Source organism: Odocoileus virginianus, chromosome 22 (genome assembly GCF_023699985.2).
Source record: "Odocoileus virginianus isolate 20LAN1187 ecotype Illinois chromosome 22, Ovbor_1.2, whole genome shotgun sequence".
Taxonomy (NCBI): domain Eukaryota; kingdom Metazoa; phylum Chordata; class Mammalia; order Artiodactyla; family Cervidae; genus Odocoileus; species Odocoileus virginianus.
Window position 1 is genome coordinate 31,447,219 of NC_069695.1, and position 144,179 is coordinate 31,591,397.

Genomic DNA, 144,179 nt, shown 5'->3' on the forward strand with positions numbered 1-144,179 from the left:
CTGACCTTTTCCAGCCTGTGGCCACAGGCTGAGTTTTTCAAATTTCCTGACATATTGAATACAGCCCTTTAACAGCATCCTGTTTTAGGATTTTCAATAGCTCAGCTGGAATTCCATTACCTCCACAAGCTTTGCTCACTGTAATGTTTCCTAAGGCCCACTTGACTTCACACTCCAAGACGGCTGGCTCTAGGTGAATGGTCACACCATCATAGTTATCTGGGTCATTAAGACCTTTTCTGCATAGTTCTGTGTATTCTTGCCACCTCTTCTTAATCTCTTCTGCCTCTGTTAGGTCCTTACTATTTCTGTCCTTTATCGTGCCCATCCTTGCATGAAATGTTCCCTTGATATCTCCAATTTTCTTGAAGAGATCTCTAGTCTTTCCCATTCTATTGTTTTACTCTATTTCTTTGCATTGTTTACTGAAAAAGGTCTTCTTGTCTGTCCTTGCTATTCTCTGAAACTCTGAATTCAGTTGGGTATATCTTTCCCTTTCTCCCTTGCTTTTTGCTTCTCTTTTTTCCTCAGCTATTTGTAAAACCTCCTCAGACAAGAACTTTGCCTTCTTGCATTTCTTTTTCTTCAGGCCAGTTTTGGTCACTACGTCCTATACAATATTACAAACCTCTGTCCATAGTTCTGCAGGCACTCTGTCTACCAGATTTAATCCCTTGAATCTCTTCATCACCTCTACCATATAATCATAAGGGATTTGATTTAGGTCATACCTGAATGGCCTAGGATTTTCTCCACTTTCTTCAATTTAAGCCTGAATTTTGCAGTAAGGAGCTAAGGATCTGAGTTGCAGTCAGCTCCAGGTCTTGTTTTTGTGACTGTATAGAGCTTTTCTATTTTCAGCTGCAAAGAATATAATCAATCTGATTTTGATATTGACCATTTGGTGATGTCCACGTGTAGAGTCATCTCTTGTGTTGGAAAAGGGTGTTTGCTATGACCAGTGCATTTCCTTGGCAAAATTCTGTGAGCTAGCCTATCCTCAAGGAAATCAACCCTGAATGTTCATTGGAAGGACTGATGCTAAAACTGAAGCTCTAATACTTTAGCCACCTGATGCGAAGAGCCAACTCATTGGGAAAGCCCCTAATGCTGGGAAAGACTGAAGGCAAAAGGAGAAAAGGGCAGCAGAGAATGAGATGGTTAGACAGCATCACTGACTCAATGGACATGACCTTGAGCAAACATCAGGAGATAGAGGAGGACAGGGAAGCCTGGCATGCTGCAGTTTGTGGGGTCACAAAGAGTCAGACATGACTTAGAGACTAACCAACAACAACAACAATCAAGGGATAATGGCCAAACGGCATCTGATTGATGCTCTCCACCAGTGGCGTTAATAATCTTCCATCTTGCAGTCAAGCAAGAAAGCTAATTATTGTAAGATTAAAAATTCACTCAGTCTTTTGATGCTGAAAATTTAGATACTTGGACACATCTGGTTAATTCACAGAACTTTTACTTTTCATCCAGATGGCTTGTCATTATGAACGTTACAACATAAACACAACAAAACTTGAACTACTCGAGCTTGTCTAAATGGACCTCGAAGCACTCATCACTCTTTCAGAAGTGTAACGGTGACTTTGATACACTACCATCTTTTGTGTGATATCCTATAATTAAATGAAAATGGTCTCATTACAAAGATATGAAACTAGGAAATAGAAAGTTGAGATGAGATGTCTAAAGTTTATTGCTTTCTGAAGAATCTAGAAAATGGAGAAATACTACTGGTGTTGCAGTTCCCTCTGGGGACTGAGGAACTGATGGACAATACAAGCACCTGAATGTTTTAATGTTTTAGTGTCTTAGTGTTTCTATTCAGATATTCTCCCAATTATACAAGGGTTTAGGGTCCAGCTTTCTCCAAGCAGTGAGACCATAGGTTACGATGTCATTATATCAGATAGTAGCCAATAATTTTTTTTTTGTTTTCATATGCTGCTGCTGCTGCTAACTCACTTCAGTCGCGTCCAACTCTGTGCGACCCCATAGACAACAGCCCACCAGGCTCCGCCGTCCCTGGGATTCTCCAGGCAAGAATACTGGAGTGGGCTTGTTTTCATATAGACAGCATGAAATGTAAACGAGATGAACTTTATTGCTCTTCAGACACATTTAGTATTTATGGGCCACATCTCACATGAAAATGGAATAATGATACCTGCCCATGTCGATACCCTTAAAGAGCTACCATCAGCAGAAAAAAAATCTATTCTTTGGCTTCTTTGGGGTAGGAACTTTCATTCTAGCTAATAAACATTCATTTTATACTGATTAAGCTTTTAGTCACATGCATCATCATTGTGCTGTGCTTAGTCACTCAGTCGTGTCTGACTCTTTGGGACCCCATGGACTGCAGCCCGCCAGGCCCCTCTGTCCATGGGACTCTCCAGGCAAGAATACTGGCGTGGGTTGCCATGCCCTCCTCCAGGGGATCTTCCCAACCCAGGATCAAACCGGCATCTCTTACATCTCCTGCATAGGCAGCAGGTTCTTTATCACTAGTGCACCTGGGAAGCCCTCATCAATAGGATGAGATAATAGAGTTCTTTGTGAAGCACCAATAGGTCCTTTAGAAAATCAAACAGATTGTAATTAGGAATTGTTGAGATATTTGGCAGAACCAGGGAACCTTCTGGGTCACCTTCTGCTTGTTCTTTGGGACGAGCCATTCACATGAAGCTGCTGGAACTTCAAAAGGACATTTGACTGGTAAATTGACTTGATTGATTCAAATTTGATTACATACGGGAAACACATTTAGTTCAAGTTAAGCACATTAATATATATCAGTTAGAATAAAGGCCCAATTGCTCCTTTGTTATTCATTAATGAAACTTAATGACTTCAACAAAACATTAATGAAGAAAATATATTGGCTTGCATAATGCACTTGGAAAAATTAATTAATTGTTGTACTAAGGGCAGCCTGCTCCAAAAAGTAATTACTGAGGCTTTGATGGAGAATTGTTTTATGTTATTTATTTAGCAAGCTGTTGTTTACCTTTTTCATTTTACATTGATTTGTTATGCATATAGTTTTTTTCTCCTACAGAAGGAAATTAATTTGAATGGATGACTGTAAGTATGTACTTATAATTGATAAGGTAGCTACATTTTAATATGATGTTTACTAAATTCAACATGAAATACAAAGATAAAAGGATTATTTGGTGGTAATATCCTACACAATTAGATTTTCAGCACAATATGTGACAGATAATATTCTTATTTAGTAGGTAACTAGAAGGCAGAAATGGGATAAAATAAACTTCAGCAAGTTAGCATCTTGGCTTTCTTTTTCACTAGGCAAAGTCATGATTTGTAACTGTTTTAACACAGAGGTGCCATATATAAATATTTAATAAGAAAATTTAATATTTTCTAAAATGCAGTATCAATGGCTATAAGAATGAATAATTCAACATAAACCTGAATCAATAGTTTAAAATTCTCATTTTCTTTCAACTTCTGTTTTCTCCTGTGACTTTGATCTACATACTAAACCTCATCATATCTATTTATGTAAAACAGAAACATTAACAGAAAAATTCTTGATTAGGGTTTACTGGCTAATGACTTTAATTGGTTTGACAATTAATACAGTGGTAAGATGATTATTAAGATGATCCTTAATAGGATGTTCATTAAATTATCTTTTCATTAGCTGCAACTCTGAAAGAGCAAGTAATTTGTTTTAAATTTATAAACAAGTGATCAAAAGCTACCCTTCTTTTAGAAGATAACTCATTATCCGCTGTGAATAAATGAAAGTGTTTCTACATTGAATTGCTTCAGACCGACTTTCATTCCATTACAGGGTAGATTATTTTGCAGGTAATGGCCAGGCCACTTGCATAATAGCACCATGTTTCATTAAGATAAAAAAAGATAAAACCTGCAGGATTCACGTTCCAAAATAAATCAGCCCAGCTCTCAGCTGATGGGCTTCAGCTTTTTCATTACCATATGGATATGATGGATATTTTTCAAAACCTAGTTTAGACAAACTGCTCAAAAAGAAATGAGTTCTCCTGATCAAACCAAAATTAAGGTGAAAATTGATGTCCCTTTTCCCTCCCCCTCCCCTTGGAAATATTTAAGAAGAAGAGACAATTATTTTTCAGAACTGTTAAGTCCTCTCAGGATTTGTCTCCTTCATACATTATGCAGTGACTATTTTAAACTCAGCCTATCTCTGAGGGGTGAAAGATAGAGAAAATAAATGAAGGAATGCCACCAATATCATTCTTCCTGGAGACAGAAAGCACATGCGTGCTTGCGACTCTTATTTCTCTTATTTCACAGAAGCAGATAGCTCAAATCATTTATTTAAACATTAGATTTCTCCACTTTATTCATTTCTCAAGTAACCACCGGATGGCAGCATAGGACGATAAATCAAAATTGATTCCTAATTCAGAAGCACCCACCAGAGGTTATTAATCAGGCGTGACTTCTTTCGTGCCTAACACATGGAACTGGTAACAAATTTATTCGAGGCGAAAATATGTGTGATATTTAGTCCCACCGTGTGTGGTTGCAGTCACACTTTACCAAGTAATTTCTCAATTTAGTCCAGCAGAAACCATAGCTGAATCTGTCTTTCATACTGTAGGCTCGTAGGGTGTTAACCAACGGGAACATGAATTTGTAGTGAGAAATAGGAGAGTTTCGCAAAAAAATGTGAGAAGTCCATAACGGCCTGAGAATTTGCTTTTTAAAAACCCATTCCAGGTTTCCTGTTTCCAGATCCATGTCTCTCGCTCATGAAGAGGGAAGTAAAAAGTTCAAAAATCCTTTTGAAGTATATCAAATGATTTGGGCTCGTTCACACAGGCTTTTTAATAGTCCCATTATCTTCTGCAGAACTGGATATCATTTATCTTCAGACTGGATGAACCAGCCAGTGAGTTTTAGGGACTGGTTTTTTTTTTCCCCCCTAAGTCTCAGGATGCCTCAGAGGGTGAGTTCCTCATTCCTCCACTAATTATTTCTCTTCTGTTTGGGAGCCATTTTCCTCAGGATCTAGGCTCTTCTCCCTCCATTTGGATGCCTTTATCAAAGATGCTTTGGGTCAGCTCTCCCTAGGGTCTTACCTCTGGGTGCAGCGCCGCTCCACCCCCACCCCCAGGAGTTGGACCACTTGAGACGGTCTTGACTGGCCATGTTTTTTCTCGCTGCCAAGCTGTTCTTTGAGAGTTTACGCCTTATTTTTTTTTTTTTTTTTAATGAATGGAGATAGTTTAACTGACATATAGCATTATAAGAGCTTCAGATATACAATAAAATGATTCAAAATTTTTGTATATAGCAAAATGCTCTCCACAGAAAGTCAACATTCATCAACACACAGTTACTTTTTTTTTTTTTTCTGGTGATGAGAACTTTTAAGGTACTCTTAGGTAATTCTTTAAAGCTTAAAAATTGCAATATTTTTAAAAATTAAATTTAGAATCCCCACAGTCTATATTTCCTTGCTTTACATGTATTTCCTATTTTCTCACATGCCTACATAAGAGCATTTTCGTTGGAATATTGTGGAGTACTACTTCCTATGGAAGTGTTTCTCAAAAGGAAGTCTATATAAGACATAATATATCAGATTTCTTTTGAAAAGAAAGAATACATATTAACACATGAAGTCTCTGAAAAGCCACACAAAAAATAATTGTTTCACCATTTATAAATCCAGCTTTTTAAACCCTGCTATTAACCTGCATTAAGAAAAGCTGACTTAGAGCATATGAACAAAAACATTAAGATTACATTTCAAGATCCATAATATCTTTTACATGCAAAACTGGCATTTGACCCCACAAATACTGAGATTCCAATTCATTTAGTTATCAATACAGAATATTTGTTAACATTGAAAATACCATCAAATTCCTGAAACAACAGTTTTGGCTTATTTTAAAAGTTTCTTGTGTATCTTAAATGATGTAAATCACTCAGTTAGCTTAAAATAAACCTTCTGTATGAAAACTGTGCCCTGTGGAACTCTGACGTGACCTGTGAAAATCATCTAATTTAGCGATATATATTGCCATCTAGTGTCCATGTGTTAAATCACAGTTTGAACTCAAAAAGAATTGGCCATTTGGCTGGAAGCTGTCATACACAGTAATTATATTCAAAAATAGATTATCACTAAACTTCTCTGATGACTCAGACTGTGAAGAATCCGCCTGCAGTGAGGGAGACTTGGGTTCGATCCCTGGGTTGGGAAGATCCCCTGGAGGAGGGCATGGCAACCCACTCCAGTATTCTTGCCTGGAGAATCCCCTTGGACAGAGGAGCCTGGAAGGCTACATTCCATGGGGTTGCAGAGTCCAACACGACTCCAGATAGAAGAAAAAAAGTATATTTAAAAGCCTCAGTGTAGAAAGGAACTTAACCTCTTAAGAATCACTAATATCTGTATGTCATCATCCCTTCACAGTCTTTTATAACTTCTTGGACCCAAATGTTTTTAGGATATGTATTTCTTCCAGTGAATGCTGTTAACATGTTATATCTCTTTATGTTAATGAAACTCAGGCTTGGTTATATTCCAGTGATATCTGCTCCTCATTTTCGCCAGACTGAGCGCACTAAACTAGCCAGTTCTACTCCAAACGTACAGAAATGTAAGTCCACTCCCAGCCACATGCCCACTACAATAGGCGTGCAGGAGTCGGCTTGGAGACTCAGGTATTGGGGAATTATGGAACAGAGATTTTCATGAGACAATGATTGTGGTATGGCCTTAAGACATGGATTGGTTGTTGATCCCATTCTCATTTGAATGTGGAATGCAAGTTGTTTGGGGCATTTTCATGGGGACGAAATAGTTTTCAGTTTGAGTAAGCGAGTGTTAGTCACTCAGTCATGTCTGACTCTTCGCGACCCCACAGACTGTAGCCCACCAGGCTCCTCTGTCCATGGGATTTTCCCAGGCAAGAATATTGGAGTGGGTTGTCATTTCCTTCTCCAGGGTGTCTTCCCAACCCAGAGATCGAACCCCGGATCTCCCTCATTGCAGGCAGATTCTTTACCTTCTCAGCTACCAGGGAAGACCTGTATTTTTTTTTTTTTTTTTTTTTTTCAGTTGAGGGCTCTGGATACAATTGTGTGATCTTCTGCTCAAACTACTCACAACTAGCCCCTGGGAGTCTCCCCACACAAATACTGAAGGGCAGAGGTCAGCTCTTGGGTGACAGTGCTAACACTCAAAATGATGCTGACCAAGTACGGATAACTTTATTTACTGTATCCAAGAGTGTTACCCTTCCTTCAAAGACAGACTGAATATCTTCCTTCATTGTAGCCAGAGTAGTAGGGAGTGGAGAAAGAGATTTCTGTAGAGTTTTTACAGCTGGTTCACTTGGAAACAAGTTCAGAAGTACCTGGGGAAATAGACGCATCGAACATCAAATGAGAGGGGGGAGAATTGCGTGTGTGCTAAGTCCCTTCAGTCGGGTCCAACTATTTGTGACCCTGTGGACTGTAGCCTGCCAGGCTCCTCTGTCCATGGGATTCTCCATGCAGAATTACTGGAGTGGGTTGCCATCTCCTTCTCCAGGGGATCTTCCTGACCCAGGGATTGAATCCACATCTCTTGGGTCTCCTGCACTGCAGGCACATTCTTTACCTTCTGAGCTGTTGGGGAAGCCCGAATATTCCTACTAAAAGCCTTCAACTCTGATATATGGGGGCTGATAATTTAAGTGAGCAGACCTGGAAATTAGAAATGAAAAGCCACTGTGAGTAGAAGTTCTTGGGCTTCACCTTGAGACCTCAGCTTTGATAGAAAGATCAAACGCAGCTTTTATCTTTGGGACACAAAGCTGAGTGGATGATGAAATTTTGCCATCATAAGAACAGAAGCAACATCTAACTGTGATAGTTCAGACTGATATAATTTGGGGATGATATGTATTTTGTTATTTGTACTTTCATGTCAATGTTTATATTCTTGAATAATGAGTTTGCATCATTTTTATTATTCAATACTTATTTTTTTAAGAAGCCATAAATATAAAAAGTATAATGGAATAATTAAAAATATTCACAAAACACAAGCACTAGAAGGTTTATCATGATATTAGCAGTTATCATCTCATGTGGTTGTTATTATTTTGGCATGATTTTTTCATTGTTATTTTATATTGGAGTATAGTTGATTAACAATGGTGTGTTAGTCACAGGTATATAGCAGAGGGCTACTGTTATCACCATACCAGTATCCATTCTTTTTCAAATTATTTTCTTATTTAGGTTATTACAGAATATTAAGCCAAGTTCCCTGTGCTGTACTGTAGGTCCTTGTTGATTATCTATTTTAAATATAGCTCTTGGCATGTTCTTACAGGCTGTCAGAAACTTAAAACACCTTATCTCTTGAATGTTTACTCTTTCTTCCTTAAAAGTGCTTGGCTGGTCATTCTCTCAAAATGACCCCTTTATTCTCAAAGGTCTTATTTGAACAAAGTTTCAGCCGTGAAGCACTTCTTAGTTAATTGAAAAGGTAATTGAAGGTAAAAACCAACTTTGAAAACTACTCGGGAGGATATCTCATAATTACAATGTTAATCGGGTTGATTAAATCAACACGATTTTGAAAATTACCTTCACAAAGACAATTCCTGTGCCCACATATTACATTTTATCAGAAGAGAAAGATCATTCTTTGACAATGAAAACCAGAAGAAATTTCCAAAAAAGGATTTTAAACATGAAAGCAATGGTACTAGATCTTTTAAACTGTACTTTAAAAAGCAGAAACCACTATTCCTTGTTTCAAATTGATAGCAAACAATTTTATGACTTGAAATCAAATGTGATACTTAAAGTATATAAAAATATAAAGATATTTACCCACTGTACAGGAAAATCAAACATAGCACCATAAGATATTCTATATAAGCATTACCCAAGTCAGAAAAATTTTATAAATATTTTTATGTGCAAGCTCTCTCACTGAGCCTGAACTATTAGGATTTAGTATGTTACTTATAACACAATGGGGAATAAAGCTCAACTTTCAGACAATAAACAATGCATCGTTTAATTTTTTCTCATTCCTTCGCCTGTCTGGCAAATGAAATGCCAGAAAGTGGGGAGAAACATGGGGAAAATTGGCATCATTTGGATAGTTACAAACTCTATAGAATCTAACATCAGAGACAAACTAAGAAGATCCCAACTCTCCTTCCTACCTAAAAACATCAAGAAAACAACTAGAAGCTATCTGTACCAGCTTTGTAAGAGTTCTCAAAACAAAGGTTTGTGATATGGCAAACACCCAACCATGAAAACACCATCTCCAAAGTGGCAGGAAAGTTTTTTGGGTTTCTTTTTGTTGGGGGGGGGGGGGGGGGGGTGGAGTGGGCAGGGGTTGGTCATTTCAAATTTTCCATTTTATTTCAAGTGTATTTATAATTATTCAAATAATATACACAGATGGTGTTCTAGTAAAAAAAAAAAAGTCAAACCTTCTAAATAAAGTGAAAGTTCTGTTGAATCCTCATATAGTCATATTCTTCTTCTCAGAAATAACCACTAATACAGCCTACTTTCTGCATGTCTTGACTTTACCATATTAATTTATAAACATACACATATCCTCCTTTTTTTTTAGAGTAGCTTTATAGTAACTATGGAAATCAAGCTGTGTACATCCTCCAAACTTGCTTTCCTTTTTCAAAGTTGCTTGAACTATTCAATTTTCTTTTCACTTCCACATGAATTTTAAAATCAGATATAATTTTTCAAATGTCCATTGGTATGTGGATTATAATTACATTTAGTTTATAGATCCATTTGGGGATAATTGACATCTAAACAATATTTAGCCTTCTGACCCATTAACACAATAGATCTGTCCTTTTACTTTTCTTTAAGATTTTTGTGCAGTGTTTTTCAGTTATCCGTGTACAGGACATTCATGTACTTTGTCAACTTTATCCTTAATTTTTTTTTTTTTTAAGTGGTATTGTCAATTACTTTGTCTGGGTTTCTACCTTTAACAATTCTGGTAGCAAAGATCTATTGGTAGCGAATTCTTTCAGCTTTTGTATATCTGGGAAAGTTTTTATTTTGCCTTAAACTTCAAAATGTATTTTTGCTGAGCACAGAATGAGAATTGACCTATTTTTTTTTTCTTCATCACGGTAATCTTCTCTGTATCATTCCAGTTTTTTAGTATACGTGCTGCTGAAGCAAGTAGTGTGGTATTTTCCATCTACCCTCACCTCCTGCCTGGCGCAGTGGCAGACTTGGTCTTGAGCAGCAGCAGTCCGATTCCCACATCTTTGGACTGGAGGGAGCAAAACAGACTTTATTTGTAAGTTACTATGTAAATGCTGCTCAGTCGCTCAAGTCATGTCTGACTCTTTGCAACCCCATGGACTGCAGCCAGCCAGGCTTCTCTGTCCATGGGATTTTCCTGGCAAGAATACTGGAGTGAACTGTCATTTCCTCCTCCATGGCATCTTCCTGACCCAGGGGTCAAACCATGTCTCCTGCAGCTCCTGCATTGGTAGATGGATTCTTTACTGCTGAGCCACCTGGAAAGTCCCAAGTTATTGTATATGTCTGTTCTAATCTGGTCAGAGGATATTTGAATGGCAGAATCACCAGCCTCTGTCTCACATAACTTGGAATTCAGGCAGGGTCAAGTGCCAGACTCCTCAAAAGAGCTACAAGGGGGCTTTAGCAGCTGAGATACCAGGGAAGCCCCACAAGGCGCTACAAGCTTACAGACACCTGGAGTTCAAAGGTTACAGACAGAGACATGCAACAGACCATCGAAGGCCTAGAGGAGAATCTGGAGTGAGGCTCTGGGAAGTCAGGACGCTCAGAAGCAGCTGCTTATAGGGGAGATTCCAGCACATCATGTACATGCCAGATGGCAAGGTGCAGGCTCAGAAGAGTCATGAGGAGAGCTTATGCTTTCACTTTGTGCTGATCCATGAAGGACTATTTCAACAAAAAGCTGGTCTGAAAAAAAGGAGAGACAGTTGTTGGGTTTTCTTCATTTTTTCTTTTTGGTGTATTTTTGTTTGTCATGGAGATATGACTACATCTGCTGAAATGGCTACAGTCAAAAAGCATAAGATAATAAGCATTGGCAAAGATGTGATGAAAGCAGAACCTTCATACACCATTTATGGTCTTGTAAAATGGTACAGCTGCTTTGAAAAACACTTTAACCATTCCTCAAACACTTAGACATAGAATTACCACATGATCTGGCCATTTCACTCCTAGCTATATAACCAAACAAAATGAAAGCATATGTCCACTCAAAAATGCGTACATGAATGTTCATAGAAGCATTATTCATAATAGCTAAAAAGTGAAAGCAACCCAAATGTTCATCAGTGATAAACAAAATGTGTATAGCCATACAATGGAGTATTTTTCAGCCATAAAAATGAATGAAATAATACACATGCTACAATATTGCTAAACCTTGAAAATATGATCTTAGGTGAAAGAAACTAGTTTCACAAAAGACCACATATTATATGGTTCTGTTGAAATAAAACATCCAGAACAGACAAATCTGTAGAAACATAAAGTAGTGGTTACGTATGGTTGAGGGTACAAAGGGATTGTAACTAATGAGTATAGGATTTCCTTTGGGGAGTGATGAAAATGTACTTAAATTGACTGTGGTGGTGGTTGCACAACTTTGACTATAATGAAAACCATTCAATTAATTATACATTTAAAGTAGATGAATTGTATGGTATATTAATTACATCTCAATAAAACTGTTAAAATAAGTAAGCTAATTGATGAGCAGATCAATAAATAAGTAAATGCAGAAAACTGGTTCAGTTCAATTCAGTCACTCAGTCATGTCCAACTCTTTGCGACCCCATGGACTGCAGCATGCTAGGCTTCCCTGTCCATCGCCAACTCCCAGAGCTTGCCTGAACTCATGTCCATTGGGTCAATGATGCCATCCAACCATCTCATCCTCTGTCGTCCCCTTCTCCTCCCGCCTTCAATCTTTCCCAGCATCAGGGTCTTTTCCAATGAGTCAGTTCTTCGCATCAGCTGGCCAAAGTATTGGAATTTCAGCTTCATCATTAGTCCTTCCAATGAATATTCAGGACTGATTTCCTTTAGAATGGGCTGGTTTGTTCTCCTTGCAGTCCAAAGGACTCTCAAGAGTCTTCTCCAAAATCACAGTTCAAAAGCATCAATTCTTCCGTGCTCAGCTTTCTTTACAGTCGAACTCTCATATTCATAGTAGAGATATAATGAATTTTTTTTGAACTGAATTGATGCAAATATAGCAAGAAAGAGGAATAAAGTAACAAAAAACAGATGATACCAAAAGAAAACCAGGCTCCTCTGTCTATGGGATTCTCCAGGTAAGAATAGTAGAGTGGGTTGCCATTTCCTTTTCCAGGGAATTTCCCCACCCAGGGACTGAACCAAGGTCTTCTTCATCGCAGGCAGATCCTTCACCATCTGAACCACCAGGGAAGTCCATGATATACTCTTGGCAAACTATCTAGCAAAAGAAAGCTTGTATAGCTGTATCACTATTAAACAAATCAGAATTTAAGGCTAAAAATATTGTAAGTGATACAAAGAAACACTTCATAATGATAAATCAATTAAGCAGAATGATATGAAAATTCCAAATATACATAAAATTGTCAAAAAATTTAAAAGGCAAATAATCATAGTTGAAAGTTTTAACCTACCTCTCTCAGTACAGATGTGTGATAGTATGAGCAAACCAAATTTGTGGTAAAAAAAAAAAATAATAATAATAATATTTGAAGAGCCTAATCAACCAAATTGACCTAGTTCAATTCAGTCACTGAGTCATGTCTGACTCTTTGCTACCCCATGGACCACAGCATGCCAGGCTTTCCTGTGCATCACAAACTCCCAGAGCCTGCTCAAACTCATGTCCATCAAATCAGTGATGCCATCCAACTGTCTCATTCTCTGTCAACCCCTTCTCTTCCTGCCTTCAATCTTTCCCAGAATCAGGATCTTTTCCAATTTTTTTTCCCCCATTGGAAAAATGGAAAATGATTGACCTAACCAACATATATAAAACATTACCTGCAGCAACTTCAAAAAACATACTCTTTTACATTTTGAAAAGCAGTGAAGTAGAATACCCCATTTTTTAGACCAATTTCAAATAACAAAATATATTGTGCATTGACTTAAGAAGTTTTCTATGTGATTTTCAGCATTATAACTACTTAGGAACAAAAAAACATAGTAGAAATTGAATAAGCGTTCTAAAGGAAACAAATTGATATATGAATTTAAGCTTCTCCATCTCTTTGCTCCCTCATATCTCTATGGCTCTGTGCCAGTTCCTGAATTTCTGACCTTGGGCTACTTAATCTACAAAATAAAAATAATAACATGTCAGAAGAGAATTCTAAACCATCCAACATGTATTCAATCATGTTGGTTTTCTTTCTTCCTTTCTTCTTCCCAATCATCTAAAACAATACAGATTCCAGTTATAATCTTTAATTTCATCTAGGTAGTTATAGCAGGAAATGTGATGTGTTTCCCATACAGATGTAAGATGTACATATGAAAAAGTACGTATCAGTGAAAAAAGAAAGAGATGTTGTTGTTTAGTCACTGAGTCATGCCTGGCTCTTTTACAACCCCATGGACTATAGCCCACAAGGCTCCTCTGTCCGTGGGATTCTCCAGGCAAAACCTGGAGTGAGTTGCCATTTTCCTCTTCAGGGGATCTTCCTGACCCAGGGATCAAACCTGCGTCTCCTGCACTGCCAGGTGGATTCTTTACCATTGACCACTAGGGAAGCCCTGAAAAAAATGTATCCCTCAGTAAATCATTATGTAATGAAGTCTGCCAACAACACAAAAGAGTGTGGAGGTGATGCTTCCCGACCAAGCTTCCAGAAGAGAGCACAGCCCAGCTGACATCCTGAGCGCAACCTTGTGAGACGCCAAGCAGATAACCTCTCTAAGCTGTGCGCGCATTCCTGCCCCATGCAACTAAGATGACAGAGGTGGGTTGTTTTAAGCCTCTAAGTTTGTAGTAACTTGTTACACAAAGATAGAAAGTGAATCCACTGATCTAATTCTCAGGCAACAAAATATATGCCACCATTACTAAAGAGCAGCAGAAGTCAAGCAGAAACATCCCAAGGAAGAAAGAAGCAGCGAATTGAAAGTGTCAGTAAGGGAAAATCTAAGAATATACCAGCAACAGCACATTCCTTGAAAGTTCATCCTAAAGTACAGAAGCTTTAGAACTTGTTTAAAAGGTTGTATAGGCTCTGGCGTCAACTGTTACCTTCAAGGAACCAGGTTAGTTCACAGATGCAAGGAAGACAGGATTATGGAAAGCACAGCATGGCTGCACTGTAGGAAGAAGCAGAAGGGCATCTTCAGTTGCGAAGGTGATTGTTTTCTCCCTCCTGTCCTCAGGGACCTCCTCATCTAGCTGACTTAATACATTCCCTTTCATTTAATGCTAATGGAATGCATTCTTCTCAAAGAACAGAAACATCATTAGCTGCATGGAAAGAGTCAGGGATATTTTAGCCTAATAAATGAAAACTCATCATCTGTCACTTTAGGGCATAAACTATACATGACATTCCTTAAAACAGAGCATCTTCACCCAGGTGCTGTGTCACTCAAGTGATTAATCATTAAATAGTTTTTTTGTTTGTTTAGATCCTGGGACAACTAGGGATAAGATGCCAAATTGTCAGGTGGTGCAGTGGTAAAGACTCTTCCTGACAATGCAGGAGATAAAAGAGACATGGGTTCAACTCCTGGATCAGGAAGATCCCCTGGAGTAGGAAAAGGCAACCCTCTCCACTATTCTTGCCTGAAAAATTCCATGGTCTGAAGAACCTGGCAGGCTACAACCTATGGGATTGCAAAAGAGTCAGATACAACTGAGGCACTGGGCACACACACAGTGATAAAAGTTAGGGATCCAAATGGGACGTGCTGATCGATGCCCCCTGATGTCTTGGCCAGAGTCCGGATACTAAGGTCACTCAATTCACTGTCAGGGCCTCTCCAGTATCATAAGTTGAGGGATTCTAGAAAGTGATGAAACTGGGAACTCAAACCAAAATCTCACTCTAGATGTGGTCATATTAAATAATCAGACAAATGCTGACATTCACTGAACACTCTCTCAGTTCAAGCTCAGAGCAGTCCAGTGAGGTAGGCATGTCTCATATGTCTCCCCTGATTAAAAGCCACCAATGGTTCTTACTTCCTTCAGAGTAAAATCTCCCACAAGAAATTAATAAGAACTTTATATCACTTCCAAAAGAACACTTTGCAAAATTCATCTGAAAAATTTCCAGATCAAGAAATTACACCAGCTTGCCATGTAATGTTATTGTTAAGGAATAGAAAAGAAAGCTTCCCATTAAAATTGCCTCAAATAACGTAACATACTTGGTATCACTAATAACTGTTCATTATTTCTGCCTCAAATGTCATAGTGAAATATACCACTTTACTTGGAAAAAAATCCCCACTGTCCAAAATGCAAGGATTCTGAAACTGCCTAAATTTGAAGGGGAAGGGAAAAAGTCACCTCATCAACAGAGGTATGAAATAAATGTGGTCAATATCTACATGTTTAGCTAATCTTATTTTAGGAAGAAGGGCTTCCCCCATGACTCAGCAGTAAAGAGTCCACCTGCAAAGCAGGAGCCGCAGAAAGATGTGGATTTGATCCCTGGGTCGTGAAGATCCCCTGGAGGAGGGCATGGCAACCCACTTCCAACATTCTTGCCTGGAGAATCCCACAGAGGAGCCTGGCAGGTTACAGTCCAGAGGGTCACAAAGAGTCGGACACAACTGAAGCAACTTAGCACTCATGCATGCAAATTTTAAGTAGAAAATAAAGGAACAGGGCAAAGCATCGCTTATGTTGGTCTCTATTCTGAAATCTTGATCTTGTTAATTTTAAAATAGAATTTTAGAAACATAGACCAGAGCCCAGAACTGGTATTTTCACCTAATGTTGACAAGGTATGAAAAATAAATTAATTTTCTCATAGAAATCATCTCCAGTACATTTATTTGATTCATGTTTGGTATAAGCAGCAGCAGCACTAGGAAGAAAGCACTTATAAATAGCTATCTACCACACATGAACTGCTCTGAGTTTTTATGGTGTGTAAAATAAAGTATTTGGTTTCAAACAGAGAAGAGAAAAGGGGGGAAAAAAAGAAAACAGTAAGTTAACTGCGAGTTCAGGTAGAGCTGACATAATTAAGAATAAAGTGGATTAATAATCACTCTATTATACACTAGTCATGTTGGATGCCTTTCTAAAATTATCTAAACATTATTTGGGCACATAATAAACTCTAAGATAAAATTAGCTCTGTAGCAAAGCAACTGGATGAATGCCTGATCTCTTTTTATAGTGAATATCAGTAAACACAATTAAGGTGATTTTTAATTTATAATAAAAGTTAGATAAATTGCCAAATCTAATCTCCTTGAGATCCTGGCTTTAACCTGCTGAATCATCAAGAAGATGGTTCTGTATGTTTGTTTATCTGATAGGCTCCTTGGATCATACATATATACATCCTTTACCTTTCTTACTAGCATGGAAACTTGTAGGACTGTTGATGTATAGATAAATAGAAAACCTACTGTGGAATATGGAGAGCCCAAATCATGACATCGGATTAGGAAGGACACATGGGCTCTGTTTAAGAGGAATACTTTTCAAGCATTGTAGCAAAAATGGATCCACTTGGGGAGGAGACAAAACATTCAAAGGTGAGGTAAACAGGCTGGAGGGCAAACATCAAATTTGAAATCAAACCAGGCTCATGGCTGTAAAGACATGTTAGAAGACAAGATTTAGATTTCCATTGTTAGAAGAGAAGCAAGATGCCAAATGCTGACACTGGCAACTTCGGCTCCCCAAACCACTTGCCGGGTCATGCCTTTTTGTATATTCCTTGTGATATTCCCAAGTCACTCACGTGGGTGCCTCCATGGTGACATGTGAAGGAGGGTGTCTGGCAAAGCTAGGAGGCCACTCAAGTCTAACTCGGGAAGACTTTAAGGGGAGCTGGCAGGAGAGGAGGAGGGCAGGGAGGAGAGGAAGAAATGAGAACGAGGGAAAAGCTGAGAAGAGAACTTTAAAAAAGAGAAGAAAATGAGGAAGGAAGAGGAAGAGGAGAAGGAAGAGAAGAGGAAGAAGAAAACCCTTTCTATGAGTTCATCTCACCGGCGGAGTAGGAACTGTTGTTCTAATTCACATCTCCCCTCTTCTGGGAACCCACCAATGGGCTCTTCCCTTCTTCAAAGGAAGACCCCAACCATCCTCATAGGTACAGAGCCCAGAGTGACACCCCCTCTTCAACCTTCCCACCCTTCCTCTCTTGCACTCAATCTCGGCAGCACCAGCTGTATGGAGCACATCATCAAGCAAAATCCTTCGTCAGAGCATCTGTGTTAGCTATGTCCTTTCTCCAAAACATTCTCTGCCCTCCCCTGCCCTCTCAACAGGGCTTTCCTCATTCACTTCCTCCAGGTTGTTGCTCTAATATCACCTAACCATAAAGACCATCTCTAACCACTGTTTAATACAATAAAAATCTCTCTCCCATATTTCTGTATGCCCTTTTCCTGCTTTTCTTTTTTCTTTACATCATTTATTGCTGTGTGGCATGTATTTCTACACATATTCTTTATCTACCTCCACTCTCTTCTTGGGATTTGTCATAAGAGCACAGACTGGCCATTTTATTCACTGCTGTATCTTTTAGAGCCTAGAATTGTGCTTGGCATGCAGTAGTTGATCAGGAAATCATTGTGAGTGATTTAGTGATTGACAAGGAAGGAAGGGAGGGAGGGAAGTGGGGAAGGAAGGAAGGGACTTACTTTAGACAATAAACTGAAGCACAGTGAAATTAAATAGTTTATTCGGGTTACATGGCAAGTTAAATAATTTTCCTATAATGAGCCAATAAATCTTTGTAGAAATTTAGAACATACATTGCATCAAATTTTAAAGCTGATATTTTCCTTGTGTATACATGTGTGTTTCTGTTTTATTTTCTTGTGCTTCCCTTTGGCTCATCTATCAAGACAGTAATCTTATTCCATCACTACATCTTTGGTGTAAGTGTTGGTATATAGATGGGAGATAGAAAATTAGTCTCATCAAAGGCCTGAAATAATTTGCTTAATTAAATTACCTACAAATCTGGGCTTCCCAGGTGCCTCAGACAATAAAGTGTAGGCCTGCAGTGTGGGAGACCCTGGTTCGATCCATGGATCGGAAAGATCCCCTGGAGAAAGGAAAGGCAACACACTCCAGTATTCTTGCCTGCAGAATCCCATGGACAGAGGAGCCTGCCGTCCATGGGGTTGCAAAGAATTGGGCACGACTGGACAAGTAACACTTTCATTTTTTCACTTTCACGAATCTGGTCAGAAAACAGGCTAGAGGCACTTACAACTTTTTCAAGGATGAGCGAAATAGCTCGAAAAAACTAGGGTGTATCCTGGATCTGAAGATCTCAGGAAGAGAAACCCTTCCTTCTGATCCTCAACTGCTTGAAACAGCGTAAACTCTCTGAAACTCGGACACAACGCATGAACAGGTGAGTGAAAGAGAACCCTCACTTTAGTCTGCAAAAGTAGTACGTTTTAATTTTATTATAGTCAACCAGCTAACTAAACTGTGTGGAAAGTGTCAAGATAAAGACAAATTATTAATTAGTTATGAAAGAAGTTGACATTTTCTACATCTGGATTTGTGATCACGCAAATTAGTTGTATCCTAGGTTTATACATATACAACATAGAATTCCTTTGAAATCATGTAGGATTTTTTCTGAATCAAGGGGGTAAGGGAAATAAGGCTTTCTTTTGAAGAGTACAGTGTTTTGAGAATTGGACTGAGGAAAGTATTCATGTTTAATTCTGAGGACTATTACCATAGTGGATAAAGATACTTCCAGTATCATCAAGTTAAAAGTACAGAACAAAAAATGTGACTAAACCAATGTGCTTCTAATAAAATTCAGATCACCTTTTTTTTTTTCCTCTCTGCTTTGTTTTTTCCTTTCTATGCCTAATATATTTAAGCAGTTTTCTTGCATATCCCCAAATAAACTGCTATTATTCTCTATCCACTTTAATTTACTATGATGATTAAGAAAAAAAAAAACACAAAAAAATTTCAATGTATCGGGAATCTTTGTGAAGTTGCACTTTTGCTTGAAACCTGTCACATCACATCAGAGAAACTGGCATAGTCTATAAGCCAGAATGCTGGGGCTGCAACCTGTAATACAATTCACTACCACAGGCAATTTATCTCTATACAGAAAGTGAATCTAGTAAGGTAACACGAAAATCTGTTTTTTATTAATAATTTTTAAAATGTGTAGACACTACTTGTGGTAGACATATTCTAGATAGCTTTTTCAGATGAGGTTTTTTAAAAGCAATCTTGAAAAGGAATGCATTAACTAAATGGGCCAAAAGGTTCTTTTTCTTTGATGAGAGCTAAGCCCTTCCTAAAAAACTTTCTTATGCTCTAATAAATTAAATGTAGAATATTCTCATCACTCTTGCTGCTAATCGAGACATTAGCCATATAATACAGAGTTATGTAGTTCCTTCATAACTAAAACTTTTATACTACACTTTTTAGCAGCATTTATTTTGAGGAAAGGAAAGGGACATTTGTCTGAATATGGATTTAAAGTTGTGTATATTTCCTGTCATTCTACAAAGTGACATTGTGAAGCAAAATTTTGCTAAATGTTAAACTTGAAAGTTTAGTATACCAGATTAAAATACTGCCCACTAACTAGTTCATAGATTTTAAAAATAAAATATGTACAACTATTAAAAAAACATGAAGAAAATTTCATTTTTGTTTAATTGCAGTTAAAAGAAAATGTTAAAATATTAAAATGAAAATAAAACTAATAGTTTCTAAGCCCCCCCCAAAAATTGTGTAGACACATATCACACAGCTTGTATTTACTTTATGTGTTTTAAAAAGATAACAATAAAATCAATTTAAAAATATGTGGAAACTTAGTAACAAATATTCAGGTTTCTTCTAGAACATTACATCTATTATCTTTCCCTTACATAAAATACTAGCTTATAATATTGCACATGTATATGTTTCCCACCTATTATGGTTCTGCTATGCACAGGAGAGAGACGATTATATAAGACATAGGTTGCAGGTATTTCTGCCAATGTTTATCTTGTTTCTAATGGGCTCCAAAGAGCCTTCTGCTTTTGAAGTTACATGTTAGAACAACAGTGTGCTTCTCTGGCACAGCACATGTGTTTGTGCAGCCCCAGGTGTCTTCAGGTTTCGCTCAAACACGGCAGATGTCTGAGTAACTGAAGGGTGTGCCCTCCATTTTATAGACACTTGAAAGAGGCCCCGGATTCTGGGAAGCAAAGGCAAGGGCAGAACATCAAACCTCTCCTACCTTGAAGACTCATGGAAATTACACCTGAAACCAGTTTTTCTTGAAGAGAAGTATGCTGGGTGTTTTTTCCAATGTGGTGGGAAACAGATGACTTGAGATGTACCGTCAACCTGTATTTGGGTGTGCAGTGTGGTATGGTTAAGTGTGAGCACAGTGTTGTTCAGCAGACCTCTAGAACATTCTTCCTCCATAAAGGAAACTCTACATCCATCCAACAGCAATTGCCCCTTTCCCCCTCTGCCCCAGCCCCCAGCAAACACCATTCTACTTCCTGCTTTCATAATTGTGGCTACTTTTCATACATTGACTTATGGTGGCTCAGACAGTGAAAGCATCTGCCTACAATGCGGGAGACCCGGGTTCAATCCCTGGGTGGGGAAGATCCCCTGGAGAAGTAAATGGCAACCCACTCCAGTATTCTTGCCTGGAAAATCCCATGGACAGAGGAGCCTGGTAGGCTACAGTCGGTGGGGTCACAAAGAGTCGGATGTGACCGAGTGACTTCGGTTTCACCTTCATACATTACATTACATACGTATGATTGCGCAGTACTTGTCCTGCTGTGTCTGGCTTATTTAACTTAGCGTGATGTTTTCAAGGTTCATCCATGTTGTAGCACAAGGCATGGTTTCCTTCTTTTTTAAGGCTGAATGGTGTAGCTGCTGTGAGAAACATATGGTGGTTCCTCATTGAAGACAGAACTACTATATGAGCCCAAAAAATACCTTAAATCGTGATCTTGAAGAGATACCTCAACTCTCATGTTCACTGCAGCACTATTCACAAGAGCCAAGAGGTGGAAACACCTGAAGTCCACGGATGGAATGGATAAAGAGAATACGGTGTATACTTAACTTCCCTGTCTTTCAGCAATTACCAGCTCCTTGTTCAAATAGTACCAAAACACCTCACAACATCTCCAGAAGTTCCAGAAAAACATCTGCTACTTTTCTATTTTCAATTTCTTTTTTGAGTCATTATTGAGTCAAGGTGGCAGAAAATAAGCTTCAGTCATTTGGGATTTTACCTTCCGCTCTCTTTTCTGGGATTAAGTCTCATCTCTCCTGTAGAATATTAAGTGGCCCTGAGTCGGAAGAGAGTCTGGTGGTTGGTCATCAACTCACTCCAGCGGCCACTAAGGTAAGGCCTACTCTGACCATGGTCACCTGGGTGCCGTAGACTGGCGTCTTTAGGTCTTATGTTCTGATAATGTTCTGTTAATGTTAGATAATGAGTATCTAATAAACACAGAAGGACTTAGTTTCTTTTCTTTTTTTAAGATTTTTTTTTCCATTTATTTTTATTAGTTGGAGGCTAATTACCTTACATCATTGCAGTGGTTTTTGTCATACATTGAAATGAATTAGCCATGGATTTACATGTATTCCCCATCCCAGTCCCCCCTCCCACCTCCCTCTCCACTCGATCCCTCTGGGTCTTCCCAGTGTTGGGATGGTGGTTGGGGAATAAAAAATACTATCAGAAAGAAAAGCATTCTACAGAATTGTTTGTGTATTATGAGCACAAACTACAGAGGGGAAATAAGTGTCTTTTCCCCCATTCTCCTTTTCTCCTATATAACCATGAACTTTTGTATTGTATTAAATTCAACTGCATGGTTTTACTTCCTGTATACCTAACATTCATAAATTTTTTACCAGGTACAGTGTTCTGGAGAAGGGCATGGAAACCCATCACGTAGTATTCTTGCCCGGAGAATCCCATGAACAGAAGAGCCTGGTGGGCTATATAGTCCATGCGGTCACAAAGAGTCAGACACGACTGAACTGATGTAGCACACACCATGTTCTACATGCTTTAAATATATTAACTCATTTAATCATCCCCATGACTCCATAAAGTTGGTATTGCTTTTTCTTTATTTTAGAGATAAGAAAAGTAAGGCTTCGAGAGGAGATAAGTAGCTTTCCTAAAGTCACACAGCTAGCAAGTGGCAGAGCCAGGATTCAGATTCAAACAATCTACCTTCTGACTCTAGATTCCATGCTTCTCAGCCACTGTGACCCAAAATCTAACCAAACCAAGTCTGCCAAACACTTGGAATTTATCCAATATTTTGCTATCACAAACAAAATTCAAGGAGACTTGTCAAAGTTAAATATTTACACACAAAAATAATGATCACAATAAAAGTTCTTAAAATTGAAATCATTCAAATTAGATTAAAATTGAAAGATTTTGCTACAACCCACACATTTTTTAAATGGGCAGTCTATATATTTGCGGGGAAGCATAAGTGTGTGCGCATGCACACACACACACACACACACACACTCACCAGGGGAAAGATTTGCCATGAGGTGCACATAACCACATAATCCAGTTGTGGTTAAAGCTGGGAGGGTATGCACCCTATAAGTGACATATCACTTTTTTTAAACTCATTTTTCCTTGACTACACTGCTCCTCCAAGTAAGAATACTGTATCACTGTATTAACTCTGGAACATTCTGCAATCACAACCTTATAATACTTCACTCAGTCAAAATCAGCTGATAGATAGACACATAGACAGTGAGCAGACAGCTAGATATTTGGAAAGATGTTCCCTAAATAGCAATCTCCTCCCAAATAGTATAACAATGCTGACAAGTTGGTAATAATCCCTTCTCTAAAGTATTTCCCTGTAACTAAAATGAAGCTATTACTGAGGATCTGTTTCCATGCTAGTCTAAAATACAATTTTGCAATATGACCACCTTGGAATAATTTAATCTCTAAAAACAGCAAAGACAAGAAATCAAATTAACATTACTTTATTACACACCTCATTTCTGTAAATATTGCTTTATACATTAAATGTTTGCTTATTTTAACCTGCTATGCTTCTCTAAAAGCAAAGTAACTTCTTTTAAGAACAAAATTAAAGCTCTGTTAAAAACGGTTGCAAAACCTCACTGCATTTTCAGACAGATAGTTAGCTGCTTCCTTACAAAAATAAGAAAAAATGATCTGTACATTGCCATAAAAACTCAAGAACTTTCACTGGAAGAAAAGTGAAAGCTTCAAAAAGCTATTTCCTTTCACACTAAAGTAGCCTAATTTTCACCTTACATATAAAAGGAAGAATACTCTTCGTTAAAAATGTTTACATTAAAAATAAGGCTTTAAAAGGAAAATTTCTTTTTAGCAAGTCTAAGTCTAAGAAGCTAGATTTCAGGAGCAAATTAGAAAACAGAAAATAGAGCATCAAATTCACAGACACCCATTTAATGGAAGACCTGCTACCTTAGAGAGATCTGCCCAGGGAGCTGTAAGAAATCCCATGACCCCCATGAATGCTGTTTGCCCTGCACAACCAGTTCGGCCGTCCTGAAAATGCCTTCAGACTCAGCAGGCAGTCAGCTCTCTTTTCACTGCCACACTCTCTACAAGGTGAGGCTCAGAGAAAGGGTTGATGACACTTCAGTGACACTTCACCAAAACCAAATGGCAGCTACCACTGGCCTGAGGAAAAAAGGGGGAAAAGGGGCCTGGCCTAGGACCATTTAAGAAGCAAACAATGTTACTTTTACTCCCACTCACGTCCTTTTCATGGCCTCTCTCCTTGCCTTTGAAGGCCTGGGTTTTCACATTCCTCTATGTGCAAATACCCACTCAGGCATGCTCTCTCTTGGAGTTCCCTGCTTCCTAAATGACCACGTGATCTTTTTCTTTCACGCATTCAAAATTCTTTTTTTTTTTTTAATTTTTTTTTATTAGTTGGAGGCTAATTACTTTACATCATTGCAGTGGTTTTTGTCATACATTGAAATGAATTAGCCATGGATTTACATGTATTCCCCATCCCGGTCCCCCCTCCCACCTCCCTCTCCACCCGATCCCTCTGGGTCTTCCCAGTGCACCAGGCCCGAGCACTTGTCTCATGCACCCAACCTGGGCTGGTGATCTGTTTCACCCTAGATAATATAGGTATTCAAAATTCTTAATTCTATTATTTTAAAAATTTTAATAAGAAAGCAAACTTATAAAAAAATGTAATTCATACTAAAGGGTGATTGACAGCCTGAAGTATTTGCTAGATAAGTGTTACTGACAAGGTTGGGAGAGAGATGAAAGAAAGTGGGCCTGGTGGCTGATTTCCCTGAAGCACATCTGTGTCTCTTTAAAACATGGCAGTGAGGGACTTCCCTGGCGATTCAGTGGTTAAGACTTTACCTTTCAACGCAGGGGGCTGCAGGTTCAAAGCTTGGTAGGGGAATTAGGATCTCATTGCCTTGTGGCCAAACAAATCAAAACATAAAACTGAAGTGATATTGTAACAAATTCAATAAAGACTTTAAAAGTGATCCACATCAAAAAAAAAAATCTTTAAAAAAATTTAAAAATAAGTAAAACAAGGTAGTGATTAGGAAAATGACATTTTATAGTTTCCAGATTAGAACCCACTGCAAAAGTGACAGATTTGGTATCTTAGGACAGTCACGACTTACTTATGCAAAATTTTCATGCCCTACTCCCAACGCTTTATCTGTTAAAATATGACTGAGAGAACATGGTTATTCGGCTCTAAATTTTTCAAAGCATTGATCAGTGGGAGAGAGAAAGAAAATGGTGGTAGAAGATTTATTTTTACCAGAATTAGGTTAAAAGAAGTTTTTAATATTAGCACCACAAAAAAACATTTCATCTCTGGAAACCTGCCACCGCAAGTCAGAGAACCTTAGCTGGATAGCCAGTCACATGTTTGCTCCCAGTTCGTGGATAAGGAAAGAGACCAAAAAGCAAATCTATAGTTCTACCTAATCCCCTCTTTCCACTGAAGCCAAAAAGGTTTAATTAGCTGTATACGATTTTAAACATTACATAAATGTACATGAACTATCTCCTGATATGCTTAGTTATCATGCAGCACCTACGAACCTAACATAAGTTCTATTTTCTAAACCCTGTATTCCTATCAGAGGACACACCACACCCCAGCCACACTTAAAAGTAATATCTCCTCCTTTGCTTTTTCACTTTGTTTTAAATGTTGCATTGATTAATGGTTATACAACTATTAATCAATAAATGATATATACCTGCAAAACAGTGCCACTATAGAACATTGCTACCTCTTGGGAAAACTCAACAAATTCTGCCTCCAAAGTCAAATAAAGAACTTTTTCTTTTTTTTTGGCATGAGTCAAGGGTGGGGAGTAGGTCCTAGTTCTTCATAGTTGCAAAATTTTTAAATTAATTTAACCTTAAGTATTTTCTTTCAAAATTTTTTCAACTAGTGATACCTATTATTTGTTGCCTATTTTTTTTATCATTTGAAGTAAGTATACAATAATGTGATATTAAGTTTATCATAAGAGTAGATGCTAATTATTTAAAGTTTAAACATCCTTGCCTTGGGAAACTTTAAAAGGCTTTCCAGAGGTTCTAGCACATGAACCAACTTGAGAAACACTAAATTTAACCAACATCTTGAAAGATGTTAAATTGCACCTAAGGTTTAAGTTTCCTTCCCTATATTTGTTTGATTCTTTCTAGCACGGTGTAGTATTTACCTGCTTTAATAAGGAACAATGTATTTTATTTGAAAATGGTAGTGAATAGAAATGCATGTTAATACTCATTGCTACCATAACTATGAAGGGAGTCTGTTTCTTCAGATTGACTCTATGGCATAATCACAGTCTGTCTAAAAATAAGATATTCTAATTGCAAATGACTACAGTCAGTAGAAAAATAAAGAGCCACATGTGCTAAACATGCAAATGAAAATATGAAAGTACAATTGTCAAGAGGAGAAAAGCAACTTTTCCTCAGTATAATTTTCATTACTGACAAGTTACCAAGAGTAGTCCTGAATCTCAGGGAAAGGTCTTATGATTACAATCTCAATAGAAGATCTTTAATTTTTTTTTTCATTAAAATACTGGCAATAACTCTCAGTGTGGTGAGTATAGTTTTGCTAAAAAGGAAACAGATATATTCCTCATAACAATCCTTTCGTCAACCATAAAACACATAGGGCTTCCCTGGTGGTTCAGCGGTAAAGAATCCACCTGTCAAGCAGGAAACAAGTTCAATCCCTGGATTGGGAAGATGCCCTGGAGAAAGGCATGGCAACCCACTCCAGTATTCTTGCCTGCAGAATCCCATGGACAGAGGATCCTGGCGGCCTATAGTCCATGGGGTTGCAAAGAGTTGGACACGACTTAACCACTAAACATAAAGGTATAAAAACAACACTTTTTTTCTTTCTTTTTTTTTTTTTTAACAATTTCCTAGTGTAGTTTTCACATTGTGACTCTATTTTTGAGACCTCGTTAGGGCAACTGGGTAGCTAGAACCGCTCTTCATGACCTAAGTGCTACCTAAAAGGAAAACAAAATTCTAGTTGCCTTCAGGGCAAATGATCAGGTGCTACAGATTTTTTAGAGCTAAAAAAAAATCCAACACAAGTTACTATACTGCTTAATATTCCACTTTTAACTAACTGTGGAGTAAGAATGGAATTTCTAGTCCAGAAAGCTGTTCTACTATATTCAATCAAGTACAAGTTTCTATTGTTGGACTAATATTTAGCCAATGCATTTATACTGAAAACATATTTGTAAATGAGAGATGGTCATAAGGCCCTTTATAGACCTTAAATCCAACGCTATAGCATGAGATTTCCTGGTTGACTATTTACTCAGTAATAAAAGAGAAAATCTGTTCTAACATTTTTAACTTCCTAAAAAAATAAGTAGCAAATTGCTTGAAAGCACAAATTGGTAGATAGCATAATTTTAAAAATTTAGAAAAATTCATACATATTCATAATATCTATATATTGCTAGATATATAGAAATGAATTGTACAATATCTCTTTTAGAAAGATGAGTCTGACAAAGACATGTCTAATTGTAACACTGTAACATTATCTCTTTGTGCATGTTTCTGCTAAGGCAGTAAATTTGGCTTCCAAATTATTTAAAAAGTCAAGGCCATCTTCTTCCTGCTTTTCACTGCAGCAACCCACAGAACCGGCTGGAGACCCTCTTCCTTCATAGTTGTACGTAAGGACGTAATCTTGTGATGGCATATGCTCTTCATCCTGATTACACAGATGCACTTTCTGTAAAGAAAACAAAAATAGGGGTAGTATTATTGTTTTAAACACACTGAAACCGATAAACATAAAATTTATTTTTATTTACCTTTTATGTTTAATTTTTAACCAGTGTGTCCTCTAATGGATTCCTACATACAAAAAATGCACATGGTTGGTCTATATCACAGCCATACCACAAAGTCAGTACATTTTAAATTTCTAGTAACCCATACAAATAAAAAAAAAATGTATACACATTATATTTAAGTACATTTAAATTACTAAATGTAATATTTAAATATAATTAATATTTCATTTAATTAGTAAGTACAATTAAATTAGTATTAAATTAAGGTTTAATTTAACAAATTTTAAATCTTAAAAGTATAAGATTAAATTCTTATCCCTAAATTTTCTATCACCACAAAATGGTGATAATGTGCATAGTTATTTGGAATTTGAGCTTGGATAGTTAAACAGTCCTGATCTAGAGTCATAGCTTAGTTTGTCAACTAGCTATATGAATTTGAGCAAGTTACTGAACATCTTTAAGCCTCAGTTTCCTGATTTCTAAAATAAAAATCAGACAATGACTATCTCACTGGATCATAATTAAATGACAAAATAATAATGCATGAAAAGCACCCTTATTAAACAGCCAGCACACAGGAAATGTTCAATCAACATCAACTAAAATTGCTATTATATGCAGAAATAATGTGGGTAAGGATTACCACATTGTCTTCAGAATCAAGTTTCCAAGAGAGCCAAAACACAGCAAGATAGAAAGATGCACAAACTTTCAGTGAAATTTAAAGATAATCAAGATAACCTACAGTGTAAAAACTAGGCCAGAATAGAGGCCGAGTGATCAGCCACATTCACCCTGGCTGGCTGTCACTGGTCTGTCTGTGAATTTGTCAGACTCCTGAGCTCCCTCCCTTTCTAACCTATCCCTTCTCAAACCCAGAGCATACTTCCTTGGCTTATGTTAGCAAGTGTCTCTCTTCATGACCATTTTAGCATCACACCCCATTACTAGACATATACATTGGAGAACACCCCTAAGAGTGATTCTTAAGCTTTGCTCCACCTCAATCCACCTCATCTCATAGACAGCTACTGGCTGTCTAGAAACAGAAATGAGATTAACTCAGTACCAGAAAGAATACTTAATCCAGTGGCTCTCTACTCAGGTTGCACATTTCAATCATAGAGGAGATTAAAAAGAAAGAAAGAAAGAAAGAAAAGCCAAACCAATTAAATCAGAATCATTCAAGCATTAGCACTGTCTAAAAGCTCCCAGTGAATTCTGAGGTGCTGGCATGACTGAAAATCTCTTACTGAACACCTCACATCTTTTACATCCTTGCTTTCCTCTGATTAGCAACCACTATACTTTTGCATGGTGCATAGCTCATTATGGCTTCTTTGGTAGTTCAGATGATAAAGAATCTGCCTGCAATGTAGGAGACCAGGATTCAATCCCTGGGTCAGGAAGATACTCTGGAGAAGGGAATGGCAACCCACTCCTATATTCTTGCCTGAGGAATCCCATGGACAGAGGATCCTGGCTAATTTGCATGGCGCTTTTACATGAAAAAAACAGTTCATACAGATCATATTATCTCATGTTCATTCTAGAATTCTGTACAGATGCTTTGCTTTCACAGAGAGATGCATATTTGACTTGGGGATTTTTGTAATTGTGAAGAATGAGATTTTTCCCTCTATTTTTCTATAATAAAAGAGTTTGTGAGATAAACACACACCTAAAAGTGAAATGTAACTTAAGTGAGGGAGAGTAGACTCCTCCAATTTTCATGAGATTTTAGAAATTAAGAGAAATGTGACAGATGAAATAAAATCTTTTAACTTAAGTAATAAAATCAAAGAGCAGGGGCAAAAATAGCCAGAGAGTGAGAGAAAGGATACATTGGAGAATATGAAAAAGAAGTTTCTGGAAATAGATGTTAATCTCAATTTCCTAAAGTCCTCCACTGGGACATTTAAATTGTAGAGACAGAATGCTCAGGGAAACTCACTTCACCAAGACGGGGTTGAGTGAAATTTTGCCACTCGGAGTAAGTGTATCTGGAGTTCTCCATCTCAACAGCGCCTCCTCTGCAGGAGTCCAGGGTGTGATGATGCCCGGCCCCGCGGCACGACTCCAAGGTCTGGTGTCCTCCTCTTACCATTTCAATGGTTTCCTGCCCTCCATTTTTGACTCCAGATCCCATAGTACCACAAAAGCTCTGGTTAGCGTTGTTGACTGTCTGGGTCATAAACCCATTGGCAGAACACTGAAATGAAATAAAAGAAGACAATTCATATCAGTTGGAAACGGAATCAAAGTAAAGTCACAAGAAGGCAAAGGAGAGAACTCGTTTACTCCTAAATTTTTTTATTCATTCATTCATTCAACAGACATTCATCATTTTCAATTGTGTGCCCAGTCTAGGGCACACAATGTAAAAATTGGGACATGGTCCCTCAGTGGCCCCAGTGAGCTCTTAGTCCAATGAGGCAGAAAAACAGACAATTACTCTAGGAATATGATTCCCATGATGTATAGGTGAACACATCAGAGGGCTTCCATAGCGGCTCGGTTGGTAAAGAATCTGCGTGCAATCAAGAGACCACCTACAATGCAGGGGACCCAGGATCCATCCCCGGTTGAGGATATTCCTTGGAGAAGGAAATGGCAACCCACAAAGTATTCCTGCCTGGGAAATCTCATGGACAGAGGAGCCTGGTGGGCTACAGTCTATGGGGTCACAAAAGTTGGACACGATTTAGTGACACCACCACATAGGTGAACACAGAATGCTAGAGGGACACAGAGGAAGAGTATGAAAATTCACACTCAGAGAAACTAAGTGGGGCATGCTGGGGAAACTCCAGGCTGACGGACTCCTACTTGAAATGGGAGAAAAATACATTATCTACAAAGAGATCTAGATGCAAAGGCAAATAGAGTTCCTTCAGGGTTCTCAATTATAGCCTGTTGAGAATGGCTACCACTGATGGTTCAGAGAGAGAGAAGCTGGAGAGGTCATAAAAGGCTATGCTAAAATTTTTCAGAAAATCTTGAAGACTATCAGTTCAGTTCAGTTCAGTTCAATCACTCAGTCATGTCCGACTCTCTGTGACCCAATGGACTGCAGCACACCAGGCCTCCCTGTCCATCACCAACTCCCAGAGTTTACTCAAACTCATATCCATTGAGTCCATGATGCCATCCAACCTCTGTCATCCCCTTCTCCTCCTGCCCTCAATCTTTCCCAGCATCAGGGTCTTTTCAAATGAATGAGTTCTTCTCATCAGGTGGCCAAAGTACTGGAGTTTCAGCTTCAACATCAGTTCTTACAATGAATATTCAGGAGTGATTTCTTTTAGGATGGACTGGTTGGATCTCCTTGCAGTCCAAGGGACTCTCAAGAGTCTTCTCCAACACCAGAGTTCAAAAGCATCAATTCTTCAGTACTCAACTATCCTTACAGTTCAACTCTCACATCCATACATGACTACTGGAAAAACCATAGCTTTGATTAGACAGATCTTTGTTGGCAAAGTAATGTCTCTGCTTTTTTATAAGCTTTCTAGGTTGGACATAACTTTTCTGCAAAGGAGCAAGTGTCTTTTAATTTCATGACTGCAGTCACTATCTGCAGTGATTTTGGAGCCCCAAAAAATAGTCTGTCACTGTCTCCAATGTTTCCGCATCTATTTGCAATGAAGTGATGGACCCAGATGCCGTGATCTTAGTTTTCTGAATGTTGAGTTTTAAGCGAACTTTTTCACTCTCCTCTTTCACTTTCATCAACAAGCTTTTTAGTTCTTCACTTTCTGCCATAAGGGTGGTGTCATCTGCATATCTAAGGTTTTTGATATTTCTCCCAGCAATCTTGATTCCAGCTTGTGCTTCTTCCAGTCCAGCATTTCTCATGATGTACTCTTCATGTAAGTTAAATAAACAGGGTGACAATATACAGCCTTGAAGTACTCCTTTTCCTATTTGGAACCAGTCTGTTTTTCCATGTCCAGTTCTAACAATTGCTTCCTGGCCTGCATACAGATTTCTCAGGAGGCAGGTCAGATGGTATGGTATTCCCATCTCTTTAAGAATTTTCCACAGTTTGTTGTGATCCACACAGTCAAAGGCTTTGGCATAGTCAATAAAGGAGAAGTAGATGTTTTTCTGGAACTCTCTTGCTTTTGCAATGATCCAATGGATGTTGGCAATTTGATCTCTGTTCCTCTGCCTTTTCCAAATCCAGCTTGAACATCTGGAAGTTCATGGTTCACGTATTATTGAAGCCTGGCTTGGAGAATTTTGAGCATTACTTTGCTAGAGATGAGGGCAATTTGAGCATTCTTTGGGATTGCCTTTCTTTGGGATTGGAATGAAAATGGACCTTTTCCAGTCCTGTGGCCACTGCTGAGTTTTCCAAATTTGCTGACAAATTGAGTGCAGCACTTTCACAGCATCACCTTTTAGGATTTGAAATAGCTCAATTGGAATTCCATCACCTCCACTAGTTTTCTTTGCAGTGATGCTTCCTAAGGCCCACTTGACTTTGCATTCCAGAATGTCTGGCTCTAGATGAGTGATCACACCATCATGACTATCTGGGTCATGAAGATCTTTTCTGTACAGTCCTTCTGTGTATTCTTGCCACCTCTTCTTAATATCTTCTGCTTCTGTTAGGTCCATACCATTTGTGTTCTTTATTGTGCCCATCTTTGCATAAAATGTTCCCTTGGTATCACTAATTTTCTTGAAGAGATCTCTAATCTTTTCTATTCTATTGTTTTCCTCTATTTCTTTGCATTGATCACTGAGGAAGGCTTTCTTATCTCTCCTGGCTATTGTTTAGAACTCTGCATTCAAATGGGTATATCTTTCCTTTTCTCCTTAGCCTTTTGAGTCTCTTCTTTTCATAACTGTTTGTAAAGCCTCCTCAGACAACCATTTTGCCTTTTTGCAGTTCTTTTTTTGGGGGACGGTCTTGATCACTGCCTCTTGTACAATGTCATGAACCTCCATTCATAGTTCTTCAGGCAGTCTGTCTATCAGATCTAATCCCTTGAATTTATTTGTCACTTCCACTGTATAGTTGTAAGGGATTTGATTTAGGTCATACCTGAATGGTCTAGTGTTTTTCCCTACTTTCTTCAATTTAAGTCTGAATTTGGCAATAAGGAGTTCATGATCTGAACCACAGTCAGCTCCCGAACTTGTTTTTGCTGACTGTATAGAGCTTCTCCATCTTTGACTGCAAAGAATATAATCAGTCTGATTTTGGTATTGACCATCTGGTGATGTCCATGTGTAGAGTTTTCTCTTGTGTTGTTGGAAGAGGGTGTTTGCTATGAACAGTGCATTCTCTTGGCAAGACTCTGTTAGCCTTTGCCCTGCTTCATTCTGGACTTCAAAGCCAAATTTGCCCATTACTCCAAGTGTTTCAGAGAAGGGAATGGCAACCCACTCCAGTACTCTTGCCTGGAGAATCCCATGAATGGAGGAGCCTGGTGGGCTGCAATTCATGGGGTCACTAAGAGTCAGACAGGACTGAGCGACTTCACTTTCACACTTCACTTTCATGCATTGGAGAGGAAATGGCAACCCACTCCAGTGTTCTTGCCTGGAGAACCCCAGGGACGGGGGAGCCTGGTGGGCTGCTGTCTATGGGGTCGCACAGAGCCGGACACGACTGAAGCGACCTAGCAGCAGCAGCAGCCAGGTGTTTCTTGACTTCCTGCTTTTGCATTCCAGTCCCCTATGATGAAAAGGACATCTTTTGGGGGTGTTAGTTCTGGAAAGTCTTGTAGATCTTCATAGAACCATTCAACTTCAGCTTCTTCAGCATTATTAGTCAGGGCATAGACTTGGATTACTGTGATATTGAATGGTTTGCCTTGGAAACGAACAAAGACAGTTCTGTCACTTTTGAGATTGCATCCAAGTACTGCGTTTCAGACTCTTTTGTTGACTATGATGGCTACTCCATTTCTTCTAAGGGATTCCTGCCCACAGTAGCAGATATAATGGTCATCTGAGTTAAACTCACCCATTCCAGTCCATTTTAGTTCACTGATTCCTAAAATGTCGATGTTCACTCTTGTCATCTCCTGTTTGACCACTTCCAATTTGCCTTGATTCACGGACCTAACATTCCAGGTTCCCATGCAACACTGCTCTTTACAGCATTGAACTTTACTTCCATCACCAGTCACATCCACAACTGGATGTTGTTTTTGCTTTGGCCCTGTTTCTTCATTCTTTCTGGAGTTAGTTCTCCACTGGTCTCCAGTAGCATATTGGGTACCTACTGACATGGGGAGTTCATCTTTCAGTGTCCTATCTTTTTGCCTTTTCATACTGTTCATAGGGTTCTCAAGGTAAGAATACTCAAGTGGTTTACCATTCCCTTCCCCAGTGGAGCACATTTTGTCAGAACTTGAAGACTACGGGGACTCAAAATAGGGTTTTAATAAGAGGCAGGGGCCCTTTTTGGTTTTTTTTCCGCAGCACTAGGTCTTAGTTGCGGCAAGAGGAACCTTTGTTTTGGCATGCAGGAACTTTAGTTGTAGCATGTGAACTCTTTGCAGCATGCAGGATCTAGCTACCTAACCAGGGATCTAACCTGGACTCCCTACATTGAGAGTGTGTGGTCTTAGCCACTAGACCACTTGGAAGTCCGAAGTGACATATTTTTTCTAGCTAATATTAGACAGCAATGTGAAAGGCAATACAAAGGAGACAAGTTGAGTGTCACGGATATCAGAGAAGTCACGAATAATTCTAGGTGAAAGATAACAAGGATATAAACCAAAGTAGAAACAGTGATGATTAAAAGAAGAGGATGGACATCACAGAGAGCTTACTGGTGGTTAGATGGATGAGGCAGCACAGGGAAGGGTCAGGAGTTATTCTTATGTGTCCTGCTTGTACAACTAGATAGATGGCATAATTCACAGACATGAAGGATGCACTTGTGGGTGAGAGGAGGGTGAGCAAGTCAATTTTGGACATGGTAAACTTGAGAAACCTGTGGCTATCCAAGATGAGTATATGAGAATGTGGTCTGGAGCTCAGGTGAGAGACCTGAGCTGAAGTGTAATTCTGGGAGCTGAAACCATGGGAGTAAATGATCTCATCCAGAGAAAACTGCAGACTGAAAGAAAACAAGCTAAGAATAGAACAACAAGAAAAATCATGTTTTAGGTGGTAGATAAAGGAATTAGAGCTGTAACAGAATTGATCTGGAATAGCCACTGAGATAATATAGAACCAATTAGGCATGACTCTGAAGCTAAGAGAGGATTAGGGTAAGGTCAGTGGTGCAGAAAAAATCCATGTAGGGTAAGAACTGGCTCAAATAAAGTGAGCACCCATGAGTCAAGTAAAAAGGTGGTCAGTGGCGATCCCCGGCAGGAAAACTTCCTGAGTGCTGGGTGAACAGAACTACAGTCAGAGAAACTGAGTAAAAATCTTTCTCTCAAAAAATCAGTTTCAAAGAAAAAGAAATACGGAGAGATCTAGGGGAGGACAGAGTCAAGAGAATGTTTAAAAATGGAAAAGATCTGATTGAACATTAACTTAATGGTGGAACTGCACATCAACCCTCCAGGCCATAGAGGAGAACCTGAGTTATAGCAAATTACAACCTTGGTGTATCCGTTCAAACTGTAAACCTTCACTTTCATGACAACACTCCCAGGATAAATAGGCACCGTTATGCCATCTTCTTACCAATTTATTTTTTATATTGAATAGGCAGGGTCTCTAGCAAAACAAAAATTTTCAAGTTCAGATGATTTACTGAATCTGAAACATATCCATAAAAATCATAAATACTATATCACTGCCTTGGGAAAAAAATACAAGTAAAGAGAACTGAAAAGTAGCCATTTGGTGGCGCTGCTACCCTACATTTTTCGTTTAGGTTGTTGCTACAGTAAAATTCTATTACCAAAAAAAAAAAAAAATTCTTATTATCAAATCCTCTTGATGGCATGAGTTAGTCATTATAAGTACATGCTCAGAGATCCTATTTTGAAGCTAATGAAAGGGGAATTGAAAATAAACTAAAATCAAACCTGAACCCACACTGCCATTTCACATGCTCTCTAATCTTGGCTCCTTCCTACCCACCTCCAAGGACCTCCCTCAAGTTTATTCTCACGGGGTATCAACAACTCCTTCTCCACATCAAGGATTCTCAGATTTACCTTTCCAGTTTTGATATTTTACCCAACTCGCAACCCCATGTGAATGCCTTTGACTTAAACTCAAATCTAAAGTTACCACCTTTACTCATTGCATTAAAATAAGTTTACAGATAAACTGTGAAATATTGTTGCATTTTGTAAAAATATGCCTAAAATTATATACTGGTATAAAATTAATAATTTCAAGTCCTTTTGAGAAGTGCTGGTAACAGAGAACAGGTAAATAGGTGTATGTTATAGCAAAGCGGCTGATCAAAGTCACTGACTCCAGCATCAAATGGCAAAGAAAAACCAGTGAGTACAACTCAGTCATTCCATTCCTAGACATAAAATAAGAAGTTACTATGAGTAAAATAGGGATAGGAAATATTTTAAATATATAAATAAGATTGTTTACCACCAACCAAGGTGCAGTGGTAAAAGAATCCATAGGCCAAAGCAGGAGATGCAGGAGATGTGGGTTTGATCCCTGGGTCGGGAAGATCCCTAGAGAAGGAAATGGCAACCCACTCCAGTATTCTTGCCTGGAAAATCCCATGGACAGAATAGCATGGCAGGCTAGAGTTGATAGGGTCACAAGGAGTCAGACATGACTGAGCACTCAAGATGGTTTAAATAACCAAATAAAAAGTAGAGTCAGTGTGACAGAAGCTATAAGCCAGGGACAATGACTTTATATCAGGCCTTTTCTACATTTCAGGGTGAATATAGATATTTCTTATCAACTGTTTTTCTTTCACTTCCTTCCCACTATCAGACAAAATCATAACTCATCTATGTTTGACTTGCCTGCATGAGGAACCCTGTAATTATTTCTCCATTCATAAAATAGATTTAGTCCCTAGTCCTTGACTCATACTCTCTGGGCTTCCCTGGTAGCTTAGCTGGTAAAGAATCTGCGTGCAATGCAGGAGACCCCAGTTCAGTTCCTGGGTTGGGAAGATCCCCTGGAGAAGAGATAGGCTACCCACTCCAGTATTCTTGGGCTTCCTTGGTGGCTCAGTTGGTAAAGAATCTGCCTGCAATGTAGGATCCCTGGGTTGGAAAGATCCCCTGGAGAAGGGAAAGGCTACCCATTCCAATATCCTGACCTGGAGAATTTCAAGGACTATAAAGTCCATGGGGTCACAAGGGTCAGACACAACTAAGCAATTGCAACCCCATCAACTCTAGCCTGCCAGGCTCCTCTGTCCATGGGATTTTCCAGGCAAGAATACTGGAGTGGGTTGCCGTTTCCTCCTCTAGGGATCGTCCTGACCCAGGGATCAAACCCACGTCTCCTGCATCTCCTGCTTTGGCAGGTGGATTTTTTTACCACTGCCCCATGGTTGGTGGTCAACAATCTTACTCATACATTTAAAATATTTCTTATTCATCCATATTTTAATTTTCCCATAATCATTATTCTAGAAGAGCTATCGAGCTCATGTTGAAACTACCAAAAGATCCCAACTATTTATCCTCCCCAGTCCTAGGTCTTCCCAATCTTGTTGGTCAGCATATCAGTTCAGCATCACACTGCTTACATTATGCCACTTTCATGCAGAAAAGCCGTGACTAGCTCTCCCTTATCAAGAGAATAAATCCAAAACCCTTAGTGTGGCATATAAAAGTCTCATATCCCACTGCTTTCTTGTTACATCTTCTTCCTCCAGAACCTAATTCAAGTGTCAAATCTCTATTCCAGAACATCATTTCTTCCATTTTAAATCAATTTATGTCCTATTTGTTGAATAATCCCTACTTTGCCATTTCCTTTTTTCATTCATCAGGCTGTTGTTAATATCTTCACTTTCAAGCCCTTCCTATTCTTTAAGTTACAGACTAATCTGTGAATCTTCCACCAGGCCTTTCTGTTTCATCCAGACATCATGAATATACTTACGCAGCATCCGTATCTTTGAAATCCACCTGTACCCTAAGAAATTGGTGCTGTTTATCGTACTGTTCCTATTTAGTTTTCCCATATGAGTAGATTCAATTTTTCATAAAGTGCAATCTTTTTGAGGGGAGAATATGCCTTATAAGAACTCTTTCATATATTTCCCCCAAAAGAGAAGTGTAGCGCCAAGCACCGCAGAGATATGTAAGAAAAAGTAGTGACAGTTCTCTTCTGATCTAAACCCGTCCCCACACACATACATTTATTAAAACACATGTATCTTTTTTGTATTTTCTTAGGTTATCTTGAGTTCTCAGCAAGCTTTTCCTATTATAAATGGTCAAGGAGTGAGATAAACAGATAATATCTGAAAATACACATTGTAGAGAGCAGTCCAAAAGATTGCTCTTATAGTAAATTCACAACATCAAAGAAGTCATAGTAAATCATAACATGAGAGGGTGGAAAAAAGATAACTAAAACAATGTATCTGGTGTAAGATGTTTAATAAATGCCACTACATAAGTATTAGAATATTGGCAGATAAAATATTTATGCCTACAAAATCTGACCAAATTAAGAATATAAATTAACTCCTAAATTTTGTAGTAACTTCATAAGGATGAGTTAAAGAAATTATGCAAAATACTCAGATATAAATATCCATTTTTTAAAACAATTACTTACCACCTTATCATCTCCAGGTGCTTCTGTGTTTGATATAATTAGATTTTGCTGGGCCAAATCTTCAGGAAAACCTTTTTTATTTCTGGCACTAACAACTCCACATACTAAAGTTAGCAATATAGCTGAGTTAAAAACAAAAACAAAAAAAAGTTTAACAAAATGCTCATCTTTTATTTCTTATTAGCTAAGATGCGCAAGAAAATAAGACACTGAACATGGTGTCCCACAGATGACCTTGGCCTTTCTAAAGAAATAGGCCATGATTTAGCTTACTTTTAAAATTTAAAGTAATTATATTTATATTTTGATTACAGCCCTCTTTAAGAGTTTGAATTCCACCCACCATTTAAGTATTTCAAATCATGAATTTTTTAAAAATTAATGACTTTTATTTAGACAAAGACTTTAAAGAGATTTACTGACTCACAAAAGAATGGTTTGCCAATGTGAAAATATAACAAAACAGACTTCTCCTCCCACCACCACCCGCCCCAAAATAGAGTTATCTCCCCAGGTGTCTTAATTAAACTTACTTTGTAATTTGCCTATTCAGAATTCTCATTCTACCTCATAATTGTACGAAGCTGGAATATGTGATAATAAACTAATAGCAACAGCAACAACAATTCTTTACAAGATTCAATAAGCCCTCATACCAAGGACTGCCAACCTACAGCCCTGAATCCAGCTCACCATGCTGTGTATCACTCATGAGCTGTGGTTTTTATATTTTTAAATGACTGAAAAAATTCAAAAGAATAATAGTTTATTACATGTGAACACTACATGAAATTCAAATTTTAATGTCCATAAATCAAGTTCTAATGGAACACAGTTATGCCAGTGGTTTAAATATTTTCTATGGCTGCTCTCTTGCTACAAGAGCAGATGTGATTGGTTACAACTGAAACCATACGATCTGGCCCTTTACAGGGGCTTCCCCTGGTGGCTTAGATGGTAAAGAATCCACCTGAAATGCAGGAGACCCAGGTTTAATCCCTGGGTCTGGAAGATCTCCTGGAGGAGGAAATAGAAAGTGGACCAAATCCAGTTACCTTTGTGGCCCCTTGTTACTTTTCTGGCTCCATTTCTTACTCCTCTTCCCTCATCCCCTACTCTCAAGCCACTTCAAGCTCCTTGCTTTCCTTGATTTCTCCAAGCATTCCCTCACCTTAGGGCCTCTGAACTGACTTTACCCTCTGACCCAAAGCTCTTGGCTGATTCTTTCACCTCTTTCAAAAATCATCAAGAATAACCTTCTCACTTAGGCTGGCCCAACCATCTATTGAAAATGACCATCACTAACATCCAACCCCACCCTCACCTATACACACTCTACCTCACTACACACCCTAATTATTTGGCTCTATTTTTCCCTCCAGGGTATTTAATTTATTTATCACTTTACTGTCACAAGAAAGACTTTGTTTTGGTTTGTTAATTTTCATCTGCTTTGTTCACTGATGAAACCCAAGCACCTAGACACTTCCAGTATATAGTAGGTGCTCAACATATATTGGGCTTCCCTGATAGCTCAGTTGGTAAAGAATCCACCTGCAATGCCGGAGACCCTGGTTCGATTCCTGGGTCAGGAAGATCCTCTGGAGAAGGGATAAGGCTACACACTCCTGTATTCTTGGGCTTCCCTTGTGGCTCAGTTGGTAAGAAAGGAAAGGCTACCCACTCCAGTATTCTGGCCTGGAGAATTCCATGGACTGTATAATCCATGGAATCGCAAAGAGTTGGACACAACTGAGTGACTTTCACTTTCTCTTTTTCAACATATTAATATATGTTGAACATATTAATATTTGTTCATATTAATATATGTTCAACATATTAATATTTATTTTGTTGAGTTGATAAAAACAATGAACACGTTAAAAATGTACCATGCATTGCTTTAAGCTCTTCATATGCATTAACTCAGTGAATCTTCAGTGTTACCCCATAAAATAGCTATTATAGGGCTTTCCTGGTAGCTCAGTGGTAAAGAATCCACCTGCCAATGCAGGAGACATGGGCTCAAACCCTGGTTCAGGAATATCCCACATGCTGTGGGACAACTAAGCCCATGAGCCACAATTACTGAACCCATGTTCTACAGCCCGTGAGTGGCAACTACTGAGCCCACATGTCACAACTACTGAAGCCCATGCCCTAGAACCCATGCTCCACAACAAGAGAACATGCTCCACAACATGCTCACACACAATGAGAAACCTGGGCACTGAATAGAGAGTAGCCCCCACTCACTGCAACTGGAGAAAAACCCCCAGGCATGCAGCAACAAACACCTAGCACGGCCATAAATAAAGAGATAAATAAAACTTCTTAAAAAATGAATAAGAAAATAAGCTTCTACAATCATCCCCTTTACAGAGGATGAATCTGAAGCACAGTAAAAAGGAACTTGCCCCACATAACACGGCTTAAAAATAATACAGCCAAGGTCCAAAACTAGACAGTCTGGTTCCAGAGTCTTACTCTTAACCACTAGTCCTAATACAGAATAAAGGAATGACAGCTAAAATAGACTAAAGGACTGAATGGAAATGAAAAGACAAGAAAAAACATGGCACCACTGGCAACTACACAATTGGTGAGAAGGAGGTTAACAGAATTTAATAAACCTGGCAGAGGACACCTAAGAAGAAATACTGCTGTGATTTGAACATCTCCCACAAATCTGTAACTGAAACGAAATGATGCAAAATGCATGTGGCTTTTGGTGGACTTGCATGTGGCAGAAATTTTCAGATTGTTTGATTTGATTTAAAAGAGGTAGTACGAGGACCAAGAAATATAAGCTACACAATGACGGGTTTGGCACGATCTAAGGAATTTTCAACTGTTGTGTCCCAGTATGAAGTCTCTGATCTCAAACAGGATCTTGCTACCTCTCACAGAAAAGAGGCAATCAGAACTCAGAAAATAACACAAAAAGAATTTGTAAAGGGGACTCATGTCTGATGGATGGTGGGACAAGATTTCTTTTTAAAGACCTTTTCTTGCACTCATATTTATCTTTTATGTTAACACTGGGTAAATAAAGAGACTTACAGAAAAGTAGTGCTATGCCCAGAAGTATGGCCAGGATCGCCCATTTGCCAAGTATCACGTCCGCACTCCGCGCAGCAGCCCGGCATTGAACGGGGTTAGTACAATCACAGAGGTTCACTCTCAAGGTTTTTGTTGCAGATAGCCCTGCTCTGTCTTTTACGGCAACAGGAATGAAATATTCTTGAAATTGAGCATTTTTCTGATATGCAAGACGGGCAGCTGTATCTGAAAGAAAATAAAGGAATTAGGAATTATATTTTTAATGAACATAGATTCCTCTTTTAAAATTTGTTCTACCACCTCTATTTTTTAAAGATATCATTCTTGGGGAACCACCTGCCATGTGAAAATGAATAAAAAAAGATGAAGATCTTCAACCTTTTCAAGCACTAATATCACCCTATATATGTCACCCACTGTAATTTTTTAGAAGAGAGGCTTAAAGAAATAACTTGGCATTGCAGTGACCCAGTAGCATTTCAGCAATATTTAATATCCCCTTATCTCTTCCCTAATCAACAAGCTAATGACACTAGATTGGCTCTTGACATACACTCTAAGCATTTCTCAAAAGTAGCAGGTTACAGTACTCATAAAAAATTAACACCAATAGATAAACATAACAGATGCCCTATGTTCATATTCTCTTATTCATTTACCTCCTGGTACCTGTCCACTGTCTTTAGGTATAAGACAATTTTTCAAAACACAACAGACCCTTCGTTAATAGCACTTTCCCTCTGGAAGTAATCTCAATACCAGAAAGCTAATGAACATCCCCCAGGCTAGCTATAAGGCTCACATCAGCATGGATATAGTTATATCCTGACAACACAAATTTCTACCAACTGTGATATTACCCCCATGATATTGTTACCTTATTTCAATGATCCATATCATCAACTGACCAAAAGCTCCACACACTTTCAATGGCAACAACAATCTTTTGGGTTTTGTAATAAATGAAATGACAAATTACCGCAATGTACCTCCTGGAAGTGATCTGTAATGTTTAAGTGTTTCTTAAATGCACTGTTAGAGCTATTAAGAACTTCGAAGATTTCTGGCTGTACCTCAGACCCAAAGCTCCCCAGAGGAATGTGAATTACCACTGAGGGTTATTTGGAACTTTTGCAGGATTATATTGTGCTGTAAGTAAAACCTTTCAAATCCCTCTCGACCCTCAAGACCCCAAGCTGAGCCATATCCATGTCTCATTCATTCATATTAGTGCAGCAGCCTCTGACTTTCCTTGTCATTCAACTCTGTCCTCTTCAGATTACCCTCCTAATTGTTATCCCTGTCACTTCTTTAAAGACAAAAATTCAATACAGCATTGCCTTGCATGCATACTCTCAATGCGTACCTGCTGTCACCAGCCATACAATGGTCAGTCTGGCTGGTATAGAAGGCCTTTCACCACTAGATTTCATCCTACCTCCTGCCAAGCTCTCGGCATTCCTACTAAAACCTTCTAAACTCTCACAACGCCAATGCTTACTTATTGTCCTGGTATTTTCCTTCTTTTATGCATATTTGTTTATTGATTATTGATTAAACAAACATCTATTAAGCAGTTAGTATCTACTAAGCACTGGACTAGGTGCTGAAAATACACAGATGGGTTACGAATGTTCTCAGGAAGTCATGTATTACAGCAGAAAGGTAAACAGATAATAACACAACATGAAGATTATATGTAGACAGAATAGGTGGATAGTAGGTTCTCCATAAACATTATGAATTAATACCAAGCTAAGAAGTGGGAGGGCTTCCCTGATGGCTCAGTGGCAAAGAATCCACCTGCCAAAGCAGCAGATGCAGATTCAATCCTTCCTTCTCAGGGATCCTTCTTAGATCCACTGGAGAAGGAAATGGCAACCCACACCAGTATTCTTGCTTGGGAAATCTCATGGACAGAGGATCTTGGCGAGCTGCAGTCCATGGGGTCACAAAAGAATCAGACATGACTCAGCGACTAATCAACAACAGCAAAGAAGTGGGGAGGAGGTATTCTAGGCAGAAGGAACAGCATGTGCAACAGTCAAATTGCACAAAAGAGCATAGTATAGTAACAAAACAGTAGTGACCTATGGCTGTAACATAGAAAACTGCACCCTCTAGAAACTACCATTGTACAAGGTTGCACTGCAGGCTTCAATGGCTGGCCTCTGTCCATAGCCTACTGTGTTTCCTTCCAGAACATCACAGAGTGCTTATCCCATATGCCCAGATAGCTCATTTCCAGAGTTTGCTTACACTAAGGTGCCCATCTTCTGTTTTTTTTCATCTTACTGCAGTTACTTCAAAAACACAGCAAAAGCAATTTGTTTTAATAATAAGTTGCCCCAAATTTTAACAAGGATTGTTATCTTTGTTGTAAATGCAAACTTTGCCTTCATAAAAATTATGAGTTTTTTCATTTTATGTATTAATACAATATATAACACAGGCCCCATACAATATTTGCAAAAGCTAAAGTTAGCCTTCTAAAATCTGCTCATGAGAACCCATTTTACATTATGCTTCATGTGAATAAAACAATAAATCCATCCTCAGTTATTTCAGAGCACACAAATTATTATTTTTCATAAAATACCATTAACTCTGGTGATTGTCCATAGTCTGTTGATTTCTGGAGAAGTGTTTGCCAAGCTGAAGTAAAATGGAGCACCGTTGCTGGAATCGTCATGATCAATAGCCGAAATGTCAACATGCTCCATGTTTGTTTTGCAAATGACTAGATAATCTTGAAGTATTTCTGGTGGATTATCATTCACATCTTCAATGCTCACTGCGAGGGTTCCAGTACATGATCTACCATCTAGGAAGAAAGAAAGAAAGTTGAGTGTAGTTCGCAGTTTTTTAAGAAAAAAAAATAATAAGCTAGATTCTAAATATGTGTGGGTTTTTTAATTTTTTTAATTTTATTTATTTATTTACGGCCGTGCTGGGTCTTCATTGCTTGCACATGGGCTATCTCTAGTTGTGACAAGCCAAGGCCACTCTCTAATTGCAGTGCACGGGCTTCTCATTGCAGCGGATTCTCTGGCTGCACAGCATGGGCTCTGGGGTACGTGGGCTCAGTAGTTGTGGCACACAGACTTAGTTGTCCCACAACATGTGGGATCTTCCCAGACCAGTCCCCTGCATTGACAGGCAGATTGATTTTTTACCACTGAGCCACCAGGGAAGCCTCTGGGGTTTTTTTTGATAAATAAACTGATAATTAGAGAAAATGGCAAGTAGGAAGGTAAATGGATAAATGAAACCTGTAGAGCATCTGAAAGGACAACTGTGCTGTTGATAGTATCAGGTGTAACTGCCCATAAACTTTTTACCGAAAAGTAAAAATAAACGTCTGGATTTCAAACTCTCTATTTCCTTGGGTTCCTTTTGGTACAGATGTTAGAGTAAAGTGACCACAGAAAAGCTTTTCTAATACTGGTACACATTTAAACCACCTAGGCAGAAAAAATATATGATGTCCAGGCTCCCAGACCAGGGATTCTAATTCAGTTGGTCTAAGATAGTGTCTAGACCTTGAAATTACTTTTAAACATTACCAATTATTTTCATAGTTAGCCAGGGTTGAGAAACTCTGGGTTTCCTTAAAGAACAGAATGCAAAGAAAAAATCATTTCGACTCTATAGTCAGCTGAGCTATTTAATGACTTAATTTTAAAAAAAACATAAAGAGATCCAGAACAGTCTGGTGACCCCATTTCATCTAGTCCTAGACTTGAGTTTCATCTCTGCCCTCTGACACAGAGATCTATAAGTTTGTAAGATGTTGCCATGCCAGGAATACAAAGATAAAGAAGGCATGGTTTCATGTCACCAAGCAGTTTCACCTTGTTTTATGGTTAAGATAAATAGAAACAATCTTTAAAGTAATTTCTAAGAACTCTATATACTTGGTGGCTCTGATGGTAAAGAATCTGCTTGCAATGCGAGAGACCTGGATTTGATACCTGGGTTGAGAGATCCCCTGGAGAAGGAAATGGCTACCCCCTCCAGTATTCTTGCCTGGAGAATACCATGGATAGAGGAGTCTAGCAGGCTACAGTCCATGGGGTCACAAAGAGTAGGACATGACTGAGCGACTAAGACTTCACTTTCAGCACAAGAATATGGGCTTCTCAGGTGGTGCAGAGGTAAAGAATCCACTTGCCAGTGCAGGACACACAAGAGACTCGGGTTTGATCCCTGGGTCAGGAAGATCCACTGGAGAAGGAAATGGCAACCCACTCCAGTATTCTTGCCTGGAAAATCCCATGGACAGAGGAGCCTGGTGAGCTACAGTCCATGGGGTCCCAAGAGTAGGATAAAACTGACCACACACACACACGTATGTGATTGTGTGTGAATCACAAAAGTGATTCTGCTCAAAAATAACTGCAGTTTATTCTCTAACTCTTCCATAATATCCCAAATGTTATAAACTCGTGTTTTACCTTGATCTATTGCCATGACTGTAATATTATACAACTCATTTCTGGGAGTTATAACCTCCCTGTCCAAGGTTTTGTAAGTCTCTACTGAGCCTGAACGTTCATTAATGGTGATCCACTCTTTAGGATCATGCAATATTTTGTACCTGTTAATAAAGAATAAAAATGATTTTAGCACTACAAAATGTATTGATATATTAGTGTCCAATTATTACACATACATTGTAAGTATGTGGTTATAGATTTCTTTGTACCTTAAACCACTGGCACTTTTAGTTTCAGGGTCATATGCCTTATAGCCATTGATCTTTGAACCCACTGCGGAGTTTTCTTTAATCCGTATATACTGGACTTCAGGGCTGCATTCAGGCCCTTCATCCTGATCCTTCACATGAACTGTGACCATAGCTCTGTTCATGGTTGTCATCCTGAGTGCAACATCTCTAGTAAATGGAGCTTCATTGGTCACTCCAATTTCCAGGACCATTTGATGGTTTTCTTCATAATTCAGTGGCTTTCAAAAAAAAAGGACAAGTATATCAACATCAGTGTAAAATACATTTGGTATTTCAAATACCAAGTGAACTTTTGTCACTATAAACAGTACTGCATAAATTCTGTGCTCCCATTTAGCCAATATTGACTTTCATCCTTCACTAAAGAGAGGTGATTTTTCACTACACTTTTAGCAAAAGAGGCCTGAAAGTTGTGGAATCCAATTCCTAAAATATTTCTATAGCTCATTCTTACTAAGGGAAAATATTCTGAACCTGAAGATAATACAAAACCAGGACAGAATTCTGGCCTTGTTTAGAAGATGAACTTAAGGGTCATCTGACTCATGGACAATGTTCAACTTACTATTAATATTTTCCATTGACAAGGGCTCTTATAAAATTAGATGTTGACTTGCAACTGAGATGGTAGAGTGATTTTATCTCTGATATAAACCATATTTCAAATGCATGTTTGAATTGTCCTATAAGGTATGCAACTGAGCAATATTTATTTCAGCTTTTTCTTGTAATAAAATCCACACAGGTTCTCATTTCTTCTTAGAAATCTGCTTTGGCTTTTTGTCAATTCCCCTTTGTTGAGTAAGATTTTTACCCCTGTTCATCATCTATTTGCATGAAAATTTTATTTTTGACAATTTGAGAATTATACTTTGGTATCACCTGTAGTTTATCCAAAGAAATTATCACAGTGAAAATGCGCAGGAGGTGGTGCTAGCAGTAAGGAACTCACCTGCCAATGCAGGAGATGTAAGAGACACAGGTTTGATCCCTGTGTTGGAAAGATACCCTGGAAGAAGGCATGCAACCCACTTTAGTATTCTTGCGTGGAGAATCACATGGACAGAGGAGCCTGGTGGGCTATGTTCCAAAGGGTGGCAAACAGTCAGATACAACTGAAGTGACTTAGTATGCACACACCCAAGAAAAATATATGTGCTAATTGGTACTATTATTATCATCAGCCCCATTTTTCAAAGCAGGAAAATGGAGAAGAGTAGATAAATTAGTTTTCCCATGGCCAAAAGAAACTCATTTGCACTAGAGTTTGAAGCCATGTAGTCTGGTTTGAGTCCATATTCCTAACCACCCCACTATAATTCTGTGTTTTTTTTTAATATCTATGTCTTTTTTTTTGCATTTTTTTCATTTATTTTTATTAGTTCGAGGCTAATTACTTTACAATATTGTAGTGGTTTTTGTCATACATTGACATGAATCAGCCATGGATTTACGTGTACTCCCCATCCCGATCCCCCGTCCCACCTCCCTCTCCACCTGATTCCTCTGGGTCTTCCCAGTGCACCAGGCCCGAGCACTTGTCTCATGCATGCAGCCTGGGCTGGTGATCTGTTTCACCCTAGATAATATACATGTTTCGATGTTGTTCTCTCGAAACATCCCACCCTCGCCTTCTCCCACAGAGTCCAAAATTCTGTCCTGTATAATTCTGTTTAATTGATTGGCCAGCCTGTGAAATCTTTTGAGCCAATTCTTTCATTACAGCTGATTTATATACAGCAAATCAAGCTAAATCTAGAAAACACTATTTTACTGTATTGTAAAAATAAAGCATTTATCTTTTTTAAAATTGAAGTATAGCTGATTTATAGTGTTGTATTAATTTCTGCTATACAGCAAAGTGATTCAGTAATATATACACATGGTTTTTTATATTCTTTTCCATAATAGTTTATCTCAGAATGTTGAATATTATTCCCTGTTTTATACAGTAAGACCTTGTTGTTTATCCATTCTATACATAATAGTTTGCATCTACTAACCTCAAACTCCTAGTCCATCCTTCCTCCTCTCCTCCTCCCCCTTGCAATTGCATTTGTTTGTTCTCTATGTTAGAACAATTTTTCTTTGATTCTTTTTCTGCTTATTAAATAATCACTGGCTAAACATTAAACAAAATCAAAACTGAAGAGCAAAATTTTTGGTTTAAACCTTTCTCCACATCTCCACACCTGAGTATTATCAAGTTGAGATACTAATGTGCTGTGCTTCAGTCATGTCCGACTCTGCGACTCTATGGACCATAGTCCACCAGGCTTCTCTGTCTTTTACATCCCCTGGATTGAAATGCGGGTTCTTTACCCCTAGCACCACCTGGGAAGCATACTAATACTATTCCAATAAGAAGTCAAAAAAATTTCTGAATCTTAGAATCTGCAAAATGCATGTGAAACTCTTGACTCTCTTATTAAAAGCCCAGAAAATGTATCACCAAGAGAGAAAAAGGATTGATATCTGTTTATTTGTTGCTAGTGAACACTATCTCACAAATTGCATGCATTGCTATGGTCATGCTGAGAGTTAGAGCATCTGCTGGCAATGAGAAATGGATAGAAATTTAGAAAACAGCTGCTGCCCTGGAGGAGGTGCAGTTGTTTGATCTAGAGTTACTTGCTATAAGCACTAGAGTTTCTTTACGTAATTTTTTTTTCTTTACGTAGTTTTTAAGGCCCAAGCTAGATATTGCCTAAGTAGCTTAAACTCTCCAAAATTAGAAATCTGGTGAGATGAAACAATGATTAATGAAGAATTATGAATTATCCTCAACCACAGGGTATCTTCTTGTTTCTTCAATTGAAAAAATTTGTCCAAAAATATTCCATAATATCTCTTACCTGCACTAAGATGCTAACAACTCCCTAGAAAATATAATGTTGTGAAGATGGAACTAAAGATGCTCTGTGCTAAAATGACCAAGGGAAAAAAAGTCACAAAGTTGAAAGAATAACAGTGAATATTAGTATTAAATATATTATTAAAACAACTATAATTCAGCTGGGAAAAATATGACCAAGCAGTAGAAGAGGGTGACAGAGGATGAGATGGTTGGATGGCATCACTGACTCAATGGGCATGAGTTTGAGTCAACTCCAAGAGACAGTGAAATACAGAGAAGCCTGGCATGCAGTTCATGGTGTCACAAAGAGTCAGACACGACTTCGCCAATGAACAACAACAAGTTGGAGTAAAAGAAACATAGACTCAGATTCTGTCTCTATGACATCCAAGCAGTGTCACTTTATGTAGGTGTCTTAATGTATCTGAGACTAAGTTTTCTCTTCTGTACAGTTCTCAGAATGACATTTAACGTTAGTGCACACAGTAAGTGCTTTGCACTACAAGACAATTTTCTTTCTTGTTCTAGGTTAGGAACACAAAACAAAGGGTCTTTCCCAAAAGACCCTTTTCTGCCCTCATAACATGGATCCTAGAATGTAGTAGTGCAACCAACAGTACAATATATAGAACAAAGATATGTTTATTCAGTGCTGTTTGAGGTAATACTCTATCTCATCCTCAATATCACCTTTTAAAAAGGCCAACTACACCCAGGCTTATATTCAAAAGAGAAAGAGTGAGAACAATATGAGCTGCCAGATTATATCATTTAACTGTTGTTGAAGGAATTGGAAATATTTATCCTAGACAAGTTAAGTGTCGAAGGACATAAAAGCCTTTTCAAAATATTATACCTGTTCTGTAAAGCATTAGATATAAAACCTGGTCCAAGACATGTGTTACAGAGAGAATAATTTAGACACAGTATAAATAAGACCTTATGAGGATCAGAGCTCTCCAGACATGGAGTAAGCTGCCAATGGATATGTGGAGATCCTTAATAATCGAGAATGTTCAAGCATAAGTAGGTGCCTAATAACTGGTAACAAAATTATAGAAGAAAGACAGCATTAAAGCAGAACTGCTGGACTAAATAGATTAAATTATCTTACAACTTGTAAAGTGTATAATCTGAAACCATTTAATTGATTAAACCATTAATTGATTAAAACTTAACTTGCCTCTTAGGATATACAATGGAAAAAAGACAACCTCTTTAACAAGTGGTGCTGGGAAAACTGGTCAACCACCTGTAAAAGAATGAAACTAGAACACTTTCTAACACCATACACAAAAATAAACTCAAAATGGATTAAAGATCTAAATGTAAGACCAGAAACTATCAAACTCCTAGAGGAGAACATAGGCAAAACACTCTCTGACATAAATCACAGCAGGATCCTCTATGACCCACATCCCAGAATTTTAGAAACAAAAGCAAAAATAAACAAATGGGACCTAATGAAACTTAAAAGCTTTTGCACAACAAAGGAAACTATAAGCAAGGTGAAAAGACAGCCCTCAGATTGGGAGAAAATAATAGCAAATGAAGCAACAGACAAAGGATTAATCTCAAATATATACAAGCAACTCCTGCAGCTCAATTCCAGAAAAATAAATGACCCAATCAAAAAATGGGCCAAAGAACTAAACAGACATTTCTCCAAGGAAGACGTACAGATGCCTAACAAACACATGAAAAGATGCTCAACATCACTCATTATCAGAGAAATGCAAATCAAAACCACAATGAGGTACCATTACACGCCAGTCAGGATGGCTGCTATCCAAAAGTCTACAAGCAATAAATGCTGGAGAGGGTGTGGAGAAAAGGGAACCCTCTTACACTGTTGGTGGGAATGCAAATTAGTACAGCCGCTCTGGAAAACAGTGTGGAGATTCCTTAAAAAGCTGGAAATAGAACTGCCATATGACCCAGCAATACCATTTCTAGGCATACACACTGAGGAAACCAGATCTGAAAGAGACACGTGCACCCCAATGTTCATCGCAGCACTGTTTATAATAGCCAGGACATGGAAGCAACCTAGATGCCCATCAGCAGACGAATGGATGAGGAAGCTGTGGTACATATACACCATGGAATATTACTCAGCCATTAAAAAGAATTCATTTGAATCAGTTCTAATGAGATGGATGAAACTGGAGCCCATTATACAGAGCGAAGTAAGCCAGAAAGATAAAGACCATTACAGTATACTAACACATATATATGGAATTTAGAAAGATGGTAATGATAACCCTATATGCAAAAAAAGAAAAAGAGACTCAGATGTATAGAACAGACTTGTGGACTCTGTGAGAGAAGGCGAGGGTGGGATGTTTCAAGAGAACAGCATCGAAACATGTATATTATCTAGGGTGAAACAGATCACCAGCCTAGGTTGGATGCATGAGACAAGTGCTCAGGCCTGGTGCACTGGGAAGACCCAGAGGGATGGGGTGGAGAGGGAGGTGCGAGGGGGGACTGGGATGGGGAATACATGTAAATCCATGGCTAATTCATTGCAATGTATGACAAAAACCACTGCAATGTTGTAAAGTAATTAGCCTCCAACTAATAAAAATAAATGGAAAAAAAAAAAACTTAACTTGCCTCTTCAATATTCACAAATCAATCAATGTGATACACCACATTAACAAATTGAAAGATAAAAACCATATGATTACCTCAATAGATGCAGAGAAAGCCTTTGACAAAATTCAACATCCATTTATGATTTTAAAAAAAAAAAACCCTCAGAAAGCAAGCATAGAAGGAACATACCTCAACACAATAAAAGCCATATATGATAAACCCATAGCAAACATTATCCTCAATGGTAAAAAATTGAAAGCATTTCCCCTAAAGTCAGGAACAAGATAAGGATGCCCACTCTCACCACTACTATTCAACAGTTTTAGAAGTTTTAGACACAGCAATCAAGAAGAAAAAGAAATAAAAGGAATCCAGATTGGAAAAGGAGAAGTAAAACTCTTACTGTTTGCAGATGACATGATCCTCTACATAGAAAACCCTAAAGACTCCACCAGAAAATTACTAGAGCTAATCAATGAATATAGTAAAGTTGCAGGATATAAAATTAACACACAGAAATCCCTTGCATTCCTATACACTAGCAATGAGAAAATAGAAAGAGAAATTAAGGAAACAATTCCATTCACCATTGCAATGAAAAGAATAAAATGCTTAGGAATAAAGCTACCTAAAGAAACAAAAGACCTATATATAGAAAACTATAAAACACTGATGAAAAAATCAAAGATAACACAAATAGATGGAGAAATATACCATGTTCATGGATCAGAAGAATAATATAATGAAAATGAGCATACTACTCAAAGTAATCTATAGATTCAATGCAATCCCTATCAAGCTACCAATGGTATTTTTCACAGAACTAGAACAAATAATTTCACAATTTGTATGGAAATACAAAAAACCTTGAATAGCCAAAGCAATCTTGAGAAAGAAGAATGGAACTGGAGGAATCAACCTGCCTGACTTCAGGCTATACTACAAAGCTACAGTCATCAAGACAGTATGGTACTGGCACAAAGACAGAAATATAGATCAATGGAACAAAATAGAAAGCCCAGAGATAAATCCACACACCTATGGACACCTTATCTTTGACAAAAGAGGCAAAAATATACAATGGAGAAAAGACAATCTCTTTAAACAAGTGGTGCTGGGAAAACTGGTCAACCACTTGTAAAAGAATGAAACTAGAACACTTTCTAACACCATACACAAAAATGAACTCAAAAATGGATCAAAGATCTAAATGTAAGACCAGAAACTATAAAACTGCTAGAGGAAAACATAGGCAATACACTCTCTGATGTAAATCATAGCAGGATCCTCTATGACCCACCTCCCAGAGTAATGGAATTAAAAGCAAAAATAAACAAATGGGCCCTAACTAAACTTAAAAGATTTTGCACAACAAAGGAAACTATAAACAAGGTGAAAAGACAGCCTTCAGAATGGGAGACAATAATAGCAAATGAAGCAACTGAAAAAGAATTAATCTCAAAAATACACAAGCAACTCCTGCAGCTCAATTCCAGAGCTGCATAAGCAACCCAATCCAAAAAATGGGCCAAAGAACTAAACAGACAGTTCTCCAAAGAAGACATAAAGATGGATAACAAACACATGAAAAGATGCTCAACATCACTCATTATCAGAGAAATGCAAATCAAAACCACAAAGAGGTACAATCTCATGCCAGTCAGAATGGCTGCTATCAAAAAATCTACAAACAATAAATGCTGGAGAGGGTGTGAAGAAAAAGGAACCCTCTTACACTGTTGGTGGGAATACAAACTAGTACAGCCACTATGGAGAAGAGTGTAGAGATTCCTTAAAAAACTGGAAATAGAACTGCCATATGACCCAGCAATCCCACTGCTGGGCATACACACCACGGAAACCAGAATTGAAAGAGACATGTGTACCCCAATGTTCATCACAGCACTGTTTACAATAGCCAGGACATGGAAGCAACCTAGATGTCCTATCAGCAGACGAATGGATAAGAAAGCTGTGGTACATATACGCAGTGGAACATTACTCAGCCATTAAAAAGAATGCATTTGAATCAGCTATAATGTGGTGGATGAAACTGGAGCTTATTATACAGAGCTAAGTAAGTCAGAAAGAAAAATACCAATACAGTATATTAATGCATATATATGGAATTTAGAAAGATGGTAACAATGACCCTATATGCGAGACAGCAAAAGAGACACAGATGTAAAGAACAGATTTTTGGACTCTGTGAGAGAAGGTGAGGGTGGGATGATTTGAGAGAATAGCATTGAAACATGTATATTACCATATGTGAAATAGATCGCCGGTCCAGGTTTGATGCATGAGACAGGGTGCCCAGGGCTGGTGCACTGGGATGACCCTGAGGGATGGGATGGGGAGGGAGGTGGGAGGGAGGGTCAGGATGGGGGACACATGTACAGCTACGGCTGATTCATGTCAATGTATGGCAAAAACCACCACAATATTGTAAGGTAATTAGCCTCCAATTAAAATAAATTTTAAAAAATAAAATAAAAGCAAAAAAAAAACTTAACTTGCCAAATTATCAATCACTCATTATTTACTGTACCTTTACGACAGACAAAACACCTTCATTAGTTGCTTTGTCTGTACTGATTTTGAAATGTCCATTTTCATTGCCCTTTAAAATAGTAAAATTGGCTCTCCAATTGGCACTGTTAATCAAATCCTTATCTTCTATAGGTATTCTTAGGATTTCCACATTGACTGTGTTTTCCTCGACTGATGCTTCATACTGAAACAGAGAGAACTCATTAAAACCTTATTTTATAAGGGAAACTTCTACAAAGAAAGTAAAATATGTCTCTCACTCCAAAAGTACTTGTTCTTAAAGCTTTTGCCTAGATTATTTCAAAACATGAATCACAAAAGCATTGTTTTATTAAGGGTTATCTTTTAAATGAACAAAGAACTTTGATAGAAATGAAGACTAATACTATAGCCTTTAACAAAAGAAAGATAATCTAAATACCAACATGAATAAATAAAAGAGATTTATATGCCATATGTTTCATTTTATTGATGAAATAAGCACAGATACTTTGAAGTATGATAAATACTTTGTTAATTCAGATTAAATTAAAAACAGCAATAGAGATCAACTTTTATATTATCTACTTACGGCATTTTGTTTGAAAGTGGGCAAATTGTCATTTGAATCTTTTACTGTTATGATGCAAGTTGCAGTACTCATCAATCCAAAAAATTGGCCATCCATATCTTGTACTTTCATTATCAATGAGTATTTGTCTACAACCTGAAAACAAAGGAAATATGTAATTAGTTTTGAAAACCTTTGTATAAAGGAAACCTCAGTGGCACACACTTCTATTAATGTATATCCATGCTTTATTTGATTTCTCTATTTGTATATACCCGAAAGTATGGTAGACAGAAGAAAGCTGAAAGTAGGCAAAGCTTCAATGACAAAGATCCATAGTAAGAAAGTAGACTTACATTTTAAGTTGCAGGTAACAGAAGAAGGTTTTATGGGAGTCATATGGGGAGTACAAAATAGGAACATTTGAGTTTTACAAAGTGTTTTTAAAGAAGGTTGAGCATAATTGGGAGTGAACTGAGCTGGGATTCAAAGGAACCTGTTGAAGCCTCCTGCAAAGCTGGGGCATTAGCAATGAGGACAAAAAGCAAGAGTGATAGGAAAGTTATTTATAAGTCAAAATGCAGTTTGACTTGAGAATAGATTGTATGCATAGTTACAAAAGAAAGAGGGGTTGAGGATGCTGCTCAGGGGTCCTATTTAGATAGATGGGCAGACAGAGATATCACCAATCAATACAGGAAGACAGTGGTTCCTTAAGGAGGAAAGTACTGGCAAGGTTGGCAAGGAGGAGTGAAAAAAAATGTTTTTCCTGGTGTATATTGAATTCCATATTCCTGTGGGAAATCTAGTGGAAGCAGAGTGGCTTCCCTGATGGCTCAGTGGTAAAGAATATGCCTGTAATGCAAGAGACTCGGGAGATGCAGGTTCGATCCCTGGGTCAGGAAGATCCCCTAGAGGAAATGGCAACCCACTCCAGTATTCTTGCCTGGAGAATCCCATAGACAGAGGAGCCTGGTGGGCTATAGTCCAAAGGATCATAAAGAGTCTGACATGACTGAGCACACACACACACACACACACACACACACACACACACACACGGGAAATCTAAGGAGAAAGTTTCAGAAGACAGCTGATATAGATAGGTCTATAGATAGACCTATACTTAAGGGCAGCTCAAGGACCGAAATACCAATCTAGGGGTCAGCAGTAGCTGGACAGTGATTGAAATTATGGCAAGAATCAAATTTCCAGGGAGAGAGTGAGTGAAAATCACTCAGTTGTGTCAGACTCATTGCAACCCCATGGGCTGTACAGTCTGGAATTCTCCAGGCCAGAATACTGGAGTGGGTAGCCCTTCCCTTCTCCAGGGGATCTTCCCAACCCAGGGGTCAAACCCAGGTCTCCCACATTGCAGGTGGATTCTTTACCAGCTGAGCCACAAGGGAAGCCCAAGAATACTGAAGTGGGTAACCTATTTCTTCTCCAGAGGATCTTCCCGCCCCAGTAATCGAACCAGGGTCTCCTGCACTGCAGGCAGATTCTTTACCAACTGAGTTATCAGGGGAGAGAATAAAGGATGAGAAAAGCAGAGGATGTAAGGAACACTAGAATTTCATGCTTAGAAGTAAGAAGACTAAGCAAAGGACAGATGCTCAAAACAAAAGATCAGGGAAGCAGGAGGAGAACCAGAAATCCAAGAGAAGACAGAGTTTTCATAATTGCCAGCAATAGAGCTTTAATAATTAACCACTGGATTAGGCAGTTAGGTGATCGCAGTTGACCTTTGAGAGTGGAGTTTTCAGATAGTATGCTGATGCTGAAATGGACTCACTGGTTTGTGGCATAATCACCTCTGTTGCCTTCTCTTCATTTTACTCTTTTTTAGCCACTCCTTTTCTTTTATTTTTCATCACTTTCTATTTCCCTCTATGCCTTCCTTGGTCTTTATTTTACTCATCCTTCTTTTACAGTGGAAACTAACATTCCCATCCCAAAATATTCCTCCCAAAGCCTCTGCCACTCTCTAGATCCTCCTCTAAATGAAGTCTCTTCATCTCCCTTTTTCATTTCTTTACTTCCTGCATTGTCCCCTACAACACATTTCATGGTTATTACCCACAAAATTCCATTCGATTTTTTTTTATCAACTGAGCAAATCTGAGGTTTGATCCCAAATCTGTATCTTACAAGCTGTGTAACCCTAATTTATTTAATGTCTCTAAGTCTCATTTGTCAATATTGAAAAATTAGGAAAAATCCTTGTTTTCACTTGATTACCACATCCCACAGATACAGAAATATATTTATATAATTCCCTTCACACTTTCCCATTTATTATGACCACTGTGTGTTTTATCACACAGAATGCCACGATCCCACAAAAATGAAGTAATAATAAATAAAACCTTTGTATTTTGTTTATTCTTTTTGATAGGTTCTCACCATCCTTCCCTTTTGCTCTGGGGTCAAATACCATTGACTTCTTCTTTAATATCTCTCCCAGTCATATCGATCCTTCCATTTATGTTATTCTAGTTTTAGTAGGCACCACTGAAGTGTTCTAATAAAGCTACTTTGTACATGTGAAACTGATTGATCTGCTTCAGTCAGTAATGCAAGACTCTGGATTAAATATGGGCTGATGAAATGTATAAGAGCTACAATGAAAGATCAGAAAATACAGTGCAGTAATTTGACCAGGGCAAGTCAATCCATCCTTCTTACTGTCACCTTTCTCCTCCATAGAATGGATGTAATCCCTATCTAATCCAACAAGGAAATTATCAAGATGAATTAAAATTATGCATAAAGGATTTGAGCATCAAGTGCTATACACATAACAGTATGCTAATATCATCCAAATAGTGTTGCAAATTTTTAACAATCCACCTACTTTATCTTAACTAATCCTTTCCTGATTAAAAGTTGTTTTTTTTCTGTTGTTGTTTAGTCATTAAGTGGTGTCTGACTCTTTGCAACCCCATGGACTATAGCCTGCCAGGCTACTCTGTCCAGGAAGAACAATGGAGTGGGTTGCCACTTCCTTCTCCAAGTGTATATCGATAATAACAGGATAGGGATCAGGGTATAATCTATACTCATGGAACAAGCAAAACCAATTGTCCTACATGAGAACTGAGCTGGAACACTGAGCTAGAACCAACTAGTCATACACAAGAACTAAAATAATATTCAATAATATCAACTTTCACAAGTAATATCTTTTTTCTCACCCCTTCTGAATACCAATTGATTTTTACTTCTGTCTCTCATGGCTTCTCTTATATAAGGAAATAGAAATCATATTATAACAAGTCTTAATAATATAGCCAGGAATTCTTATTGTCATATGCCTAAGTAAAATAAAACGAGAAACTCTTAATCCACCAGCTTCTCAGGTGGCTCAGTGGTAAAGAATCCACCTGCCAATGCAGGAGACACAGGGGATGTAGGTTTGATCCCTGGGTTGGGAAGATCCCCTGGAGAAGGAAATGGCAACGCACTCCAGTATTCTTGCCTAGAAAATCCCATGGACTGAGGAGCCTGGTGGGCTTCAGTCCATGGGGTCACAAAGAGTCAGACATGACTGAGCATGTACACAATCCCAATCCATAGGATAGTAAATTATAGTAAACTGGAAGTGGTGGGTTCAACCCCCAGTAAAATAATAAATCTGTAGATTGTGGAAGTTACCTCTCTGTCCAAATAATGAGAGACTGTGGTGATCACACCTGTGCTGGGATGCACAGAAAACAGCCCAGGTGATCTTGGTGTCTGCTCCAAAATGCTGTACTTCAGGCGCGTGTGCATTGTGTCTGGTTCATCTCTGTCCGTGGCACAAACCACTCCCACTGTAGTACCTACATGTTTGGGGTTTTTAAAAAAAAAAAAAGGAGTCTTTACTTTCCAGAACTGCAAAATATGTTTAGGCATATCTACACTTCTCAAAGTTTAACATTAATAGTGGAAACCTCATTTAATTAGTATTTCTTATCAGCAATATTCCATCTTTACATAGTACTGGTGAAGATGACTTCAAATTTATAACGTGAAATATTTTAATGCTGAGAATCAAGATTTACTTTGTCTATAAACTATTCGAAAGTAAATTTACTAAAAATACATATAAATAGCATCCAAGAATAATTTCAACACATATTCCCACATATTGAAATATGGAGAGATAAACCATATCTCTAAAGTATATCAGGTTTTTCAAAATCAAAGTTTTGATTAATAATTATTCAAGGCTGACTTGGAATATAATTGGATAGATGATCATGCTGACCTTTAACATCTCAGTCTCTCCTTTCTATGATTTTCTTTTTGCTAATTCTTTACTTTGACTCATTCTTTCACCCGATTAGTATCCAAACCCCATTGCTGCCAGTCCTACTTAATCTTATTTCATGCTATTTACTATTCAGGGAGAATTTAAGTCAACTGTTGCTTCAGTTGGAGCTACCGGTATTTTTCATCAGTATGGAAAGTAAGAATATTGCTCTGGTAAAGGATTTCAGGTATCAAAGAGGACATACATGTGGCATTTTAAAGTGTAAGAAGAGTGTTTCCATGAAATTATAATGCATAGATCCACTTTGCCTATAGCCCTGTATGTGAAGCTGGCCTGAGGAACAATATATAGACACATACAATCATATACATATATACATATATTCATTGAAACTTTATATTTGAGGAAATAAAAGTCAAGTAAAAGTATTAGTGCAAGGAAGTATTAATTTTAAATAATTTTTTCATTATATTTTTAAACCTTATATACGTGTATGTATGTGTGCTTAAATATACATATATGTATACATATATATGTAGCCTGCCAGGCTCCTCTGTCCATGGAATTCTCCAGGCAAGAATACTGGAGTGGGTTGACATTTCCTTCTCCAGTATGTATACACATATATAAATTTGTAAAGAATATCCAAATACATACTTATAACTAACAAAAAGATTTTTGCAGTGGATCAATATGAAGACATGAAGTAATAATCTTATTATAAGGAAATAAATTATCTTCTCATAGAAAACTATGTATAAGCTTTATAAGACATACATTTTCTTTCTGCAATTTCACTGACAGGAAGACATAAACACTATTTTAATTCTCTGGATATAGAACACCTTTACTTATTATATAAAATCATCCTAAAATCTTGACTTGGAAATTCTTTTCCACAAGTGCTATCCTTCACTATTAGCAGAGCATCCTTTGCCCAACGCATCTGTGTGTGAGCTAAATTCAAGGAACACCTTCAGACTATCACACTTTTAACGGGTCTGAACTTACTGGTATGAGATACTTAAAGCATCCTGGGTTAATCTGGGCATCAAAGTGTTTGTCCTTGATTTTTCTCTGTTACTACCAAAGAGAGAGAATGTCCAAGGAAGAATCTAAAACCAATCATCCCTCTTTGAAAATAGAAAAATGTAAGACCCAGAGGAATCGGGTGGAGAGGGAGGTGGGAGGGGGGATCGGGATGGGGAATACATGTAACTCCATGGCTGATTCATGTCAATGTATGACAAAACCCACTGCAATATTGTAAAGTGATTAGCCTCCAACTAATAAAAATAGATGAATAAAAAAGAAAGAAAATGTAACAAAATCATACTTATGAGGTTAAAAACATTTTAAGTCATCTAATATAATTAAACTCATTTTATAGATCAGAGAACTCAAAGGAACTTCAATGAGTTCTCACAGTGAAACAATAACTGACCCTGATTCAAAAACTAGGCTTCCTAAACTCCAAACCAACTATTTTTATTTTTTTAATTGTACCATGTGAGTACTAAGGAGGTTAACATCTATAACACCAAATTATCAAAGCAAAATATAAAAAGAAAGAGCAGCTATAAGAAGCCAGTGAAGATGTAAATAACTATACTAGAAACTTTAATAAGCAAGTTAGCAAAGTCATCCTTTATGGTTCAGTTCACTTCCTTTCAACTTTATTGCAAGAGGTAATTCTCTGCTGGCTCAGCAATAAGGAATCTGCCTGCAATGCAGGAGACACAGGAGATGTGGGTTTGATCCCTGAGTTGGGAAGATCCCCAGGAGGAGGAAATGGCAATCCATTCCAGTATTTTTGCCTGGGGAATCCCATGAACAGAGGAGCCTTGCAGGCTACAGTCCAAAGAATCGCAGAATCAAACACAACCAAGCAACAACAAATACACAAACAACAATTTTCCATATTTCAAGTCTAGAAGACATCAAGAATGCCACATTTAAGGGCCAACTAAAGTGAAACACTATGGTTTTTCCTCAAGTGAGAGCAAGTGTTTAGGATGGAGAACATGTAATGCAAGTTTCTTTAAAGTTATTTCAGTATTCACTCTAAATTGGGAGTAGTAAAACAGTACTTTAAAGAGAAGAGATAAATAAGAGCTTAAAAAATTGTATACTCAGTGGATGTCATTCAACACCTTCCTACATAAAACCTAATAAAAATATCTATACTGATTTTAGTTTTATTATAGTCTACACTGCACTGCATATCCTCCCTTGGAGCTGGGGATAATGATAAACCCACATAATAATAAAATGAAATAAAGTATAAAAGCAAAATATGGTACAAAGCTTGAATAACTGTTATCTGCCTTTATAATTCATTGGTATAACAGCAACCCCACAAACTCCTATGTTGTTGTTGTTTAGTCGCTAAGTCATTCCGACTCTTTTGCAACCCCATGGCTCTCTGTCAATGAGAATTTCCTGGCAAGAATCTTGGGATGGGGTGCCATTTCCTTCTCCAGGGCATCTTCCTGACCCAGGGACTGAACTCATATCTTCTGCTTGGCAGGTGGATTCGTTACCACTGAGCCACCTAGGAAGCCTATAATATCAAACTCCTATAATACCTTGTAAATTACACATTGATTGAATCTGATGGGATTATATGTATCCAACTAAGTAGATATGAGCCCAATGATCTGGCACTGAGTAAAAACTCAATCTCTCAAACGATGTATATAAACATTTAGTAGAGCATATTGTGCTCTTCAATGTCATCTTACCAATTCTACTGCTTTCTGGAACTTCAAAATTATAAATTGCTTCTGTGAAAATAGGATGGTTGTCATTTTCATCCTCCACTCTGATGGGCAGTGGAAGAGGGAAGTCTGCTGAATATCCGTCTGCAGTTGACGCATAGGCAATCAGCTGTAAAACAGTGAAAAGCAAACTGAACAGTCCATTTTGAAAGATTCCAGCAAGAATACTACACTTTATCCACTACCTTCTCTGAAAATCTTTTCAGTAATAAATCATTCCAAAAATTTCTATTTAATACTTCTTTAGTTATCAAAGCTTTGAAGGTAGAAAGACTTTAACTATTAATAATATAGTTCAAAGTATTCCGTGTTTGGTAGAAGTGGCTACACTTCAAATAAAACCTAGGTCAGAATACAGCGTGTCAGAGAATACTCAGACCATTAGACTAAGGAATTAAATGTGAATGTAGCAGGGTGGATTATAGTCCTTATTCTCTCCATAATCATAAAATCATATAGGGAGAAACAAGCCACTTCACTGCAGTGGGAAAAATCCCAACTTCCTCATCTAAATAAAGCAAAGATTACCAAATTCTGTCACTACTAAGCCCCTTAATTATTTTACCTCATAGATCACATATTTGTAAGAGGTTTTCTCACAAAACCTCTACATTTACTTCTGCGTTCCTGGTTAACCAAAAGCAGTGTAAAGTCAAATAGAATATATTTCTCTTCAGCGTGTGATTACAACACTGAGGTGAAAAATTTCCAGCCAAAAGTAAAGTGTCCCGTGGGGACCATCAGTCATGTTTTACTTACCCAGCATCTCCTCCTTTTTCTTTTAGGAAGAGAAGCCCTCTTTTCTATGGAGAATCAGCTCCCCTGAACCACAGGAATAATTACATAACCCCAGAGCATTTATCATATCATGCTGAAAATTGTCTGAATTATTACACTGAAAATTAAGTGACTTATTCCCCATTGATATAAGCGCATCCTTATCATTATACTGACTTACTGTGCCTTGTTTGGGCTTGGTCTTGCACTTTTGCTACATTATATAGTTCTCAGATATAATCAGATAATCATACATGCTGAAGAAAGACCAAGAAAGAAAAAAAAAAAGGAGCAAAAGAGGGACATTGGAAGAAGACTCTTCCAATCAACTGTGGCCATGTCCTAGAGACAGGAGAAAGGACCATGACCAGAGAGAGAAGGAAAACCTCAGAAGCAAAACTAACTTCTGGAAATTACATCCAAATGCAATTAAATTTCTTGGCTTCATTTTAGGCTTACCTAACAGAAGCTGAGATAAAGAGCAGACCAAGCATTCCAAAATATTATACAATCTATTTTCTTTGTCTTTAAGATGCCCTCTAAAAAGAGAGTGCGGAAGACAGGAAAGAGTAGATGGAGTAACAGAAGAAACATAGTTTAATCACTTAAAAGTCATGTGTATCTGTAAAGCTCCTACATCAAAAACATCATATTCTTCACGATCCACAGGCCGGGTACAATACAGATTTCCAGTGTCTCTTTCTATGAAAAACAAATTTAAAGGCTCTTTGTCAACTCCACGCCCACTTATGGAGTAGAAGATGGTATAGTTCTGTGCAGCATCAGATTGAACCTAAAAGGAAAAAGCATATGTAAAAAAATGTTCATTAAAATGCTGTTTTTTTAAATACAACTTATATGTTTACATTTTTTATTTTTAAAAGATTATTTTAAGAATAATCACCTTTGTTACTTCATCAACATGCAAAATGGTGACAAACTATGATAATTTGGCAAAGATTTTTTAAAAGCTCCCAAATTTAATGATGACAACGTTCAACATAAATAGTAACCAAAGAAAACCTAATTGAAAACAAAAAGGCATAGTTTCCCATCTAGTGATTTGGCAAAGGTAGAAAAAAAAACAATACTACCCATTGTAGACAGGGATGAGGCAAACAGGGATTCTCATATCCTGATGAAAGGAATGTCAATTGGAATGTTTCTTAGGGAGATGAATTAACAAAACTGAAAAGAATGACAATAAACAGAGAAGACTCTTCCTGGCATAGGAAACAGGAAGTGCAAAGTGATCAGACCAGGGTTATGTCTGGAGTGTTCAAGGAGGGCATTGTGATTGAAGTAAAGAGGATTAAGGGAAAAGAAAGTCGTAGAAGACGATGAATGCAGTAACAGGGCCATGGCATAGAAGAGAGTCCAAGGATGTTGGCTTTTTCTTGGAGTCAGACTGAGAGCCACTGGAAAATTTAAATAAGAGTAATATCCAATTTATGGAGTTCTGGTGGCTCAGTGGTAAAGAAACCCCCTGCCAACGCAGGAGATGCAAGTTCCACCCCTGGATCAGGAAGATTGCCTGGAAAAGAAAACAGCAACCCACTCCAGTATTCTTGCCTGGGAAATCTCATGGACAGAGGAGCCTGGAGGATGATAGTCCACAGCATCTCACAGAGTCAGTCGGATACGACTGAGTGATTGAACAATATCCAATTTATATTTTAGAAAGCTAATTCTTGCTGTTCTGTTAAGATTAGACTTGGGTGAGAAGAAAGGGAAGAAACAGGAAGGCCATTTAAAAGTTACTTCTAAAACAAAAAGTTACTCTAAGAATTCAGGAGAGAGAATTGCTAGCGTGGCAGCAGCAGCAGTTGTGAAAAGCAGTTAGATTCTGGATAGAATTTGAAGATACAGCAGGCAGGTTTTGGCAATGGACTGGCTGTGTGATGTGAAGACTATAATCCTATAATAATAAAGGAATTAAATAATAAAAGAATAATAATTAAATAATAAATTTGTTAGGTTTTTAATTGTGAAGAATGGTTGGATATGGTACATTGGGGCTCAACATCTATTTCATTTGGAGAAGGAAATGGCAACCCACTCCAGTATTCTTGCCTGGAGAATCCCATGGACAGAGGAGCCTGGCAGGCTATAGTCCATTAGGTCACACAGAGTCGGACACAACTGAAGCAACTTGGCATGAACGCAGTAAATTCCTATGTATTAGTTCCTTAAAGAGAAGTATGCTCTCCACAATAAAACCTTACCAAACAGACTCTACTACGGTAACAACTGAAAGGATGGAGCTGCCATTCACTGAGATGGGAGGACATTTTTTATAAGAAAATCCAAATGTTTGATTTTTATATGTGAAGTTTGACATATCTACTTAACATCCAGGTGGAAATCTTAATTAGGCATTTTGGGCTGGAGATAACGACGTTTTAAGTTTCCAGTGTGTAAAAAGTACTTAAAGCAATGAAGCTGGAGCAATGAGAAGCTTAAAGCAATGAGATCACTGAGAACATGAATATAAATAAACATGAGACAAGGTTCATAGGTGAGCTCTCCAAAGTTTAAGACTGAGGGATTGGGCTGGTGGGGAATAGGGGGAAGTGGGAGTGAGGATGAACCAGCAACATATACTAAGAGGGAGTGGCCAGCGAAGTAAGTGGAAAACTGGGTGAATGTTGTCCTGAATGAGGAAAGGGAGAGGTCGGCTAAGTCAAATGGACACACACATCAAGGAAAATGAGTACTGATTTAACAGTACTAAGGCCATGATTACCTCTGATCAGTATAACTTTGGTAGTCAGAAATCAATTTCTTAATAGGCCTCATCAGTGCTTAAAGTACAATTACCTAAAAGAAGAAACAAAGGGATAGCAGTGGATAGTTTTCTACAAGCAGGAAAGACACTGGAAGCATAGTTAAAAAGATAAATAAGCAGGACACAGGTGGCACCATTAGCATTCAACATTGACCAGAGTAATAGAAATTCAAAGGAAAAAGGTAAGCTCCATGCCATAGCTCTGCCTCAGTCATTATTTTCACTGCATATTTATTATTTATTTTCATGTATGTAAAGTAAATCTGAACCTGTTTTTAAAAGACTTGTTTTTAGGGAAAAGTTAAACTACCTAGCAGAGCACACATGGCCCATTCCGGTTGGACCCTACCCGCCGTTCTGCCCCATCTCCCTGTTCCACTCCCATCATACACAGGAAGACTAAGCTCTTGAGAGCTCCTATGAGGAACCATACTTGCTTTCACCTCTGTCCCTCTTTCTTCTTCTGCAACAATTAACCTGCATGACACTCTCCCATCCTTCAGCACTGAGCTTAGTTGCTTCCCTTCTAAGTCTTTTTTTGTTTTTTACCACATGTCATCTCAGGACACGGTGCTCACCTCATGAATTCTCAGATCACCCCAATCCATTCCCATCTCAGCACTCATCACTCAATGTTACAATCTTATCTGCCTACTTCTATCTTCCCCACTAGATTAATATACTACAGAGCAAGTGTTAGTCACTTGGTCACATACAACTCTTTGCAACCCCATGAACTGTAGCCCTCCAAGTTCCTCTGTCCATGGGATTCTCCAGGAAAGGATACTGGAGTAGGTAGCCATTCCATTCTCCAACTCATCTCCCTGACCCATGGATCAAACCCACGTCTCCTACACTGCAGACAGATCCTTTATGGTCTGAGCCACAGGAAAGGTCATGAGAGCAAAGGCCATGCCATGCTAGGTCACTTCAGTCATGTCCAACTCTGTGTGACCCTATGGACTATAGCCCATCAGGCTCCTCTGTCCATGGAATTCTCCAGGCAAGAATACTGGAGTGGGTTGCCATGCCCTTCTCCAGGAGATCTTCCCAACCCAAGAATTAAACCCACATCTCTTAACTCTCCTGCACTGGCAGGCAGTTTCTTTACCACTAGCAATACCTAAGAAGCCCAAATGACTAAAAATGTATTTCTAGCTTCAGTACTTAGAGCAGTGTCTTCCACAGGACAGAGTAGGTGCTCAATAGCCAGCTATTAATGAAAGAATAAATTAATAAAGATCATTTAATGGCTATAGAGTCTTTATCATATTATAATTATCAGTTTTTAGTGATTTTCCAATTTTTCTTATTATTAGCTTTTTAGTGATTTTACTCTTCATGAATATCTTCAAATCTGTTGATTTTTAAACGTTTCAAGAGTTATTAAAACCTGAACAAAACAGACTCTTGGAGCCAAAGCAATCCCAGTCAGAAGGAATGGAAAACCTACCTGTTGAAGAAACAAGGGGAAAGGTCCCAGGGAATTCTCCTGCATTGAGCAGGGAATAGGCGCCCATCTCCTTTTGGAACGCCTGAGAACAATTTCTTTAGTGTGTCTTTTCCTCAATACCTGAATCGAGAGAAAGACAATTAACAATTTTAAACAAAAAGCATCAGAGCCTACTTCATTGTAGAACAGTAGATGGACCATTCTCCAGAATGTCCATGCTGAACCTAAAGACTAGATAATACAGTCTTCTCTGAATTAGGTTAAAAAAGTGTAACCAGACTTGAAAGCTTTCATGAACCAAAGAATTTCTCTTTGCATACATTTCTATATTAATCCTGACCAAACTTTCAGATTAGGAAAATCATCACTGTAGTTTCGGTTCTCTCTGTTCTGTCCCAAAATGAAACAGAGAACGCATCCTCTTTCTAACAATCTATAGACAGCTCTTACTTATTCTTTCTGCTAAAACCTCATACTCTCAGGTGAACCAGAGTGAGATCACGCATTTTCTTCACTGCCTGAACACTATAACTGCACTGTCCAATATGGAAGCTACAAGCCACGTGTGACCATTTTAAGTTAATTAGAATTAAGTAAAATACATATTCCATCCTTCAGTTGCACTAGTCACATGATAATTGTCAGTAGTCATTAATTAATTAATGCTGGGTGACCATATCACACAGTGCAGATTATAGAACATTTCCATCATTGTTGAAAGTTCTACTGGAGTTTTCAGTGATTTCCATTTCATTTCATGGTATAGTAAGGAAGATGCAGTATTTCCTGAGAATTAATTAATAATACATTAGACAATTATTAAAGTGCTAAGCAGGCATTTAATAACTTAAATGACTTTTTCATTAATATAATACACTTCACACTGATTAGTTGTAATTCACTATGGCCTTCCTCTTGATGTAGAATCTAGAACGATAGTGACTAATCACTGAGTGATGGCTGATACCATTCAGACACATACATACTACAGGATTTCCATCCTATTTTAACATCAGAAAGATGGTGGCACTTAAAATCAACCCCTTATTCACTGGGAACTACTGCACTTAGTCTTAATTTAACATGCACCTATTGACTCTGGGTCAGGGGTAACTGAGCAGTAACAGAGGTAACAAAAGGGATTCACTCATGCCCTTAAGCAACTTTGGATAGGTTGTTTGCACTAATAAAAAATTACCAATGCTACAATAGAGGGATTACCAAACTGACACAGGCAGGCAAAAGCAAGTAGACTTTGGAGGTGAAAGAAGCCTTCACAGGGAGGTGCCATTAGATTTAATAAAGCCAGATCCAAAGTCAATGTCTAACCAGTGTCTTTAATTTTTTTTTCCCATTTATTTTTATTAGTTGGAGGCTAATTACTTTACAATATTGTAGTGGTTTTTGCCATACATTGATATGAATCAGCCATGGATTTACATGCGTTCCCCTTCCCGATCCCCCCTCCCACCTCCCTCTCCATCCCATCCCTCTGCGTCTTCCCAGTGCACCAGCCCTGAGCACTCTAACCAATGTCAAGAAGAGAAGAGGAGGGAGAAAAGGCAAGCGGGAGGAAAGAAAAGCAAAGAGGGGAAGAAAAGAAGAGGAAAATAAATCTTATTTATCCTTTGTCTTCTTTGCAATTTTTAATGAGAACATTTAAATGAGAAGAAAAACACGCCTGAAAATATCAATGGACTTTGAATACCTTCTTCTGATATTCCAGGAGCACAAGAATCTCTTTCTGTGTCTGTTTCTTTGTGTCAGAGAGCCGTATGATGAAAGATCTTTTCTCATCAGACAATACAACAGCGTGGGCTGTGTATACTGACCCATCTTCTAGAACTCTGAAATCAGGATCACTGGACTGGATGTGGTCTACAGACCTGAGGCACTCTTTCAAATTAACTGCAAGTAAGAATTTTCAAATTGTAAAGTATGAAACACATGCAGAAAAGGGGGGAAAAAATGTTCTAATAATGTATACAGTCTTCTCAAAACCCGGAAGTGGAATGAAATGAACCAATCAGTCTGCATTTAGCAATATCTTAACCAGCCTCTTTACACTTATTTTTTTAAAGTGATCATTCTTTTTCTGTTAAAAAATATAATTCTTGATTGCATATTTGTTTAAATAAGATACTTAAAACTTTTATATTTTTCTAAAAGGCTTATGAAAATGATCTTCTTGTTGAAGACACACGCATGTCGCAATCATGACAAAGCTGAACTACACATTCCCACACACACCTGGATAAACAAACAGAAGAGTTTTTCTTAACAATATAGTAAGTCTTCTAAGATACACCTCTCTCCAGCCAGAAATTATACACATGAACCCAAAGAGTGACAGAGTATATGAGTTTGGCAAATAGTAAAATAAGAAAAATCTTAAAACTCTTCCTGCCCCACCCCAACCTCACCCAACTCCCCTGGGGACCATGGTTCTCTTTGTGCTGTTGTTCTTTGCTTTCTGGGGCTTCCTACTGAAACTCTGAAATTCTTCTCTCATGGGAATTTTCCCAAGTGCAAAGTTATAAAATACAAGTCTCATACCAGTGTTTCAATATTATATCTAGAAGTATCAAATGCATCCCATTCTTCCACTATCTGCCTTAACAGAAACCACATTGATAGGCTAATACCCACTTAAGTAATATCCTCTCAAAGAATTCATGTTACCCATGTGCAGTGTTTTCACTTTAATTCAAATCTGTCACAGATGGAAATGTTAAGTCAAAAAAAAAAAAAAAGAAAACTAAATATCTTTAGACATGATGACATATTTCCCTTCTGTTCACATTTTTACCAGAGTGATAACCTCTGGTCCATTTCCCTAAAGGAACACCCCTGACTTTTCTTTACATCCTTTCTTTACTTCCTTCCCAGGAATGGGACACTTTTTGAAAAAGTAAATTTGGTATCTCTGGGACAAGCTTTATCTCTCAACAAAATCATGATATTTTCCTCCAATATTCCCAGTACCATGGAGAAATTCCACCTGAACAGAGCTGCCCGGCTGTTGGGAAAGTTTGAGGTTCCCCAGCTTCTCAATGGACAAATGACTGATCAAAACCAATTTTGAAAGGAACAGCTCACCATGTAATAGTTCCCACTGCAGCCATAGCATTGACAAAAATTCTGCTCCTACTCTCTGAGCTCCTTACCCATGTCTCTCAAATGCTTGGAATCCTGGAGTAATGAAAGGGCTACATTCTACATATAATTATTTACATAATTTTTACTGTTAAAACATAAATGACTTCAAAAGCATGGATTAGAACATTTGCCTTAGAATCTATGACAGAATTCTATAGAGTTATAAAGAACATAACATATATTTTAACATATCTTGAATTATATCTAATTATATATATATTCAGGCTAATTCCAAAGCAAAGATTGGATAATATGCCCTTTCCAGCATAAGTAAATTACATTTCTCTTTTTTAAAACATTGTTTGGAAAGTGCTCACCTCTGCCGATCAATTTGTCTGCCTCTAGTTTGGAAGGTATATTAAATATCTCCTTTTTGCAGGCTTCACAAGCAAAACTGAAAACCTAAGGGAAAAAATGGTCACATTAATACAGTATAGAATAGAGAACAAAGTTTTAGATATGCAAAATAAGTCCTAGAGATCTACTGTATAGCATAGTGCCTACAGTTAATAGTACTGTATTGTATATTAAAATTTTTGCTAAGAGGATAAAACTTAAGTGTTCTTACCAAGATAAAATAATAACAATAAGTGAAGAAGGCAAGAGAAAACTTGGAGGTAATGGATATGCTCATGGCATAGAGTGTGATAATCTTGCAGCTACATACTTATCTCCAAGCTCATTGAGTAGTGTGCTTTGAATATGCACAGCTTTTTGTGTGCCCATTTCACCTCAGTAAAGTAGTTTTTTTTTTTAAAGAATTAAGAACAAAGCCATATGATCATATCAATAGGTGCAAGCAATTGACACAATCCAACACTGATTTACAATTAAAAATTTTCAACAAACTAGGAATAGAAGAGAAGTTGCTCGACATGATAAAGAGCATCTAAGAAAAGCATCATGATTAACAGAAAAAGACTGAATGCTTTCCTCTGACTTAAGGAACAAGACAATGATGCCTGCTCTCACCACTTCTATTCAACATTATACTGGAGCTTCTAGCTTCTAGCCAGGGCAGTTACACACACACACACACACACACACACACACACACACACAATAAAAGGCATCGAGATTGGGAAAGAAGAAGCAAAATATTTTCTATTTTCAAATAATATGATCTTGTATTACACATAGAAAATACTAAGGAATCCACTAAAAGACTATCAGAAATAATAAATGGTTTCATCAAGGTTGCAGAATACAAGGTTAACACACAAAAACTGATTGCATTCCTGCCCACTAGCAATGAAATGAATCTGAAACAAAAGTAAGCAATTTCATTTACAATAGAAAATCCATCTTCATAGATCGAAACACAAATTCCCAAAATTCATCTGGCAGATTCAAGGCACTCCCTGTCAAAATCCCAAATAGTTTTTTTGCATAAATTGAAAATCAATCCTTGAGAAAATGCAGGGCACTAAAATACCCAAATTTACTTGAAAAAGAACAAAGTCGAAAATTTTCCCAATTTCAAAACTTATTACAAAAATACAATAATCAAGGCCAAGTGGTACTAGCATAAGGGTAAACTATACAGATGAATGGAATAGAACTGAAATTCCATAAACAGGTCTTTATGTTTTTAAAAATACATTACTGGTCTGGTTTGCTGCCATTTATTTTAATATTTAAAATACATGACCATAAGAGAAATCAGGCTTCTACTTTTTCTTCATACCATCTTCCTAAAATGAGTTAGGGAGAGTTCCAGTTTTTTTTTTTTTTCCTATTCTTTGAAACAATTTATAAAAGGTAGAGATTATCTGTTCCATATATTTATGGAAGAATTCACCTATCACACAGGTCTAGGCTTGATGGATATGACCGTGTCTGTAAGTGGAGACATTTGGCTTCTAATTCAGTGTCTTGATAAGTCTATTTAGAATTTGTACACTTTCTCAAGTCAAAGTTGGCAATTTGTACCTTGTAGAAAATTGCCTATTTTGTCTCTTTTCAGATTAACTAGAATAATATACAAATATTATTATCTATTTTTTAAAACATCTGTCCTCTCCATAAATATGTCTGTTTTTATTCCTAATATTGTTTTATCTATACCTTTTCTATTTTTCACTTGTGCAATTGTAGCAGACTGGTCTGTACTTTCAAATAATAGTGTTTGGTTTTGTTAATCTTCTATATTGTTTCATTTTGTAAAAAACTGTTCCTCTTAAGATATATTCTAACTACACATATATTTTAATAAAAAATAAAAGGAACACTGGGGCACTTGCCTTAAAGTTATAGTTTGCCTTAAAGTTATAAAGTTTTAGAAATAAAACATTACTGTTATTTCAAAGTTCCTATTTAACTCTCCCCAATTGCATTTTCTTCCCTGACGGAGGGACCTCTCCAAATTCAAGTAAACTCTAACAGATGATTTTTTTCTTGGTAAATCATTTACTTCCCCATTTCCACTTAATTGTATCCCACGTGTATGCACCCCTAAAGAAAACTGGTTCATTTTATCAGTTTTAAGCTTTACATGTATATAGTCATAGATAATTGTAAGCAACTTGATTTCTTTGCACAAATTATGTTGTGTAATTTATCCATGCTGAATATATAGCAGCAGGTCATTCATCTTTGTCTCTGTATAATAAACACCACTGGAAATGATGTACAATTAATTCAAAGGGAAAAGTATGCTATAAAGGAAAATGTTTTTTAATTCCTTTTGATGAGTCCTTTTAGCAAATTATAGATTAACCATGTCCAAGTACATACCATTTATAATACAGAATAGATAAAGTAGGTGGGCAGACAGAAGTATCACCAACCAATACCAGAAGAGAGCAGTTCCTCGAGGAGCAGAATACTGGCAAGGTTGGCAAGAGAGGTGAAAAAAAATGAGTTTTGCCTGGCATATACTGAATTTTATAATCCTGTGGGAAATCTAGTGGAAGCAGAGTGGCTTCCCTGATGGCTCAGTGGTAAAGAATTCACCTGTAATGCTGGAGACTGAGGAGATGCAGGTTCAATCCCTGGGTCAGGAAGATTCCCCCTAGAGGAAATGGCAACCCACTCCAGTATTCTCGCCTGGAGAATCCCATGGACACAGGAGTCTGACAGCCCAAAGGATCACAGAGAGTCTGGCATGACTTAAGCGCTCACACACCTACAGGAAATCTAAGGGGAAAGGTCCAGAAGACAGCTGGATAGATAGACTTATACTTAAGGGCAACTCAAGGCCAGAAATACAAATCTGGGAGTCAGCAGTAGCGGGACAGTGGTTGAAATTATGGTATGAATCGGACTTACAGGGAGAGAGTGAGTGAAAGTGGCTCAGTCGTGTCTGACTCTGTGACCCCATGGACTATACAGTCCATGGAATCCTCCAGGCCAGAACACTGGAGTGGGTAGCCTTTCCCTTCGCCAGGGGATCTTCCCAACCCAGGGATGGAACCCAGGTCTCCTGCATTGTAGGCAGATTCTTTACCAGCTGAGCCACAAGCGAAGCCCAAGAATACTGGAGTGGGTAGCCTATCCCCTCTCCAGGGGATCTTCCCGACCCAGGAATCCAACCAGGGTTTCCTGTATTGCAGGCAGATTCTTTTTACCGTCTGAGCAATCAGGGATGCCCTAATATAAGGGAGGGATGTTGCACAGGATGATATTCACATATAAATTTCAGTTATGCTATTTTTCCTGAAATATAAAGAAATGTAATATTATGTTAGTGAGACTTGGATATATTACTGAAAATAGTTAAAAAAAAATAAAACCACCATTAGATGACAAACTTTTAGAGGTATTTTAAGAATAACTGATGACTGCCCAATGAAAAATACAAGATACAAAATTTTTTTTAATATTAATGAATTCTGGATTGACTGAATTATAAAAGAATTTCTTTTAATGAGGAACCCTCTAGAACAACTTTAAATATCTGACTGATAGAACCTACAGTTGTAAGCAACTTTTAATTAAAATGTAACAAACTATGTTTTTTTTTAAAAAAAAATGATAATATAAAGTATTGTCTGTGCTAGTTTGGGAAAAATTAATTGCTTTGTTTCATTTCACAGTACTGTCCAAATTTAATTAATCATATCATAGAAAGCTTATCATACAAATCATCAGGTCCTCACAGAAGTAATGCTAAGAGAGAATGAAAACTAAAGGTGTACCTGCCAGTGTTTCACTTCTGTACTATTGCTCAATTTTAGAGTGAATGCACAAGGGAGGCTTTCTAAAATGACACCTTTCTCAACGAGGAAAAAGAAGCCAAAGAACAGGAGTTTACAGAATATCTGAAAATAAAGGATATCTTCTTGAGCATAAAGATAGAATTTTCAATTCATCCTTTCTCCTGTGGACATTGGCTGTCTCCAAGAGAAATCTTACCTTTCAAACTCTTATCACCTTGAATTGTAAGATTTACCTTTCTATATTCTCAATGCTTTGATGAGTCTACTAAATTTCTTTCTATCCAAACTCCGTAAGATGGGATCCTAGTTAAATGGGAAGTATAATTAGCCACAGGTCACCAGAGATACCATATATGGCATGGCAACTGTCACAAGGATTACAACAGGACCAAAAAATGTGCACGGTTTACACATATTTAGTGACTCAGAAAGTGCAGTAGAATATAGCTGTATCTCAGTATGAACACCAGTAACAATAACCTTCTTTGAATAAGATAAATAAAGATGCACTGATGTAAATAAATACAACTCTGACTTCCTAAGCACACAGTTTAGAAATAAGCTAGTTCTCCTCCTTTTTTTGTCCTAAGCTTTTTTTTCTCACCAATGCAAAAGATAATGGAAAGTATTATACTCACTTATATCTTAAAAAGGTGAATATGTCAAATGTTATCAAGAAAAACAATAACCAAAAAGTCTAGGAAAGGAGTCATATTATTCTCATTATTTAATGCTATGAATTCTGGGAAAAGACACAACACACATAGGTTGTCAACATTGGTTGCAGGTAGAATTCCACACACTTCAAGGGGAAAAGTATGTTATAAAGGAAAATGCTATTTTTAATTCCTTTTGAAGAGCCCTTTTAGCAAATGCTAGATTAACCATGTCCAAGTACATACCATTTATAATATAGAATAGATAAAGTAATTCCCAAAGTGGATTTGATATTGCAAACAACATTAAATACACACGTAAAAGGATCTCATTATTTATAATAGAGGAGAAGACATGTGAGCAACTGAGCTAATATGAATTAGTTTTCACCATTCCTAACAATTTGCGTTACATTAAACGGAGAAACATTTTAAGAGACACTCAGTTCTTTCAGTAGTAATAGGAAGATCTGACAGGGTTCTTTTCTAGATTCTCCCTCTCCTTTCTTCCCTTCCCCCCGGCAGCCCCCCACCAGCCCCTTTCTTTGTATATGTGAAAGGAAACATGATTAGAATTTGCAGTTAATTGTAACAGCTTAGGGGCTTCCCTGGTGGCTCAGAAGGTAAAGAATCTGTCTGCAATGCAGGGGACCTGGGTTCCATCCCTGGGTTGGGAAGATCCCCTGGAGGAGGGCAAGGCAACCCACTCCAGTATTCTTGCCTGGAGCATCCCCATGGACAGAGAAGCCTGGTGGGCTACAGTTCATGGGATGGCAGAGATGGACACGACTGAGCGACTAAGCACATTAAATAGCAGTTTGGAGAACACACAAACTATACTGAGGCTAGAAGGGTGGGACAGGGATGCAGATTCAGAAGGAGAAAAGTGAAAAAGGGTAGATCCCACAAACTATGGGGTGGTTGCCTGGGAAAGTGAACACGTCAAAAGTATCAGTTCTGTGTTAAAGACCTGCTTTGAAGGGTTCTCACTTCAAACAAGGGATTGTCTTTGAGAGCTCCATTAAGGGTTCCATAAAATGAAAATTGCGTTTCCAAAATGCTATGCTCTGAATATTAAACTGAAAAGTGGAGAGGTCCTAGGAGTCAAAAGGAAATACAGACACAAGATGGTCAACAAGAAGTCTTGGGACTTCCCTGGAGGTCCAGTGGTTAAGACTCCTCTTCCACTACAGCCAGTGTGGGCTTCATCCCTGGTCAGGGGAGCCAAGATACCATTTAGAAAATTCTTTTAAAAAATAATCCTAAACAAGAAAATCGTTTACTAAAGCTGGTGTTATCTCTATTTAGATATACAGGCACCTTCTTGTCTTGCCACACCCGACACCCCCTGCCACCCAGACAGTTCCTTCAATTCTACGCCCTCCCCTCCAGCGAATACACGGGAAATCTTGGGAACCCAGCACCTCCACAGTTTCTTCTCTCTGTCCCCGAATTCCTTTCTCAGAGAAAGCACATAAGACTAAATTCATGCTTTTAAACAGCTTAGCTGGAAACGCTTTGAAATATATCAAATATATCAACTCTGAGAGCAGTTCTCATGTGTAAAGAGTCCTGTCATCAGCTAATTTTTTTTTTTTTTTTTTTGCAATAGCTGCCAGGCAGATCGACATGCCCATTTATACGATGCTTTGTCCATAAATACATCTTAGATCATAGCTACTAATTCTTTATTCACAAGTCGATGATTCAAACAGAGGACAAAGCTTGCACCCACTCGCCCTGCTTGGAGGCAGATGAGCACCAAGAATCCACCTAGCCAGAGTCGACCTGCTCCCGAGCCAGGCTGGTCCCTCTAGCCACCCGACCGCCAGCGCGGGGAAGTCGAGGTCCGAGGCTCCTTTCCAGAGAATGCCTAGAACGCAGCTCAGCGGGATCGCAACATCAGGGTTCCCCACTTTTTGCTTTGTGTCTCCCGAGTTCGAGAATCGTCCCAAACTTCCTCTCCGGGTGAATCTCATCTCGGGTCTCAGGTATCCCGGGCACAAAAGACCCCAGGCTGGGCTCTAGGCTTGTGCAGTCACCCCTGGACCCGGACAAAGTACTACCCAACCCCACACTCCTACCCCGACACTCCCCTCAGCCTGATTCTATCCGCTCTGCCTCACCCTACCCCACTCCCCCATCACAGCACCGAACCCCAACATCCAGCCCTAATTCAGCCGTCCACCCCCTGGCGCCCCAGGTACACTCTGCCCCCGGCCTGGTGGCTCGCGGAGGTAGACCACTCCCGTGAGTTGCTGAATAGCTATCAAACGAGGCAAAACCTGGAAGCCGCTTTTCAAGGGTAACTCATCCCGGGGAGCCAGGGACACCGCTCCAACCCCTCCATCCACCAATGTCCCCATCCCGGGGATCCCGGAGTGAGGGGCAACCCCTGTAACTCACTCCGTGTCCTATTCTTTGCAACAAACACCACGGACTGTAGCCCACAAGGCTCCTCAGTCCATGGAATTCTCCAGGCAAGAATCCCGGAGTGGGTTGCCATTGCCTTCTCCAGGGGATTTTCCCGACCCCGGGATTGATCCCGGGTCTCCTGCATTGCTGGAGAAGGAAATGGCAACCCACTCCAGTACTCCTGCCTGGAAAACCCCATGGACCGACGGGGTCGCAAAGAGTCGGACACGACTGAGCGACTTCACTTCACTTCACTTCCCGCTTTGTAGGCGGATTCTTTACCCGTCTGAGCCACCAGTAACGCCCTGTAACTCATCAGGGATCCTCAGAAACCTAACCAAACACTCTTCTTCCCTCTCTACCCAAACCCACCCCCACCACCATCACTAGGTGTCCAGAAAGGAGCGCGAACCCCACCCCCGGACCACTCGCGGCGGCGCAAAAGGGAGCTCAGCGAAGCCAGAGCCCAGCCCGTGTTGAAACAATCGAACAAGTCCCAAACAAAAACCTCGGTCCGGGTGCGTCCCGCTAGGACGCGTTTCCTCCACTCATCCCTCCGAGCCCCAGTTTGGCTCACATTGCCCCGCAAGATTGAGCAGAGGCGCGGACGTCCCCCTTCGGTCGGCTTCGCCCGCATCGGTCCCCCCGCAGGACCACGGCCCATCCACCACCACCCCCGGCTGCATCCCGACTCTGGGTAGGTCCCACCCCACCCGGGCTCCACTCACCGCAAGGATCAGGAGCAGCTGCCTGCAGTGGGCTCCGCGCAGGGAGCTCCGGGGCCCGGGCGCAGCCATCGGGGCGCGGGGCCAGGGACGGGAGGGTGCCGACACCCGGCGGGATGCAGGAGACCAGAGGCCGCCGAGATGCAGGGCCGCCGCGGGTGCGCTGCTCTCGGCTGCTCGTTAAGTCGCCCTGGCTTCTTTCAGGCTTGTCTTGCCCTAGAGCGTGTTCGCTCCTGAGACGGGATTGGACTCTGGAGGCGTCGAACCGCCCCTCCTTGTTATTTCTCCAGTTTTATCACCGCGAGAGCCGCCGGGGGAGCTGCCCGAGCCTGCCCCTCGGCTTCTCAGAGGCCCGGCTGGGTGCTCGCTCTCTGGAAAGCGGTCCAGGCCACCCCCTCTCGGCCTGCTCTCCCACGCCCCGCACCCCGCGGCTGCCCCGCCTTCCGCCCCGACTCCTGGGGCGTCCTCCTCGAAGACGCCGCTCGGCGCCCTCCCACTGCAGAACCCCAAACCGCCTTCAGGGATCCCTGCCCCAACACGGGCGCTCCTGGGTGCCAGGAACACCGTTGTCACTGGACCGGCGAATCCTCCCTCCAGCTTCTGATCAAAGGCTGAGCGAAGTCTCCTAGTTAATGCAAAATATATGTATTCTTCCCAAACTTGACTCCCTCGATAAGATAAAGGACGGAGGAGAAATTATCTCCAGTGGCACGAATAAGCTGACACTGGGTCTATCAGAAATTGAAAGCAAATAAAGGTAATGCTGACATCTCACCATTTTCACGCACCCCAAATGTGAGGGATTAAGCTCAGCGCGTTCATGTCCGGCCTATGGCGTGGCCTTATTTGAAGCTTGTAAGAAAGAATTTGTTCTTCTTATATGAAACTATTGATTTAAGGAATTACCTGGTAATTGTACTAAGATGCAGTTTTTCAGTTCGTGGTCAAAGAAAAATTCACCACACAGAAGCTTCTAGTCTAAAATGAGGCTTCCAGATTCAGTATCATTTAACAAACGTTCATCAGGGCCAAGAGTTGCACAGGCACTGGAGGAAAGGAAATAACCCAGATCCTGCCCAAAGCAATGCAAAGTCTCAAAGGGATTAAAGGTAATGATCATTGCCCAGTATGCTAAACCTTTAAATAAAGAGGTAGCTTATAACATTAGGGTGTGCATGCCAAGTCACTTCAGTCATATCCAATTCTTTTCAACCCTATGGACTGTGGTCTGCCAGACTTCTCAATCCATGGAATTCTCCAGGCAAGAATACTGGAGTGGGGAGCTGTTCCCTTCTCCCTTCTTGGGGATCTTCCCACCCCAGGGATTGTACTGAGTCTCTTCTGTCTCCTGCATTGGCAATCAGGTTCTTTACCACTAATGCCACCTGAGAAGCCCCCTAACATTAGGGCATGTTCCTTTATTTCTCTCTAGACTGAGTATTGTGTTCTCTAAGCCCTCCACCCACTAGACTCAGGATGAATTCCCTCTTGGACATGTGTTGTTTCTTCTCAAAGTCTGTGCCCAAATTACAAGGTCAGGATTCTCAGGCAGTGCAGATTAATCAGAGAAGGCACTATGACCTTCATTCATCCCATGCTGGGCACCCCCAGTAGGCTACTTGTGTAAGTTGTGGGTTTTCCTAAAGTCTCAGGCTTTCCTTAACTACTAGGCCTAAGCTCTCAGGATGCAGACAGTAAGCTCAGTTTCCTAGTCCTGTCTCTGAGGCATCCAAGGCTCCCATGCACTCAACAGAGACTTTATCTCACCTCTGCAGGCCTCTGTATGGAGGAGCTCTTCCAGTCTCAGAGAAAGTTCTCCACACTTCACTCCAACTATTTTCATCCCCCATCCTCCGGACCTTCACCCTGACCATGACCTCAAGAGCGAGGCTCTCAAAGTGTTTTCTGGCCTCAGGTAAACTTTAAAACATAAGCCAGGACCGTAGCTCTCATCACAAAGGAAATCTACTAGCCCCTTGATTTTTAACCCTCAGCCTCCAGGGCTGAATAATGCCTGAGATAAGAACCAATAGAGAAAAGGGGAAGGGTAGGAGCGTGTTTGGGGTTAAGGCTGTAGAAATAACCCTAGCGGAACTCTGGAGAACCTTATGAGAGCTTCCCACATAAAGGAAACAGAAAGAAGTCTCTTCAGAACCATGGATGGAAGAACTCCTGAGCTGGGGATTAGCTTAAAAAGATAGTCTCCTAACAAACCAGGCTGAGGAGTTGAATTTCATCCTGTAAGAGGGGAGCCAGCCACTCAGTCTGTAAAATGATCACTTTGGGTGAGTTAAATGAGCTCACTAACTTCATTAATGAACCTCTTTCTGCCATTATATGAGTTTTCCTTGTTGTTGTAGTTGTTCAGTTGCTAAGTCATATCTGACTCTGTGACTCTGTGGACTATAGCGCTCCAGGCTTCCCTGTCCTTCACCATCTCCTGCAGTTTGCTCAAACTCATGTCCACTGAGTCAGTGATGCCATCCAACCATCTCATCCTCTGTCACCCACTTCTCCTTCTGCCCTCAATCTTTCCTAGCATCAGGGTCTTTCAGTGCTTTCAGCTTTGTCCACTAGAGTCTGACCTGATTCCCACTCTCTTCTATGTGACTAAAACCATAAGATAACTAACATATACTGTATAATTAAGCCGATTGTTAAAACTACTGATTATATGACAGCTACTCTAAGCTTCCATGCCTAGCTTCTACAAAATAAAAGTTATAGGGATTTATTCTAGAAATGCTGAAAGAAAGCATATGGGTGATATTTTCTATTTGTGTTATAAAATTCTAGGTGCAATATGCAATATGATTACTGAATAATTTCTATATGGAGTATTAGTAACTATCTTGGAATTTTCTGTTTTGCTAAGGCATATATCTGTCCATCATGTGTATATTAGCCAAGTCCCAATAAAAAGCAATGCATTTTTATAATTTAGAAGTGAATCTTCATGGGCAGTTATGATTATAACATAACTATGACTTGAAGATAAATTGAAACTGCTTTTATTGTTCCTATGAAAAATAATTGTAAATGAGTTTATTGAAAATGTATTTAAAATATGAGCTTTGCACAGATGCCCGTCTGACGTGGGTCCGGCTGGGCTGTGGCAGACGCCCCTCCATGCAGTGTTACTTGTTGAGCATCAGCTCCCCCTCGCCCGCCCCTTCCCGCCACCTCCTCACTCGTCCGGGTTGTGCAATAACTCTCCCAGCCAGTGGTCTTTCCCACAGGCCGTCTGTCCCTTCCAGTGCCCGGCCACTGGGGCAAGACGGGACCCACGGGAGGGTGGTCGTCATCCCCAGAGAAGAAACGGTAGCCATGCTCCCTCTGTCATTCTCGTGACCTTGGTGGCACTCTATTGGAACATTATAGCATCGTCTTAGAAGTCCCTGTATTTTTTAAACTGTTTAAAAAGGAAAAAAAAAACCATCCTCACGATGGGGCATTAATAGATTAGCATCTGGGAATAAGATCTGTGAGATACCCGAGGCATCACCAGCACTTTGCTGAAAGCGTTCAAGAGTGTGTGTGGAGAGGAGGGAAGTTTTCTTGGGAATCAGCCATGGGTGGACAGCCCTGGTCACCTGATCGCCTCTGACCGGTGGTAAGTACCACCGTCTCCTTGGGTACAGAGTCAAGTGTTTATGTGACGAGACTCTACACCTCATCTTTTTCCGTTTCTCTTGTTTAATAAACATCTGAAGGATGAGCTGAGGCTGTTGGTGCCCTGAGCAACTCATAATGCAGATGTGGACTAAGTATTTCTTCTCTTTTCTGTTTCAGCCTGTTCATGTTATGGACCAAATTTCCAACAAGGAACTCAAGGAAAATTTGTACCTGCCGTATTTATGCTTTCATGTAAAAGGGGTTTTTTTTTGTTTGTTTGTTTTTGAGGGGGCTCATTTTACTTTCAGTGAACTTTTTTCCAAATCCTTTTCCCACTGTTTCTGTCTGGTTTTAAAACAAATTACAGTTTTGTATGAATTTTTTAAATGTACATTTTGAAACAAATGATCAAATATTTTTGAAATAACTGAATAAAAGGCATAGAATTATTAGTCAAAAAAAATAAATAAATAAAATATGAGCTTTGGTTTAAATATCGTTAGAACCAGTAATTTAAAATCATCACGAGACATTGTAAACCATAAAGAGTTATTCTTAAATATCTTTATTTCAATATCCTACCCCAAATTGCAAAGTCAGTTGGAAGTCACTACTGAAAGAATAATGTGCAAAAAATGGAAAAGAAATATGAGTTTTCCTTGTTATCTTCTTAGTTTGAAGAGGGAGAGCAATAATTAAATAGATCAAAAATGGAAGGTGAGCTTATACTAATGTGTAAAATGTCAGAGATCCAGGTGAACTGTCAAATTTTCAGCAGAAAGCAAATTTAAGATCATTAGGAAGAGTTCTCCATAGCCAAGGGAACTCTCTAGCCACAGAAAAGATAATGACCCTAGGAGCTGGGAGCGGACACCTGGCCCACTGAGAAGGCGGCCTTGCACAACTCCATGCCCACATGTGCTGGTTTCACACACCCACTCATCTCAGGGGTTTAAACAGGCAGTGACACCCCAAATGTGGGTCTCCTCACAGATCCCTGTAAAACACAACCAGAACAACTGTATGATGGTTGGCACAACTTTGCTGGTAAGGGAAGAAACATTTATGAAAAGCAGACATTAAAACTGAGTGAAAGTTTCACATTGAATAGTTACCTGCTAGTGACACAAATGAGCTTTGCCCTGAAACATTAGTTCTGAGGTATTTGTAGAATATTGTTTAGGATAAATAGTCACTGTGATAAACAGTATCCAAACAAATTGCTTATTGGAGCAACAGTGAGGAATACTGTACAGACATGTATTCAAATGCCAGGAGCCTTTCCACACTTTATTTTTAGAAATCAGCTCCCCAGGATTATCTCCCATTAATGTGGGATTCCCAAGTGGTTCAGTGGTAAAGAACCCATCTGCCAATATAGGACACATAGGAGACGTGGGTTCAATCCCTGTGTCAGAAAGATCCTCTGGAGGAGGGCATGGCAACCCACTCTAGTATTCTTGCCTGGAGAATCCCATAGATGGAGGAGCCTGGCAGGCTATGGTCCATGGGGTTGCAAAGAGTCGGACATGCAGGACATGCAGGGGTGCATGCAGGAATGCACCCCTTAATATGTACACTTGCTGTTTTGGAGAAGGCTCCTCCCTGGTGCTTGGGAGCTGGACAGTCGGATTCTCTCATCCCCGCTACCCCTTTCCTCTAAGAGTAATAAACTCTGCCACTGCCATGCCAGACTCCAGGAGAGGACTCTGCTTTCCTGTTACCACATTTCCCAAACTGTGAAGTTCCTCCACTAAATTCCCAGAACATCACTAAGAAGAGCTTGATTCTGGCGGTCTTTTAAAAAGACTACTGGAGACAGTTGAGGTCAAGAGTAAGCTATAATATTTCACTGTTGCTCAGGACAAGAGCCATCCCAGGGTCTCCGTCTGCCTTCTTCCCCTCCTGCCTTCCCCATGGCAAGCCACCCCTCCAAGCTCTCCTTTCTTCCCTACGGAAATGCTCCAGGAAGCAAAGAGAACCTCCAAACAAGACCACAATGAGCCCTGGCCTTCCAGAGAATAGCAGTTTACCCTTTCTCATCTTTCATGCTTGGTTCTTAATCCTGAGGATTAATCTTTACAGAGAGTGATTGACAGGACTATCCATTTCTTCTCAGAGAAAACACTCCCCTCCACAAAGGTGTGGCCTTTTGCTCAAACTTTGCATCAAACACAAACAGTTTGAACATTGGTACATCTTTCAAATTCAGAAATATTCCATTTAAGTAACAACCTTGTCAATAGTTCCATCCAGATAGGGCGTGCCAGGTTCAGAAATGCTCCCTTTCAGTCTCTCCTTACTTAAGAAATGATTCAAGCCACTGTGACAATGGTTTTACTCTTCCTCCACGGAACTCTTCAGAGGCCTTGACCAACAGCCTGTCTTCTGCAAACAGGACTTTCAAGGAGAGAGGAGGAGTGGTCTCCTGATGACTTCACACCAGGCTGGAAGGAATAGGAATTTCCACACAGACAGCAACTCCATTGTGTGAGTGATGACTTCTTACAGTAGCTGGAGGAACCCAGGGTAACAAAGCCCTGTTACAGGGTGAACTTAGATCCTCTCAGCTTAGAACCTTCCCATGATCCTTTGCTTCACTCAGCGTGAAGATCTCCTCCCACTGGGTGAGGCTGTTTCTCCCGTACGTTCTCATGATGCCGGGAGCTCCCTGTGTGCTTCCGTTGTTCAGAGGGCGTTACTTGAGCTCCAAGGCTACAGGTGTGAACAGGCCACCTTTCAGATCCCATGTGTCATTCATCTGATTCATTGCCCCGTCAGCCTTCTTTCTTCCCAGAAGTTGAGGAGGACCATCCCTCAAAATCAGCTGGGGGAAGGGGCGGACCCGCAGCTCCGGAAGCTCACTCAGGAAGGGAGAAGCAGCTTTTCCCACCAATTCTCTATGGGCAGTCAATGATTTACTTCAGCAATTATTATTTATTGCTATTAGTCATTTATTTTATTGATTATTCATTATCTGCTCTTTAATGTCATTTACCCAAGATTTATTCTTCTTGATTTTTTCTTTCTCTTTTCAGGCTGCTCAGTTTCCCAAGCCCTTCTGTATCTAGATGAGCAGTAGCTTTCCACCTATTAGCTACTTAGCGTTCACTGAACAAGCCAAAGACAAGGTTCTTTTCTTGCATTGCTTTCAAGGATCATACTTGAATTTGCCTTTCAGTGTTATAATAATAAGCTACATATTTTCCTAATTGACAAGTTCTAGTTTTAACTTTCAGGGCTTCCCAGATGGCTTAGCAGGAGACAAGGTTTGATCCTTGGGCCAGGAAGATCCCCTGGAGAAGAAAATGGTTACCCACTCTACTGTTCTTGCCTGAGAAATCCCATGGACAGAGGAGGCTGGCAGGCTACAGTACGTGAGGTCACAAAAGAGCTGAACACGACTTATTGAATAAACAGCAATATTCCCAGATATCTGACACTAATGTCATCTGATATCAACTTTTCCTTTTCATTTGGCACACTAGGAATAAGGGTTTCTGTCTCCAGAGAGATATTGGAAAGTGATAAGTACACACATGTTCTTATGACATAATGTAAGATAAAGACATCTTATTTTCAGCCACATTCCTTTATTATAATATACAAAGTGTTCCCTGAGAACAGATGGTTTGAGCCTTGCTCTACTAGACTCTCTCAGAAAGAATTTTTCCAGACTTTTCTATTCAAAGAAGTAGGAGATACTGTGTAATGGGAATTGGCCAGGAATATGCCAGTTGTTTGTTTTTTTTTTTTCTCTCTTCCCTAAATTTGTCCATGGCCCTCTAGCTTATTCTTCCCCCTAATCCTTTCTTTTGGAGAAGAAAATGGCAACCCACTCCAGTATTCTTGCCTGGAGAATCCTAGGGACAGAGGAGCCTGATGGGCTGCCATCTGTGGGGACACGAGTGAAGCGACTTAGCAGCAGCAGCAGCAATCCTTTCTTTTAATTTTGAACAAGTGGGATCAATGTTCTTTAGTTCATAGTGAACCTTTGTGCTTGGCCATTGTTGAGGCAAAATCAAAGAGACCTTTTTAGCAACAACATAGTATTAGTAAAATGAAGAAATTCCCTCCAAAACTAACAGGGATTCAAGTCAGCCTGATCTGGGTACTCTAACCCCATCTGTTTAGAGATTTAGTTTTAAATTGCTTGTTAATTTGTTTGACATAATTGTCCTGGGGTAAATAGTTCTTAAGTCTCTGATCTCTGCATCTTTTGAACATGTAAATTTTTAGAAAAGACTTTTCCTTTTACATCTGAGTTACATAGGATAAAATTCATAAATCTTAAGCATTCACTTCAGAAAGTTTTGACAAATGTAAATGTACAAGTTTTGACCAGGTATGCTGTGCCTAGTCACTCAGTCGTGTCGACTCTGTGACCCCATGGACCGGACCGTAGCCTGCCAGGCTCCTCTGTCCATGGGGGTTCTCCAAGGCAAGAAACTGGAGTGGGTTGCCATGACCTCCTCTAGAGGATCTTCCCAAACCAGGGATAGAAACTTGACCATGTATATATGTGTGTAAATGTGTTATTAATACTATCATTTATGAATAAAGCTGCTATGAACATGTGCAAGTCTTTTCGTAGGCATAGAGTTTCATTTCTTTCCCTTATGTCCCCAGTAGTAGATTACCTAGGACAAAAGGCATCATGATGTTACGAAATTTGTACATGCCAAAAGTCATGTATATGAACTTAAATCCAGCGGAGCCTCAAGTAGACTACCTACAAATTTAGGAACGTCATCACCAGGATCAGTAGTTCTTGCTGTGGCTTCTCCTGTTTCTGAGCACAGGCTCACGAGTACTGTGGCATGTGGGATCTTCCCCGACTAGGGATCAAACCCATATCCCCTGCAACTGCAGGCAGATTCTTTACCACTGGACCACTGGGGAAGTCGGGAATGTAGAAGCTCTTGACTCACTCTGAAATATGATGACAGATACAAAACCTAGGAAATGATGAGACTGATGTTGCAAGAATTCAGGTCTTTGGGTTTTCCCAAGATGTAAATTCCTAACCTCTTTTCATCTACAAGTAAATCATTTCCCCATTTTTTAGCCCTCTTTTTTAGCACTTATATATTCTATTTAATCAGTACTTTACAAGAAAGACTTAGGTCTGCTTTTGTATATTTCATAAAGTTTTTTCATAGTGAGCATGGTGAAATATATTGTGGTTTCTGATTCATTTATTACCTAGACTATTGTTACCTATATTTTTTAATTCTTATTTTCAAAGTCACTTATGGATTGCAGTCACTTATGGAAGAAATCTATATCAAGGAAGTATTTCCTACACAGACTCATTTAGGTCTAGATTTTCCTATCTTTGGTGAAATATTCATGGCTAGAAAGGTTCTAATGGCTCCATTTTCCTATTTCAAGGCAAGAATGTTTATTCTAACTCTTGGGGCTTGGTGTTTTAAATGATTTCCAGTTTATTCAGTTTATTAAGACTTTGCTTGCAATTGACACAATTCTCACCATTTACTTTGATGCCCGCAGCAATTGGGAAAAAGAACAAAACAGATCAGGTATTGTTTTGGTATTCATTCCACTTAGACAACCAAAGCTATCATGTAAGACTTTTTAATTTAACACTGTAACACAGTAAACACAGGACAAAGATCAGTGTTTCCATTGCCTTCCCACTAAGTACTGCAAGGCAGTATCAGGATATAACTTTCAAACCTGTGGTTTGAAAAAAATCACAGGTCCCTTTGACATATGTCTGCTCATTTCTAGCTGGATGTTGGGGGTTTGTTTTTGTTTGTTTTAATATTTATGTGTTTACTTATTTATATTTGGCTATATCCAGTCTCAGTTGTGACCAGCAGGCTCAGCAGTTGTGTGTAGACTTAATTGCCCTGTGGCATGTGGGATCTTTAAGCCCTGACCAGGGATCAAACTGGCATCCCACGCATTGGAAAGCTGATTCATAACCACTGAACCACCAGGAAAGTCCTTTTGGTTTTTTGGTTTTTTTTTTTTTAACATTTTGGGACTATTTTTCTTTTTTATTAATTATATTTATTTTTAATTGATTGATAATTTTTTATGATATTGGTTTGATTTCTGTCATACATCAACATGAATTAGCCATAAGTGTATATAGCCATAGATGTACAAAACCCTCCCCTTGAGTTTTTTATTTTAAAAAATCTCTTACTTTGGCTCATGGCTTGCCTACCTTTTTGGTTTTCCATTCCACAGTTTCAAGTGGGACAATAAAAATAAAAATGTTCTCAAGGCACAGGTAACTGGCAGCAGTGAAGGCATGCTTCCTGAAACCATAAGCTTTCTGCCACTCCTCTTTTAGCAAGACCAAACAGCCCTGATACCCAAGCTAGTTTAAATATCCTGGGAAATGGGTATTTTATACAGTATGGCCATCTAGAGACATTTACCGAGATGCGAGCTTGGAGATCTGAATGATAGAGGGGACCAGTAATCTGGAAGAAAAGCATCCTAGTCTGAGAGAATAGCGAGTGCAAAAGCTCTGGATATTAAGAACAAGCTTGTCTGTTCCGAGAACACAGAGACGCCTACAGGTGCTGGGGTGGAATGAAGGCTGCTAGCACATAACGTGGTAAAAAAGAATCAACAAAGGGGAAAAAAAAAACCTCATAGGCCCTGGTAAAGAGTTTAGGCTTTATTTTAAATCTCATCTGCTCATAAAAATGTATAAAAGCCTCTTGGGGAAAAAAAAAAAAAGGTATAGAAAGATTTTTGGGTAGTGGTGAGGGAGGGAGGCATGATCTGATTTATATATTTTATAAATCAATTATGGCTGATGTAAGAAACTAGTGATGAAATTTAGATTTGTGATATAACTTGAAATTAGACCTCATAGGAGTCATCAATAGATTGGAGATGGGATGTGAGAGAAAGAGAAGATTCAAGAGTGTCAGGCAAGGGCTTTGGACTAAGCAGCAGTATGAACACAATGAGTAAACGAGTGAAGGAAATGGGACAGAATTTGGCTTAAGATTCAAAGGGTTTTATTTGGATGTATAAAGTTTGAGGCAGGTATGTGGAGCTGTCAGCCTAAGCAATTTGAAATTGGGTTCTAAGATGTTCTACGGGACTCAAAGTCTTCTGCAACAACATCATTCAGGTCTCTGTTATGTAGGTTTTTCTATGGAGGGGGACAGAAAATGAGGCAATAGCCGAAGAGCAACTTGAGGTAAATAAGTTGTATTTACAAAGACGCAAATTGCAGAGTGGTTAAGAACGTAGATTCTGGAGTCAGATTGCTATCACATGGAGTCAGGTTCTATCACATCCTAGTACCACTATCCTGAGTAGTCATTTAACATTTCTGTCTCACTTTTCTCATCCATAAAATGGGGATAATAATAGTTCCTAAAAAAAAAAAAAATAGTTCCTAATTTGAATGGGTATAAAAATAATTAACATATGTAAAGTCTTTACAGTATTGTACATAAAAACTACTATATTCATGCTAACTATTACTTCCATTAAGCATTTTTATTTATGATCCAGGAAAGAAAATGATCCAGGAAATGATCCAGGCCAGAACATATTACAGATAATGTAGGAGAGGTTTGGGCTTCCTCAGTGACTCAACAGGTAAAGAATCCTCTTGCAATGCAGAAGACACAGGAGACTCGGGTTCTATCCTTGGGTCAGGAAGATCCCCTGGAGGAGGAAATAGCAAGCCACTCCAGTATTCTTGCTGGGAAATCCCATGGACAGAGGAGCCTGGCAGGCTACAGTCTGTGGGGTCCCAAAGAGTCGGAAATGACTTAGCGACTAAGCGCACACGCACAGTGGAGAGGTTTAATTTCTTGAACAAACATCTTGAGGAAGCAAAAGGGCATAGGAACCAGTGTATTATTGGAGAGGTTGCCTTAAAGGGAAGGAGAGAAATTCAACTATTATAAAGGATGGAGGTCAAATTACATGGTATAGTTGGAGTCTGGTAGAGTTGGTGGTGGAAAGATAAGGGAGTTCTCTTCTGTTTTTATTTTGCCATTACAAGCAGATACAAAGTTATCTGCCAAGTGAGGAAGGTCAGTTGAGACTTATGCAAAGAGTAGGTGTAAAATAGCAAATTGACCAGACCAGTCTTTTGAATTATTGACTCTACTAGACAAGAAGTATTTTTAATGTTGTGAAACTGGTACACATTTCATACATATAATCTGGAACCTAAATTTCATAAATAATACCTACTATCCCCATGTGTAACACACAGTGACCTTTTCTGTTCATCGCCTTCTAATTCATTAATAATGCAGGTGATCATTTCTCAAGTTAACTGGCTGTGTTTCAGCCAGTTGTCTGTGTCTCACTGTTTGAAAAACCCTGAACTTGGGTAACGGGAGAATTGTGAGAGTCAGCATGGTTAACTGTTTTGTTTTGTTTTTTCTGCTTGAGCCATGTTCAAGTAAAATTCATGAAATAGTTGGCAAATGGGGTTTATCCAGTGATAGGGTTTTACTGAGTAATTACAAAGACGGAAAAGGAAAGTTGAGGTTATAATGGAATATAGTAATGAATAAGTAAACTGAAGTCGAGAAAGGAAGGAAATGGTGAGAACAAAAAAAGAATGAAAAAGTAGAAGGGTTTTGCAAGAGACTGAAAATTGCCAAAATGTTATTGGAAGAATTCCTAAAGGAATTGAGGCCCAAAAAAAGGCAAAAGAGAACTTTTTAAGTATTTGAGTTTTAGGCACATATCCAGACAAGTATATAAATCTAAGCATCAGTAGAGTTTTTGGATAGACTTGTGCATTTTGTCTGTTAAAGACATTTTATCAGAGACACTTACCAGCTTCATGTTATCCTGGAAGCAACACCAGACTAATCCAACTACCCTTCCCAGTCCTTGACGTACATTCCCCCACACCACAGATGCTGCAATGCAACCTCTTTGACTTGGAGGACGTTTGGAAATCAGTGATAAACCATGACTGAATTACCACTTCACTCATATTTAATTAACAGGATAATAGAAAATTATAACAAAGAGACTAGATATTTAATCTGGTCTAGCATGTTAAGTCGGGGAAGGCAATGGCAACCCACTCCGGTACTCTTGCCTGGAAAATCCCGTGGACAGAGGAGCCTGGTGGGCTGCAGCCCATGGGGTCGCTAAGAGTCGGACATGACTGAGCGACTTCACTTTCACTTTTCACTTTCATGCATTGGAGAAGGAAATGGCAACCCACTCCAGCGTTCTTGCCTAGAGAATCCCAGGGACAGGGGAGCCTGGTGGGCTGCCGTCTATGGGGTCGCACAGAGTCGGACACGACTGAAGCGACTTAGCAGCAGCAGCAGTGTGTTAAGTCACTCAGTCATGTTCGACTCTTTGCAACCCCATGGACTGTAGCCTGCCAGTCTCGTTTGTCCATGGGATTTCCCAGGCAAGAATATTGGAGTGGGTAAGCCATTCCCTTCTCCAGAGGATCTTCCTGACCCAGGGATAGAACCTGGGTCTCCTGCATTGCAGGCAAATTCTTAACCATCTGAGCTACCAAGGAAGTTAATCTAGTCTAACTTCTAATTTTACTGAAGAAACATACACCCAAAGAAGAAATTATGTGATTTAGCTAAAGATGCAGATGAGTTCCAAAACGGTGGAGATAAAAATTCAGAATTTGGACCCATATTCCTTTTTCTTAAAAATAAAATTTATGGAGATAATCTGTTAAAAACAAAAATGGTTGAAACTCATTGTGTTGCTTTTTTTCTTTCCCGCTTAAATGTAAAGATGCACTGGCAGGTTTTAAATTATTATTATTCTTGTAAGAAACAGCACTCAATTATAACCATTAAAAAATTAAACTGTATCTGCAAGTTAAATCCTGTTCTAGGAAACTATCCAAATTCTTTTATTGTGAACAGTCAATGAACCATATAAAGAGTTTTGGAAATAATTTTATTAATTAGAAGTTTTAAAATGATATTTATACTCTAAAACATTTCTATATGCGTCATGCAGAAAGAAGGAATTTAAATTACTGAAGCTTATATGGAAATGTTGTGTAAAGGAGATATTAAAATAATTACTTTTTCAGCAGTCTTCCGAAAGTCTTTTTTTTTTTTTTTTTTTTTAAAGTCTTAACTTTGTGTCCGTGGTAGGAAGAAGTGGTAAAGCTTGGCTTACTACAAATGAACAATTTACTTGGTTCACGGTTGCACTCATGCAAATATTTGAAATAGTTCATTTGGCATGTCTAGAAAATTGATTACTTTTTCTTGGTCTAGCCAGCATGTGAAAATTTAATGATAATAAAATTTGCGTGTTAAAGGACTTCACATGTGGCACAGTGGTAAAGAATCAGCCTGTAATGCAAGAGTCTCGGGAGACAAGAGTTGGATCCTGTGGAGGAAATGGCAACACACACCAGTATTCTTGCCTGAATAATCTCATGGACAGAGGAGCCTGGTGGGCTACAGTTCATGGGGTTGCAAGTAATTGGACTTAACTGAGTACACACACACACAAAATAAAAATTTTAGCCCCAAAACATGAGTGCACTCAATTATTATGAAATGATAAAAATTTTTTTTGCGTCAACTCAATTATTTACTATGAATGTAGTATGTTCACTGTAGCCTTGATGTTGTAAGGCTAAAATTTAAAGTTATTTTTTTCTTTTTCTCGGATGTCTATAAATCTCCAAAAGCCTAAAGTCCATGAACTTTTGTTATTTATTAATTTCCCCTGATTTTACAATAAAGACTCACTGTAAAATGGAAATACAGAAACATAATGAAGAAATATTTCATCTGAGATTACCACTCAATATTTTAGTATATTACATAGTTTTACATTTATGAATTTGGAATTATACTGATCTAGAGAATAGTTCTACTTTTTCATAAAAAAACTATATTTTATACCTTTTCTTATTTAAATAGCCTTCAAAATAAAATTTTGCTGTTGCTGGTTAGCTGCCAAGTCATGTCCAACTCTTTGGCGACTCCATGGACTATAGTCTTCTATTCCATTATCATCATCACAACTATAATAGCTACATTTATTAATACATTAATGAGTCAAGCATTAAGAAAGAATCTTCACATGTATTACTTCATTTCTTCCTATTTTGTCCCCATGTTATACATAAGAATTCTGAGGCTCCCATTACTTACCAAGGCTCCTCAGTGAAAACAAAGTTGGAATCTGGATTCATGTCTTTCAGACTACAGAGTTAGGGTGCATGGTCACCACATTCATTATTCTCAATTATAGTACCTTGTATCACAATAATGTATTACAAATCATTTATTTTCCCATCGTGGGACATTGAGCTTACTTCCAATTATCCACATATCTCACGCCAGTGAGCTAAACATCCTTGCGTGTGTGTAGAGTCTTTGCACCATTAACTCACCTTGTCAGGATAAATTCGTTTTACCTGTTTTGACTGGTAATTCTGCACCAAAGTTCTGTAGGTTGACCCCATCACTCTCCTTTCAACTCCAGCTTTCACAACATCTCATTCCCCATAGCTTCACCTCATGTCCTTGGTTCTCAGCAATTTTCCAGCTGGCCCACTTCCCACGGGAAACATTCTTTAAGCCAAAGTCTTAACTCTTCCCCAAGCTCCTGTCCTATTTCATAAGGCCCTCTGAAGCTCCTAGCCATCATGGTTATCCAGTGATCAGTGCCTGTCACCCTACCTGTCACAGCGTCCACGTAACAGCCAAGTATCTGCCATTTAATAGACAGAGTCAGCTGTGGCACCTGATGCTGACCTCCTTATCCCATTTGTCTCTGGAGATCTGACAACCCTGGTTTGTTCTGGGAATATATACAACATAATTTGCATGTATTTTATTGGCTAGCAGCATTTATGCAGCAAAATTAGTTCATTGTTATTGAGTGTTTTTACTTAGTATCTTCATCCCATGATCCTACCATAAGACTTTGCCTCTAGTTCCCCTCCATGTGGTTGGCAGGAATCACAGAGCAGAAAATTCACTCAGAAATGGCTAGTTAACCAAAATTATGGGATTTTACAAACTCACATGTGTCAACTTTGATACATTTCCAGCATTTTGCACAAAGCAGCTGATCTGAAGACGCAAACTTAAAACACTTGTTTCATAAGCTTCCAAATAATTACCTAAATCCAGTTACCAATCCCTCTCCGTGGTTCTCAGACTTAGAGGCTGTAAAAGTGACCTAGGCAATTTATGAAAGAGCGCAGCCTTCCATACTTCTTCTCAATAGCCTGTCAACCCTGTGATTGATTCAATACAAGATCTTTATTTTAACAAACACCATGGGTGATTCTGAAGCAAATGATCTATTAACCCACATTCTAAAAGACAGTGCCAGCAAATGCTGAAATTTGCTACTCTTAGTCAAGTGTGACAGAATCAGCATTTTGCCCCATCCTCATTCCTGCATTCTAACATAACTAAGAGTAGGCAGGCAACCAGCAGAAACTCTAAAGCTCTAACCTCTTAGCTTTGTACAGATTTTCCGCAGGAGCACAAGGGACCATGCCTTGTCCCGTGCCAATGTGGACACCGAGCATAGCCAATTCAGCTTGCTCCTTCTGACATATGAGCACAGTCTGTATTAGGAAGGCCTTCCATGGTGGTACTGGGAAGACATTAAATAACTGTATGCAAAAAAATGAACAAATGAAACTGCGATTAAAATTCTCAGAAAGTTTGGCAGTTTGGGGCAACAAAAGGATGTGCCATGCAGGCATAAAAGAGAAACTGAGAATTCTCGAGTTTCATGTAATTTACAAGGAGACAAGACAGGAAACTCAGGAAGGCCTGACTGGATGTGGTAACATACTGTTTGTCTTTACTCATAATGAGTTAAAAGTTATCAGAGTAACATGGGTCTCACAGAAGAACCGGAATGAGAGGTATAGACCTACACAGATATCATGCAACCTCTTAGAGCTTCGTTATGCATGCAGGTAGAAAAAATGATGGTTCTAGGTCCATAGAAGGAAGAGTTTTGTCCTCAGGACATTACTGCCTAAGGGGATGACCAGGGAAAAATCTGGGCTTGAGATTTCCATCAGGAGCCCAGGAAAAGGCTGGAGATGGAGATTAAAGGAAAGTTTGTTGTCAAAGTCAGATTTTCCACTGAAAAAAAAAAGGTGGAGGGGAGAACCAAGATAAAGCCAGTATCAAAATGGGGGATCCCTAAAAGCAGAAAATGATTACATGGAGACCCCCAAATGCAGACTGCACTGAACTAATGACAATTCCCTGTAGGTTTCCCCTGTTGAAACAGTATTTTATAAGGAATCTCTAAAATTTTGCTTCCTTTTTTGCTTCCAACACCAGTGTATGGCTTATGAGGAATTTTATCTGCTTTTCGTTTAAGTCTGAAAATTGATCACATGGATTTGTGGGCTGTGTATATGATTTAGCTTCTTGACTACCAAGAATGAGAGACCTGGACACTATTACTAGCCATGAAGTTCTCAAAGACTATCACAGGTAAAACACTCACTGATTAAGCTTCTGGGGAAAATAAATGGGAACATCGTGGCAAGATGTCAGTTAAAGAGAAAGTGGAGCCTGGATCTATGATTATTCCCAACTATGGCACCTTCCTTTCCTATGATAACAGCGGCAGGTAACATACATGTCTGCTTAGTCACTCAGTCGTGTCCAACTCTTTGCGACCCCATGGACTGTAGCCCGCCAGGCTCCTCTGTCTATGGGGATTCTCCAGGCAAGAATACTGGAGTCAGTTGCCATTTCCTTCTCCAGGGGATCTTCCCAACCCAGGGATCAAAACCCAGGTCTCCAGCATTGCAGGTGGATTCTTTACCATCTGAGCCACCAGGGAAGCCCAATACATATATTGAGGGCTATCTCAGTGCCACGTCTTTTCATGAATTAACTCTTTTAATTCTGACAGTTATGAAGCAGACTCTTCTAGTCCCTGGAGGAGGGGAGGGCCTGGCAACCCACTTCAGTATTCTTACCTGAAGAATCCCACAGACAGAGGAGCCTGGCAGGCTACAGTCCATGGGGTCGAAAAGAGTCAGACATAACTGAAGCAACTTAGCACGAATGCAGGCTCTTCCAACACCCTCAGTACAGGTCATACAAGTGAGGAAACTAGACTCAAAGTCTGAGTGACTTCTCCAATCCCACAGCCAATAAGGGCGGGGCTGGGCATTTGCATCAAGGTGGTCTTTCTGGAGTGTTTGCATTTAGGTTACACCACGGTGAATGCCAAAGAGTCAAACTCCCAGGCAAGCAATTGCTTGCCTCTGAGGAAAACCATTCCTTAGTAGAAGAAGCTAGAAGAACAGCTAAGAATAAGCTTGAAGGAATCGTCTTAAGCACATGTAATTTTCAAAGGGGTCCAGAATTAGCGCCCATTTTAAGAAGTGGATGTTCTTTCCATCCAATTTGAACAAAGTAGTTTCATATTACTTGCAACAAAGCAATCCTTTGCAGATACTTCAGCAATCTTTGCAATGTATGTTCTGAAACACTGGAAATAGAAGACTCAGTCACTGGATGATCATTACAAAGAAACATACGTTCAACTAACAGATACTCAAAAGTCAAAAACAAAACAACAACAAAGACAATCCTTCCATTATCTTATTGATTTTTGTTAACATGAAATGGGTTGTTCATGCAACTTATTTAAAATTGTTTAGTTTTATTAGGAGTGCCTTTTGGGTGGACCACTCTGCGTGACTTTCATGCTTAAAAACCATTTTTTATTCAAATGTCTTACAGCCAACCCAAGAGAACCCTAGAAAAGGAGTTCTATTATTATCCCCCATTTTAGATGAAGAAAATCAGACATGGAAAAAATATACAATTTAACCAACATTCCATAGCATCACAGTCTTTAGAACAGTAAAATTAGATAAATGTGATGGTAACAACCAAAAACCTCTCCAAATCAAACTCTAAAAGTCTAAAATGTGTAGAACAGGATTCTAAAAGAACCTCACTTCTTTAAGTAAGAAAAGCACCATCCCATAAGCTCATATCAGACACATGATTAACAAACACACTGATTTTTAAAACTACCTGATTTACTTTATCATAACTAGTCATGGACAAGAATTTTATAAATAACATTGAGAAACTGTAGTTTTGACTGAGCAGCAATAAAACTACTGAAAGTATTCAATGAACTACCCAATGTTAATTCTTAAAAATAATTGGTATAAGCCAATCTTATGAATCCAAAAGCAGGTATATCATTAACAATTCTAAATATCAGAAATATTTTTTAAATGTCTAATGGTTAGTATAGATAGAAAATTCACTGATTGAAATCAGCTGTGAAACCTAGCCTGGAATTTGGTTGGCTAATAAGTTTAATTTTGTCTTATTAATTCAAAATTTAAATAGTTTGGACCACTTCTACATTCATGAAAAAGTTTAATCTTATAATATTAAAAAAAAAACTTTACAAACACATAGATGTAACTAGCTATCTCATCTAAAAAGCTATGTTATTCTTAGACTGCTTTTAAGATCCCTGCATTTCAAAGCTTATTTAAAAAACCATCACTATTTCGCATTTATAAACTGGATCTTTGCAATAGTGAACTCTAAATATACTACTGGGCTTCCCAGGTGGTGCAATGGTAAAGAATCCGCCTGCCAATGCTAGAGATGCAGGAGACATGGGATCAATCTCTGGGTGGGGAAGATCCCCTGCAGAAGGGAATGGCTACCCACTCCAGTAATCTTGCCTGGGAAATCCCAGGGACAGAGGAGCCTGGCATCTACAGTCCATGCAGTCACAGAGAGTCAGACACCACTGAGCAACTAAGAACCAAACAAATATACTCTTATATACTAAATGTCCACATCCCAATTTTAATTACAGTATTCCCTTTGTTAACATACAACGCTGCCTCTAATAAAAGCATGATATATTTCTACAATTCAGTGGCAAAATTAAAGGGTCTTTGTAGGGAAGATAATGAAGCAAGCACCAAAATAGTTCAAACCAAAAAATCAACATTACATTGATTTTTAAGAAAAGCCAAGAATACAGGTGCTTATATAAAACAGAAACACAGAACTTTATAAGAGAGGAAAGAGAGATGGCTTTTAACTATATTTAGATTCTCCAACCCAAATAAAAACTTTAAGAACACAAACAAGATAGAGACAGACAGAGAGAGGGAGACGGAAATGAAGAAACGAAGGGAGGAGACAGAAGGTGAGAGACAGAGACGGAGGGGGCAGTGGAGAGCGGGAGACCAAAACCTCACAGAAATAAAAATACACTCTTAACAACATTTTTAAAAATGTAAATATTCGGAGAAGGTGAGTAACAGAGCAAGTGTAATTCAGTGCCAGATTTCACAAAGAATACAAGGTAGAAACTAAACTCCACCAAAATGGAATTATAATAACAGTCAACACTTGCTTTATGAAGACAGGTCATGTTACAAGACTAAAACAACATCAAGAATGCAGTATAAACACTTCAGAATGTTTAGGAGAACAGCAGTCTTTAAGTACCATACAAATGATCAATGTTAGGTAACTGAAGATTAAATTAAGAGCAAGGTCTCTATAATTTTCCATTTGGTTCTACTTCAAGTAATCTATGATATACACGTGAATTCATTACATTGTATTGCACTATACATTGGCTGCTGTCACTATACCCAAATGTAAACAAAAACGCAGACTTTCTTGTCTATCTGCAGGTGTCCTTAGGTGGAAGATAAGTAACTAAACACTATGAAAAAGCCAGGAAATTTGTGTAGTTATTTACAGCATCCCTCAATGAATGCGCGTTTGGCTAAAGAGATCCCAACAAAATAAAGGGGAATAGCCCCAAATACAGCATCTGCTATGTTTTAAAAAAAACTTAGCTTATAAAAAAAAAAAAAAAAAAACGATAAACCATTGACTTTTGTAGACCATTTAGAAGGCACTCATCTCTTCATGCATGTTTCCGCAAGTGTCCTAAATTTGGGTCCCAAATGATCCAAAAACTCAAGCCCATCTTCTTCCTGTCGTTCGCTGCAACAGCCCACAGATCCAGCTGCTGATCCTCTTCCTTCGTAATTATAGGTCAGGACATAGTCTTGAGCTTGCATATGGGTGTTATCCTGATCACACTGCCGGACCTTCTGCCAAGAGGAAAAACACAACATACTTTATTATTATTATTTTAAACACCAAGACTTACTAGCATAAAAATAATTGCTTTGATTTACCTTTCATTGTTTAATTTTTAACCAGAGTGTCTCCTCTAATGGATTCCTATGTATAAAAAATGCACATGATTGGTCTGTATCATAAATCACACCATCAATTAATTCACTACATAGCAGGTTTCTAAAAGTCACACATGTGGCAGCAAGTACGCAAGCGTTTGTTTTAAGTTATCATTGCTTTCTCTTTCCAGATTATGGCTAATGTGAAATGCATTCATACACCCGAATGCATGTGGCTCAAAGCTTTCCAGATAGGCACAGTGACTGCAGGTTGGAGTTCCCTCAGATTCCACTGTTGGTCTCTAAGATCTGATTTGTCTGATGGAAAATGGCAACACAAGGCCATGAGAAAAAGAATTTAAGTATCATCTCATTCTTTCAGAAAGAATGAACAGCCAAACAAAACAGGAAGAAAAGTCAATACCCATTTAACCTCTGATTGCAATTCAATCAAAATTGAGGAAAATCAAATTTCTAATGAGTAGATTAATCATTAGGTGAAATATCAAAATCATAATCATTTCATAATCATTTAGAAAGTTGAAAAGAAAGCAAAACAGATTTATGGGAAACTCACTTCACCGAGACGGGGCTGGGTGTAAGAGCACCACTCGGAGTATGTGTATTTGCAGTTGTCGGCTGCTATTGGTCCTCCTCTACAAGAATCCAGAGTGTGCTGTCCACCTTCCTTATACCGCTCCAGGGTGTGATGATGCCCAGTTTCCTGGCAGGACTCCATGGTCTGGTGCCCTCCTTTTACCATCTCGATGGTCTCTTGCCCTCCAGTTTTCACTCTTGATCCCAGGGTGCCACAAATCCCCTGAGCAGAGCCACCCACAGCATGGGTTGTGAAACCATTTGTGGAATACTGAAACAAAACAGTTGGCAATGGGGAAATACAGAGAAAAACAAAAAATGAGAAAAAGAGCAAACCATGCAGATAATGCCATGAATTTTCATGCTAGGAGGTAAGCATTCCAAGGGCTGGGATTCAATCTGTATTGGCAACCCTGAGTACCTAACCACCTTAATTTTACTACTTCACTAGGTAGCTTCCAATACAGGAAGCCAACTGCAAGATGTCAAGTGATCTGAGTCTTGAGTTAAGTCAGAAAACTTAATGTGTGCTCCTTCTTCAATAACTTCTTAGACTACTGTACAACTTCATTTGTGAAATCCTTCCAGTATCTCACATCTCAGGATTCCACACTACTGTCTCACACAGATTGATGCTGCTTAAATTCAGTCCCTTCACCTGACTAGAACAGAAACAGAAATAATAATCGGTATTTTTATTCAGTGACTAACTGAGTTCCCTTCAACTGAAACAAAATTAATAGAAATTACAAGTTGCCGTAAAAAGCAGCAATATTAAATACTTGTCATATAATTTAATAAAAACAAATCAGCAGAGAAAGTAAGGACACCAAAGCTCTGGACACTAACTTTCCATGCTATGTTTTTATAGGAAACTCTAAGTTTCATTTTTTCTAATACCTTCCTAGATGCCTTTTGTTTTCTAGATCCTTTCTGCTCTAATCATCAATTACATTTTGGTAGGGAATTTATTTGTTCCTCATCCACATACTAGGGTTTCCCTCATAGCTCAGTTGGTAAAGAATCCACCTGCAATACAGGAGACTCTGGTTCCATTCCTCGGTCAGAAAAATCTGCTAGAGAAGGGACAGGCTACCCACTCCAGCATTCTGGCCTGGAGAATTCCATGGACTGAATAGTCCATGGGGTTGCGAAGAGTCAGACACGCCTGAGTGACTTTCACTTCACTTCTTTCCTTCATCCACATACTAGGCTAGAACTCAATGCTGAAGCAGTGCAATCACCTGTTAGCATGATTGCTTCATATATTTGACCGCAGGCTCCTTTCTAACCCATAGTAGAGCCTGAAAGCCTCCATTAAAGTTCTTCCCACGATGATCAAAGCCTGTAGCCATTTTATGGCTGCTGCCAGAAAAAAAAAAAACCATTATGCTGATGATCGGTGAATAACTAAATGAAACCCTTTTACAGCACAACCAGCAGCTTCAATATATAAAAAAGACAGGATTTAAAGTTGAAGCCGTGATACATTTGAAATAGGAAAAAAAAAATAACGACATGCCAAAGGATTTTTACTATTAAGTAACATTACATGGCCAAATTGAAATGCCACATATCACCATGGGATCAATGTCATTTGATTTGTCCCCTGCAGCTGATGACATGTTATATATTGTAAGCTATCTGATTTCAACAGAACTTTTCCCAGAAAAGATCACTACAGTTGTTTAGGCAAATTTATTGTTTGAATGTATACTATTTGGCTGAGCCACATGGCAGGAGGGATCTTAACTCCCTGACCAAGGACTGAACCGGCACCCCCTACAGTGGAAGTGCAGAGTCTTAACCACTGACCACCAGGGAAATTCCTATCGTCTGTACCTATTCTGAAAAGACAAACAATTTACCACTTTGTCATCGCCGGGAGCTTCAGTGTTTGACACGATGAGGTTCTGCTGAGTTAAATCATCAGGAAATACTTTTGGTTTTTTGGCTGCCCCAGTAGTAGCCCCACAGACCAAGGTGAATAGAACACCTGCAGGATGAGAGAGATGACTTTGGTTTATCATAAAAGAATGCTGTGAATTTATGATGACAAATACAAAAACAACTTTCTGGAAAACATAAATACTATTGCTTGAGTCAAAGCAGCATCCATTAGAAAAGCCTGCCTTAAATGGATAACGCCACAAACAAGGACACACTCAGTGCTGTATTTGTGTTGAATTTTATGTCTGCAGCAATTACGACAGCGCTGATATGATACCAACATGCAGTTTCAATATAAGAATTAAATATGTGTGTATTAAATAGAAATGTAGCTATATACAAATGAGCAGCCATAGGTAACAGTGTTGATTCTAAGAATGTGTCCTGAAAGTTACTTTAAAGGTTATCGTTTAAATTCATGAAAGGACTTACAGAATAGCAGTGCTATGCCCAACAATATTGCAAGGATGGCCCACTTTCCAAGTATCACTTCTCCGATGCCAGTACTCAGACCTGAGCGAATGGTGCAGTCATTTGGGGTAACACAGTCACATAATATCACGTCTAAGGGAGTGACAAGTGACAGGCCGAGTCTATCTGTGACTCTGACAGGGACTGTATATTTTCCAAACTGGAGGTCATTCACATAGGAGAGACGTGCTGATATATCTGAAAGGAAATAAAACCATGACTTACAGAATGTCATTGATTTCTCCTGGGCATAAATAACTAGTGACAGGATATTCACTATTATTTCCATACAATGGATATTCCAAATGGGAACGGCACAAGTGCTCCATGATTGCAAGTGTGCATGGACGAAATCTTTCTGATCATATACAAGGTTGTCTATGCGGCCTCTTTGTATAAAGGTCTTTTGCCTTTTGTAGTAATATATTTTATCTGTTCATACACAAATCCTTCCTATCACAAATAACAGATTTGTTAAGAGACTAACTTTTATCATATCTTTAAAAATTTTAATATGACCAAAATTTTAATTTTCATGTATCTTCTTTTATGCATGATTCGTCAGAGAATTTCATAGTCTGAATTCCAGATGTTTCTCCTTACTTTATTTTCATATATTATGCCAAACCATGAACTTACTATCAAGGCATCAGTCATGATGCTGGAACTTCTTCTCATGATCCTATAAAACACTGGGACCAACCTTCTATTTTTTCCTTTTGATGTTTTTTTCTTTAAGTCAAGAGTGGAAAATATCCAGATCAAAATTCAACAGTCTTGGAGACAGAGCCAAAAATATACTACTTTACACATAGATTACACATGCCCATGCCCAAGAATAGTCCTCCCCAGTTAGCCGACCCGGCATGACATTTTTATTATTTCGTATTTGACGCTCTAAATGTAAACTTCAATACTTGGGTAAAAAAATAAATCATTGAATTGAGTCAACTTTAAAAGAAAGCATGATTAACCCAGTGTCCATGAATGCATAAGAAATAATAATAAGACTAACAAAACCAAAATGTATGATTCAAAACATACCATGGTCTATTGCATTGTCTGTCTTATTTACTTCCCTCTATAAACCCATTTTACACATGAATAAATGAATACTCAAGAAGAATAAATAGTATAATGAGACCTAAAGCCTCTTTAAGACACAGTCTTCTCAACTTAGTGTTTCCCAGGCTTTTGGACTATTTCACAGCCCAGCAAAACTTTAAACTAATACAGTTTTGACCAACATAATCCTGTTAGTATTTCACTGTACTGAGTAGGGATTTTTTTTTTAAATTACCGCCTCTTTTAACATACAAAAAGATGTGATATTATGACATCAAAGAAGTAGCAAGGTCATCTAAATATAAGGTTGCTTCTCACATACACACTCATTGGTATGCTAAGTCACTTCAGTTCTGTCCGACTTTTGCGACTCCATGGACTATAGCCCTCCAAGTTCCTCTGTCTGTGGGATTCTCCAGGCAACAATACTGGAGTGGGTTGCCATTCCCTTCTTCAGGGGATCTTCCCCCAGGGATCAAACCCGTAGTTCTTATGTCTCCTGCATTGGCAGGCACACTCTTTACCACTAGCTCCACCTGGGACTCATTGGAATGCTATTAAAAACACTGAAAATTATGTCAGTTCACACAGCAACTTATAATAGGGAATCAAGAAATATTCCCTGAAAGCATGGGGATGAAAACCATTCAAGCGCATTTTAAAGGCAACTCCCATTCAGTTTACAGTAGATGAAGGTTAGCGTTAGGGTCAGGAAAGCTGGGCTGACAGGACATGATACACAGATTGTGCAGTCAGGAGACACAGAATGTGCTGGAAAGTTATGAGCTGATGTAGGGAGTGAGGCAACGGTGGCATGGAGAGAAAAGTTCCTTTTGCTTTTGCCATTCTTGTCACCAGAGATTTTAACAAAGGTAAAGTCGGAAATACACACTGGGACCAAGTGGGGGAAGAATCCCACATGAAAAACATTATATAAGAAACGGTCAGAAGTCAGTGCAGCGCAGAGAAGGGATCATACAGTGGACACTGTGATGCACTCCCAGATCCCCCGCAATCAGGGATGTATTGTCCCAGCTGCTTGGGAGGCTATCAGCACCGCCAGGGACTGGGCCTTCCTGCCAAAGGTCATGCCCCCTCAGGCAGCCCAACCCACTGGCGGAGTCACAAAAGAGCACAGAACGGAATGGCCTCTCAGGAATGGGGATGACTCATGCGTTAGTCAAGGCTGTCCTTCGGCCTGAGCTTCAGCTTGAGTTTCCTTTCCATTCACGAATACTGATGCCAAGGAAACGCCTTGATAAACATTCAGCCTAGAAACACTGTCTCAGCGCCCGCGTCCCTGGGAACACACCTGCAAAGGATGGGGATTCCCTTCTGACCAAGGAAACCACCGTCGTGTGAAAAATCTGTGTGGGTGGGAGGCACACAGCCTGGCAGTGGTTCTAGCAGACCTAGTCTGGTGATTTCGGGGCGGGAGGGATAGCGTGTAGCATGGGAAGGAGAATTCACACAAACTGTAGGGAATCTTGGCACAGGACTGACCAGAAACAGGCTCTTCCCACCGCACCAACGCTGAGAAACGCGCACTCATTTGTTGGTGGTGGTTACCATACAGTGAATTATTCTTCTATATTTTAGACATTTTGATGCTGAAAACGACAGAGTAACATTTAGAAATACATACCGTTAACTTTTGTCAGTCTCCACATTCTAAGTACCTCTGAATCAGAAGCACCTTCCAAACTGAAGTCAAAGGGTGGGCCGTGTATGGGTTCATCCGGATCTGAAGCAACAATCTCGGCCGACGACATGACAGGTTTACAGATTATCACCGTCCGCTGAGGTATGACTGGGCCGTTATCATTCACGTCCTCAAGAATAATCCCCAGTACTCCATTACATGTTCTCCCATCTAGAAAATTGGATATGAAAATATAATTTCTTGATTTTTGAGTTTCTATTAGGCAATTACACATTGAAAATTACACATTATTAGGCACTTGTACCATAGAAATGACAGGAACAGGCACAGTCCTGGGTTATAACATTAAGGTACGTTAAAAGAAAGACATAATCCATTTCAAATATGTTGTACAGAAAATAACTGCTCTTTAGATTTGTTGTCCATTCACTAAAAAGCTGCCATAGACATGAATTTTTGTAGAGGTGAGTTTTGACAGATTTTTAAAAAGAGGAAGGAAGAGAGGACCAAAAAGGGCATTTCTGGTATAGTCAAAACACAAGGAGATTTAATGAGGTGGGAAAACACATACACAGACCTATGTTCTGGACATAATGAAAGAGAAGGCATGTGGAAAGCACCTAAGATTTGGGGGCAGGAAAAGTAAAAGGTAAAAGGCATAAGATATGCATTTGGAAGATTAGAACAAAATTAGTACACAGAAACGTTTAACACACAAAAGACCCCAGAAGTGGAAAATCACTCGCAAACCTGAATAATCACTCTGAGGTAGCCTAAGGAATTCATCTATAAATACAGTCAATAAACTTACTGAGTAATTACTTTGTACACAGCACTGCAGTGGAAAATCTGGGAGATTTGAAGATGAAGTGGGCAGGTCCTGGCTACAAATGCGTAACACAGTTGTGAAGCCTAAAAGTAAACATAAATCCAGGACTTGTGTGTCTAAACTATCTTTTCTTTCTGCTTATTAATAAGGAGGCCATGGTTATGAGAGGTGGAAAAAAGGATGAAAAAAACTTGTGCCATCTGCGACCCGGGGCTATGTCTTAGACGAAGCTGCTCTCCTAAGGAAAGCTAGGAGACCAGGCAGAGCCCTGCAGCCAATACCTCAACCCAACAACAGGACCAGTTGTATTGACCAGGAGCCACAGCCCATCAAGTTAGAGAAACCAGTTCTGAACTGGGGGCCACAGAAAAGGACATGGTGGAAGCAACTGCAAAATTGCTCACGGGTGAAGTGGAAGAGAGGACAAGCCTGAAGCTGAAGGCAAGTCAATACCTCCTATTTAATATCCTGCAAATTAAAATTCCAGAATGAGCAAGGTTAATGCTTAAAGGAAAGCCAACAAAATCACTCATCAGAAGATTAACTCACTCTATGCAAGACAGCTTCAAATCATGTATATTTACTATCTTCAAAAACATAAAGTTAACTGTTTAAATAAGAATGCAAATGACAGCTGAAATTCCAGTAGAAATAATCTAATAATTATCTAATAGGGACTCTAGAAGAAAAGGATAAATAGAATGGGAGGGAAGCAATACTTAAAGAAATACTGGCTGAGAATATCCCAGAATTAAAAACATGGATTTTTTTTTTTTTAATGTTCTGATCTGACTGCAGTGCTGGGTGAATAAAGCTAAACTCTCAGCATAAACACTGAATTAAAACTATATATTGAATACAACCTAGGGAACTACAAAAGCTATCTGGATGTATTACCTACAAAAAGATAATAAATAGACAGCAAAATAAGCAAGAAATGCCAAAGGATGATGGAGTACCACTTGCAGGGTAATGAGGGAAAGAAAGTGTTAACTCAATATTTTAAACTAAGTCAAATGACAAAATCAAACATAAGGACAATATTGAAATATTTTTCAGAACAATAAAACTGATAGGGTTTATCACCCACATCGCACCACTGAAAGAACTAGTAAAGGATGTAGTTCAGCAAGAAGAAAAGATAACTAGAAGAGAAGAAATGAGATACAAGAAACAAGGGAACTATCTCTCACTTTGGACAACTTAAAAAAAAAAAGACAGAAAGGTAGCAGGAATATATGCAAACATGTATTTTATCTGCCTGACAAACTTTTCTATTAGGACAGAATATTCTCTTCCCTCAGATTTTTCTGGTTCTCAAGCTACGTAGTGTTTTCCTGCTCTCTCTGAAAATAAGGATTGAAGGATGTCTTGACTATTCCTTTCGATTTGGGTCCACAGAGTTGAAAGCACATGTCTTACTGATTGAATCTGATTAATTGTAATGGCTTTAAAAATTTACCTCTACAGTGTTTGCTGTTCTACCACTGTAATAAATGCTTGAGTTTCCCTTTCATGAAATGTGTAGAGCTGTTCAATAAACTTTTTTTTGCACACTGTGATCAGTATTGGTATAGAATATTTCAACCAAAGATTTTAGACATCTAACTCGGTATTTCACAGCTCTGTTCTTCATGTGTTAGTATATAAATAATATTCTTTTATTTACTGGATTATATGCATGCAATGCTCACCTTCTAATATTAATATAATTCTATATGCATGTGTGCATGCTAAGTCACTTAAGTTGTGTCCAACGCTTTGAAACCCTATGGACTATAGCTCCTCCGACCGTGTGATTCTCCAGGCAAGAATACTGGAGTGGATTGCCATGCCCTTCTCCAGGGGATTTTCCCAACCCAGGGATAAAACCCGCATCTCTTATATCTCCTGCATTGGCAGGCAGGTTCTTTACCACTAGCGCCACTTGGGAAGTCCTAGTTCCCAATTCTATACGGGTAAATACCAATTTCAAAAAAGTCCTGGGAAGTGGTCCACAATTTATATGCATGACACTCTTCTGCTAAATGTTTTTACAAATCTGAAAGCACACTCCTCCTCCCAAAAGTTTGAATCTTACAAGAGAAGAAGCGTAAAACTCAACTACACAGAGGAGACACCTGGGTGAAACTGCCAGCTGAGGTTAGATATAGAAGGGAAATTAAACTCAAAGCTTAAAAAAGACCTATGTTTAGGAGAGGGGAAGGCAGTAAAACCAAAAAGTACAGAGATATGAGAGGAATGTGTGGTAAAGCTGAGACATTGAAGACTTGAGGGAGAATTTTTTAAAGAGGAAGCAAGTGCTGTATGTAGGGAAGCCGGAGAGAGGAATTTAGCATAAGCCCAGAGGTCAATGCTCACAGAAGACAGCATTTCTCATATGGAAGCAGGTAGGGTGGGGAAGGTCCAAAGGGAATGAGTTGATATAGATCTTTTTAAAAGGTAAAGAACAAAAACAAATAAAAAACATACTTTAGTACAATCTCAGTTCATAAAAAAAAAAAAATGTCAAGTTACTTATCCCCGACCAGCTTCAAAAGAAATGAATGGAAAAGGCCCCATTACACATTTATTTTCGACCACAAAGATGATACAGTGCCTCTCATCTAAACGCCATGAAACATTTGCTCTCTCGCTTATTTTTATCTCCTCTGCAACAGAGGAAAATGTGGAATAAAAATCATATCCAAAATCTCTCATTCCAGACTAATTTTTATCTCGTCAATGAACAAACCATTTGCCAACTGCAATATAAAATGTAAAAATAATGGACTTGATATTCATATTATTTCTCTTTTCACTTGCCTTTGACCAAAAAACATGTCTTGACAAAGGGACAAAGGAAGCTGAGGTCTTTAAGGATAGTCTTTAATTGGATGAAGTTAAATTAACAATGATTTCAACTTTACCAAATCAATCAATGGATATGAGCCATTTCTCATTAATTTAGAAAAAGCTGAAGTACCTAAAACATCCTCCAAAGTCAGTTCTAAAATCTTATTTTGCAAGCTACAATATAATAATTTATGTTTACTGTAATTAACATTTATTTTACAGAGACACAAAGTTCAAATGTATGTTATGGTAAAAATTATATTTTATGTACTAAGAGGATCCCATTCCTGATCATTGTGCTCACATTCCAACTTTACAGGGCTCATAGAAAATGATTTTACATTTTACATGATTTTGTGGATTCACAGTATTTGTTTTTCTAATTTTATAGTGTCAGAATACTAACCCCCAAGTATATTGTTAGTTTCCTGTAGAAAGATACAACGTTTTTAGGATTGTGTATGTTAAGTTGCTTCAGTTATGTCTGACTCTTTGCACACCATGGACTATAGCCTGCCAGGCCCCTCTGTCCATGGGATTCTCCAGGCAAGATACTGGAGAGGGTTACCATGTCCTCCTCAAGGGGATCTTCCCAACCCAAGGACTGAACCAGAATCTCCTATGTCTCTGGCATTGGCAGGCGGGTTCTCTAATACTAGCACCACCGGGGAAGCCCTCTTAGGACTGTCTATGAGGAAATTAAGTATATTATCTCTCTAATGAATTTTCCTACTGAAGTATTTTTTAAGAGATATGAATAAATAAATTGAAGCTGATTTTACTAATTTTCTCAACTAAAATGAATGATTATTTAATTTTAATAAATTAGTCATATATTTTCCATGACTAAATTATTTTACACTTACATACAAAATTGAGGGTGCTACTGGAAAGCAAACTTGAGTTAATAAATAATAACAAACTCCTCAATACTTGTCATCTGGGGAGGAAAAAACTCTGAATATACATTGTTAATTTAAAAATGGAGGATGTACATGATTGAGAGTCTACATAGCTGGCTTAAACACAAAGTCCTTACCTTTGTCTGAGGCAATGATTGAAATATTATATACACCACTTCTGGCTTCTCTGTCGAGTCTTTTCAAAATGGTGATTACTCCTGAGTTTTCATCCACATCGACCCACCCTTCTGGATCATTTGACTTCATATACCTGTGAAAAATGATGAGTTAAAATAACAAAACAGATCATAAGTCAAATAACAATCCTAGTATCAAAATAAATTACACATTTTAAAAAGTGAAAATCGCTCAGGCGTGTCTGACTCTTTGCGACCCCATGGATTTCTCCAGGCCAGAATACTGGAGTGGGTAGCCTTTCCCTTCTCCAGGGGATCTTCCACCCCAGGGATCAAATCCAGGTCTCCCACACTGCAGGCGGATTCTTTACCAGCTGAACCACCAGGGAAGCCCAATGTACACAGAAACTTTTTTTTCCTTTTCTAAGAAAAAAAAAAACCTGGTCAAGTTGACATTCACTAAAATAGAATTACAAGTACCTTATGCCACTGCTACTTCTTGTTTCCGGGTCATATGCTTTATAGCCAATGTTCTTTGTTCCCACTGATACATTTTCTTTAATTCGAACAGTTTGTACCCGAGGGTCACACTCAGGACCCTCATCCTGATTTAGCACGTTAACAGTGATTGTTGCTGTGTTCATGGTTGATCTTGAACTACCAGTATATGGAGCTTCATTAACTACACCAATTTGCAGGGTCACCTGCTGTTTTTCTTCATAATTCAGTGGCTACAAAAGCAAGCATGTTGAAAATCAGATCAAGATGCAGTATTTGGCCATGTGAACTAGTGTGTAACTAGTTAGCTTCAGAAATACGTACTAAGTGCTGGCTCAGGAAGAGTCATGAAAATACTAAACATATACCCACAAATGTGCTGATTCAGTATTTGGGTAGAACCAGCAAAAAAAAAAAAAGAAAAAAAAATCCCTCAATTGCAAATTTAACACAACATCACAGGTTCTAACAGCAATTTCAGATAGTATTTAATGAACTATTATTATTTGAAATATTACTTTTGGGACTTCACGCTCCAATCAACAGTAACTTACTATTCCATCAATTTGGGCATCAGTTTATCCTATCCTCCTGAGATAAATACAAATATTTGTACCTCGTTTAGGGTAGAAAAGGTGGGTCAAATTTTATAAGATGTTTTTAAGATAAGAAACAAGAAAATAGAAAGATTATGCGCTTTGCACTTTCCTTTTCTACCTTTTTTACCCCAATTACTCTTTAAAAAGTGGGTAGTACCAAGTTTAATGGAAGGTGTTAATTTTATGTTGCCTGATTCGTAGCTGTATTGAAAATGGGTGAAACCATTTCCCAGAAGATAGAATTTTTTTTCTTTATCTTTTAATTGGAGGAAAATTGCTTTACAATGTTGTGTTGGTTTCTGCACTACAGCTCAAATCAGTCATAACTAGACATACATCCCCTCCCCATCAAGGCCATCACAGAGTATGCCAGGCTGGGCCTCTGAGCTGTCAAAGATCTCACAGAGATGTATGTCCTTTCTATAATGCCAAGGATTAGGGCAGGGTTGGAGGAAGAAAGAAACAAGATTTAAGGGACAATCCCTTTGCTGTTTGAAGCAAATGTTAACCCACAGATTGAGCTAATTTTCATCACAGTAAGAAAAATCAATCATCATTTTTAATCCATTCTCCTTGTGAATGTAGAAAAGGGAAACCACAGAGACCCAGGATAGAATTATGTTCTAGTAAAAGAGGCAGCAGAACCATAGGCTTCTATGGTTTTGTCCAAAGCCAGAACTCAGGTGACTTTATGGGTTAACTCTGCCACCTGAATTAGCAGTGATGTCTCCTGAGACAATTAGAGATTATTAGAAAGAGGTTTTGGAAGTATTTACATCTTTGAATGGTTGAGGACTCCCATTCCGAACCAGGAAGTTAAGAACGTAATGTACACTGTATCCAAAAGAACAGATCTATAAACAGCTTCCCTATGAGTCTGACCAAGAATAACTCATTATTTGGGAAATTCAGTAATGAAGGAGAAGCTCCTTGATACAGCGATAGAAAGAATGGACTAGGAAAGCCTGGCTGTGTCCCACAGGTGCCAAAGCTGTACTAGCTTTTTAATTGTTAAGAGATACTGGTTAAAACAAAAAAAGGGAAAAAAAAAACCAGAGATATTCATTACAAAGTGGGTACTAAATGATATTAATTGAACATACATATATATAATAATTCTAAACTATCATACCTTTACAAAATGTTCTCCAAAATGAGTACAGTCATCCCACTATATACATTAAGAACACAGTATTTACATTTACTTAACTGTCTATTTTAGATCTAAATTTACTACAATTCCTTTATTTTCATTAAGCTCCAGTATACTAATCTATCATATTATAAGCTGCAAATAACTAATTTGCTGATTTATTCTTACCTTAACCACACACAGAACTCCTTCATTGGTTTCGGAATCTGTTACAATTTTAAAATTTCCATCTTCATTACCCTTTAAAATGGTATAATTAGCCCTCCAATTAGCAGTATTAATTAAATCCTTATCCTGAACGGCAACACGTAAGATTTCCACATCAATTCTATTCTCCTCCACGGATGCCACATACTAAAATAACAAAAAATGACAAAAGAACTTTAATTAGTAATTCTCACAAAAGCAGAACATCATGTAAAGTAAGCCTGGTTCGTCTTCTTTTTTTTTTTCCATTTATTTCTCACTAGTTGGAGGCTAATCACTTCACAACATTGCAGTGGGTCTCGTCATACATTGACATGAATCAGCCATGGATTTACATGTATTCCCCATCCCGATCCCCCCTCCCACCTCCCTCTCTACCCGATCCCTCTGGGTCTTCCCAGTGCACCAGGCCCGAGCACTTGTCTCATGCATCCCACCTGGGCTGGTGATCTGTTTCACTATAGATAATATACATGCTGTTCTCTCGAAACATCCCATCCTCGCCTTCTCCCACAGAGTCCAAAAGTCTGTTCTGTACATCTGAGTCTCTTTTTCTGTTTTGCATATAGGGTTATCGTTACCATCTTTCTAAATTCCATATATATGTGTTAGTATGCTGTAATGGTCTTTATCTTTCTAAGCCTGGTTCTTCTAATTTCCAAAAATTATGTTTAAAAAGTAAAAGTGAAAGTTGCTCAGTCATGTCCGACTCTTTGCAACCCATGGACTATATATACAGTCCTGGCCTGGTATTCTCCAGACGAGAATACTTGGAGTGGATAGCCTTATCCCTTCTCCAGGGGATCTTCCCAACCCACCGATCAAACCCAGGCCTCCCACATTACAAGCGGATTCTTTACCAGCTGAGCCACAAGGAAAGCCCAAGAATACTGGAGTGGGTAGCATATCCCTTCTCCAGGGGATCTTCCTGACCCAGGAATCAAACCAGGGTCTCCTGCATTGCAGGTGGATTCTTTACCAACTGAGCTATCAGGGAAGCCCAAAACTATGTTTACATGATTTTAAACCCCAAGTCCAAACTACTGACATATGGCTGGGAATACTTCATTTGAAATCATGGGGCATGAAGGGAGATGTGCACATTTAGCAGTTAACTCTGCCTTTTACATTTTCTTATATTAAAATCACACACTTACAGAAGAACTGGTGAACGCTGGCAAGTTGTCATTCACATCTTCAATATTAATGATGCAAGCTGCAGTTGTCTGCAAACCAAAATACTGACCATCCATGTCCTGTACTTTAATTTTCAGCTGGTATTTATCAATTAGCTGAAAAGAAAGTAAGAATTTAATTGCTGAGTGAAAGCAACTTTATAAATGAAATCATAACTTATTCTATAATTTTCCTTGCATTGAAAATTTAAGAAGTACACTATTAGACTTTATAGTTATCACATACTGGCAGAGGAATAATTTCTTCATACTAATTTTCAATTAATTTACGAAAATATAGTAGTTTCTCAAATTTAAAGTGCTACTCATAGAATCAACTTGGTTTTTGTATTATTTAACAGGAAGAAAAAATATTGTCATAACATACTTAAAATTGCCTAGTAATTAATCAAAATCTTTATCTCCATTCAAAGTACATTCTTACATTCAAAAATACATTAACAGTGACTCTATATCAGTCTTATAATAAAGCAATAACATATCCTCTTGTAAAAGTGGTGAATTTTAAATATTTACTTGACATTAAAAGATTAAATTAGCATGAGAAGAAAGTTCTGGAGCTTTGTAAACATTTTTTTTCTCTTCATGGAAAATAGTGTCTGTTTTTTACGGATTTTCTATTCTTCAGAGATTGCAGACTCATCACTAGTTTAAGAAAGCGTGTTTCCCCTCATAACGGTCTCATCTGTCACAAGTATTGAGATACGGAAGGATTAACAGCAACTCTAATAACAATGCCACCTAGAATGAACATTAGGAATCTTGGGTTCTATTCCCAACTTCAAAAATAGCAAATGTAATCTTGGGCAGTTGGAAAAGTCTTTTTCTTTAGTTTTTCCTCTTCTATAAAATGATGATAATAACACCTCTGCTAAGTAATTGACCTTTTATCATAAGACAAAAAATATATAAAATACTTCCTAGCCTTCCACCTAGAATAGTTGCCCTTCTCTTAAAAAACCAAATTGCGTTGCAGGCAGATTCTTTACCAACTGAGCTTTCAGGGAAGTCCTTTCCTCCCTTTAGACTTCTTAAACTTGCTAGTCCTCATGCACTGAACTCAATATTACCTAAGATAAAACTATTAACACTATTTTTCTCAGTGGCTATACTTTTTACACTCCTGATTTTTCCTAATTTACTCCTCTCTCATAATCAATCACATATGTAGAGCTGAAACAATTAATGGTCTTATTTTATTCAAAATTTTTAAAAGCTCAGACTAGTATACTTATAGGAGCATTGTATTTGTATTTGTATATGCACTGTATTTGTAGCAAACTATGATTTATTGGGAATGATCAACTGGCAGATAACAGAAAGACAGAAATAAAGGTTGGGACTTAAATATCAACCTATGATTATCTTCAGATGGAAGAAAAATTCTGATGCTTAAAGAGATTAAAGCGTGGAAGGCCAACAGAAAAAAAATCAGAAACCTGGGATCAGAAAGTGAGTCCAGAGCTTTCTTGGGTAGAAGAACTCCAAGACTCCTTCATTAGTCAAATGTTCTCAAGTGTTTTATCAGAAGAATCTATTTAAGACTCGACGATAAAAGAAAACTTGGTTTATAACCTGCTTTTCCTGAGCATACAAATTCCGTGAAGAATCTCTATAATCAGTGAGCCAGTATTCCCCATATGACTAATGCATGATGTTACAAAACCACACATGGTAAATAAACTAGTCACTTATAGTACAAGACAATGGATTTTGATGTGACAAAGTACGAAAGTTCACAGACAAGGCTTTTTAAGAGTGCACACTACAAAACGCATTTATCAAACTAACACCTGTCAAGCTTTGGTGTAGTATATCAAAGAAGACTATCCACAATGATCTGGAATTACTATTAAAATACTCCTCTCTATTCTAACTTCAGGTCATCTTGGATTTTCTTTATATACCTTGACTAAAACTATATAATAGACTGCATGCAGGAGATATGAAATCTAATCATTCTCACATTAAGTCAGGTATTAAACAGATTTGGAAAATGTATAATAATGCTACTCCTCATTAAATTGTTTTGGAACTGTGGTTATTTTTATAAAAATATTGTTTATATTAACATGTAATATCTTAAATGGGTAAGTAAATATATATTTTTTAACTTCTATCAGTTTGAAACATTTTTGGATTAAACAGTGATAAATATAAACAAAAGCCTGGAATTGTCAATAAAATTTAAGACTATAAAGGGCTCCTGAGACCAGAAAACTTGCAGACCACTTCCCTAATCCATGGGAGAGGAAATGAATTCATATGAGTTTTAGGAATCAAAGAGAAAACCTGACAAACACATATTACTATATTTTAAAATTAAGGATTATAAAAGTAGGAAGTAGGCCAGATAAGCTACTATAAGAATTCAGATAAATAAATGCTAACAGTTGAGTAACAGTTGAATAACAAAATGAATAACTACTAAACTAGGATAGCTACAGGGACAATGGATAGATATGAACGTAAGATCATTGTGGAGTTAATATCAACTTGCTTTGGAAAGTAATTTGACTTGCAAGAGGAGACATCAAATACAATTTTGAGAACATAAAGTGAAAAGAAAGTGAAGTCGTGTCCGACTCTTTGCAACCCCATGGACTGCAGCCTACACCCTCCTCCGTTCATGGGATTTTCCAGGCAAGAGTACTGGAGTCAGTTGCCATTTCCTTCTCCAGTTGAGAACATAAAGCCAAGGTGAAAATAGAAAAATCATTAAAGGCAAAGAATACTCTAATGTCATTTTAACTAAAAGCATGGGAAAAAGAACATGTTCAGAAAGGAAGAAGAATTCTAGAGGTACTGCATCTATACACAGCTGATGTACTGCAGCTGTGAAATGTTCAAATAAGGATTCCTGTCAGTCAGCTGAAAATGTTGAATCAGAGATCAGCAAGAGATAAACTTTCATTTAATCTACGTAAGGGGAAAATGTAGATGAGATTGCTAATGAAGTTACACAGATAGAAAGAGAAGCACTGTTATCTGTAGATAAGGAAATTCCACAAATTCCAAGTTTTACTTTACAATTACAACATTTCTTGTTTTTTTCAACTATAAATATGTTTATATTAGGAAATTTGATTTTATAAATTAGCAGTTCAAAATCAGCATGCTGCAATGTTAATGACCTCCATCAACCTACCTAAAATAATTTTTGTTAGATTCACAATATGCTTTTCAAAAGCTTATCTGCAGATGATATACAGAGAAACACAGGTACTACCAAAAGAGCCGACTCATTAGAAAAGACCCTGATGCTGAGAAAGATTGAGGGCAGGACGAGAAGAGGTCGACAGAGGACGAGACAGTTGGATGGCATCACTGACTCAATGGACATGAGTCTGAGCAAGCTCCAGGAGGTGGTGAAGGACAGGGAAGCCTTGGCGTGCTGCAGTCCATGGGATCGCAAAGAGTCAAACACAACTAAGTGACTGAACAACAACAAATCAGGTTTTATTTGTTAGCATTTGTTACCTCTCTGTCTAGCTGAGATGACGATGTGGTGATCACGCCTGTAGTTGGATGCATAGAAAAGAGGGTGGGTGATGCTGGAAACTGCTCAATGATGGAGTACCTTAGACGCGTGTGCAGGGTGTCAGGCTCATCTTTGTCTGTCGCACAAACCTGTCCCACGGTAGTACCTACATACACAAAAATCCTCTTTAATTTCCAAAACCTTTACAGTTCCAACTTTCCCTTTGACTCCTCTCTATCTACCACAAAAAAGTTTTGCACAACGAATAACAGGAATAGCATTTGTACATTTTCAGGATTCCATATAAAGCATCGCTTCCTTTCAGATATCCCAATATTTCAACATTTTGAAATTTGGTGACCATATCCATATTTACTACGTTTATTGTATAATTTTATAAATGTTGATAATATCCCCCCATGGCCTTTGTATTTCTTAACTAAAGAATTTCAATTATTCTTTAGGCTTTTTCTATTTATAAGCCTGCACTTAAATTGATCATATGGGTCAGTTTGCTCTGAAAATTCTTAGCTTACTTAAATCTTCCTAGAGGATGACTAAAAATCTAATTCTAACTCCTAGTTGAAATGGTCCATTTTTCAAGAGATTGAGAAAATATATTATTCTCCAAGACCTTTATAACAATGCCCAGAATGCATGTGTGTGTGCGTGCTAAGTCACATCAGTCGTGTACAACTCTTTGCGACCCTACAGGCTGTAGCCCACCAGGCTCCTCTGTCCATGGGATTCTCTAGGCAAGAATACTGGAGTGGGTTGACATGCCCTTCTCCAGGGGATCTTCCCGATTCAGGGATTGAACCCACATATCTTACATCTCCTACCTTGGTAGGCAGGTTCTTTACCACTAGGGTCACCTGAGAAGCCCAACAATGTCCAGAATACAGTCTATCATTTAATCACTATAGAACATCAGCAGATCTCTTCAAGGCTAAGACTTCCACTGCTCAAGAACTTCTTTTCCGAAAAGAATATTCTAAACGTACTCTTAGAATATTTAGAAAACATGATCTCTTTAAAGTATTTCTTTTATCTCACACAGAAAGGCAAAATAACATTGAGTAACTCCTATTTTTCAGGCACTATGCTTGGCATTCAAGGCATACTGCGCTTCATTTAACCTTGTATGTTAGCTTCTCATGTTACAGATGGAGAAACCAAAGCATGTCAAGATTAGGAAACTTGCCCAAGATCACTGCACACAGCTAGCAAAAGGCAGAGTAAAATGCTGTGCTACCTCCCAGTGGCCAGGATGAAAGTCAACTAATGAACTGCAGCACTACGCTGCCGTACATTGCCCAGGTGGCAACTCACCAATTTTGCTGTTTTCAAAAACTTTAAAAACATAATTTGTTTCTGTAAAAATTGGGTAGTTATCATTTTCATCCTCAATTCTGATGACCAGGGTCAATGGATACTCTGGAGTATATCCATCCGGAGTTGTTGCAAAGGCAACTAGCTGTGAAGAGAGTAACATTGAAAAAAAAAAGCGAAAATAAAATATGGTTCAAACTTGCTTATGCTTTGGCCTTTCAACTGGAGACTGCTGAGCATCACAGTTTGGGTTTTACCACTTGATACTACTTTTGAATGTGAGCATAATCTTAATGCCACAAGAGATGGCTGATTTCATTGTGTACTATGGCATTTTATATTCTATCTAATATAGTAACATAGATAAATTTGGTTTCCCCATCATTGCTATATTGTTGTTCATGAGTGTAACAGTTTTTATTATTATTCTCTTGAAAGGGTCCTGAGAACTATTTTGTTTTGCTTGCAAGTTTCAAGTGCAAGTGTTTTAAATACAATTTTCTGGATCTTTTATAACTGAATTCTTAGGATTCCAAACTCCCCGGGTGCAGTCAACTGAGATATTATTTTATTTTCTAATTAGAATTTTAGTCATATTGATGGCTATATTTAGATAACTGTCTTCATAAGAATTTTTTAATTTAAAAAGAGGAGTCAGAAATGGACCAAGTGAATGGCCATAAATTGTGTCTGGAATGCAATTTATTCTTTTGATTATACAATATGAATTTAAATTCCATTTTATCTCCTAACAGCTGTCATAGAAAAACAGACCATCACAGGTACTTAGAAGGTCATGTCATAGAAATTGTAAAACTAAATAATTAATTCATCCAAAAAAAACACAAAAACTAAAGTTGAGTTAACCAAAAAATGACCAGTTCCTGCTGGAAAATCAATACATTAGGTTAAATTCTTACATATTAACACTCATCCCACCATGGGAGTTTGCCTAGATGATAAAACACTTAGGTACCCTAGTTAAGCATTGTCCATGCTCCTTACTTGCTCACAAATTAATTTTCTCTCATTGCAAAGGCTCCAAGGCTTAACTTCTGAACTTGACTTATCTCCTACGGCATCACTCTCAGTACAATAAAGAGGTTCACAGATCTTTTCCACCAAATAAATAATTACCTTAAAAGTGGTACTCTTTTTCTTTTGAAAATAGAAATAGTAAAACTGTAATTCCCAGAAAAATCTAATAAAATTGAAGGCTATTTATTTTATAAAATTCTTTTTGCTTCCAGGCAACTATCAGGTCTGTACAACACTATCAGAGCACAGATGAAAAACTCAGGAAACAGAAAAGAGTAATTGAATTGAGGAAGAGAAGCAAAATAGCCAAGCTTAATTTTACTAATACAATATGTAAACGTTAGACTTTACCTCAAACGATGGATATGTTTCACGATCTATAGCACGAGTACAAAACAGGTTTCCAGTATCTCTCTCTACATAAAATAAATTTCGAGGTTCTTTGTCAACTCCAGGCCCACTTATGGAATAGTAAATAGTGTAGTTTTGGGCTGTATCAGATTGAATCTACAAAGTAGACAGTATATACATAAGACAAATTTGTATTTCAGCAAAACTCTCATCTACATATTTTGCAATCACATTGACATTTTTATTACAATAAGTAATTATCCTCTTTAACTTATTATTATGCATGAATAAAAGACAGCAATAGAATAAGCCTAATAATTGAGAAATTCAAGAGTAAGGCATGAGGAAAATAATGAAGCCAGTTTTCCAGAATAACTAACAAATATTTTCAAAGGCTACATGTACCTACATGGATCAAGCATTTTGGACTTTTCTTGTCTTATAAAACAGAGTATTCTGAGTATGAAAAGTTATCCTTTTGTCAATTTTTTTAACACCTGAAGTTTTATTATATATAACATAATATTTGAGACACTGAATTTAAAGTATACTGTCTGCAGGGCAAACATTTGGAAAGTGGTTTCCTTAATTAGTTTTTATTTCTCAGCATTGTCTTTATCATAGGGGTTCAACAGGAGGATGAAAAAGAGTGAAAATGGAAATGACAGAATATCCTGGTGAATTTGCTACTTTGATATTTGATTCAAAAGGAAAATTTTCTCTGGGATTTCTCCAGCAGTCCAAAGGTTAAGACTTTGCCTTCCAATGCAGGGGACACGTGTTTGATCCCTGGTCAGGGAACTAAGATCCTACATCAAAAAGAATTTTTTCCAAAGTGTTTTCATCCTCTTAGTAGGATCTTGACTACCTATCAGGATGATTCACAATTATTTTCAAAAAATTTTTTTCTCAACTTTAAAATGCTTTTCTCTCAGTTGCACTGAATTTATTGGTGGGCTCTAAACAACGTTTCTCTCTCACCAATTCAAGAATTGGTGGAACAGAAACCTAAGAGCTAGACTGAATGGTAGTGACCGCTGATAGTGGAGGAAGGCACAAAGATTTGCTGAGGTTTCCACTGAAAGTTAAAAGAGAGAGAGAATATGTGGACCCAGTGCGATTTAAATAGTGAACTTGGAAAGAAACCATGGAAAGGTGTACCATCTTTCCTTTCCATGGCATTTGATTTTTTATCAACAATTTCATCTTTTATTATGGAAGATGTTTGGGGGTTTTCTAGACTACGTCCAGGCTCTGAGATACACTTGATGATATGAAAATCCATTGAAGAAGCATGTGTTTGAGAGTGCTAGATGGGCTTTACAGTTTTATAAATGGCTTTTACATGACTACAACTGCAAAAAAGTATATGCAGATATAGAGAGATGTATTTATACCATATATTAAGCATATGATAGACACACTCATTCACTCATATATTCATACATACACATTTTTAAAAATAAGTGCATACTCATTGTCCACATTTTTAAAAAAGATGGAAACTATAGACTCTCACAGTGAAAAGAAAGTAAATTGTACCTGTTGAAGAAAAAGTGGGAATGGACCCAAGGAATTCTCAGGCACTGAGCAAGGAATAGGAGCCCATCTTCTCTTGGCACGTCTCAAAACTTTTTCCTGAGAATGCCTTTTCTTTAGTACCTCAATTTAGAAAACAACAACAACAAAAAACAATAAAGTCAATCGCTACTTTATTTTTAAACTTGAAAACTGATACATCTTTCTTCTCTTGTTCTCATGAGGATTAGCTGGGGAGGCGTAGAACCATGGTAGTGCTTGAAAACCAAATGAAATGTCAATACCATTAAAAAAAAATGAAGAAAACCCTGCCCTAACTGTTATCTCAGCAGTCCTCTTGAGAAAATAACTTGGTGGGAACATGGAAGAGAGAGAGATGGAATCGGAAGCCTAGAAGCAAAACTGGAAAAAAAAATTACTGTTGCCACATTGCCATGCAAAAACACAGGAGGAGAGATATGCAAAAAACGTTAAGTGGACAGGTGCCCTTCCAAATTCAGCATAAGCATCTTGCACTCACCAGCAGCTAGGAAGAGCCAGGGGGCCAACAGAAAGATCTGTGTCAGAAGGAGGAGAGAAACATGGTGACAACTCTCAAACGGCTGTCATGAGTAATGGCCAAGGGTTGAACAGAAGTCATTTTGATCTTGAGTGTCACAAAGTCAAATGTGTGCATGAGATCCAAATCGTACCCTAAAATAGTCCTCCATTTTCTAAGAGTAAAAATTATGCTAAGATACATGAAACCTAGTACCTGAAACCTGTGCCTGAATAGGACATCACAGTAAGTCATTAGCATGTCATATGAGTTCCTGAATCTTTAAAAATTACATACTCCAAATTACATATGAAAATCTTAAGCAATAATATTTATTGTTTTGGAAACCTACTCCACAGTAAAGATCAAGAAAAGCTGCTCCATGTCTAATCTCAAGTTCTCCTTCTGTCCCATATGCCAACTTCTTTTATGTCCCAAATAAAAGGAAATTGTAACCTGGGATAACCTAGGTTGAACCACTCTTTTCCATTTCAACACTGTTAACTTGAGTCATGGTTTTCCTTCTTCAAGCTAAACTAACCTCTATCTTTTCTGATTCACATCTTCTCTGGTCATGTGAGTTACACCTGAAGAAAACAATTCATTATACTTCATTTTTTTACTTGGGCATACCTCTGTTTGATGCTCTAAAAGGACAGGTATCTCCTTCTCTTCTTGGGTCTCTGTGTTGGAAAGCAATATGGTAAAAGAGCGCTTCTCTGAGGACGAAAGAATGGCGTGTGTTGTATAGACTGAACCATCTTCTAAGATTTGGAAATCAGGGTCACTTGAGTGAATGAGAGTTGCAGATTTAAAGCACTCCTTCAGGTTAACTGTAGAAAATGCACAGAGCAGTCATTTGTAAGGTAAAACAAAGCAATATATAGTTTTAACCAGAAGCTATGCATTTGAGGTGGTACAATCAAAAACTTTAATTACATTGTAATTAAGTTTTGCATTTTTTAAAAGGACATATGAAACTACATGGTTAATTAAGTTGTTCTTAATTAAACATATCTACCATGGCTTTTACCTACTTCACATCCTTTTTAAAAAAGAGACATTTGTTATGAAATAAAGACATGTAAACTCCACAGTCTGAATATAAAACTCACACCAAAAGAAGTTTTTATTAACTGAAACCAGCCACAGAGCAACACATGACAACACACAAAGTAAGTTAAATAGAACCTAGAAATTAAAACTGGAAGTTACTGAATTATTACCAAACTCTTTGCATCTGTTGTTAAACAGTCATCATATTCTGTCTCTGCATTGATCTGATCTTTTGTCATACATTTGAGTTATATGAAAAAAGTTAATTGGTAAAAAAGCAATGAAAGTGTTAGTCACTCAGTCGTGCCTGACTCTTTGCAACCCCATGGACTGTAGCCCACCAGGCTCCTCTGTCCATGGAATTCTCCAGGCAAGAATACTGGAGTGGGTTGCCATTTCCTCCTCCAAGGGATCATTCCCACCCAAAATCAAACCCCAGATCTCCTGCATTGCAGGTGGATTCTTTACCATCCGATTTTTACCATTCTTTGCCATGTGATTCTTCATCATCTTTACCATTCTTCCCTACCAGAGAAGCCCATTAAAAAAAAAAAAATGTGGAAATAAACCTCAGGAAGATGCCAAAATAGTTTAGGATAAAAATCCAAAAACAACACCTTTATACTCAAGAAATAGTTTCAATACTATTTCTCAATTTCAAAGACATGTTTTGACACATACCATAGCCTACATCTAATGTAAATATTAGTAATTACTCATTAATCAAACTAAAACAATTTTATGTTATATAATCATGTCTTTCAATAAAGAACAACATTTGGTTCATTGGATTGACACCATATGTATTAAAAAATACTGTATTACAGTGTACTCTGTTAGTTTTAACTATTAGTTCCAATACAGTCACCCTTCTAAAGATTACACTAATTTTAAAAGATCACAACAAATTAGGATTTATCACATATTTTGGCAGTTTCTTACCTCTACCAATTAATTTTTCAGCATCTAGTTTAAAGGGAACATGTAGTGTCACTGTTTTGCAGGCATCACAGGCAAACGTTAAGATCTAAAAATAAATCAATATTATGCATGAAATTTGCAGGCATCACAGGCAAACGTTAAGATCTAAAAATAAATCAATATTATGCATGAAAAAGAGCCTTTTCATGTGTACACAGTTTGCACACATCTGTATAATTATAAATCTGTTTATAAAATTATCAAAATAATACCAAGCATATAATGGGATTAAGAATTCAGGGAAAAAAATTGCATAGAAGAGAAGAACAAATCCAACAGAGAGCCATGGTTCCCTCCCTCACAAGGCATGTAAACCAAGAGAATTCCTTATCCTCCTGGACTTTGTTTCCTAGTCTGAAAATGGAGTTACTAATAACTTCACTAACTTAGTGGGTATATTGAGAAGCCAATGACACCCTTTCGTGGGCAAATACTGGAAACTATTAGGAAGGCAGCAGAGATATGCAAAAAGAACAAAATAAAAACAAATTTAACGAGTCAGCAAATCATTTCAATTATCTGTTAACTGCCTATGAGTCGTGGTACCAAATCAAAAATATCCCAATCAAGAAAAGCCCAACACTTTTAAAGACAATCCCTGACTCACTGCCATGAAATGACTTGAAAATTATTTACATGTGACCCCACGCATACAAGCACATGATTTTGAAATATGAACTTATTTTGAACTTCTCATTAACGAGAATTAAGGTCAGTGCTAAAAATATTTCACTTAAAAAAATGTAAATGTTTAGTGATTTATGGTGAACCAGTTACAATACAATACATATCTGAGCACATTGAAAATAAACTCTGTATAACAAATGCTTCTGAAAGATTGCTGGTTGTTTTTATCTTTTCTATATTTTTGCAAAAGTTTTTGACCGAAAGCAAAATAGCTAACCAGTATTTACATTGTTATTTAAAAATCTATAAACATAAATTAAAATCGTCAAAATTGGGATGAAAATTTTTGTCTCCAAAACTCATTAAAGACCCTTTTAATTGTCCAATTTAAATTGTGTATGAAGAACTAAGCATGACAGAGATTACATTTCATTTGGAACTAAGCAAGGACACAACCAAGAGACTACACTCGAATTGGAAATAAAAAGATGGCAAGAATTCTCACTGATTGCCTAGTCTAGAGCAAATAGGGGCAGGACATGTGAAGAGCCCAGCTCAAGGGGACAGAAAGCACACTCCCACTGATTCATTCAACCCACGTTTCTTGGTTGCTGCCTGGGTGCCGGGCAGTGTTCAAAGGCTACCACAGTGAACAAAGAGAATTTCTTGACTTCACTGAAATTATCTTATTATAATAAGAGACAAAAAGTCAATACACAAATGCACAAAGATCACATAACACCATGAGTAAGTGTTATAGGAAAAGTAAAACAGGGAGAGAGGGGGATAAAGGAAAAGACCAGAATGAAACAAGGAAGCAAACTAATTCACTAACTAGGGGAGAGCCTTCCAAGTGAAACAAAAGCCGCACCAAAGGCCCTGAGAGGCGACTTCACCTGGTGTGTCAGAGAAACACAAAGGAGCCCGCAGCGGTAAACACAGGTTTCCCGGGTGGCTCGGCGGTAAAGAATCTGCCTGCCAAGCAGGAAACATGGGTTTGATCCCTGGGTCAGGAAGATCCCCTGGAGAAGGGAACGGCTACCCACCCCAGTATTCTTGCCTGGCAAATCCCACGGGCAGAGAAGCTTGGCAGGCGACAGTCCATGGGGTCACAGAGTTGGACACAGCTGAGCGACTAAATCAACAAACACAACAGCAGTAAACAGAGCGGGAAGAGTGACAGGACATGACACTGAAAAGACAGTCGTGGGCATATTAGATAGGGTCTAAAAGACCACAGGAACGAGTACAGTTTTATTCTGAGGGCAAAGAGAAGCAACTGTGTGTTTAGAGACTATGGCATGACGTTGTGAGCATTTTTACACAGACTCATTCCAGTGGCCACAGGAAAACAGACTGAAAAGTGAAAGTGTTAATCGCTCAGTCGTGTCCGACTCTTTGTGACCCCATGGACTGCAGCCCGCCAGGCTTCTCTGTACATGGAATTCTCCAGGCAAAAATACTGGAGTGGGTTGCCATTTCCTCCTCCAAGGGATCATCCCAGCCAAGAATAAAAGCTGGATCTCCTGCGTTGCAGGCGGATTCTTTCCCATCTGATTTTTAGCATTCTTTGCCATCTGATTCTTCACCAGTAGCCAGGCTCCTCTGTCCATGGAATTCTCCAGGCAAGAATCCTGGAGTGAGAAGCCATTCCCTTCTCCAGGGGACCTTCCCAACCCAGGGATCAAACCCGGGTCTCCTGCATTGAAGGCAGATTCTTTATTTTCTGGGCCACCAGAGAACATACTATAAGGGACCAGAGTGGAAGCAAGGAGACCCACTGGGAGGAATCTAAGAGAGGAGGGGTGGTGACCTGGACTAAGGTAAAAATGATGGAAAAGGTGAGGATGGCCAAATTAAGACAGCATCTCAGATAACAGTGTCCTGGACATCCACTCATTCATTCATTCAACAAATATTTATTAAATGTCTACTATGTACCAGACATGAGCAGCAAACAGGGTTCTCATGAAACATTCAAGTCAAAGGTAAGATATTTGCAATTTCAATAAAGGAGGATAAAAGCTATGACAGGGAAGTTCAGGGTGCTCTGGGGGAGCACCGGGAGCCAGCCCCTTCTAAGGCACAGGTGAAGAGGGGAGACATGTTAGTCACGTCCAGAGAGGCAGAGCTTGTATGTTCCCAACACAGGAACTACATGCGCACAGACCCCAAGGGCCACAGACCTTAAACGTCATTTGCCATGGTTGATGTATATAGCACAAGAGGGAGAGGAACTGAAAATGGATTCAGAGACGCAGGTGTGGGAGAGAGTCTGAACAGCCTTAACACAGTACACACATAGATCTTTTTTCTTAAAGATAATAAGAAACCAAAGATTTGTTTTAAGCAGATAAATGACATAAGCAAGCTTTCCAGGTAGCTCAGCTGTAAAGAATTTGCCTGCAAAGCAGGACCACGGGAGATGTAGGTTCAAGCCCTGGGTCAGGAAGATCCCCTGGAGGAGGGCAAGGCAACACACTCCAGTATTCTTGCCTGGAGAATCTCATGGACAAAGGAGCCTGGTGGGCTACGGTCCATAGGGTTGCATAGAGTTGGACCAGACTGAAGCAACTTAGCACGTGCGCGTGCACACACACACACACACACACACACACACACACACACACACACACACAAATGACATAAGCAACTTTCTACTGGAATAAGGTAACTCTAACCAGTGTGACAAATGAACTCGGGGAACAATTTTCTTTGCCAAAAAGAGACCTAGGGCGTTCAGTCAAATCCCAAGGCCAAAACTAAAAATGACAAATACGTGTTTTTAAACCATCCTAAAACATCTTGCAAGGAAGTGCTAGGCAAAAACTGAGGATAATGATGGAACACCGGAGTAACCAGAAACAACTTCTAATCTGAAAAGATCAGATTCTGGTTTTTTGGCCTCAAATTGAAGGGAGTAAAATCAAAGCATGGACCTGCCTAAGACCTAAGAGAAGAGCCACTCATGTTAATCTGGATTCCCAAATACAAAATCTTCATTGTGGGTATGAGCTAGAAGTGAACTAGCCTCACATGGACTTGTAAGCCACACTCACGTTATTCGGATGTTCTAGGAAACTCAAGCCACTAAGTAAGTAGACCTAGCGTGTGATCCACACCATGGCTGCTGAAAACCATTTGGCCAAATTCAATAACCATTCTTAAACTTTTCTTTAAAAAAAGAGCCCCCAATAGGATTTGATAAGTGCTATTTCAATATGAGTTTTATTTTATAATCACATCACCAATAGAAAAGCACTAGGATAGCCTCACTAAACTTAGAAACAAGATGGACTTCCCAAGAGTCATCACCTATAGTTAACATTACATTAAAGTATATTAGATATACGAATGAAAAGAAGGAGGTAAAAATAAAAATAACTATTTGCATTTGATATGACTATTTATCTGGAAAACCCAAGCAAATTAACCATAAAAGAGTAAGAGAATTTCACTAAGAGTACAGAAATAACTGCTAAAATACACAAATCGTTGGTCTTCATCCACATAAAGCCAGTTAAGCAATATATTGGAAAAAAAGAAATCATTTTCAAAAGTGGTAAAAGAAAAAAAGTTAGAATACCAAAAAGTAAACTTAAGCTTATCTGAGAAAAATCTGAAAATATTTCTGAAGGACACAAAAGAAGACTTGCACAAAAATAAATATGTATCATTATTTTGAATAGAAAAAAACATCAACAATGTAAGTATATCAATTTACACAAAGTTAAATTATGAAATTTATGATCCTAATAAATCCCAACAGTACTCCTTTTCCAGAACCAGACAAGCTAACTCAAAAGAGCATAAGGAAACCCAGAGATTGTCATAATGAGCAAACGAACTTAAGTCAGACAGGAGAAAGAGTGTATGACATCCCTTATACACAGAATCTAAAAAGAAATGACACAAACGAACTTACTCAGAAAACAGAAATAGACTCACAGGCTTAAGAGAACAAACTTATGGTTGCATAAACCGGGTGGGAAGGATAGTTAGGGAGTCTGGGATGCACATGTACACACTGCTATATCTAAAATGGATAACCAGACTTCCCTGGTGGTAGAGTAGATAAGAATCTGCTGCCAATGCGGGGGGATACTGGTTCGATCCCTGATCAGGAAAATTCCACATGCCATGCTGCAACGACCGAAACCCCGGCCCAGCAACAAGAGAAGCTACTGCAATGAGAAGGCCACTCACGACAACGAAGAGCAGCCCTGCTCACCACAACTAGAGAAAAAGCCCGCCACGCACAGCAGGAAGACCCAGTGCAGCCAAAAATAAATAAATTAAAAAACAAAAAAGAATTCAGGCTTAAAAAATAATAATAAGATGGATAACCGAGGACCTGCTAAATTGCACAGGGAACTCTGTTCAATATTATGTGGTAGCCTGGATGGGAGGGGAGTTTGGGGAAGAATGGATACAGGTATATGTATCATTAAGTCCTTTTACTGTTCTCCTGAAACTATCACAACACTGTCAGTCAGCTATACCCCAATACAAAATAAAAAGGTTTTTTAAAAATGAAGGGATAATTATATGTTTTTAAAGAGGTCATAAGGAAAAAACAAACAATTAAAAATAGAAAAATTATGAAAAAGAAAAGCAGTGAAAGGATATTAGCTTTAGCTGACCGTGAAAGGTCTTAGGAAGTCTCAGTAATGAAAACAATGCAGCATTTGGTATATCAACAGAACGAAGTGCATACAAATTGGAAAGGAAGAAGTAAAAAAAGTTTCTATTTGCATTTGTTACAACCCATATAGATCATAAAGGTTGTAATTTTTTGTTACACTCACCAACCATCTAAGAGCTTCTATTTCTCCACATTCTTGCCTATAGAGCCTGCTCTCAAACTTTTGGACATTCTCCAAATGAGAAATGACATTTCAATGTAGTTTTAAATTCACCTTTCCCTATTATGAGTGAGGCTGAAATATTTTAAGAGATATTTTTATTACTTTATGGTTTTTCATGTCAAAGCTGGACTTGATTTATAAGAATTCTTTATGTATTGGTAGATTAGCTTTTTCATAAAGGCTTCAATCACAAGATGAAATTGCGTAAGGAATGATTTGAATTTAACAAAGGAGATCCCTGACGACCTTAGAGACAGAAGCTTCATTAGGTGTTTAGGCAGGAAGTCAGTCATGTCTGATTCTTTGAGACCCCCTGGACTGTAGCCCACCAGGCTCCTCTGTTCGTGAGGATTCTCCAGGCAAGAATACTGGAGTGGATTGCCATGCCCTCCTTCAGGGAAACTTCTCCACCCAGGGATCAACCCTGGGTCGCCTGCATTGCAGGCAGATTCTTTACATCTGAGCCATAGTGGAAGTACACTGAGGTGGAGGCAGAGTGCAAATGTGTGGGGTGAGGCAGGACGAGGAAGTTGGGAACTGGTTCATGGAATGGTGAAGGATTACTTGGGTGCATGGGAAGGAGGTGATTATGTCCCACAAGCCATTTTTATTTAGTAATGCTTCTCTTCTCTAAACGTCTATCACACATGAGGCTCACAACCACAACGACCATCTGAGGCTGGCAAGGCTCTGCAGACGTGCACGGGAGCCTCAGAAGAGCTTAAGACACACCAACCCGACCAGCAAAAATGCAGCAGAATGAGGGGTACAGCCAGAGTCACCCCACTTCTGGCCGATGCAGCTTTGAAGCTAAGGAAGGTCAAGGAAAGAGGATTATTCAACTTTATTCCCTATATCTGCTTTTTCTAAAAGGGCCTGAGAAGACACACAGAAACTTCTGTTAGTGTATCAGTGTTAGCTGCTCAGTCGTGTCCTACTCTTTGCGACCAGGTTGACTATATGTAGCCTGCCAGTCTCCTCGGTCCATGGAATTCTTCCGGCATGAATACTGGAGTGGGTTGCCATCCCCTTCTCCAGGGGATCTTCCTGACCCAGGGATCAAACCTGGGTCTCCTGCATTGGAGGCAGATTCTTAACCATCTGAGTAGCCTGGGAATATTTATGGCCTGTGCATTTCATTACCTGAGCCTAATCATGCTTTTTTCCTTCAAGGGCAATGGTTCAGAAAGAAGTGTCCAAAAAAAAGGGGGGGGGGGTCAACTTTACTGAGAATCTAATCAAAATCAAGAGACATTTTATGACCGTTATTTACATATTCCATTCTCTATTTCCTCGACAGTGAACTGTTAATTGTCGTGCACCTGGCCCTTTGTATGTTATTAACTTGCCCCAGGAAATGAGTTAAGGTTTGAAGTCCATAAGGAAAGCCATTCTAATGATAGCAACGGCTACAACTTCATTCATTAAAAATTTCAGGAATTCCGTGAAACAGAAGCGCGGTAGAGTAAGGGAAATTGACTGGATATTTCACGCCGCCAGTTCCACCAGTCCCAGAAGGAATTCTCCAACTGTCTGTTCTCCAGGTTTGTCCCCGTGTCCTTCAGGTTTGCCCGGAGCCCTAACGCCAGCGGCTCGGCTTGAAAAGGACACTACGGGCTTAGCTCCCTTGCTCTTGGTCTCTGACTGTTCTTCTTCCAGGGCACCCCGGGAGCTCTGTCTGGGGAGCCCCTGGTCCCACATTCTCTCAGGGGCTGCTCCGCCGCTCTAGATTCCATGCCTGCAGCCCCCTCCCCTAAAGAGATCCCGGGCTTTTCTGCCCGGGGGTGGTGGGGTGAGGGTGGTGGCGTTGTCCTTTCCAAATAAGGCCACCCCGACTTTCTCTCAGAACTTTGGGGAGGTGGGCTAGTAGCTATTGTGTTTCGTAAAGTGGAAAAAGAAACTGGAGCTGGAGGGCGGGGTGGGGCGGGCGGTGGGAGGAAGAATCCGGATGCCTCCGAGGCGACCATTTCCCCAAAGTTTAAAGGGAATGAAACCTCACGTGTAGACCAACAATGGAAACCTTAGCGGAGGACCATCTAGGAACCGTCTACCATTTTCAAGTGCAGAGGGTCCAGACAGCCTGGTCCCCGCGCTTCCCTCCCCTTCACCCACAGCCTAAGATCAATTCCCCAAAAGGCGCCTAGACCTCTCTTTCACCCCGGGATCTGCGCGTTTGGTCGCGCCCGCTCAGCGGCTCGCCTGGTCCGCGGCCGGAACCCGGCCCTGAGCCGGCCTGGGCTGTCCTCCCCCGCGAGGTGCGCAGGCGGGCGGCGCTCGGCGGCTCGTACCCAGGGGCCACGGATTTCCATGGGCGTTTGCAGCCGCTACCGGAGACACCCTCCTCCTCGTCCCCTGCGGGATCGCAGCGCCCAGGTCGCCGTCCTCTGTCCGCCCTCCCTCTCCCCAAGCGACTGCACTTTTGCAGCCAGCCCCAGGCGCCAGGAGCCCCGCCTGGCTCGCCACCCACAGATCTCTGCTCCCAAAGGTGCCCTTCTCTCCCGCATCTGTCCGTGCGCCCTCCCGGGCCCGGTGTCCAGGCGGCCACTCACCGCGAGGGTCAGCAGGAGTTGCCGGCAGAGGGCCCCGCTCGGGGAGCCTGGGGCTCGGGCTGGCGCCATGGGAGGACTCCGGGGCGGGTCGCCGGCCGAGGCACCCGGAGGCCGGGGAGGGAGGGCGCGGCGGGGCGAAGGGCCGCGGCCGGGGCGCAGGAGTGCGAGGCCGAGGACCTGGCGCGCGGAGGAGCTGCTTTTCTTCTCGGTTTTTCTGAAGCTCCTGCCTCTCAGCCCAAGGGCTTTTCCTCTGACCGAGGGTGGGGTTTCCAGGCGCGTCCGAAAGACACCGATCGGCCCCTCCTAGGTATTTTCTTAAGTCTTCATTTCTGGAAGAACGCAACAGGTGGGAACTCCCTCTCGCCGCCACCCTTTTACCTGCGCTAGGTGTTTCTCACCAGCGGACGCCACCTATATGCCCCATCTCCCCCCCACGCCCCGGTGTCCGCCTGGAGGATTAACAGCTGGCCCTGCCCAGCAGAAGCCCTGACTATACAAAGACTCACTCCCCGAGCGCGCCCGGCCGCGGGAGGGGGCGAGGACCCGGGCGCGCTCCCGGCCCGACTCCGCCCCGCGCGCTGTGGTCAGTTGCAGACCCGCAGACCCAGCCGGGAGGGAGGTGGAGAGGTCGCACTTTGGTGTCACGGCTGCCTAAGGCCCACCTAGTAGAGGGTTAGCCCCAGGGAGCCTGGGCTTCCCTGTTGGCTCAGAAGGTAAAGAATCCGCCCGTAATGCGGGAGACTTGGGTTCGATCCCTGGGTTGGGGAGATTCCTCTGGAGGAGAGCATGGCAACCCACTCCAGTATTCTGGCCTGGAGAATCCCCATGGACAGAGAAGCCTGGCGCGCTGCAGCCCCTGGGGTCACAAAGAGTCGGACACGCCTGGGCGATCAAGCACCCAGGGATACTGTTTTCCACACTCTCCTGGAGTTAATTTCCTGCGGACGACCAGTACGCACACCTTTCTTGGGATCTTGTTTGATCGTTGGTTTCCGGGGGGGAGGGAGGTGTCTTTTTTTTTTTGTAAATAAATGTCATGGCCAGAATAACAAGATACAAGGAAATTAAAATAATTAATTAATTAAAAAAGGGAATCCAGGCATCAAGGGTGAGTTAACTACGGAATCTCTCTGAGATCCTAGACGTTGGCTAAATGTGGCCTCCTGATTTTCTCCAAGACCCTCCTTTGTCACAGTTAAAGCCAACCACTGACCTTCTTATCACTTATCTCCTAAGCTGGACTCCTGGACGTCTCACTGAGATTTCTTCCTTTCCCACCACCCAAACCAGAGTTCGTGGTAAGAAAAGAAAAATAATAGGATAAAATGTATGTTTAGGTTTGAAGTATACTTAAACCAGGTGAATTATAGGAGTACTTAACCTGGAAGATTAAAATATAAAAGCGGTATTCTTGCAGCTCTTCAGCAAGCAATGACGGGGCCTTCTGACTCATTATGCTGTACCTCTTTTCAATTACTGGCTTAAAGAGAGAAGTCTGACCACAAAGGAGAAACCTGTCCCATTTCATTTGGTTTGTCTGCACAGGGGTGTGTGGAGAAACCTATTTGAAAAGCCAGCCATAACACTTAGATTTCAGCTCTTGAAAATACGTGTGGTCCCAATACCATTATACACAGAGCCAAAATTATTATAATATTGAGCATATACTTAAATTCAAGAGTATTGTCAAACAGTACCTGTCTTATATTCTAAGTATTAGTGCCATGCTCTACTTTATTATTGAATGACACATAGTGAGCTGTTCTGTTGTCTCCATGTTTATAAAATTATCACTGAAACTTTGCTTGTAAAAGCAGCCTGGGTCATCGGCATGAGACTCTGGTTGACATCCTTCTGTTTCCACATTTTTTAACCCTCATGTTTTTCCAGCAGTGATTTCATTAACACTCCTTGTCCTGTTAATGATGATATCATGCCAGTTTCATGTTCGACAAATGTACTCAGGCTGTATGGTCTTGGATAATAGAACATTTTCAAATTCTTGCTTACCCTTTAACCTGAAACACCTAAGGGTGACTCATGTTTCTCCACATTCCAGAAGAGGAAAGAGGGCAATTTGAAAAGAACTTGCCTTAGATCCTTATTTTCATCTTTCACACTAGGTAACTGCCTGAAGCTATTAAGATGGTAATTTGTTTGTTTCTTCGTGAATTTCTTTTTTGTGTGTGTGTGAATTTCTTAAAGAAATGAAATATAGACTCTAAACAAGGGACCAGATTTATTTAATAGTTTTAGATTAGACTATATGGCTTCTGAAATAGTTTCTTGTATAATACAATCTTGAAATAGCAGATATAATTTAAAGAGACAATGAAATGTGAGAAAAGGAATTTTTTTAAGAAAGTCTTTTGGCTGTGAACATGATTTTGCTGATTTGAAATAATTTTCGATTGGGCTATAAGTAAAGGATGCACCAGACCAACAGTCAGGACCAAGTTCCTTTGTGTTTTGGGCTGCTCATGTAACCTCAGCCCTCAGCACTCTCATTCATTAAGGGAGATAATTAAAATAATACTGGATGCTGTCTATGGCAGCTTGCACATCTAAAATTAAACTATTTAGACTTCTTGTGGCTGATTTTTGAGAAAGTTGGCTGGAAATGGGTGTTCTTTTTCAAAGAGAAAGTCAGAACCAGAGTTGTTCTTCAAAAGATGAACAATTAGCAACCCCAGGCCCTTTGGGCACATCTCTGCAACCAAGCTTCACAATTCTCTAATTTCAGAAAGTGGAAACTGAATATAAATGGCAAGAACAACAAAATACCACTTCATCACTGATGTGCACACAGCAACAGCTGTCTTTGAGTTGCACAAGGCCACTGTTGGAGCCTGGAGAGAAGGGTCCGTGTGGACACATGATGTTTCGGGTGCATCTCTCTTGGCATGGCCAATGACCAGAATGGAACCTCAAAGCAAAGGAAACAGACCGAAGGGAGAAAACAAAAACAAGATTGAAGGACAGTTAATGTCTAGTTATTCACAGGTGAGAGTAGAGAGGAAAATATCTGATAGCCATGGTAAAAAGAGCACAATTAGACAATTTATACCTCTCAGAATTGTTACAGGATTAAATAAGGTTCATGAAGTCATGCAGAATAAAACCTAGCACATTCTAAGAACTAAGTATTGGTTAACATGGATATCCCTCTTTACCCCACAGCCCCATACCTTTACAACCCACCTCATCCCTGTGACAGCTCCTTAGTTCCTACTTTTCCAGTATCTCTCCTCAGGTCCTGGTCAAGGGCCGAAACCCAGTGTTAAGGCACTCACCGACCCCAAATCCTTCAGCCTCCTTCCTGTTGACAAGACCCTCAGACCTTGTCTGATTCAAAAGGACCAAACGATGCAACCCTAAGATGAGATGCTACAGCTTATGCTAGTTTCCTACCTACTGAAAATTTGGATCAATTTTTTTCAACATTTAACAAACATTTATTGAATGTCTTCCATGTATTTCCATAGCCCTCTTAGCATGCATTCCTAGTATTGTGATTAACATATTCAATAGACATTCTGTTCATTTTTCCTGTCTGTCCACTACACTGTGAGCTTCTTAGGGCAAGGACCATCCAAGTCCTTTTATGATAGGAAAAAAAAGTTGTTTTTTTCTTTCTAATACTGCATTATCCAATAAATATTTTTTTTTAATGCTGCCCTTATTTCTTTGAAGTTTTCTTCCAAATTGTGCTCAGTGAGAGTGTACTCTTCAATTTCGATTACCTTTCAAAATGTATTTTTAAAATAATTAAGTGAAACAAACAGTAAGTCAATTCTTATTATGAACTTGCTTCCCTGGTAGCTCAGATGGTAAAGAATCCGCCTGCAATGTGGGAGACTTGGGTTCGATCCCTGGGTTGGGAAGATCCCCTGGAGGAGGGCAAGGCAGCCCACTCTAGTATTCTTGCCTGGAGAGTCCCCATGGACAGAGGGTTGGCGGGCTATGGTCCAGGGGTTTGCAAAGAGTTGGGCACAACTGAGCAACTAAGCATTCAGTTCAGTTCAGTTCAGTCGCTCAGTCGTGTCCGACTCTTTGTGACCCTATGAATCGCAGCACGCCAGGCCTCCCTGTCCATCACCAACTCCTGGAGTTTACTCAAACTCATGCCCATCGAGTCGGTGATGCCATCCAGCCATCTCATCCTCTGTAGCACAGCAATAAAAAGAAGCCAATGAATGAATTCCCAGGCGGTCGTGGTGAACCTGACCCTATCTGTTCTTACCTTTAATAGATGCCATTGACATGTGCCACCGTGGAGTGCTGTGAACAAATATATCCTGAGAACCACAGAATTTTGAATTATTTGCTTTACTAATTGACTACTTTGACAAGTATTACTCAATATCTACTCTGTCTCAGGCATGCTCCCAGCACTGAGATTGCTGTTGTGCCTAAAACAGAAAGGGCTTGTGCTCCAGGCAAACACCTAAGGGAGCCTTCTTCATCTGCAATTCATCTCATGCTGATGCTAATCAGAAAAGACTAATCTCAAGTTAAGTGCAAAATGATATATAAACAGCATTCTATAAGGATGGAAAATCACCTTGCATAAAAATCTTTTGTTGCGATGTTAATCTCTCAATTTGTCCTTCTCTCTCCTTCCCCCACTGTGTCCACAAGTCTGTTATCTATGTCTATGTCTCTCCACTGCTGCCCTGAAAAATAGATAACCAGTGGGAATTTGCTGTACGATGCAGGGAGCTCAACCCAGTACTCTGTGACAACCTAGGGGGTGGGATGGGGTGGAAGGTGGGACGGAGGATGAAGGAGCGGACATGTGTATACCTATGGTTGATTCATGTTGATGTGTGGCAGAAACTAACAACAATATGGTAAAGCAATTATCCTCCAATTAAATTTATGTTTTTAAAAATCATTTGTTAAATCTGCTCGCGAACTGCAAACTGTTGGCCTCTTTTGAGGGCCTCCCTGGTGGCTCAGTGGTAAGGAATCTGCCTGCCATTGCAGGAGACAGTGTTTGATCCCTGGTCGGGAAAATCCCTTGGAGAAGGAAAGGGCAGCCGAAATCCCATGGACGAAGAGATCTGGCGGGCTACAGTCCATGGGGTTGCAAAGAATCGGACATGGCTCAGCGACTAAACAACAGCCTTCTTCTGAAGTGGACCTAGGGACAGGAAGCTCACGGTTTTCTGGGATCGCTTCACCTAGAGCGTATTTGCTCTTGGCTTCTCTGACAGTCAAGTCCCCTGTTTTCTTCTTTCTCTGCTGGCTGTGTCTATGCATTCGCATTGCCTGGCTTCCTCTGCACGATCGGATCTCTAAATACTGCACACAAAACATCTGCATCTTTTCATATCTTTGGACACAGGAGGCTCCCACCATCGCTGGGTGCTTTGTATCTGCTCTTCCCTCCCCTGGAACTCTTCTCTCTCTCTCCTGTCTCTCCTCCCACTCATCCTATAAATAGCAACTCATTTCCTTCCCCACAAGGTCAAACCCTCTCTGATAGAGTCAAATCTTTCTTACCAAACAGCTGCCTCTTCTTTAGAACACCTGTCACAATTACAATGTTAAATTTGAGTCATTTTTTGATTAATATTTGCAGGAGGCACCAGAGATGTGGGTTCCATCCCAGGGTTGGGAAGATCCCCTGGAGAAGAAAATGGCAACCCCACTCCAGTATTCTTGCCTGGGAAATCCCATGGACAGAGGAGCCTGGAGGGCTATAGTCCATGGGGTTGCAAAGAGTTGGACACAACTGAGTGACTGAGCGCGCGCACACATTCACCAAAGACTACATTTTCATGACTGCAGTTGACTTTTTTTGATTCTGCCCATCTCACCAGTATTAATCATCATGAGTCCTGGCACATAATAGATGCCTAATAAATATTTATTGAATGAGTGAGTAAATGAATTAATGGTTCCTGACAGTCTCTTTGTTTTCCTAATTTTAATGCTTATTGGCCTATTAAAATAAATCATGTCTTGAGTCAAATTCAGCAGAGTGGGCATTTCTAATCTGATCTCAAATATGATGGACATGTATTGGTATATTTGGCAAAATGTAAGCAGGGCCAACCAAGAATTACTAGCATGGTTTTTGCACAAAAACAGACAAATAAGCTAAAGAGCTTTAAATTAAAATTCAGAAAGACACCAGTGCAGAAACAGGAACTTATATATGATGAAAGTATGGACAGTACACACCACTAGAAAAGAAAATTATTTAGTGTTCGTGTTAGGAAAACTGATTCATTATTAGAGAAAAACAAAACTGATTTTCTACTTAACCTCAGTTAGAGATAAACTCATATCCAAGTTCAGGAGTTTCACTTTCAGGTCATGAGCAGTATCTTAAGCAGGCTTTAGAACTGCCCAGTAGTCTTACTCTAATCTAGTCCTTTCACTTCCTCACTCTCCTTGGTAGTAGTTTTGTACTTCCTTACTTCTGCTCAAGCTTCTCAAACACACTCCTTCACCCTCAGTTTCTGTTACTGACTTAGCTTTCTATTTCATAGAGAAAATAGAAATGATTAAGGAAAACTATCAAGCTTCCCCACACTGACCCAGCTGTCCGCATCTGTGCCATATACATGGTCTTTTCTTCTATATGTGGAGGAACTGCCTCTTTTCATAACTAATGTCACCTTTTCCACTTGGGATTCCATTCCCATCTCCTCTCACCTACTCAAGAACATTGCTCTAGCAATTCTTCTCCTTCTTTCCTATGTCTTTAGTTTATTCCATCTCTATCTCCCCTGGGCTTCCCAATGGCACTAGTGGTGAAAGAACCCACCTGCAATGCAGGAGACCCAAGAGATGCGGGTTTGATCCCTGGGTCAGGAAGATCCCCTGGAGGAAGTCATGGCAACCCACTTCAGGATTCTTGCCTGGAGAATCCCATGAACAGAGAAGCTTGGTGGGCTATAGTCCATAGCATCACAAAGACTCAGACACGACTGAAGCGACTTAGCACACACTATGTCCCACAAGTGTATATATATAAACAAAATGAACTTCTAGTTACAACATTGATTTGTAATTACAAGCATAGAAATGTAATTGTCATAAAGACAATTCTATGTAACTCCCTCCAAAGAAACTGATAGGAGGGATTAATTTACTAAACTGAGGTTAAATGTTTTTCATATGATCAGTTTTGGGGAAGCCAGCTTAAAATATGGAGAGATACACAGGTAAATAGATACATAGAGCTATATTTATATAAATAAGATATTTGGGTTGTAGGGAAATAGGTGCAAGCCTTCAATACAAGATGAATAAGCTCTGCAGATGTAATGTACAGCATGATGACTGTAGTTAATAAATTATGATTGTTGTTCAGTCGCTCAGTCGTGTCTGACTCTGTGATACACACAAAAAAATTAAAGTATGTGAGTTGATGAATGTGTTAACTTGATTGCAATAATCATGTCATAAAGTATACAGATATGAAATCATCACATTGTACACTTTAAGCACATCAATTTGGTCAATTGTACCTCAATAAAATTGAAAACAAAAACAATCCAATCAGTCTCCAAACATTTACCTGGCCAGCTACCATGTTAGTATTTTTAGCCTACCCCCACACAGAGTTCAGTCCCAGCAGAGTGGGTTTTCTAGGAGTCAGAGTCACTAATCTAAAAACTGTTTTTAATTTTGAAAAGCTGTTCAGTGTTTCAAATCTTTCCTATTACTAGGGCTCAGGGCAGGCCATCTCAAAACATGCCTCCATGGCATAGTGATTATTTTGAGTTAAAGTTATTTAAGAAATGACCAATGCAAGAAGGACACTCTGACCCTCCTCTCTGTCTCTCTGAAAGTGGGAAATAAATCTCTCTATGCCCTCCTGAATCTGGAGGTAAAAGGTCATCCTTATCACGGAGACAAGGAATTTGGGCCAAGAAACCTGTATAAACAAACTTTTTACTTCTTTAATTGACTACCCCAAGCCCAAACTCTGTTTAGATTCTTTACCAATTAAGCACCAAAACCTAAGCTGCTTTGCCCTGTCAATTCCGCGCAAGTTTCTTGTTTCTTTGTCTAAAAAGTATAAAATTTACCTGCTTTTGCCACAGTTTAGATTCATTTCTATGACACTTCTGTGCTTGCAAATTAAAATATGTTTATTTTTCTCCCATTAATCTGTTTCCTGTAGGTTTTATTATTAGTCTGGGCACAAGAACTCAAGAAGGTAGAAGGGAAATTTCCTCCTCTCTGACACTAACTAGCCTTTTCAGGGGTATTCTCAATACACAGCAATCGCCTTTAAATTGTCTTCTTGGGGACTCTCCTGCTGGTCCAGCGGTTAAGAATCTGCCTTGCAGTGCAGGATTTGATTCCTGGTTGTAGATCTAAGATCCCACGTGCTGAGGAGCAACTGAGCCCTTGCTCCACAAATGGAGAGTCTTTGGGCCACAAGGAAAGATCCTATATGAAGCAACGAAGCTCCCGTGAGCAGGAACCAAGGCTTGACACAGCTGAATAAATACATTTTCAAAAAAATATTTTCTTCCCGTGGCTAACCTTCTGAGTGCCCTTTATACCCTTCTGAGTGCTGGTTCCTGAAAATTTAAATGTACTTTTTTTCTACTTTTTCCTTTCTCAGCCTCAGCAATAACATCATCACATAAATAAAATGAATCCCCTCCTACTCTCTGGTCTTCTTTGTTTTTTCCATCTCTTTTCTTTCATTTTTCAATAAAAGGTTTATCCAGATATAATCCACATCCTTTCTCACATTGATTTTATTTCACCCAATAGTAATCCTCACTGACGTGTCATTGACAACTTGATTTTCATAACAAAACCCTCTAGCTGAGAGTGGGGGTGAGGAGTAGGGGAGTTTGGGGGTCAGAGAATGGAACAGGACAGGACAAAATAAGGGGAATGCCTAGTCAGTCCTCAGCAGAGGAAAGAAAAGATGCTTTGAATATTCATGCAGAAAAAAGTATTTATACCATTTATTAACTAGATAGAAAACTAAATGTTAATAAAAAGTGCTCCCTGCCCTAAGTGAGCATCCAGTGTTTGGAGAAGGATTACATGGATATTAAGTAATAAAGAATGGGAGGTGGGGGTGCAGAGCATCAAGTCTGTTCATTGAACAGGGAGAACCTTCCTGAGACTCCCATAAATACCTCAAGTTAAGAATATTCCAAACAGCAGCCACTATCTTTCCACAACAAAACAGCTTTGCTTCTCTCCTTGCGGTTAATGGTTTCATGATCCTCCCACTTACTCAAGAAAGTACCCAGGGCCTCATCGTCACACCCGCACATACTATGAGTCTCCAGATTCGTTGCTGTGTTTAACCCCTCATCTCTTAGCTGGACCGTCTTCACTGGTCCTCCAGCTCCACAACCCCTCTAGCCGCCCCCCTACCCCCACCCCACCAAACCAATTCTGGGTTTGATATTTGTTTGGACAAAGAGGCGACGGTGTTGTTATTAACAAAGTTAGGGACGGCAGGAAAGTGTTACTGCTTGTAGGAGTTAAATCACCTGCTTTTGAAGGTGCTGCATTTGAGATTTCTGGGAGCCATCAGACCAGAGAAAGCAGTGAAGTGAAAGTTGCTCAGTTGTGTCTGACTCTTTGCTACCTCATGGACTGTAGCCTGCCAGGCTCCTTTGTCCGTGGAATTCTCCAGGCAAGAATACTGGAGTGGATAGCCATTCCCTTGTTTAGGGAATCTTCCCAACACAGGGTTCGAACCGGGGTCTCCTGCATTGGCCGCCGCCGCTGCCGCTAAGTCGCTTCAGTCGTGTCCGACTCTGTGCGACTCCATAGATGGCAGCCGACCAGGCTCCGCCGTCCCTGGGATTCTCCAGGCAAGAACACTGGAGTGGGTTGCCATTTCCTTCTCCAGTGCATGGAAGTGAAAAGTGAAAGTGAAGTCGCTCAGTCGTGTCCGACTCGTAGCGACCCCATGGACTGCAGCCTACCAGGCTCCTCCGTCCATGGGATTTTTCAGGCGAGAGTACTGAGTGGGGTGCCATTGGCTTCTCCGCCTGCATTGGCAGGTGGATTCTTCACCATCTGAGTCACCAGGGAAGCCTGGAATAAGCAGTGTGGATATGGAATTCAAGAGACATCTGCTTAGGAAATGCAAATTTGCTTACTATCAGGATACGAAGAGTTAAGGGCAACTCCAAATGGAAGCCATCTATTTAACCCATTGATTCTGGGGTAGGAAGAATGGCTCTGATGTGAGGAAGATTATGTGTCTTCCTCTTTACCACAGAAATGTCCCAGGTGAAGATCAAAATTTAAATTATAGGAGCTTGTGAGTATGTAAAATATTAATATTTAACACAGATTCATAGGAAGCATATTTTCTTTCAGGATTGATAAGCTAAAAATGCTTTTTCCACTGTATTATGGACCCAAGATGGCCATTTCAGGAACAATGCTCACGGGGTCATCTTTGCTCAGACTTGGATTTAAATCTTTGCTCTATGGAAGCCTAGCAGTCTGATCTTAAGTGAGTTAACCTCTCCCAGCCTCAGTTTTCTTATTGGTCAAAGGAAGAATAAACATCTAAACTTGGAAGTGTGTTAATAGTTTTTTTCAGTGAGAGAACATTTGTATATGTATCCTATAATGTTTTCACATAGTACCGGCTCAACAAATGTCTTCAACAAATATTTATTGAGTTCCTTCCATGTTTCAGGCACTGTTCTAGACACAAAGATCTCTGCCCTCATAGAGCTTCCACTCAAATGTGAAGATGGGAGTGAAGACAATAACAATGACCATAATGAAGAAGCAAATTCCATTGTACAACAAATGGCAACATAATCTATTTTATATTGAAAAGTCATGGAGCGCAAGCAGTCATAACCTTTAAGACCTATAGGGTCCAGGGAAGTAATTAAAATAAACATATTAGGTTGGTTGAAAAAAATAGTCCTTTTTCATTATTCTGCTTTTGAGAGGATAAAAGCACAGAAAACATGTCTCTTTTCTTCACTACATTTACCTTGAGAGAACAATAGTACAAGTGTCATGATAAATGGCAGTTGACAGGCTTCTTGTCTGAGACAGAAATGGCAAGCCTCAGAGGGCACTGGCGCTGGCAGGGGCCCTCAAGAAGTCACTTGTCACTTCTAAGCAATTGGTGGCCTTTGGGAATATGGGTTCAGTGTTGCCACACCTGCCAGTTTTTCAAGGAAAGCCACAAATTTGCACATGGAGTGAAATGTCCTGATTTTTTAACATAGCCGTTTACTCGTAAGTATTTTCTACTGTAAGAGCTTCTCTTCTCCTCAATCTCAACTCCTCCCCACTACCCTCCAACAAAATTTGCAAGTCATCTGGCTTAAGGATGCAAACAGGTTTTAATCTCTGAAAAAACTGAGGTTTTATTTACGTGATTTTAAAACTGTTTTGCAATATTTTTTAAAACTTGACAAGTGAAAGAGCATGACCCTTCAGCCCAACTACTCTGTAGGCCCTTAGCTATCAAATAAGGGATAAATATTTTGCTAAGAATCTTACTTGCCTAAAAAAAGTGAAAGTACTAGTTGCTCAGTCGTGTCCCACTTTTGCGACCCCATGGACTGTAGCCCACCAGACTCCTCGGTCCATGGGATTTTCCAGGCAAGAATACTGGAGTGGGTTGCCACGCCCTCCTCCAGGGGATCTTCCTAACCCAGGGATCGACTCCAGGTCTCCTGCATTGCAAGTATATTCTTCACTGTCTAAGCCGCCAGAGAAGCCCCTTATTTGCCTGGAGCAGGATAATACTGGTTAAGAATAAGAAACCATGGGCTTCCCTGGTATTCCAATGGTTAGGGCTCCATGTTTCCACTGCAGGGGTTGCAGGTTCTGTACCACATGCAGTGCAGCACAGCCAGAAAAATTAAAATTAGATTTTTTTAAAAAGACTAAGAAACCATATTTTTCCATTGTATTCACCCACAGATTGCCTCCTATCATTATTAGACATCTTCCTTAGTTACAGTGCCCTGACTTTGGTCAGCTGAAATACCACATTTCTCACTCTCTCTTTCAGACAGGGATAAACAAGTGACTAAGTTCTACAAAGTGTATGTAGGTAGAATTTGTTGGAGGAAGTCTCTGGAAATGCTCCCTAAAAAGAAAGTCTTCCTCCTTCCTTGTTTTTGTACTCCAGACTCAGATGTGATGGCTGGCATTGCATTAACCATTTCGTGATTGTGAAGCAATTTGTACAGAGGATGGTTGAGCAGAAAAAGGGAAGGCTCCTGGAACACAGATGACATTAAGAAGCCTTCGTACAAGTCCAAGACTCTCTAAACTTGTTTTACATTAGTGAAAATCAACTTTTACCTGTTGATTTTCTTAAACCACTTTATAGGTAATTGATTAAGAAATAATTAGGAGGTAAAGTGAACAGCCTGTAGTTCTATGTGGGAAACTGGGGTGGGGGAAGGAGTCAAGGGTGATGCCCATGGTTCTGGCTTAGACTACTGGGAGACACTATGCCCTGAGCTGGCAGGATCAGGTGGTGCATGACTTAAATATAAATAAATAAATAAACCACTTCTCTGTCATCAAGTAGTCTAATGCAAGTCCTAGCTAATTCACTGAGGTCATTTAAAAAATATCTTTTTGTATAGTCTCTAATATGAAAGAATAGAATTCCATCTAAGTCAATCAGCATGTGGAATCACCATTTGTCATACAGCAAAACCATAAAGTTGTCTTCTTTGTCACCTGTTGAAACCTCCTCAACTTCCTGTGTTTGTTAAACTCACCTTTACTCATTGTGAAGTCTAGTTGAGTTGGCATAAGAAGCATTTTAGATTGTGATGTAATTTGTTGGATTAATTAATAGGAAAATAAATTGTATTTATTTTTATTTGTCTGTATAGTAACTGGAGCTTCCCAGTTGACACTAATGGTGAAGAACCCACTTGCCAATGCAGGAGACATAAGAGACACGGGTTTGATCGCTGGGTCAAGAAGATCCTCTGGAGGAAGTTATGGCAACCCACTCCAGTATTCTTGCCTAGGAAACCCCA

The 144,179-nt window shown here is 39.1% G+C and overlaps 2 protein-coding genes across 6 annotated transcripts; both read right to left on the reverse strand.

Annotated features, from left to right (window-relative positions):
* Positions 1-22,375: 22,375 nt before the first annotated feature.
* Positions 22,376-78,299, reverse strand: DSC3 (desmocollin 3). 2 transcript variants are annotated; one of them, XM_020902004.2, is made up of 16 exons: positions 77,923-78,298; positions 70,281-70,365; positions 68,513-68,712; positions 66,805-66,924; positions 63,201-63,356; positions 61,751-61,895; positions 58,406-58,572; positions 54,770-54,904; positions 54,197-54,382; positions 46,146-46,405; positions 45,895-46,037; positions 44,037-44,261; positions 41,438-41,662; positions 38,375-38,496; positions 29,613-29,870; positions 22,376-27,591 (listed from the first exon to the last, which is right to left on the reverse strand). In XM_020902004.2, exons 1-16 carry the CDS (start codon positions 77,989-77,991, stop codon positions 27,394-27,396), a joined length of 2,694 nt encoding a protein of 897 aa, XP_020757663.2. In that variant the 5' UTR covers positions 77,992-78,298; the 3' UTR covers positions 22,376-27,393. The 2 variants fall into 2 exon arrangements, with proteins under 2 accessions (XP_020757663.2, XP_020757664.2); XM_020902005.2 differs by lacking the exon at positions 22,376-27,591 and adding an exon at positions 27,675-27,716 and having other exon boundaries at positions 77,923-78,299.
* Positions 78,300-96,219: 17,920 nt separating this feature from the next.
* On the reverse strand, positions 96,220-131,690 carry LOC110142693 (desmocollin-2). 4 transcript variants are annotated; one of them, XM_070452783.1, is made up of 17 exons: positions 131,185-131,690; positions 123,102-123,186; positions 121,737-121,936; positions 120,569-120,679; positions 119,027-119,182; positions 117,638-117,782; positions 116,305-116,471; positions 112,786-112,920; positions 111,590-111,775; positions 109,652-109,902; positions 109,172-109,305; positions 104,451-104,678; positions 101,702-101,938; positions 101,188-101,315; positions 99,300-99,590; positions 98,723-98,768; positions 98,517-98,635 (listed from the first exon to the last, which is right to left on the reverse strand). In XM_070452783.1, the coding sequence occupies exons 1-16, from the start codon at positions 131,251-131,253 to the stop codon at positions 98,733-98,735; spliced, it is 2,559 nt and encodes an 852-aa protein (XP_070308884.1). In that variant the 5' UTR covers positions 131,254-131,690; the 3' UTR covers positions 98,517-98,635; positions 98,723-98,732. The 4 variants fall into 4 exon arrangements, with proteins under 4 accessions (XP_070308882.1, XP_070308881.1, XP_070308884.1 ...); XM_070452782.1 differs by having other exon boundaries at positions 120,569-120,688; positions 131,185-131,689; XM_070452781.1 differs by lacking the exon at positions 98,723-98,768 and having other exon boundaries at positions 96,220-98,635; positions 131,185-131,689.
* Between the last annotated feature and the right edge of the window lie 12,489 nt (positions 131,691-144,179).

Excerpts from the sequence above, each read along its gene's own strand:
- LOC110142693 (XM_070452780.1), bottom strand. The coding sequence starts at position 131,253 with ATGGCGCCAGCCCGAGCCCCAGGCTCCCCGAGCGGGGCCCTCTGCCGG. Across the intron at positions 109,903-111,589 it reads GAGTTCTGTGTGTGGTTAAG|CCACTGAATTATGAAGAAAA; the intron begins GTAAGAATAAAT and ends TTGCTTTTGTAG. Across the intron at positions 101,316-101,701 it reads GGGCATAGCACTGCTATTCT|GTGTTCTATTCACCTTGGTC; the intron begins GTAAGTCCTTTC and ends CTCATCCTGCAG.
- DSC3 (XM_020902004.2), bottom strand. The coding sequence starts at position 77,991 with ATGGCTGCGCCCGGGCCCCGGAGCTCCCTGCGCGGAGCCCACTGCAGG. Across the intron at positions 54,905-58,405 it reads CTCATTATTTGGACAGAGAG|GTTGTAGACAAATACTCATT; the intron begins GTAACTTCCACA and ends CTTTGTTTTCAG. Across the intron at positions 54,383-54,769 it reads CCACTTTCAAACAAAATGCC|TATGAAGCATCAGTCGAGGA; the intron begins GTAAGTAGATAA and ends TCTCTGTTTCAG.